Here is a 144,179-nt window from a genome sequence, read left to right on the forward strand (position 1 = left end):
CTTTTGACGTTTCCCATTAAATAAAGCACTAGGCACTGACAGCCAAAAACGCACAACACGTCCACCCATTCAGGTATGAATGAATGAAAACAAGCATGATGTCACTAGACAATTTATGGACGCAGCACATTGACGTCATAGACACGGTCGCTCCCCTTTAATAGCTTAGCCACCAGCTAGCATACAACTAGCAGAGCGACATAGTCATTTGAAAAAGAACGGGCGTCCTTGCAAATGATCCGCCGATTGACTTAAACCAACAATTACACCGCTCTCATATTCAAACCCGTGCGGCCATCTAGCTTTAGTGCATCTCACGTGAAGCCCCCAGAGCATCATCATCACCAGACCCTCCAGCTAGCTGCTTTAGCCTAGCCGCCACCGAGCTAACGTTAGCTACATACCTTCCGCAACATCTTCATCTATCGCTCCTTTCACTTGAGAGAAACACCACTGAAAATCATTTCCTCCTGCAACTCCTGTAAGGAAAAACACACACACATACACAGCGTTAGGTTGGGTCGGATTTGCGTTTCGTCTGGAGATTAAATGACCTGACAGTGACACAGTTTGACAACTAGCAACTTAGCACGCCAGCGCTAACGTCGGCTAGCTAACTTGCAGATTCAGGGCCATCACACACCAAGTGAGGTGGGTCCTTTCTCCTTCCTTCAGACAAGTAGCTTACCCGCCATTGCTTCATGTAGCAGCTCCTGCTGTACACAGCTTCCGAAACCCAGTAAAACAATGTGGCTTGCTCGGGGGAAAGAGATAGCATCCACAATCAGTGTGAAGACTCGGGTCCAGATCTGTCAAGACCACGGAAATTATCCGTGATTTTTTTTCTTCCAAAATGGCGCACAGTACATGGACAAATGACGTCATGCACACATGCCACATCCTGGCTCCATCCTCCTGGGTATCTAGTTAATGAATGTGCATGTACTCTTTATTTCCCATGCATTCAGCTTTATTTCAAGACACTCCAAATTGATAGGTGCTTATTGAGGCTGTTAAAGACAATTCAGCTTTCATGTGATGCGTGGGATAAATAAAATGCACACATCGGGATGCAAGTATTTTGATTGACAGTTGAAGCAAACTAGATCAAATCAACTAAAAAAAGCCAGCATCAACATTTCCTTTATATCTGGTGTTCATATATGCCAGGTTTGTTTCTCAAATGTGATTGGCATCATATGAGAAATGACTAAAATCCTTTCAGCGATAGAGGAGTATAACACAAAAAGTTTGCTTTACAAATTATATTTTTCATGGTGGAACTTTTTTTGATCTGCTTGGTCGTTGCTGATGTTAGATATGAGATGTGTGCTAACTAACACATCTTGTGACACCATACAAGTATCCCCGTCTTGGATTGTATGGTCAGTGGGTGACATCTAGTGGGGAAAAGGTGCAATAACAAGTATAGTAATTGTTAGGTATGTTGAACCTCTAAGGGTATTATTCAACCTAATTATACAAAGCCTGCTTTTCAGTCCCCATGTCACAGACACTTATGAAAGCTTGTTGTATTTTTTATAGTCCTTCACAACTAACTAAGCAAACAGATCCTCTCAAATACAGTTAGTGTTAAAATGCCACATTTTGCTTGACTATTTGTCCCTAATAGAAGGAAAATGTTCTATCCATCTATCTATCTATCTATCTATCTATCTATCTATCTATCTATCTATCTATCTATCTATCTATCTATCTATCTATCTATCTATCTATCTATCTATCTATCTATCTATCTATCTATCTATCTATCTATCTATCTATCTATCTATCTATCTATCTATCTATCTATCTATCTATCTGTCTGTCTGTCTGTCTGCATGTCCGTCCGTCTTAATGGAAATACATTTTATTTTTTTCAATTCAGATAGTCAGTTTTCATCATGCTATTACTCATTTTGTATTGTTTTCTTCAAATGGTGGAAATAACATTTGAAAAAACTACATTAGAAAAACTTTTCAATACCTTCTCAAAACTATGTTGTTCAATTCCTTGAAAAGGTATGCCAGGTTTATCACTACTTTTGTGAGCAAATGCTCAGAATCTGGGTGCAAAACAAAAAGACAAACATAAATATATACAAAAAAATTTAAAAGTTGTTTTGTTTTGGGCTTGCTTTTCTGTAAGCAGCTTTCTCTGAAGGGTTGAAGTTGTCAAGAATTGAGAAGAGAAAGATAGCCCATAGGGTCAGATTGTGCAATAAAAAGCCCAATTCCCCCTACCCTTTGCTGATGATGTGTTAGAATATGGAATATATGGGTCACATTTCAGTGGATACAATAGAACAACCAGATATATGTTCTTTTTAGTACACAAGTTGATAGAAACACACTATTCCAATATTTACTAATCTACTAATTTTGCTGAAATTTAAATGCTAATATATTATTTGCTTGTGTGCCTGAAAGTAAGAAAATAATGTATTATAAATAAATAATTTGTTTCTGAAACTAATTGACTTTAAGTAAGCTCCTCATAACTACTTCACCCATTGATGATATTATCTCTTTATTTTGTTTGCTGCAAGTTGTCCTGGAGTTGGCCAGTGAATAAATAAGGATGCACGCAGAAGGACCTCGACCAAATCTCACCAAAACCCTCTCCACAGTATCTCCCAAGCTACACATCCCTCTCATCACTCACACAGCATCCCTTGGGGAGAAGCAATGCAGAGGCCTGGAGGTTAGGAGGGTTATATATACAGTATACTGTACATCTATAAGGGTGGGCCAACTTGTGTCTCCAGTATAAGTGCAAGTTGGATGATCTATTCATAGAAATGAAAGAGCACACATAGCATAGGAATATAACATATCATGACATCAGAATGAGACATTATAACATCTGGTTTACATTTTAATTTGTATGATTTACACATGTTACGAGTGTTCTCTAAAATACTGCTCAATAGTGTCCTTAAACATAGTTTACCACTTCATTTTACACTTGTGTACAGATTCCATTTGTAGGCTGTCAATGTTCGCTTTAAATTAAAAATGGATGTGCTTTGTGCATCATTATTTTAAGAAAGACTTAAAATAAAACTACACTACGAGCCCTGTGCAGTTCCACAAAACACCAAATGTGTGTTCACTGGTTATTCTCACTTTGATAACTTCTACCTCTGACTGAATGAAACAAAATTGTGTAGCTGTTTGATGAGGCAGTGAAGGCATTACTTGTTGGATAGAGTAACTACTAACACTTGTACTTATTGTGTGTGTATAGATACTTGTTACTCATGGCCAGATCAGAATAAATTATTCTAATTACTGTTTTTTTACTATTAAAAAACCTACAACTGTTTGTATTCACCATCACAGTGCCAAAGAGAAACAATTGACTCAAGCCCAATTTGTGATTTAATAAATCCTACACCTTAATTGTTGTGAACATTACATTTTTCACATTTTTAGTTGTGTATGTTTGTGTGTGTGTGTGTGTGTGTGTGTGTGTGTGTGTGTGTGTGTGTGTGTGTGTGTGTGTGTGTGTGTGTGTGTGTGTGTGTGTGTGTGTGTGTGTGTGTGTGTGTGTGTGTGTGTGTGTGTGTGTGCTGCTCTGCCGTAGCTTCATCAGGTATAAGGAGAGGTGTTGACTTTATTCCGAGCCTCCAGTAACACCACTGACTCTGATAGTTCCCCATCCCTGTGGGAATTCATTATAAGACAGCTAGAGGCTGCTTGTGGATGGTTACTGTGCTGCCCGTATGTTAACTTGTCGCTATCGCGCAAGGCAAACATGTGGTGCAGCTGCTTTCTCTGGCTGTGGGCAACCTGGAAAGATTGATTGGTGAGCCTTCTGTTTTATCCAGGATCAGGGCCACATTCAGTAGACATGGTGCCTCCGGAGAAGCAGCCATTTTCCCCAGAAAATATGGCTCATTACCAGCACAGACAAAATGAAGGTATATTGACTTTTTAACATCTTACAACATACCTATTCCTGAGCCGTTTAACAACAGGCATTTGTTATCCTGGAAAGCTGCACTTCATTTTGATCTAAAAAAAACAAACAAAACATGAGCTCATCATGTTCAAGTCTCTTTTGACTAAATCAAACACTGCTACTGTCCTCATCTGTTTCAGTTAGAATTTACACACAGAGGCACACACACACAAATACCAATACACATGTGTGTGCACCCCGCACACACACAAACATTCCCCTTCCCCCACATTTGGTCCATCAGACAGTTTTTAACACAAACCATTGGCCAGTGGATGTGTCTGCTCCGCTCAGGGGCATTAGCTCTGTCCAGACCCTCAGTCTTAACTCTCCCTCTCCCTCTCTCTCTCTCTCTCTCTCTCTCTCTCACACACACACACACACACACACACACACACACACACACACACACACACACACACACACACACACACACACACTCACAAACACACACCCACACACACACACACACACACACACACACACATGCACACATGCACGCGCGCGCACACACACACACACACACACACACACACACACACACACACACACACACACACACACAAACAGCAAAGACAAACACAATCAATTATTCAAGAGTCTTGTTTTGGCTCATGTGTTTTTTTCTTATTATTTCTGTTCTGTTGTTTCTATAGCATCCTCTGGCAGCCTAACGGCCAGGAGGCCTGATGAGTGAGGTATGAGGCCTGATGACTTGAGGTCTGTGTATGTCTTTGTAATTTAGATGGCAGAGTGTAATTTGCATGCGCAGCCTTCAACACCGTCTCATTGTCTGAAGGAGATTATCCTTGCGGCGTTCCACCACCGAGGGTAGTCAAAGACCTGGCTTGGAAGACAAACCTTTGTCTCTGTGTTTATTTCCCCCATGAGTGGAAATTTTCAGTCTGGTCATTCAGTGTACTTATTCAGTGTAGTTAAACCTCACACTGAAGCACACAAGCCATCAGTGCAAATAGTACACGCTCCTTTGCTTTCTATTGTTTCCTTACCGGTTGTACTTCATAAGGCTCTTTGCCTACATGTGTAGGATGCAGTGTGTGTAGTGTATGTTTTTACATACAGGAACTGTCATTTTTCAGTGTGCAAATGTGTGCACTAGATGGCACTATGGCCCTTATTATTCAACGGCAATAGATAATTTCCATTTTGGAGGATAAAGTGTGCACCGCTGACACAAGTGATGATCACAAACTGCTTGTTTTCCCCAAGCTGATGTTGATATTATCATGAAGAACTCCACACATGTATTAATTAACTTTCTTGACCTTTTGGCACAAAACAATTGTTTTGGTTCTGACTGTCACAGTTTCAAGTGAAATATGTATGGAAATACTGCATTGTGAGTTGTGTAGATACCTGACTTTTTCAGTTTATCTCCAAGTCTCCAACTTGCTAGATTCAAGATGATTTTTTTCTAAAGGCTCAAGTGAACATCAAACAAAATATACCCTCCCAAATCAATGAAACCCAAAGAAGAATCACATTGAGGGGATATATTAGATGTGAATCCTTGCAGCAATGATGTCCTTGTAAGAGATCATATTGTAAATAAGATGGGTTAAATTGCACTTGTAGCTTCCCTTCAAAACAGTCAGGCTATTCTCTCAGGGGGGGACAAGAGAGTGCTGCAGACTCTTCCTCTAATAACACAAGACAATGAGATCCCAGCTCATAACATAGGCCTCCACTATATAGAACAAGTATTGCGGGCTTAGCAGCTAATAAAGTGGCAAGTCTTCAAATCCATGTCAGAGGAAGCGGAGTGCCACGGGGACCTTTCATAACACTTGTATGTGCAGCTTGAACTACAGTGTAAAGGTTATACATCCACATTGCACTGATCTAACCTGATGAGTTGCCTTAAGCCCCACGAATTTCAAGGCTGTGTTTCTTATTTAAAGAAGCCAACCTGAATAATTCTCTCATTCTCTCACTCTCTCAAAGATGACAGGCGAAGAAGAAGACAGGAGTGAAGCAGGAACAAGTGTTTGAGATGCAATACAAAATATTCAGTGTATCCTCGCACGGAGCGGTGGCACAAGGTACAGTTCTTTGTTAGAAACAAAATTCATGTTGATTATATTTGATACGCTTGTCTAACCACACATTTTTATAAGTGGGAAAATTAGATTTTTTCAAATGAGCCAAAATCATAACACACACACACACACACACCACTTTTGTTAATTGAATCCCGCTGCCCTTTGAGTTCACAAAACACAGTCTCAGTAATTAGCCTTGATTGGCTGGTCTGTGTTTCGTAAATGGTCTCTCCCGCGTTCTCTCTAGTGAACCTGTCCTTCACTTGAGCGCAGACACTCCTCCAGCATTTCCACCCACTTTGTTTGTGAGTCTTTGATCCACAGTATTCCAGTTAAAGTTACACCCATGCGCTGCAAGTTGAAACTTTCGGCATTGTTGCTCAGGGGAACCTTATACCCGTGGCGCCTTCTGCTTTTGTCCTTCCCTTTAGCAACAGAACTCTCCTATGGTCCCGGACAAAAGATTACTCACGACACCATTTTACGATCCCTGTGATGATACCGTTTCCGTCTCCTGCCCGCATGTTACCTATGTCTGCTCGCTCTAATTCGAAAATGTTAATGTCAAAAAACATCATTAGGCGCTCTCCCTTGAGACAATTGTTGATTTGGAGCAGAGGATGATGAAATAAGAAAACCAATTTAAATCAGTATGTTTTTTTCTATATGATGCACAATAACATAAAACGTCTAGGAACAGATGCCACCAAGTTGATAATTGAATCATAAAACCAAAACTCTCTTTTTTACAATTAAATTGATGTGCACTATCAGATGGACTACATTCATAATGTTTATTGTGTACAGTGGTTGATTGTGTTTGTGCACATGTATGCATAACGCACATATACATCTGCATGCGTGTCAGTGAGTGTACTAGAATTACACGAGCATGTTGAGCCTAATTGAAGCAAGAATTTAAAACATTTTCTACAACAACAATGCACTTAAAAGGCAGGAAACAGCAAATACGATGTATTAAAAAACCGAGTGTAAAGTGCCACGATTGTCTTGCCTCTCCAGTCTGTCTAATCACTATGTGAGTGAAACATTCATGGTACACTAGATCAGTTCAATATTTAATTTCTCAACAAAGACTACATGATGGAACAGATGCTCAAACTTTGTATGTTTCTCAGGAGAGCAAAATTCACTTTCACGGAGGCTGTTGGTGAGGACAGAGATTGTGATTGTGCACACGCTCTGTGTTGACTTCTTTAGGGCTCCTCACCTATGCACTAAACGTACAGTCACTGATAGAAAAAGATGTTCAAACATGCTAAGTGTGCATAGTGAGTCAGTGCCCAAACCGTGGACTGAATACATCAATTGTTTACCAATCCAGGGGCAGTGAAAACTCATGCGTGGAACCACATTAGCGATGCGCCACATTTGGCCTTTTGCCTCCATGTCACATTTCAAGTAAAAATTTGACTTGGCATGTTTACATAGGATTTCTTCATCTCCTTTTTAAACCCCTATGGGCGAGCTGAAGGTGAGGGGAACTAAGATTATTATCCCCCCGTTTCTCTGAGGAGCTTTTCTTTATGCACACCCTCACAGATGTCGACATTTGGTTAGGCGGTGTACATAGAAGCCCCAGATTATCTGCCGCTTCAGGAAGTCTGTTTAGCTAAAGTTAAGGAGTGGTTACTTTCCTGCATCTTCCTAATTCACCCTTGTGCTTTGCAACCTGGAGACCCCCTTTCCCCCCCACCCCTGGAGTCATATTTCTGTGTTTAAGTGTGTCCTATAGGGGGAAATATTAGTGATTGAATATCGCCGTCCTTCTAAAACCACAGGGTCTTAGCTGTAATGATGTTCCCATCGATAGGCTCCACTTGTGCAGGCGTAGACCTAGTCACAGGAAGCGTAACAGATGGTGTACTATATGTCATAATGCTATAAAATCCAACAGGAATTGACAATTGAAAATCCCACCCTGGAGTTTGCCTCTTTTAGCTTTGGCATAATCTTCTCAGGATTTCAATTGCAAAGTCAAAGAGAATAGTCGAGCACAGGGGGACTAGTTATCTGGGGCAAATGCGGTCTAAGGTTGACAATGCAAAGGCTATGTTTATGTGCATCAGCTTCAGCTATATACTGGATGTTTCCCAGAGTGCGAGAACATCCTCCCCTGAATTCTATTCCTCTTCCCACGTCCCAGTGCTGCCGTGGAAAGTAGGCCAAGTGAGCACCAGGGCGTTGCTTTTTTAAGATGATCAGTTTGTCAGTGTGTTTTTGTGTGTGCTCGGGACGGGGCTATTCATGTGGCTTGACTCTGTAGAACAAAGAGCAGCATTATACAATTTGCAGCACTTCCAGTATAGCAGGGAAGAGGGAGAGGTTGAAAAAATAGGGACAGGACAAGTGTGGATGAAACAAAGACAAAATCTGGCGTGTACTCTAATTCATTTACTTCCTCTTTTCCACCTCTTTGTTGCAGCAAAAAGGTCCCTTGCCAGTAACACTCCTACTGCAGGATCACACTGTACTGGAGCTGGCGTGGATTATTTTTAGCTATTGCCGTGCAGCTCTCACCTTGACTCTCTCTCTGTCTTGACATCATAATTAACATTTCCGTTAATAGTAACACAGTTCAATATTAATAAGGATCTCTGACTGAAATCAAAATTCTGACGTGTAGAGGGGTAATGGAATGCACTGCATTGCTCATCGTACATGTGCCAATCACCATCACAACTGTATCCCCCTTAATGCTGGTAATCCCCATAGCAGTAAATGAGAGGCACTGATGCAACATGTAGAAAAATATACATTTTTATTTGTAAGTGTCTTAAGACTTCTCGGTCTCCTGCAGGTTGTGGCAGTATCACTGTAAGTTGGCAATAGCTCCATCACAGGGGTCAACAGGCAAATTAAAGTTCTCTTGAGGACTGAGGCAAAAGCTGCTGCCTGTGTGGTCTAAACAAATAAATAAAAAACAAGGTTGAAGCTGATGCTTCCCGTTTTTGGAGGCCACATTGCCCAATGCAACATGTGCCCACCATATCATGCTTATTGATGAGATTTTTAAATGACCTTCAAAGCCAGATTTCTGAGTGGCACAGCTCGTTTGGTATTAGGGCTCCTGTAATATAAGTTGATATGCTATGATTTAGGGCTGAATAATCACATTTACCCACGTCCATCAACGCCACTGAGAGGATGTGTGACAACTTTTTTTTAAATAAAGATTTTTTTTTTTCTTTTTAGATAGGCCTACAAAACCCAGTGACGGACAGACACAATCAGCTGTCGGGCTGAGTGAGAGCGGTGCCACGCTGGATGGATATTTGGTCATGTGTATTTTGGTCTAAATTTCCAGGGGATATTTTAGATGTTAATAGCCCTGAAGTGGTCTCGGTTTCTTATTTAATTTCTCTCGCCTTCTTTAAATGTAATTCGCCCACAGACTGCGCCGCGAGGCTCTAAACCGCGCAGAAAACTCTCTCATCATTTCCACAGCAGAATGGAAATGCAAATCGTGCGCACGGGCAATGCCCTTGACAGAACTCACCAGTGCACACAATTAACATGAGCCCACTGACAGAAGTTAGTGACGAAATGTGAGGTCACGCCAGCCACTGAGGCACAGTCCTACATTAGACGCAAAAAAGGATATTGACTTATAATGATAACAGTAAAAAAATAATATTTACAAAATTAATTATTGTAATAATAATAATATGGCTTGTGTGACAATTTAATTTGAAGTAATTTTAATGCTCGGAAAACAATAATTCCGTTCCTTAATCGTTTGTCTCAATGAATATAGATTTTTATCTAATTGTTTTTTTTATTGCCTACTTCCGTAAATTAAAAAAATATCGTAAAATATATATTATTGGAGAATATTATTATAATTATAATTATTATTATTTTTCTCCTTCAGATAAATAATATTTTTTTGGCGGCTCGCTGGGCTGGAGAGGTGGTGTTAGATAAACCTATGTTGAGATTCCGCTATCTTGTCACTGAAGAACACAGCTGCCTCATATCGACACAATGATCTCAAGTGTAACCAACGAGGGGCGCTGTCCGTCTATCAGCTATAACTACTTGACACCGAATAGCCCACATGATTGATCTCATCACTCGTGGCCATTTGTGTGTTTTTTATTTTTTTATTTATTTTTTTGTTTTACCCTTATAATTAAAGAGTAACGCATACGCTGTACTTTAATAGAATATTTGAATATGGCATTTTGAATGGCGCACGAGGATGTATTAGGCCCAGCGTTGAGAGCTTTAGAAACAAAGTTTGCAAGGAGGCTGTCGTCATAAGAGACCATTTTTTAACTAATTTAATTTAAAGAAAAAAAATAGGCTATCATTTTCTTCTTCTTTTTATCCACCCTATTTTGAGAGAAAATTGGAATACACTAGTTGAAGTTGATCTTTAAAAGCGAAGTGATTATTTAAAAAACACAGCTGCACATGTCTCATTGAATGTTTTTTTTAGCTTGGCAGCTCATGCACGTGCACATACATAAATAATCACATTTTAAGTTCAATCTTACACACAAATTATCACAGGTTTTAAAGTGAGCGAGGTGCTACACAGAATAAGTGGGCTGACTGCTGCCTATTTTCTTCCATATGGAATTTGGAATGATGCGTAACTGTAGGCGTATTTGATTAATATTTAATCGAAAAAAGATCGCTTTAAAACAACCTCTGTGATAAAGCCGTGAGCGAACTTGCATGGTGGTTACTAATAAGATTTCTTTCTCCCCCTTTCCTTCCTTCTTTCTTTTTTTGCCAATCAATTCATTAGGAAACAATGCAGGTGAGCATAATGAAAGTGTTGTCCCAATAAAGTGCATCGATGGACAGCTGGGCAGCGGCCGGCTGATTGACTTTGCCTTGACATCTGGGAGGCCCGCTGGCCCCTGGCACGCGTATAGGCTGATGTCGCCATTTACATGCAAATTTAAGGAGATCATGAGGGCCTCGCCCCGTAAATTCACACAAAAAAGAAGACGTCAGCCTCAATACGGAGGAGGCTCGTCCCGTCGAGACGGGAGGTCTTCCAAGTCACCGTGTACATTTTTATTGGGAGCCACGCGTCCCGAGGAGTTTGGTTTGATAGTATAGTGGTGGTCAGGTCCCAAATCTTTGGGGGTTCATTCATTGTGGCCACTGAATAGAAGAATGGGGATAACAGACCCCCGTGTCACCAGGCGGTCATTTAAATAAGCATTCAGCCAAGATGCACACACACCAGGCAAATAGTTTGCACTTGTTTCCCTGCTTCTTATGACCCATCACTTACCTCCAGCGTTCAGTTGAGAAAACAGGCTTTTTATTTTTTAAGTGAGAAATTGGGAAATGTGACCAAATAAGATCCTATTAATTCCACGGCCGTGCAAAGTTTCCAATGCACACACACACCACTACAAAACAAACGGGGATCAACATTTTCCTTTATTTTAATGCTACCATTTTCACCTAATGATGGAGAGCGCATTTTCCACGGTGTAAGCCCCACCACGCAGATGATCCCACAGAATGAGCTGAGACGGATTCAGGCTCCCGCGCCTCAGTGTGTGGAGCAGCTGACTCCCTCTCCACGTCCAGATGGCTCCTGCACACAGATTTGCATTCATTTTCCCTCTTAATATCTTCTGAAATAGCGGGGGCAGCTGCATTTGTTGTCAAATACGGTTTAAAACTCCCTTTCAGGACAGCATCGTTACCTACGTGACGGGTGTGGAGATCCATTTTCCCTCTCCAGTCAACAGTATCAGATCTAAGAGGATTTGTCTCAAAGTCCCCTAATTTGATAATCAGATTTAAATCGCCTCGGTGCGTGTAATCAGGGGTTAAGTTCTAATAAGCGACTTGAAACTGCAAAAAAGGAACAAATAAAGAAGGGAAAGGCACAGTGGGTTCTGTGCAAAAAAAAGATATTTGCAATCTCAGAAGAACAGACAAAACAATTTAAGACATGCGTCTCGGTTTGTTTCATCTAAGAGAGACAACATGTAACACTTCTTACAAAGGGGCCTCATTTGAATGTTTCCCTGATTATTATTATTTTTTTCACGAATTGAAACTTGGATTTCTCTTAAATAATAATAATAAAAAAAGTTAAACATCCACACCCTCATTTTGTGACTGGGCAATTTGGCAATAGATTGTGTAGAGGTGAAAGCAACAGCTTATAATTCACTTATCTTTGGCAGCAGCTATTAACCCTCAGCACCAGCTAGATAGATTGCTCAGGATATAGCACACATCTCTCTTCCTCGCACCCTCCCCTCGCTCGCTCCATCCTCTCCTCCTTTTCACCACTAATGAACCGAATTGCTCGCTGGCCCCTCTCGGACAGAGTCGGACATGTCTTACGCAGTCGCCTCTTTAGAAAATGATTAAGATGTTTCTGATTATCACTGATTTAAAAGGACGTGCATGAAATAAAGAAGACACAGAACCATTGGATTTCCTGAAGTTTGTTTAATGTCACGAGACACCGTGGCTCTCTCAGTTTTAGCCCATAAAAAAACAAGAGGTCACAAGATCTGACATTAGCCTCTGCAAATGGCACAGTGATGGGATTGATTTGTTTTCACATTAATAGTGTGGATGCTAGAAAAAACTCCTTCACAAATAATGCTCAGCGCCATAAAGAAAGAGTGCCCTGCCATGCACAGCAAACACAATTGCAAGTCAATCATCAGTTGTTAAAAAAATCCCAATGAAAAGTTAATGTAAATTAATAAATTCTTAACCATGTCTGATCCTCTGAAAACAGCGTTATATTAATTACATTTTAATTACAATAAAATAACCCGCAACATAGGAGAGTTAGTAACGCACAATAAAAACGCATCAGCCATATGAAGAAACATGATCTGCCATTATTGAAATATGATTTATGGCACGTATCTACGCAGATTTTCAGATGCTTTCGTTACATTAGTGAACAAACAATTTCATCACGTCAATTTGTAGCAATAATAACACATTTGATCAAATAAATATGTCAAATACTATTAATTGTAATCCAATAATATAATAACACTTAACTGCTATCATTAGGCCAGATAAAAAAAGCAATGAATTCTGAACTGCGAGTTAGAATGTAGCCTATTATTATTGTAATTTTTTTTATTTATTTTTTCCTCATTATGTGTGGTGGTTACACCCGGTTGAATTTTTTCCATATCAATCAAAAAGTCAAACTCACCACATATAGGGCCTAAGCAAGAGGAAAAGTGGAGCGAAAAGTGAGTGTTCTCGGGCTGCTGCACTATAGGGCTGTACCCGTAGCCTACAGTGGAGCGCCGCTTGCTTGACAGGAACCGTCAGCGCTCCTTGTATGGGCAAAACCACGCCCCCTACGCGTCATATTCTGACAGCGCCTCTCCCGTGGGTTTAGAGTTTTGGCTCCCGGGAAAGATTTCAGTCCTCGGGGAAAGAGGGCTTAGTTTTGCATGTTCCCATCCATCGTGCACGACGCGAAAGGGCCCCTTATCCACCTCTCCTGTGTACTAGGAACACCTCCACTGGTGATCAGCCTTTCGCCTGTGTTTGTCTTGTGGAGAAGCAGCAGCACCTTTTTTCAGGAGTGGGTTTTTTATTCAACGAAGAAGTCCTGAAGGTTTTGGATGCGGTGCTTCAGGGATGTGGGCACTTTGAGAGCAGCATCACCCACAACACACAAACAACTGCCATCGATTTTTCTGTGAATAGCACAAAAAAGAAACAATAGCAACACACACAAGAAAAAAAAAAGAAAAAAAAATCTTGCCTATTGAACAATTCACTTTTCGAGTCTGTGTGGATACCGCTCTAACTAAGTACAGCACTTTGAGAATTGTTCACATCGGACGGACTGAAGAGGGAGGCAAGACCTGTGGACCGGGTTTTCCCTCGCAAGTCTGACTCGGCTCTCTCTCGCGCTACTTATCCCGTGAAGAGAAAAAAGAGAACATAAACCCTAAAGGATAACCCGCTTTGGACGTTTATTTTCCCCCTAATTTCACAGGAGGCTCTTTTTGCCACGCAAATTGTCCTAAATGTTTGGGATTCAGGAAACTATACCGCGGGGTGGGACGACGATGAAGGAGGAACCGCTCGGTGGACTGAACTCGGTCCGCTCCTGGATGCACACAGCTGGGGTGGTGGATGCGAACACAGCCGCCCAAAGGTACGCATGCCAAAAAAGCATCTGATTTTCTCACGCATTCCCTTCCTCATCATATCGACCCCTCAATCCCCTGAATACTCTGTATCAATTACGGTCTCCCAATAAATGCCCCCCCTTCGGCTTTGCCCTTCTTTCATTACATCAGATTAGCCATTATTGTGACAAATCAAGAAATCTCCCCCGTATACTCGAAGCGTGCTTCTGCATCTCCAATGTTTCTCCCATCAGATTCTCTGTTCTCCATCATCTTAGTATCCCCGGTGTCCGGTGCTTAACCGAGATGGTCTCTTCTTGTTTTCTCCCCGCAGCGGTGTCGGCTTGGCACGGGCACATTATGAAAAGCAGCCCCCTTCCAACCTCAGAAAATCCAATTTTTTCCATTTCGTCCTGGCGCTGTATGACAGACAGGGTCAGCCCGTGGAGATCGAAAGGACAGCTTTTGTGGACTTTGTGGAAAAAGATAAAGTAAGCGGCGTATTTCATTTTTGTAGAGATCCATGCAATGCACCCCTTGTACATAATCAGCACATGTATCGAAATTATGTTCTCTGAAATGGCAATGGGTTACTAAGGGGATGTCACGTGTAATATTGATTTTTTTTTAAACACTCAATTCCTTGATGATAGACAGTCCTTCAACAACTAAAGCTGTTTCTCTTCTTTTGCACATAAACAATTTTCTGTAGACATGTTGTGCTGATGGGTCAGTTGCTCTGTTGATGTTGATTTTAACAAACTGTTGTCTTCTGCAGGAACCAACCAGTGAAAAAACTAACAATGGGATACATTACAAACTACAGTTATTGTACAGCAATGGTAAGTGAAAAGTGTAATTTATTTTTTGCAAACACCTATAAATATATCAGATATTAGTTTGCCTGTTTGCATAAAACCACGTGTTATAACAACACTAATAATATTAATAGTAAAAGCAGTCTTATAATTTTAAGAACTCTTCTAGATTTTTTCTATCACATGTTACAACACTTTTTGAAAGTAGGGATTTAAATTTGTTTTAATTGTATTTATTGCATGGTTCCTCACAAGTGCTCTTCTTATTTTTCTTCTTCTCCTCTCCCTAGGCGTCAGAACAGAACAGGATCTTTACATACGGTTAATCGATTCCATGACGAAGCAGGTAAGCTGCTGTTACACTTGTTTTTTACACACAGTGCAAAAAGGAAAAAAAAACTGTTCACATCCACGGTTCACCTGTGCAAAACCTTAACATGCCGTGCAAATTGTCACCCCTGAGGTGCACACACACACAACACACATATATCCTGCACACCATCCACGCGGGATTTTCCCCCTTTAAAAAGAAATCTGCTTGCAAAATGCGGTCGTGGCACAAAATAAAATCAAATTACCAGTGTAACCCGAAGAGACAAGCTTCCATTTTGCCTGTTTACGTTCGGTCATATCATATTGCACGTCTCCAAAGATAATTTTATTCCGGCATGGGTTGGGGCTTCTCTTTGCAGGCTCAGTTTGTCCAACATTAAGAATTTAACACCACGTCTGCTCAAAGAATCAGAGGTGATCGCTCTGCGTAGATTTCTGAAAAAAATTGCACCAAATATTATATTTATAAATATAATTCTCAATGTGATTTAGTGAGGTGCATTTCAATCATATTCCCCACAAACATGTGAGTGACTATTTAATCCCAGAGCCCAGCGCACAAAATGTTATTATTGAGCCTCAACGCGCGTTTTCAGGCCAAAGCAAAGATTTGTAAACGTATTTATAATTAGAGCAATAAAATCAGACATCCTTATTTCGGCTCTGCAGTTCACTTTTTGCCATCAAATAAAGGGTTTTTCGGCGGAGCCTTGTGAATAGAGCCGTGAAGCCTGGACCACTGGTCACAGACAACATTCCTGTGCGAATGATCCGAGTCAATGACGCAGAAACAAGCAATTTATGGATTTCTGTTTCTACAGCTGCAACAGCGACATAAATCTAACCAATATAGATAATCGCCCGGTTCACCCGGAAAAATAAAAAAATAAATGAAATAATAATACATCAGGTCTAGTAGGACAGCTTTTAAAAAGCGAGGAGAGTGATGCGACCTGGTTCAGATATGTCACTTTTTTTAACAGTCACTCTCTCTTATTGGCCTAAAAAAATAATAATAAAAAAATATTTAAAAAAATATGAATGGCGTCAGAACATTAAAATATAGGACGCCGTTTATTTTGCATGTTGTTTTATTTTTTATGTTTTTTTCTCCAACTATTTTGTCACTAACGTGCTGCTCGTGCCTGCGTTTACACTTGGTGCGTGTTTTCAGTATATCCGAGCGAGTGAAGTGTCTTTCCTTAGAAAAAAAGGGGAAGAAGGAGGGAGGGATCGAGGGAGGGAGAGAAGAGCGGCAGAACTGATAGCTCCACGCCATCTGTTTCAGCCAATGCTCAAAAATTACTCAACCGTACCGCCAGACACCGCTTTTTATCCACAGAAAGATCATTGTTAGCGGCTCAAAATAAACAACAGATTGCCCATTAACACTTTCCCCCAAATATCCCCAGATTATAAGCATATTGATGACACTTCTATTGGATCTCTCCTTATGAAAATCTCGCTTTCTCTGTCTGTCTGTCTGAGCCACAGGATATTATCTGGATAAATACAAAGGAAAAAATACAAAAAAAATTACAATTTATTTTTATAATCATCATAACCATTGCTATTCATTTTATAATTATATTTTGAGTGTTACTGCAAGTGGACATATTGTTGATGTTGTTATTATTATTAAACACAGTTATTTTTTATTTTTTTATTTACATGTATGTAAATTATTTCTATATTAATTAATATAATTTGTAACACTGATAACACTGTGATAATCTCAACCATATTTCTCACTTAGCCTTTGCACCCTGTAATATATTCTGTTGTCCTTACCATGTTTATTCATGCCCTGGATCTAGTTTATGAAGTGCCACACAGAGAAGCTACACCTCAGTCAAAATATCTGTGAATTGAATGTTTTTTATATTAATATGTGTTAAGGAGATGACTGTATTTTCACCCTGTTTTACATCTCATTTTTCCCTATCAAAGGCCATCATTTATGAGGGCCAAGACAAGAACCCAGAAATGTGTAGAGTTCTTCTTACTCATGAAATTATGTGCAGGTAAGCAATTTAATTATTATTATTATTATTATTTTTGTAATTTTTTTTACTCTGTCCAATTTGCATATGCAGGCAAAAAGTCATGCCCCCCCCCACTACCCTTTTCAATAAGTTTTGACACTCATGCATGATGTGATGCAGCAATCCAGACCGTCCTGTGGTCCTCCCAGCAACCACAGAGAAATACTGTGAGAGTGAAAGCTGCTGTCATTTCTAACTTTGATAGGCTGTGATTCAACTTTGATATGAATATGAATCTGACAGTGAAAATGAACTGACTTGTCTCTCTCAGTGAAGGGGAAATTGAATGTATAATAAACCGCCAGTGACACAGTACACAAGTTATGTTTTTTAATTTGCATTATATATTTATATTTTTTTTATGTTTCAAGAATGGCATGTGATCATTTAAGCCCCTGCCAGACACAATGTGCTCTCTTGTTAAGTTATGCGTATAGATGTCGCATGCTATGTATCAGTCTTTTTTCTTTCTTTCTTCTTCTTCTTCTTCTTTCTGCCACTGAGTCAGATCTCGGTTGATCCCACCTGTCAACAATGATCAGCGAGCCTTTTAGCGTCATTTAACCACATAAATCTCAAGCTCTCATATTGCGCTGCTATTCAGCGGTGTCATTGATACTAAAAGGAAAAACGCCTTTTGTTGTTATTGTTGAGCTCAGCGTGAGCTTTGTGAACATTGAATTTGGATACTGTCGGTTAACCTCTCCTTTGTTGCACCGGTGCATTGTTCAAGTTACCGGTTGAGAGCAAGTGCAGCATGAGAGCTGAGAATGATTTGTCCTTTTCCATGCATAAACTCATCACTCACGCTCAATTTATACATGCATCCATCACTTATTTGTGACACGTTGAATATGCTGGTGCTCCAGAGGTAATATTTTTTGGTATTTCTTTATTTTGCCAAGAATAAGTGCAATTTTGCTGCTGAGGAAAAACACCACTTTAACTGCTTCCTATAATCAGACGAGAATATACATAATAAGATGAATAATCTTTGGATACCTTATCTTATTACATCCTAATTTTCAGGCATGTAATACACTAGTTTTTGAATGACATTTTGGCTCTTGTAATGTGCAGTGCCTCAGCTGTAACACACATCTTTATTATTGCTGCTAGAAAGCAAATGTAAATCAGACAGATATTTAAATAGCGTGTGGTTGACTGACAGTTGCTTTTGCACAAAAATCTTTGTTTTTCTCTCTGCGCCATATGGCATAAATCAATCTTATTCTCGTTTGTTTATATGTTTTCATTTCAAATTGAAGCCGGGGATGATGTATTTGTTTATTTTTATTTTTTTACAGTTTTGATTCAAGTCCTAATCAAAGTAGTGAGAGGCATGCAAGCTATAGGCTTATGGAGGGGATGGTTGAAGCATGTGGTGGAAGATAGATTAGTGCTTTTGAGGCCATAATTGATAAATGCCCCACAGAAATATTGGTTGAGGGTGGCACCTTGCATCTCCCTCAGAAATAGCAGCTTGGCAATTAGAGGTAAACAAAAGCTGAAGCTGTGAAAAGTGACTCCCCTGCCTCCTGGCCCAATCCCCACTCCCCTCCCCTCCAACACTAAGCCAAACAACACAACATGTTGTTTTCACAATTTTTATCAGCCATCAGCATCAGTGGAATGGATAGATTGAGTTAAGGAAATCTTTTGTGCCCCCCTCCCAATATTAAAACCTACTCCCAGGCACTTAATAAATGTATGTGGCTTTGTGTGCATTATTTATTTATTTTCATTTATTTCGCAAAGTGTTGCTTGCTCTGAAACACGCTGTCTATGTTCCACCAGCCGATGCTGTGACAAGAAAAGCTGTGGAAACAGGAACGAGACCCCATCAGACCCGGTGATCATCGACAGGTAGGCAGTGTGCGCCGTCTTCTTGTGTGTGTGTGTGTGTGTGTGTGTGTGAACGGGGGAGTGAGTAAGAGAGGGAGCCAGTGTCTGAGTGACTAAATGGATGAGTGACTGAGTGGATGAGCGGGCACACGGAAGAGCTAGTGAACAAATGAGTTGCCTCCCGTCGTGCCAGACGGCCCAGTTGGGCTGACTTGCATCTCACAGCCTCCACAGTGTGTGGGAACCCGTGGGTGATTCTGTGTGAGGGGCTGAGGGGCGTCTTTCCCAGGTACCTGTGCACCGAGGGGCGGTCACCACCTGGATAGGGTTTGTTCAATCACAGGTGGTTCAATCACTAGAGGATCATGCTGGGAATACACCTAATTAGCTTAGGCAACTTCACATTTATTTGGCTGGCTTCCCCGTCTTTGTTTACGACAGTGATGCTTACACTGTCAATAGTGGGTTTTTTCATTGACTGTTTCCTTCTCTCTCTCTCTCTCTCTCTCTCTCTCTCTAGTTAGCTGTGAGCTACATGCCATTAAAGTTTCGTTTTAGAAGGGATAAACATTTTATGTCGGCTGTATTGTTCGGCACCTTCAGGGAGGTTACATGTGCCACATTTATATTACCTTCATCACTTCCTAAAGAGGGAGATTAATGGTCTTCTACCAGGCATTGACAATTTTTCCTCACACTGTGAAACTATACGTTCCGGGCCAGTCTGATTATGTTTATGTATGTAGTTATGTGTGTATGTGTGTGTGTGTTTGTGTGGTGGGATATAGGGGTGAGGTAGGGGGTGTATTTTGAGCGTCGATCTCAATGTAACTCACCACGTAGTAGGCAGAGACAGCAATGCTAATGTTTGACTAGCCGGAATCACTGTTTGCTTAGTGGAGAATGTCTGGTATCTGACAGAGGGGACAACTCTCTTATTAGTAATCAAATAGGGCTGAGCAGTTGTTGCTGCCACTCCACTCCAGCGGCTTCTCATGCATCAGGAAGTAGGAGCTGGCTGCCCTGGGAGCCTGGATGGATTACCAGCGCTACTGCTGTCTGAACTCAAACTCACACAGACACACCAAGGCACACACACACACACGCACACACACACACACACACACACACTCACACACAGACGAGGACACAAGCATGCAGACACCCACACACAGGCATGCCCGTCCTCATATGCAGGCATGCTGCTTGTGTGTGTTGTCTACGCTGTTCTGCTTGACAGTCACAGTGCATTATGTACAAGAGAAGTTACTGAGGTGCTCAGGACCATGTCAGGATGTCTTCTTGTGCTCTATCTGATACCAAACGGATCGCTGCATTTATTAGCCATTTTGCATTTGTAACATTAACATATAACTTGAGACGTCCGCTTTGGCCAGTTTCCGGTGCTTTCATGTTTGCTTTGTGTCACTCTGTGGCCTTTTTGTGTGCTTAGAGTTTCGCACGCCATTGTTCTTCAATCTGCGGGACAAAAAAACATGTAACATAAGTACAATAAGCAAAATGAATGCATGGAGAATTAAAGTCAAGAAGAGAGGGTGGGAAGAAAAAAAGAACAGGGGAGAAAAGAAGCGGATGGATATTGTAAGCTCAACCGGCTCAGGGAGGGCTCGGATTTTCATTGTGACCCGTCTGAATAGGAGTGGAGTATCCCTTTCCTTGCACAATGAGCGGCTCTGTTGAAACACAAAAGCATATGTTCCTCATTAGACCCTCCCATTGTCTCCATGTCGTAACTATGAGCCCGTCAGCTCACCCTAGCAGACCCACACAGGTTCCCAGTGACTGAGGGAGAGCTTGTTGAGAGGTGCTTGTGAAAAGGGTTCCAGGGTTTAGCAAAGAGTTACGGACATGACCAGAGCACACCGCAGGCTCGCTACGTAGCATTATTTACCGCAACGTCTCGACTATTCCCGCTGTGCATACGGGGCGAGCTTTTAGTTTAGGCTTCCATGTTTTACAGCCATTCCTCTTGCATCTGTCATTTTCCCATGCACATCATTACAGGCACCTGTGCTGCGGCCACTGCTGGCAGAAACTGATTATTTCCAATTGAGTAGAACATTGTTGAGTGACATAAACCTAAGAGAAGAGGTTTGATTGTTGAATCAGGCATGTCTCATCTGTCTACAATTACAGTACGAAAAAACCAGCTAGCACTGCCACATTTCCTGGAGAAACAGTAGCATGGCCGAACCTTAAGAAACAGATTTGGATTGAATCATTGATGGCGTTCATTCGCTGTAACATTTTCCCAGATGGTAAGAGGGGAAAGCGCACACAGCTAGCTGGCATCTAGCAAGACATTAACTGGCGTTCCCATGGATCTGGCATATCCAACGGAGTTTGGGAAACTTATCATTCCAAATGTGTCCTATTTTCCTGCGGTCAAGCCAGACATCTGTTTACCCTATTTTCTCTCAGAGTTTTTGATACAGATTTTCACTCAGATTTTTTGAAGAGGAAGGATTCTCTTAAAAAAAAAAAAAGAAAAAAAAAGAAGAAAGTTGGTTAGATATAGGACCAACAGCTGTCACAAAGTTTCAGCACTGCTTGGTCTTTAAATATTTCAGTACTTACATTTGATGCCGTTGCATTATTCATGCTCTCTTTTGGATGAAGAAAGGCACTATTTTCGTTTGCATTTGGTCGGGTTTATACGTGTTGTGAGTCAAATTTCGACATCTTTGGGGGAAAGTCTGCACATAGTTTGCTCTACAAAAAAAAAGAAGGAAACGTCTTTTGTCTTTCAATAGCGTGAGTTTACTTTTTTTTCTCCTTTTCTCCCGACATCTATTGAGAGAATAAAAAATGTGCTAGTCAGTCGCTGCTTACATTAAATAAAAAGCGACGGTAGATTTATCTAGTGACTAATTGCGGCGCTGTTTCTATGACCGCAGTTCGGTATAATCATCTCTCCCCTTTTATAAATCCAGCAGTGCTACAGATGTCACATTTATAAGTTAATGGTGCCTTAAAGTAAGTGGGGGTGTAGGTTTATTCAGTCGGTAATTTGAGTCTTTAGAATTATAGTGATGAGGAACCCAATATCTGATTAGATGGTTTTCCCATTTACAGTGCATGGAGTGTAGAGCCAAACATAACTCAATTTGCGACGACTCTCCTGGTCTGGAATCTGTCTTCACTCTCTTGCATATTGACTTTGTCTTCTCTTGTGTGAAAGATTAGATACATTGTTCAGGCTTACACATGGATTTTGTAATAAGACGGCGCATGTTGTTGAAAGAGGAGAGAAATGACTCATTCTGCGTGTCAGGGTTCAAAGGTCACGTTTTACTCTGAGAAAGCCGACGCAATTTATGCAAGTAGAATCGAGACAGACAGAGAGAAAGAGAGAGAGAGAGAGAGAGAGAGAGAGAGTGAGTATGTGTTATCAATGTGTATTCTGCCCATATATGAATTTTGAATTTAATGTATGTTCATACAGTTTAACATCCTGTGTCAATTTACGCTGCCATTCACAAACGGACTCAGGACCAGATCTAAATATGTCAGCTCCATTTATTCCAGCGGCCACGGCACTCCCTTTCACTTCCTGTCACAGAGGTCAAAGAGCACTGACCTTTGGAGTGCAGCCCAGCCACTGAATAATTCATGACATTGACTTGTTTTTTCCCTTATTTTTCCTCCTTGTCTCTCTCTCTCTCTCTTTCTTTCTTTCTTTCTCTCTCTCTCTCTCTCTCTCTCTCTCTCTCTCTCTCTCTCTTTTTTTTTTTGGTCAGCACACATGGTTGTGCTGTGGGAGGCTTTTATTCATTTAGCTCATTTATAAAGGCCTCACCGCACCTGTTCGTGTGTTAATGCAATTAAATTTTGGCCTAATGTAAATTTTGCTTAGCTTTCCGTTATGTTCCTCATTAGCGGAGCCTGTATTTTCTAAACGACTTTGCGTTATCGTTCATTTGTAGAACACCTACGAGGTCATTTCCCAGAGTGCACTTGACTTGTTGTCAACTTGTTTACCAGAAACAAAAGAGCGCGCAGTCCTAGAACGCCTCGCATGTGGGTTCCCTCGGCCTTCTAAGGAACAAATCGGAAAATGTGTGTGCTCCCATCTGGTTTTTGCAAAACCGTGATTACCTCCAAAAGCTGAACAAATGCCAGTATTTATAAGGTCAGCCCTTTATGTGGAAATGTGATGTAAATGAGAATCAGCGAAAGGGGACATTAAACAAAATTAAATTCATTGTCTCCTTTAATGTCATTTACATTTTTGGCTAAGCCCTGGACTGTCAAAGAGGATTTCTAAAACCATTTTAATTGCACATCAGCATTGGGGGAAAAAAGAGGGTGTGTTTTTGCTGAGCGGCTGTCTTGATAACCTGCAAAGAGAAGTCTGTTTATGAAAGTACCTAAATGACATGTTTTCACTGCATCTGCAGACAGGCAATTAAGATGGCATTCGGTAGGTAGTGTTAATCTAGCATTGTGCTCCCACCATCCATTATGAAAATGATGCAGTGGATAGGGGTCACTGTTGTTGTGAAAGAGAGTGGATTTCTGCAGGTGTTCCTTCTGTTGTTTTTTTTAAAGCATTACACCATTGAGCTGTGGGACCTACACTGCAAGGTTTTTAAGGCTTTTTTACAGCGAGTCATTTAAAAGCTGTTAACTTGTATAGGAAATGCTCTCTTTCCTATATTTACACACCCATTGCAAACACCTGCTCACACCTTTTTTTTTTATTCGTGGCTTAACAATACATCCATCTCAGCTTGTTATTCACGGCTGAGTTTTGGTGTAATTCATGTGACAGATGTGAGTTGTCGAAAAAGCCCACGGAGAAATGGGAGAATAAACTGGCCACCGCTGCCGAAAGTCGACATGATGTTTGAGTGAGGCCTGTCTCCTCTCCAGCCAGAGTATAGGAAGAGCAGGAAGTGTTGAGAGCGAAAGCTGTACTTGGCAGCTCTCCTTTGGCTTGCACTTGCCGAAAAATGAAACCCAGACCCTCTCTCTCTCTCTCTCTCTCTCTCTCTCTCTCTCTCTCTCTCTCTCTCTCGCTCTCTCCGCAAGCCCCAGAGCCAGAACCTCCTTACCAAGTGTTCCAACATCCAGAGATTGGGTAATACTGTTCACTAAGCAAAACATTACCTCAAATTATTCTCGCCCTGTTTTTCTATTCCCTCCTCCCTCGTGTCGGTTTTATCGCAGTTTGTAAATGTCAAGACACGTACAAAAGACGCACAGTATAAATGATATTTTCCAAATTATGCTCACATGTTTGGGTTCACATGAGTGGCGGCTGAACGTAACGTTGGTGCCTGACGCTCCCGGGGGACACCCACCTCACTAGGGTAGGATTCCCCAGTGGCATCAGCTAATGGCAAGACTTGACAACAGCAGAGAAGCCGGGGGTGTTGTGTTTTACTAGCGCTGAGCAGGGGTGATGACTTTAACATGTGTGCAGAGAGAAAGACGGAGATGGTTGTGTGGTGGGTGTGTGCACGTGTGTGTGTGTGTGTGTGTGTGTGTGTGTGTGTGTGTGTGTGTGTGTGTGCGTGCATGTGTGTGTGTGCACGTGGTGTGCTAAAGAGAGAGGTGTGCAGTACGAAAAGAGTGGCGCGGGCCAACAGAGCGACGGATTCGGCTCCAGCTTGACGGCAGTGAAAGACGAAACATGGTTCCACATGTGTTGAGAAAGAGCAGTCCATCTGTCCATGGAGACAACCCCTCCCCCCTCTCCCACCCCCTTCTCTTTCCCTCTTTCCTTCTCTTCCTCTTCTCCTTCTCTCTCTCTCCTCTCCCCCCACTCTTTTACTCCCCTGGTTCACTGCTGACAGAAACAAGGCCAGAGCTGGGGTGATGGGATGAATGCTGGGCCAAGAGCAACACTGGACTTTGTGTATACACACACACGCGCGCACACACACACACGCACGCTGAAGAGAAATAAGGAAAGGTTATCAAAGATTTTATTTTTTGCCGTGTACGTTGTTAAAGTTTACAATCTTCAGTTGCATTCACTGACTTGTTTTAGCGCTACGTTAATGTGATTTAAATCCGGCGGCGGAGCCATGTAAAAGATTTATTTTGATATTATGAGAGAAAACAATCTATTAAGATTTATTCCCTCCACCCTGACACACGGCTGCAATAAGCCACACTGGTGAAAATCTTGCATTATTGAAATTAAATCTGGAGTGAATAAAACACGCGACTCTTTCTCAAATATTTAGCAGCTCTCCTTCATAATTCAACTTTGTGGCTGTTTTGAAGAGGTTGTTTGGTTTCCTAAAGCATTAAAGACGCAAGAGCTTTGTCAAACAGCTCCTGATTCTGTGAATCACATTTAGGTCACACAGACAGACAGACTAGTGTTTTTTTTAAAGTTGCCATTTTTTTTCTTTTGAATAAGGGTCTCCTTTCTTTCTCTTGGCATATTCTCACTCCCATTCAATCCTTATTAGGTTTCCCCTAATTGTCAAACAAACTGTTGGGTCAACCTCAGTCGTATCTGGCCGTAAAACAGCACATTAGGCCCTGGTGAGGGATATATGTGGTATTTCATCGGAGACGGAGTAATGCTGGGGTTTTATGGTTAAGTACCAGTTCACGCCCACGCCATTTGTTTCGCATTAGAGTGGAGGTTTTGTAAATCAGATCAATATGTTCGCTGAGATGTGATTCCTTGTCCGGGATCTCCCGAGTCGTTCTTTCCTCAAGTATTTTTCTTAGGGGACTGGTTGTCGATGCACACACTCCTCCGCTTCCCCCCCCCCTCACCCTGCTCCCCCCCCTTTTCTCCCCTACCTCTGTCAGTCCCTCCCTCCATCTCCGCCTCAATCTATTTCCATTTTCTGAATGTAGCAATTTGTAGTGTGACACGGGCAAGATTAGGATGGGAAGCAGTCTGAAGATTTCATCGGACATGGTGCTGCTCCCGCTGGTGTGAGGTCACAGGACAAAGATGGGGGGGGAACTCAGGGATAGGGTCATCAGTTACCTCGGGGAAACGAGCTGGTCTGCTGGCTGCTCTGTTGGCCCCAGGGGTGCCTGGGATGTATCGGAGGAGAAGCCCCAGAGAAAGAGCCCTGAACCAGTGTCATTTATTAAAAGTGACAAGTTATTTCTAACTATAGCTCTGTTTTTATTGTTTTACAATGCTGTCATTTGGAACAGTGCCCCTCTCTTCAGGAATCACAAACAAGTGATGAATGAACGAGGTGACCTGTTTTTTTTTTTTATTACATTTTTTTTAACACACATGTGCGTGGTTAAATCATATTATTATTTCCCAAGTATTTTGCTGCCATGCTTAAATTAAACAAATGTGCAGCTTTAATAAAGATTGGCTGTATGATAAGTGTAATGAAAATATTTCACCATTCACCAGTTTTTTTTCTCCAGGACATTTGTTCAGTAAATTAATAACAGCTTACAGTATGAATCTCAGGCTGACCTCCGCATAATCAGTACCAGAAGTTCCCCAGAACATGACCGCACTCTGTGGTGTGTGTGTGCATACAGAGCAGAGCTTCAGTGGCTATTTTAGTGTTTGAGTTGCTTGTACTATTTTCATTTATTTTTTTACATTGTGAAGTTTTTTTATTAAAGCAACACAACACACATGCTAATAATGGAATATATGTATTCAATGTTTGACCGAAGCTCTTCATCGAGGGTCACTGGGGTACTCTGCTCCCCCTCTGCTTTTTTTCATTTTTTTTTACTGCCTGCCCCAACTGCGTTAATGATATATGACAGAAATTTCCTTGAGCTGGTTCAGTGGCAAGAAAGGTCCTGGCTAGTCTATATCAATCCATCTGACTTATGTTCCCATGTCTTGAATTACCGCTTGATGGAAACCTGCTGTGGGCTTCTCTTGCCAATTGAAATCAGATCTCCTCCACAGCCTGGTGTGATATTGATCCATATTCAACACCCAGGCAGCCGATCGATCAGTATTGATTTACAATAAAAAACACTCCTCTGCTTGTTCAGCAGTGCGATCGATGCATTAAAGCTAAGGGTGGAAAAAAAAAATTAAAAAAGAAGAAAAACCGGATTGTGCTTTTTTTTCCTTTTCTTTTTTTTTTTTTACTGTGCAGTGGCCAGCTGGAATATATAAAAATGTGAGGATATGTTTGATTTCATTAGAGGAGGCTGACTTTAAGTGACCAAACCTTGACCACACCGGCAAACCATGCAACCACGTCCGACGTGAACAATGATCCTCTACCACCATGCGAGACAAACCAATAAAAATGGTTTAACGGGATGACACTTCTATAAGCACTCATTTATTGAAGGGGGTGTGTCTGTTTCTGAATTAGTGGCACATCTGCACGGCAATGGGGGAGTGCTAAAACTGTCATATCAAATGTGTCTGAAAATTGAAATGGAATGCTAAAAGTGGTGGATCAAGCCCGAGCACTTTAGCTTGATTTTTCAGTGTGTTAACAGGATGACATGATTTCCTGTGGTTTTGATATTAATTTGAGTCTCAATTCTCCATATCCCGGGCCTCTGCCCTCCCACACGGCCATCATTAGGGCCCGGTGCAGTGTCGAACACACTGTAGCAACACACTAAGGCGACCCATTCAGCTCCAGTCCAGATCCACTTTTCTCCCTGTCACATCTTAGTCCTAATCTCTCGGACTTCCTCCCCTCTGCCAAATAACCGTTCCCATCCAGCAGGTCCCAGCGTTGGCCCAGGCCTGCCAACATCTGAAAGTTATTATCCCCAATCTCTGACATCCAGGAGTTTACAGTTATATAATGATGGGGAAAACCACATGTCCCCAGAGGCAGAGAACATTTTTGAGATGCCTCCCCATCTGTTTTGGGGGAGCTGCCCATTTTGGGCCAAACTCAGAATGGCAGGCAGGCCGATTTTTTTCCCCTTTTTTTCCCCTTTTTTTCTGTGATTTTTATTTTCTACCACTGGAATAGGCCGGTCTGGGAGTCATTATATGGGGTGATAAAGCAAATCCAATTGGGTCAGGTTCCCCTTCCACACAGCGCTGGTGGCACCAGCTCTCCCTGCCTCACTGCTCGTCCCTGACTGTGTAAGTGGTGGTTGTTTGTTTGTCCTAGAGAGGCTGGGCTGGGGGACTAATGCAAGCCCGGGGGCCAGCCAGGTCGGAGGCGACGGTAAACCCGAGCTGCCTGGCTGTAGCAGCGCTCCCTCGCTGCTGCCTGGGCCTTGTTTGGACTGCAGCTCCGGTTTGCTTTCTTAGAGGGAAGCTGAGCCTCCGTAATCATTGAGCCTTTCGCTCGGGTGGGGAGCGCAGCCCAGACCAGAGGGAGTGATGACATAGGTCCGCAGAGGCCTGGCCCGGTCCACCCCTGCTGCTCTTAGCATATTTATTTTCTCTTCTCATTGTACGCTTTAAGTCACACCATATTATGTTCGGACCTTCTGCACGTGCACAGGCACTCAGATGTGATGAGGTGCATGGCGTAAAGCTGTAGGCTTTGTTTTTACTAATAACGCGGGGGATTAGTGACTCGCTGACCTCAGTGTAATCTTTATTAGTCTGTTAACTATATACTCTAGTTATGAAGCAGCCCCTAACTGATGTGAGAGCAGTGACACAGACAGTTCCGGACAAAACAAATGGGGAAACTAACCAAATTACATGGTATTATTAAATCAATATGTAACAGAATATGCTATGTTTTGTGTAGGTTAATGTATCTCTCTGCTTAAGCGTTCCAAAATCTTACAGATTTTGATAACTTAAGACCCCCATCTTGCCCCCTGGGCACTCCTTAAAAATGTTTTATTCAACATCACCACTCTGTTCTGTTTTGTTACGTTATTGAAATGGCTTGTCAATTCGAATAGAGTCAACCTGGTGGGCCAATCTCATTGTAGCCAGTGGAGAGTGAAAGCCATCTCTGCAGCATAGGCTCACCAGAACACACACAGAGATTGGACGAGGGGGGCAGTGAGAGCGAGAGTGCCTTCTCCAGATGGAGATCCCAGATATGGGGGGAAATGTCCGGGCCGTTTTCCAGGGTTTCCATAATGGGAATCTACCCCTTGCTTGCTTATTAAGTTGTGCACACAAGGAGGAGTGAGCAGGGAGATGAAGAGGAGAGGAGATAAGGGCAGGCGAGGCGAGAGATGGACAACCTGCACGCCATCACCTCTCTGTTGTAAGTGTCAAGCAGACCCTGTAGGAGAAATCACAGGTCATGTGGATAGATGATTGTCAAAGCACCACATTGATATAAGGGCTTTTTTTTCCTCTTTTGGGCCGCGGCGGCGCATGATAAGATTTGTTTTTGTTTTGCGTCGGAGAGGGAGAAAGTATGACGTTCAGGTCAGGGAGGTCGGCTCAGTGGGTCACGGGGTCGCAGCCTTTTTGGTACCTGAGTAACCTCACATGGCTAAGCCATTTCTCAGGCTCCCTGAAATGATGGCGGGGTGTGCAGGGGAGGGGGGCAGGTTGACGGGGTGGGCAGGAGAGTGATCTATCAGCGGCAGCGGCAGACATGCAGACAGAATGGCAGCTACTGCAGCTAAACAGAGTGAGACAGATAGGTAGAAGTCTCTCATACGTAACACCAGGAGCTTTAAGAAGACAGCGCTGAGTGTTATGGATGCTTGACATTGACCCCTTATACAGAGATGGTGAATTTATCAAGGTTGTGGGACAATAGTGTATTTGTTTGTAAATTATTTAGTTCACTGGGTGAGCTGCTACTTTCCTCACACACACACACACACACACACACACACACACACACACACACACACACACACACACACACACACACACACACACACACCACTTGCCACTTTTGCAATTTAACAACAATATGTTCCTTTTTCTCCCTGTGGTGCGTGCGTCTTGTTAGATGTTTCCTAAAAGGCTCAGAATTCAGGTGACCATATTTTGAACACTGTCAGTTCTATCAAGTCAAATCTACTTTATGAAGAGGAAAAAAAGCTCTGAAGCATCCATTTTTCTGGAAGAGAAATATTTGTGTACAGATAGGCCTGTCATTCTGTGAAACAACATTCATGATTCTTTTATTGGTGCTCAGCCATCACCCCACCCCCCTCCTCTTCCTCTGTGGAAAAAAGGGCTAGTCTACAAAGTGGCTTTTTGCCGTTTGTGAGAAGTAAACTTCATCAGGTCGACGGCGAGGTGTGCTTCACATGTCACTCAGTCGAGCTCCCTCCTAATGAAATGCTGCATACAGATTTCTGCCTGCGGGCTCAGGGGGATAAGACCGTGGTAACAGAATGAAACAAACCCTTTCCCATTCCCTTCACTCACACACAACCACACACACACACAACCACACGCAAAAACACACACAGACAAACACACATTCATGCAGCACACACTCTCTTGCTGGAGAGCATCCATGTGAGGAGATCCAAATCTGCAATTTATTCAAATATTGATATTTCTACTTGTCAGGAGAAAGGTGCCTTGAAATTTCCTCTGAGTACTCCTGTCAAAAAAATAGCAGGAAATATGTCAGATAATTCATAAATGGAGTTCAGCGCTGCAAAGTCAGTTGGGAGCAGCAAAAATATATATATGCTTGTCAATGAAGAATAGGAGCAATATTACAGAGCCTGCTGCTCATTCTTCCATCATGTCAAGCAAACAGCTTTTGCAGGCCCATAAGTGTATGTTTCACCGTCTGTGTGTGTATTTGTGTATGTGCATGTGTATTTGTATATGTCCCCGTGTATGTACATGTGTATGTATATTTATGCATGTGAATGTGTGTGTGTGCTTTGGCTATGTTGTGACTTCTACTTAGATGGTGTTTGTTATCTTTTTCCATCAAGACACCCCATTTCCCATCCCGAAGCAGCCAATGGGAATGTGTCCTTTTTTTTTGTTGCAGCGGTCCGTAACCGGACGCTGGCCTCCATGTGGTTTGAATTAGGGCCCCTGAAACTGTGAAGGACGCCTCGAATGACGTGAGGCACTTGCAGACCGAATTCCATTCTGCTGAATGGTGGAGAAAAGAGCTCTCTGGAATCCTCTGAGATTTTTTGGCTCAGGCCCGCCAGCGATTAAAACAGGGCGGAAACCAATAACTCAATGAATCATGGGGCAACGTCCCATGAAATCTCTCACTGCTCTGTCACACCCTCATGCAAACCCAAATCAACTCCAACTCTGCTGATTAGTCTTTTTTTTTTTCAAAGTGAAGAGAGAGAGAGAAAAAAAGGAATCGGACAAAAGTCTTGTTCTTTCTCTGCTGTTTATTGAACAGAACTTTCAACACGTTCAACAGACAAGGCCCTCTCTCCCCCCCTCCTCTGCCTCCTTTCTCTGTTAGTTACCTCCATTTTGACAAAGTGTGAGCTTCCTGATGATGCATGGCTTGACCACGCCGTGCCAAGGCGAGACAGAATAGGGCTCCACATATCTCCTGCGGTCATGTGATGCCATAGTTCATAGCGGTTGATGAGATGCAGTTTGGCACAGCTTGGGACCCATCTGGGAGATGCAGATACGCAGACAGGAGAAGTATTTTACAGCAATGCATCTGCGCGCTTGAAGAGCTATTTAGCATATGCTGCTATATGGGAGAATGTGCTTCGCCGTTGCCAGCTGCAGATTAGTCTTCATTTCTCGAGAATCCGACAGAACAGCTGATCCATAGTCATAGGCGTTACCAAATAATGCTCTGTGTTAATGCAGGCTTGTTATTTCATATTTTACTCAATCATTTCCGCATTACGTTTGAATTATTTAGTTCAGATTGCAAGTTACAGGAAAGCAAACAAAGTCTATTTCCAGTGTTGCTTGTGTATCAAGGCTAACAATGTCAAGCGGTGCAGCAATGCCGCTGCCAGCACTGGCCGGCTTGTTTCCGTTTGCTCCAGCAGAAGTCAAAGCCCATGCTGCTGCTCTAACTCAAGTGGCTGATATGTTAGGCCATCTAGGGCATGGCAGGCGGTTGACAGTCCATGCAGCCTGTCTACCCACAGGACATCTCCACACAGTGTGTCCACAGCGGGGCCAGTGCTGTCATCTGGGCCCACTATGGACCACTGCTCTGCTGACAGTGAGAGGGTAAACGTTTACCACCTCAATCCCCCATTAACTCGGTGAAGGCGCTTCGATCCTCTGTGAAAATAATGATATTGATTGGAGCTCGGCTCTACAAACGAAATGGTTGCAACTAAAAGAGGGATGGGCCCCTTTGCATTAGAATATGGGATTTTCGAGGATAAAAGAGTGTTTGGATCTTGTTATATTTTTCCTCCGCTCCGTCTTTCTCCTCTAGCTCCCCCCCCCCCACCACCATCACCACCACATCTCCTTGTCTCCTCTCCGTCTGCATTTGTATGTGTGTGCATGTAGTGTGAGAGCCCGTGTGTCTCCTAAGATTACCCTCCGCTATCCCCGCAATCAAACAACAAATGACAACATCATTGTTCAGACCTTTCAAAATACGACACACCAAAAAGTGTGTTGTAGCTACATTAACTTGCAACAACCCCCTAATAGACCCTTGTGGGTTTTGTATCTCTCCGCCTCTCTCTCTCTTCTCTTCTTTCTGCTGGGCTGTCACATATCCACCCCCCTCACAGTGCGAGCCTCCGAGCCTCGGTGGAGATCAGGAGCTCCCTGTCGGAGGTGCTTTGTCACGTAGCCCAGGGAGCGTGGAACTCACCCAGAGCTGTTGAACAAACACAAGCACAGGGGCTGTCAATAGCAGCTCCGCAAACTAATTGCCTGTCAAATGAACCACCCTCGTTAAGCTGCACACACACACACACACACACACACACACACACACACACACACACACACACACACTCATGCGTGCACAGTGACATTCATGCGCTCACATACACATGGACGCACACCCACACACGGCGCCGACTTGATTCAAAGAGTAGTGATACCTTGTTAGAAGAAAAGACACACGAGTGGCACTTCTCTGTTTGCCGTCTCGTTTCTGCAATCGTTGCCGGCGTGTGTAGTGCAGTCACCGTGAGATAGCCATGTTGTTATTATTAAGGGAGCCTTGTATAGAGTATAGCTGATGTAATCCAAACACATCCCACACACCCTACAGTCTATCAGCTGGCGTAATATTTCAGTTTTTAAAAGCACTCATTAGATGGTAGCAGAGCCCCATACGCCAAATGTTATTGTTTTTGTGTTTGTTTTGCTTTTTCTCTGTAGTCATTAGGCAGTAGCAGTGGAGTGCCCAGCGCCTTGTCTGGGTGCCTGTAACAGTGCTGTCGGATTGACACAGCTGGGGAGAGCAGCTTGAGGCTGCACGCTCAGGAATACACAGGGGTGTTCAAAGCCCCTCTCTGAATCCTGATCAGAGCGCTGCCCCGGCCAACTGATGGCCTATTAAATATACATGCGCAGAGGTCAGAGCTGGAGGTCCCGGCTTCCTCCCAGCCATGTGCACTTAAGCGGAAGGGCTGGGCAACAATAAAACCTCCTCTCGCTCCAGCGAGCTCTCCCCTGACACCCTCACCTCCAGTGTGTACGTCAAGTACAGTGCTCACCTAGCGCTATATTACAACTGCCTTTGTGAAAAGGCCAAATGATGCATTTTTTACATGGTTATTATATATTTATATTCAATAACACCAAGGACCACTCTTGTGTCTGTCTGTCTCACATTTTCTTCTCCTTTTGTCACCGATAAATAGCCTTGCTCGACACATGCGTATACACAGAGTTTGAAGTGCCTTTGTAGTTTCCCAGAGATTGAGCCAAGGAGGTAGAGGGAAGAGCCCCATAATGGCCAGCCATGATTAACATATTCAGAGTGACACTCTCTCTGTGTTCGTTCGTTAAGCCCGGTCTGTCTGACTAATGAAGTGGAGCGGCAGTTTATCAATTAACCCAGCACTGAGCCATTTGTGCTAGGGATAACGCTCACACTGGGTGTCACGGTGATCCAGTTTGGTGCCCTTTAACCTCTGCGAGTGTCCAACAAGGCAGGACTGTGTGACAATGACAGCAAGACACACACGTCCACGACTGGAGATCCACTAAACAGGATTTGTGCCTGCTGCTCGGCCGGCCAAATGCAGGGAGAAAAGGGCTGCGGATTGATTGGGTAATAGGATCATGAAAAAAGATCTCTACAAACTAACATTGGGGGTTTTCAGCATTCTCAGACTTGGCATAGATCATAGCAAACAACTTAGTGCTGTCTCTATTAAAACAAGCCCTCCCCTGCCATTATCTTTCCCCCCACTGCTCCTTCCTCCATTTCACATTGTTTGTGTTCATTAAGACATGGGCGACCTGCCTTATCCACACATCAGACCCAGCTCTCAAGAGTAATTGCGATGGTCTCACAGAGGATAATGTGGTTTAAACTCAGTATAGCCTGTCTATTAGGAGAGACATGATGGCAACCACAAATAATAAAGAACTATTTATTCCTCTCTCTGTGACGCTAACTAGGTAACATATCAAGCCAGCACCGCTAAGGGTCTCTCTTACTGTCAGATATGGCACCCTTCATCCATTCCCCATGGCCCCTTGCCTCGACATCTTTGCTCTTCATTTTCTACATGAGCTTGGTCATAAATGCACACACACCTCATATATATTTGATAGTTAATATTTATCCTCGCCAGGGAAGTGCACTTTACATGTGGTAACATACGATTACCTGCAATTCTTATAGCAAAGAAACAAAATCGATATGGATATATAATTCATGACGGAGGGGCTATCAGTTTTTATGGCTCTCTATCCAGGCTCATTAAAGTTTTATCGTAATTGACTGCAAGCAAGAGTTTTTAAGGCATGTTTCTCCCTCACTTTCTACCTTTAATAATTAAGTAAAGTTTAATTGGTTGTATTTTGAAGCACCTAGTGCATGATAGGAGTCTCCCAAATATCAGAACCATGAATTATGGAGTGATATGTTATGCATTAACCTGTCAGTTTGTTCATTTGTTAAGGCAGAAAAGGTGAGGTCCCAACCACCCCCTCCCCCCCCCCCCTCCCAAATCACATCCAGATAGCGAATAACTGGGCCCCTTCAAAAAATACCTTTTTATGTCTTTCATTGCCGTGTTAATGTAGTGACATGACGCTGTCACTCAGAATGCGCCCATCAACCGCCAGCCCCCGAATCGACTCCGCTGATTGGTGGTCAACTTGTTCTCTTGAAGGGAGATTGACAGACGGAAAATTGCACTCTCAGATTTCACCCTTCATTCGTTGCAGTTGTTCTTCCACTCGTCAACCCTCCGCCATGGCTGAGACAGACAGAGGCTTTATCCATTAGCTGTATGGCTTGGCGGGTGGGTGGGCAGATTGAGGCGGGATGGAGGAGGAGATGGGGGTAGCAAGACAATCCTACATTTGAGCACTCTGAGGGAAAATCAATCATGTCATCATAAGTGAGAAGTATGGATGAATTTCATCAGCTGGTTCCTGTCCTGTTCACGCCGCTGGCTTTCTGACTGGCCCTGTACCCCTGATTGGCATCCTCAATGACCCTTAAATCCCGCACAAAAAGGGGAGAAGATTTTCAAAACACTTTAATAAGAGAAATCGGACAGTGGTTTCAGGGTCACAGTTTCCCCCACTTTCCCTGCTGCTACACTGTGGGAAACCTCCAGTGGTTTCTCTTGACAAAGTGCTAATAGATTTACCATCTGATTTTGTGCCAAACCAGCACTAGGCAGTTTTGTAAGAAAATGTTTCTCAACTATTTTCTCCGTCGACAGCCAGATATGAGGAAGTGTTATAAAGGGCAGCGGCGCTCTGCCACTGAAATTTTATTTTTTTCATAATTTTCCCCCCATCATCTCGCAAGGTCACCGATGAACACTAAAAGCATCATAGGGATAGGGTGTGAAGCAATCAAAAATGGATGGAAGTGAGGACATGGAAATCACCGTTGAGAAATTGACAAGGCGTTTACAGCCGTGTTGTTGGACGCGAGTGACAGAGTGAGGGAGAAAGTGAGAGGGCAGGAGTGAGAAGGAGAGGGGGAACGGGCAGAGGGAAAGTGGTGATAAATTTAATGGAAAAATCAAATACAAAACAAATTCATTCCTCTGAAGTTGATGCTCCAGTCGTTCTTTTCTTGGCCCTTGCTAAGCCTTAGAATAAACTGTCACTCCTTATCGATCGCATCTGAATTGTTACCGAGATTTCTGAAAAGTAGTCTTGACACGCACCCCGCAAATAGTAATCTTCGGGAGATGAGAACATCCAGACTGAACAGCTAACACCCCCTGACTTAAAATAAAAGAGGCTTTTCGTTTCTCCCTTTTTTCAAATCCAAGCTAATACACTTTGGTGAATTACAAATTCAGTGATAAATATGTTGCGGGGAAAGATGTGCCCTGTGTTAGGATTGTATCCTCTTGTTGCTAGTAACTGTGAATGAGGAGGGAGGGGGTGCTTAATATTTGGTCACGTGGGGGGAATGTTTAGAGACAGCAACTGAGCATGAAATGTTTGTACACGATTTGCTTGCCATTTGTGATGGAGATGACATGATCAAGAAAAAAATCAATTCACTTCACGTTTGATTTCCGGCGAGCAGTTAAATGACTGCTGTCGACAGAGCCCACTGAAATTCATGTATCATGGTATGGTTCATTATATTCCAATGGTGTATTAATTATGGCTATAGATAGAGAGCTCTGCTGTGAGCGGTAGCCTAGCTGCTGTGTGCCAGAGGGAGCTAGCCCGAGGAGGAAAGCTCTGCTTGTATCCACTCATCCCTCAGCTGACAGGCCTGCTCCAGGAGAAAAGGATTTCTCCGGATTGAGTGCCATTTTCTCTTCTTTAACAAGGAAATTAGTGTGTAAAGGAGATCTGTCAGGATAAAGTGCAGCTTGACTGCTGCCGCCCTCCCTTCTCTCTGTCTTTCTTTCCCGCCCTTCCCTCCCTTCCCCATCCTGTGGCTCTCTCTCTCTCTCTCCACCTCTCTTTTGCATTCTCTCCCTCTATCTGCCTCTCCCTTTCTCTCCCTTCTCCCCCACTCAATGGCTCCCTCAGGGGATCTTCCTTGAGCATTAGCAGAACACATCCAATGTCCCAGCTACATGATTTCATGATATGATTTGTACCGGGGATTTGCAATAATCCGCAAATAAAGTTGAAAGTGAATGACTCTCAATAAGAGACGCAGACAAGCAAAACCGAACCCTTTAAGATTTTCTTTATCTTTAATGGCATGAAAAATGAATTTGTTTTGCATTAGATCACAACAATTTAGCGATGGCCTGAGCATGTTGTTTTGTCTTTGGCTTTTTATGATCATGATTAATTCCTGCACAGGAACCTTGGTGATATACATAATGCATCATTCGCTCATTTAAATGTTCAGTTCCTCTGCAGTTGCAGAGAGCCTGGTAGCTCATTACACATTACTCATGTGTGCCTGGGAGTTGGAGTGTGCCAGCTACTCACTTGTAGTCAAAGATACAGTATCTGCTGCTATAGCAGGATGTCAGGAATTGACTATGTGATTAAACTCAGGTGTCATCTCCACCACTCCAGCTTCATTCCCCTTGTGTTAGTCACTTTATTTTTCTCTCAACATTAGCGAGAACTAACTTTTTTTTACCTTGAGTAGATAGACAGGGATGAGCCCCACTGGCACATTTTAATAAGTCTGCTTTCAAAGGTGTAGGGTGAGATAAAAAATAAAAAAAAGAATCAAAACATCCGGGGTTAATTTGAAATGTACTCTGCATCTGTGATGGGAAACAGCCTCACAGGTAAGTAAGGGAGACAATTAGGGAATATCCGTAAGTGCAGGAGCTGCATACTAAAAAACGCAAATCACTATTTCCCCCATCTGGCCCCTACTGTGCCGAGAACTGCAGCTGAGGTCCGATTTCACCCGTCAATCACGGCCGCCTTCGCTGTGGGGTGTGTGTCCTGGTGAGAGAGCCTACCCCCAAGTCATTAGCACACACAGTCAAACTGTACTGAGAACTGCCCCGCGCGGCTCGGCTCTGCACCGCGGTTTAAATATCCCCAGCCTGTGACAGGATCAGTTTAGCGATCTGTAGGATTGATCTCCTCTTTAAAGTTTTGCCTGAGGCGACTCTAATTGGGAACGAGGCTGCCTCCCACTCCCCTCACTCCCTTAACTGTCAGTCTTGGCTTTGTTTACTGAGGACATGCCCAAACCTATTTACTCAATAATGAGGAGACGTGGTGGGGATGCTGCTGATCACATCGAGGCCCCCAGCGGGACTTCTGCATGCTGCGAAGGGCGGGAACATCATTTTAGACTTTTTTCTCAGAGCTGGTGAAAGTTACACCCTACACCGTCGCTCCTAATGTAGGGATATTTTTTCCCTCTTGTTTTCCCATATGGTTCTCATACTTTGATCTGCAGAGCACTTGTCCACCTCGGGGGAATGTATTGTTTTTTCTCTGTCATACCGTTGCGCTTAGCTAAAATAGAACAGCATTTTAAAAGACAAAGACCCATAAGTAGTATCATTTTACACTTGTTAAAATGCCCTCCATATTTTTTACACCATGTAGAAAGAATTGAAGTGGACTGAAAGCTCACTCCAAACATGTGAGGTATCGCCGGTTCCTTGTTGTGTGGAGTGGACCATTCAAGACTGGAGTGCCAAGGCCTATCGGAGCCATTTGCATGTCTCTTAAAAGTGAATTCCTCAGATTCTCTCCCCTCTCATTTAGGGTTGTTTTCATTTGCACGGACTGACAAAAGCCTTTGGTGGCGATGGCGAGCCAACAGAGTCCATTGATGCCCATTGGGATTATGAATGATGAAGTGGAGAAGCCGGCGCTATCAGAGGGACACAACACAGCTCTTAATAGAAAAGCATTTAGAAAAGGCAGCGCGGGGAGGAGGTGGTGCTGGTGCTGGGGGGGCTTTCTGACACTCGACTGATAAGAGGCAGCTCTTCAGAGGTGGTAGTGTGTACAATGAAACACGCTGATGGGGATACAATGACACACATGTTGCGTCTTGACAGGCGGTGATTTAGACGTGTGGTAAAAAAAAAAAAAGAGAAAAACCTGGGCTGCACAACACAGAGTTTCAAGACGTGATGTACAGAATGTTCTTGTGACGGTTGCCTGTGCGTGTTTGTACTTATTGGTTGGATTTGCGGGGGGGAAATGCATTGTCATTACTCATATCCGGCCCTGGACAGATTGGAGAGGGACAGGGATAGTGGAGAAGAGAGGAGTCAGTATAGTGTGGTGGCACGGGAGTGAGGGGGAGATATGCAGAGAGGGAGAGCTGTCAGTTTGAGGAATGAGTTTGATAAGAGGAAGGGACTCGGCAGATGGGCACAAGAAACCGGCAGCACACTTCTCAATTAAACATGTAAATACGGAAAGCAGGCAGCGATGGAGATGAGAAAGTTAAATAAACACGGCGCCGTGCTGTGATTACAAGCTCAAAACGCCACCACCTTTGCCATGTTTTCTTTCGAGTTCCCGCGACTCCAAAGAACCCCTTTAATCCAAGCCAAACATCTGTTTTACCATATTATATATTCCTTTTTGTTTTTATCATCTCCTGTGGCTAAATTGATTTGTGCAAAGTCAGATTCTCTTAAGAAGCCGCTGCACACCCACCAGGAAACCTTGATATAGTTCTAATTGAGCTATTCATCTGTTCACTTTGTCCTTTGTTATATATTTCAATATTTTTTTTTCTAATAATTGTTGTCCATCATTTTTACATACGTGTCCCCCCCGGCCCCCCTTCCTTCCCACATGCCCCCTGCTGTGAACTACAGGGAGTATCTTAAATACTTCTGTAGGCAGTGTCCCTGACATTAATAACAATGAGCTTGGCATAACCACAGTACATTCTTAGGGAAGATTTCACAGTTTGACATTCAGCCCCAGATGCTATCGCGGAGCCTCGGCGTTTAAGAACGCAGAGAAGACAGACATCTGTCACTTGTTACCTTTGAAGTGAATGAGAGAGGGATGCAGAAAAACACAGTGGACAAAAGGCCATTCTGACCACAGACCCTCAGTGTTTACAAACGGAAAGAGAGAGTGACAGGAGAAACTCAAGATGAATGGATCACTGCTGTTGATCTCTCCTGCTCATTCCATGTGCTAAGTTATTCCGTGGCTGCTACCCCAGTGGGGGGTGTGGGGAAACAGGAAGTTGAGAGAGGCAGGCAGAATGCCTCAAGGACTCTGGAGGAGCAGAGCACTGCAGCCTGCATGGGAAAAAAAACTTACAGTACACTTCTCTATCCTGAGGTAGCAAACATTACAAATGTGAACATAATCCACATTTTAATGAGCAGATGACGCTATACTAAGGCAATATTTGCAATAGTGTTGATTTGTCATGTTGAAATAACAGGATCTATTGCATGAGTGGATATTTAGCGGAGTGCAGATTAAGTGTAAAGAAGTGTATTTTAATATAATTATTAGAACAATGGCTGTATTCATTTATCTCCTGTCATGTCTCCTTAGACCTGTTTCTATTTCAGGTTGCACGTCAAGTGAGAGCGGCTATATCTGGCTGGCAATTAAGCTGGTCCTGCCTCCCCTTGATGCTTGATTAGTCCGATTGATGGAGGAGGCCATATGTGGCGGTGTCAAAACTTGGCAGCCAAGCTCCATCCTCTCAAATGAGAGGCAGGCAATAAAGAGGCAGGCTGCCCAGAGTGGGTACACGTATGTGAGGCCGGCGATTTGCCCCCCTCCTCCGATATGCAGAATGTTCTCTGGGGGTCTTTGGGAGGGCACTGACCACTCCAGCCAAGTTCTCGTCAGGGGCAGAGGTGGCTACCGGCTAGGGGTGTCACTGTACCGAACCCTTTGGGGGCACAGGCTCCAGGCAAGGCGTGGGGTGAGTGTGTGTGTATGGGGGGTGGTGGAGTAGTAGATGGGGGGTGGGGAGCTGAAAGATATGGCCCCCTTCCCAATTTCGCTCGGAGACAACAAAAAGGGAATGCTTGAGAAGGGGAAGCAGCGGGAGGAGAGCACAAAGACAAAGGCGCGGGCAAGGTCAGTCTAGCTAATGGGCCTGAGCCGTAGGCTGCCTGGGGCTAGGCACACTTCTGTTCTCTCTCACACACTGGGCCTTCAAAGACCCTTCAGTCCACCCCTCTCCTTCTCTCCTCTCTTCCTCCATCTCTTCCACTCGTCTTTTGCTCTCTTCTCCACTTCCACCGGTGACACTTTCTCCCTTCAAAAGGCTCTGCACAGGTCCCCTTTAAAAAAACACAACACTTTCTACCAAACATCTACCAAATACTCAATTTCTTCCACTGGATCAACAATTGTGAAAATGAATGAGGTTTTGCCGAAAAAAAAAAGATTCCAAACAGCATTACCATAATGACAGAGAAAAGTTTTTCTTTCGTAAGCTGAGAGGATGCAGAATCCTTCAGGTTTTTTCTGCTGTCACTGGCGCGTCGTTAGGTTCCAAGGTGGGTCCTCCCTGGATGTGCTAAGAGGAACTGGTGGAAATGCGGGAGGAGGTGGGAGTGTTGTTGTCAGGTTGGCTGGCTGGCTGGCTGGCGTTGCTTGGCTCCACTCGAGGGCTCCTTTAATGTGCAGCGGAGTAGAATAAGTGAGTGGCTGTGGGCACCAGCTGAGCTCACTCCCGTCTTCGCCTGGTAGCTGAGGGGTGAGCTGCTGCCACCTGACACTGGGCACACGGCTCAGGGCTCCTCTTGGCAACGTGGCACAGCACACATGTCCCCTCATTTGGATGGAGATTCAGACACAACACACAAAAGCTTTACCCCCCCCCCCCAGTCCTCCTCCTCCTCCTCCCTTCACTCACTCACTCACTCAGTCTCTCTCTCTTTTTTTCTCCCCTTCCTTTTGTTTTTTTTGACGGCATCATAATAATCTGGGTATCTTCTTGATCATGCCCCATGTTTTTTTTCTTTTCTACCTCCCTTCTTCCTCATCTTCTCGGAGACGAGTTTGAAATTGCCTGCGTCAGGACTTTGCTAATTAAAGTCATACTTTCAAAAATGCCATAATAACTGTTAATTAGCTTGATGCTATTTTCAGCATAATTTGCTAATTAGTGGAAAACCTGTACAGCGTTTCTCTCTAATTACAGTATGGCTCTGCACGGCGCATCTGTGCCTTGACTCCAAATGATACCATTACAAAGTCCCATATTACGCATTCTCTCAAAACAGTTAATTGCCTCCACAGATAGTGAGATACTTCAGTCAGCTGATTTTTATGGTAATAAATGGACAGGCACAGACACAAACCTCGCCCGTTCATATTTATGAAATAGGAAAAAGGAAAACAACCTCCTTATGAGATGCATGGCGTTAGCTTGGAATATAATCTGGCTGGGTTTGTGATGATTTTGTGTGCTCATGCGTTGAGTTGAGTTGAGACTTTTAATGAACTTTGATGTATTCTATGTTATAACCTTGTGAGCAAGTATGCCATAAGACTGTAATTAAGGCCAAAGATGTCGGCAACAACGACACCAGCATTATGAAAAAGGTTAAAAAGCAAAGCTCGGATGGGTTGAACTTTCCGAGGCGGTTTGCCATGTAAATACAAGAAGCAACATAATGTGTCCGTGCCACAGCTTATTACCGAGAATGTATCTACCTTGTCGCCCCCACCAGTTATTTTCATGTAGCCTAGCAATGGGAGAGAATTATGGACATGACCACAGGTTGACCCTAATACATGTGTATACTCGACACAAATTATGACTCATTAAGTGTGGCGAGGAGCGTGATTGGCATGACCTCTGACCTCGGGACGTCAGCTGTGCCCATCCTCCACTGCTTTGCCCCTGCTTTTGACAGCCACCAGTCTGACAGGGCTAGCATCGGCGCCGGCTAATTAATGCACCACTTCAGAGACCCTTTCATTTATGGCTTCTGAAAGGCATTATTAAATTAATTAAACCACCAAGAGTTAGTCATTATGAAATCAGGAGGTTTACATGGATGACAGCGTTTATGAATTAAACATCCCCAAAGTTCCTCGCAGGAGATACCCCGAGCTGCGTGCGGGTACCTAGCACGACAGATGTTTGCAGCCCCCCTTCTACTCCCCCTTCCTCGAGCTAACCTGTATTGCAAGCGATTTAGGTCTCATTTGGGGGTTTGAAAACTGAAAGCAGGAGAGAAAGGTTCAGGATAGCTAATGAGCAGAGAAAGAGAGGGGAAAAGGAGGTCACTCGCTCTGTTCATCTGTAGACAGTACAGATGGTTGTGTTTTATACAATGCAACAATGGCGTGCATCAATTTGTTGATCGCTAATAGATAGCTACTCTCAGAAGATTTGCAGACCGGGATCAGTTGTGGGTTTTAGCTGAGGATTCATACATTTATAGCCTCAAAACATTTAGAAACACTGTGTGCTGTTTTTAACTCATCATGTGATGTGAAAAACTACAAATGGTTCACGAGATAAATCCCATAAACTTGGGCTTAGCTGGAGAGCAGAGGGCAAAGATGAGTAGCTCACTCAGGAGCCTTGACGATAGACTCCTTTTCATCTGTGGACTGAGATTCACAGATTATCTCAAGAGGCTCTCTATCTCTGTCCTCGTCTCTATTTCTCTTTTTCTGTTCCTCCACCCTCCCCTCCTCTCTCGCCCCTCGATTCAGGAAGTTTGCCAGCTCCTGTCTTTGTTTACAATGCCAAGGGAAAATGTCAGAGCCGTTGAGAAAAATATCCTTAGAATCTTTTTTTTTTTTTTTTTCATCTTCTTAATCTAACAGTTTACTGAACTTGATAAGTGTCCTATCAACATGCTAATCAAATTACTTCGGAACCAAAATTGACAGTTTTCATTAATTATACAAGATTATTCTAATTGCAATTCAAATTTATTCATTCCGAACAGAAGGTATTCAGTAATATTTTACAAAATTTGCATATTAAATGGAGGGAGTTGTGCATTATGCATGGTAATGTATGCAGAGTTTCTTATTTTTAACTTCACGGCCATATGTGGTGTCGTTGTAGGAGCAGGTGAAAAGTCTAAGTGTGTTTAATTTGCTTGACAAACATTCGGCTGGAGCTTGTCAAGGGGAGTATTGTGAATGCCAATCTTTATTCCTTCTTTATTGATTACCCCAAACTCTAAACATCTGGAGGTAAATGGCACTGAGAGAGATGAACTGAATCATGGGATTAGTACCTTCAATGACTGAATCACTATCAATTACTTCAATAGCATAATTCAAGTGCACCGCATAAAAGCTACAGTACCTTGGTTTGAGCCAGGATTAATATTGCAATTTAACGTAACAATGGAGGCATGGGAATGATATGGATGGCGTCCAAGTTTTTCACATTGATGTCATGAAGCTAATGCCGTTATCTAAATACGAATGTATTTAATTCCTAATTTAGGCTTTGTTTGTAAAATGAAGGGCTGAACGCATTAGGCACATGTTTTAAAAGGTAATGGATTCTGTGAGTAAAACAACCTTATTTATTCACTCAGACGCAAAACCCCCAATTTGCTCTTTGTTTTTATTTCCTAGAGCGGGCAGTGAAGTGCAAACAGCTTACTGGGAAGCTGTTTACTACTGTATATGACAAAGGGTGTGCGGGCGTGCATGTGTGCGTTGCTCGTGCGTATGTTTGTGTGTGTGTGTGTGTTTACGGGGAAAGGGGCTGCTCTTCCAGCTCCACAGGCAAGGTCTTGTGTTGTAATGTAAGCGTAATAATTATCAAACAGCATCAGGGGCTCTGGGTATGGGCTTGAACAGGGGGAGAGCATGTTTGATATGTAGAATCAGCCCATAGTGCATCCATAGAGGGTGACTAAATCGCACGGTTCATGGATCACATTAGTATTGCTCTGCATCCACACTCGCACTATAGGTGATTTCCATTTAGACACACATTTCCACATGAAGATAAATATGACTTGAATCGTAATTTCCCTGAAGTAAATATAATACAAATACAACATAATACAGTGTCAGGCCGGGCAGGCTAATAGATTACTAGCGTGTTTTCCATTTGTATGGTAAGTGGTGAACCAAGGTGGTGGTCTGGCGAGTAACAAATTGAATGTTTAATCCATCTCAGTGCAGATTGAGGGTATCAGAAAGATCGGTAGTCGTAGCAGTTCTCTTGTGACTGCTAGTATATTAGGTATTTTCACTCTTCAGGGGTTTGAGGAATGTTGTTGGATTAACAAGAGGTGCAAAGTGGTAGATAAATGCAATTTCTTATCTTTCCCCGAAGTTGTCTGTTATTTTTCAAATAGGTGTTTGGATTTGACAGATAGTATTTCCAGCCACTCAGTGGTGTAATCTCTTTATGTCGGATTGCAGTAACAAGAACTCTTTCAGTGGGATATTAACACAGCATTTAATGGCTTTTAATTATAGAAACCTACATTGCATTTAATCATATATAACCTTATTATCAGCTTGACTGTCTCTCACCAGTTAGATTTATTCTGTTGGTGGCTTCTCTCTTACATACAGTATATATAAAGAGCGAGAGAGAGTGAGAGAGATCATTGGAGAAACCATGACAAATATGCAAAAGATATGCCTCCTTAATGTTACCAAACATTCTCTAAGCACATATTTAATTCTTTAACAAATGTTTGCCTTGGCATTTTGGAGAAGCAAGATTAGCGTCGGCCGCACAACAACTCGTATAAAGTGTGACAAATTGATATTTTTATATAGCTTAATCTGTTTACTATGATGTTTATGCGCTGAATTATTACAAACTAATTAAAGAAATCACTTTGATATAATTAGTCAGATTTCAGGAAGCTCATTAGTAGTAATTTGCATGAAAAATAAGCCCTGTAGTGGTGCTTAGACCCAGCTATTCGATCTGCGTCTTATCTGGTTACACATCAACCCCCCTTTGTTTGTTGTCTGAGGGGCTGTCTGAAGTGGCCCCACAATATTTTCAGTCATTGCCCTGAGAAGCCGGTGGGGTACCTTTCAACAGATTTCCTCCCCTAAAGCAAGTCAACCTGTATGTGGAAGCAGACGCACGCCTCTGTGTACATAAGGCAGGAGGAGTGAGCTGCAAAACGCTGTCTATTTATCTGTCAGGTCCCTGACAAAGAACTGAGCTGACAAGTCAGGGTTTCCCTCAGCAGAGCAGGGGGGCTTTGTTCACCATACTTACATGCCCAGTCTATGCCCAGAGACTCATGTTATTTGCAAATCACACTCTTTGAAAACTCACAAACGGGGCGAGACATGCCACGCTACGGGTTTTGTCAGCTGCCTTCACAACAGCTAGCTATATCGCTAACAGTGTGCGGTGGTGGTAAAGGAAGCAGCTTTCTCTTAGCATTTGCCTCGCTGTCACTTTTTCCAACACATGCGATCTGTGTCTTCATGCTTGGGGTCTCTCCTCCCTCAGAGGGGTTGCCATCTTCCCTTTGGACTGACAATAAAAAACGCCCACACTCCCGCTGAAAAAAAAGAGAGGATGAAAAAGAAGAAGAAAAAAAAAGACAAGCCTGGAATAACATCATTCTCTGCTGAAGTAATTCTTTCAGAAATGTTTATACATGTATTGTATTCACATAATAAGATATAAGTAATGATTTCAAATTTAAAGGTTATTTTAAATCCTTTTTTTTTTCTCAGGCTACCCCTGCCTTTGAAAGGGGGTGAGGGGGTTGGGTTCAAAATGCTGGTACAAAAACAGCAACTGTTTATTCTCTATACCCTTTTCCCACCATGGACGAAATCCTTCCCTAAACATCCGCACAGAGAAGCACTTGTGTGGCGCTGATGTCACAGACCTACCTGGCCTCCCTCTCACAAAAGCTAAGGTATCATTAGCTAGGCCCACACAATGGCCATTCAACCAAGCCACTGCGCTCCTCAGGCCCGGGGAACAATGTTATTTTTTGTCTCAGAATTATAAAGACAGAGTTTTTGCAGGAAACCTGACAGACAAAACCCTTTAGAGGTAAATGCTCCAGGCGGCTTTTGGGTTTAATCTTTTCCCATTAGCATTTTGGCCCCCCCCATCCCTCCCTCCTTTTGCTCACACACAAAGACCATATTTACAGGGTCAAAAGTAAAGGCTCAGAGTCTCTGGAGACTGCTTTTTTGTGTAGATCTTCACTATATATTTACAACACTTTTTGCTTTTATATGCATTTTTATTATCTTGATGTATTTCATATGGCCTACTGAACAGTTTACTAAAATCTTAAATAAGTATATTTGTTTTTTTCTGCTAAATTGTCTCACGTCAGAATAACAAAACAGAACAACAAATCTAACAGGCTCCTTCACCCTTTTCCAAACGCTGTGAGCAATAACCCATGTGAGCGTATTATAAATGATTAACCCACAATGCTGGGCTTTATATAGAATAATAGTTATATTGTCAACAATACAACATCTATGCTAAGGGTTCATATGTGCTACCTTTGTGTGTCTGTGTGTTTGTGTTGGGGTATATGTGTGCTTATGTGTGTGTGCGCGTGCTCACATTCACTTATGCTTGTGTGTGTGTGTGTGTGTGTGTGTGTGTGTGTGTGTGTGTGTGTGTGTGTGTGTGTGTGTGTGTGTGTGTGTGTGTGTGTGTGTGTGTGTGTGTGTGACTCCATGTGTGTGATTCATTCCAGGGCAGTTTTAGTCCTTATAAAATATTCATTTTGGTTGTGCAGGGCCCTGTAATTGCCATCTCTCACCCTGAATTATTTATACCTCGCACAGACTGACAAAGCTTTGCCATACGGCCCCAGATGAATCAGAAAGCAGCCATCTCTGCTGCCAACAGCACTGGGCTTTCACACAAATATGGCAGCCACGTCTCTCTGCCTGGCCTCTCTTAATTTGACATTTTCTTTTTCCCCCTGCCTTTGTCCTAGGTGCACAGAAAGGTTACCTGTTAGCTTTAAGCACCGACCCGCTCTCTGTCTCTTCTGTCTCTATCCCCCCTGCCTACATGACAGTCCACAGTGGGTGTGTGTGTTTTTTTTTCTCTTCTTCTTCTTCCTCCTCTTCTTCTGACAACGCGTTAATGCGGCGGCGATGTCAGAGTGGCTGCCTCATGTTTTATGATGACTGACCAGTCCTGACAGCCACTTTGGATGTATGTATTATACATTAGTAATAATACGATGTAGAAATACACTCGCATGTGTTTGAGCATGCATGGACACACAGAAAAACCACTGACTCAACCACCCATACGTAACAGACACAACCACACAACCCCGGACACACACACACACACACACACACACACAGAACTACACACACATGCAAATAAGCCCCCGCCGGCCCGTTGGATTCAGCATGGCTGTCTGTAAACGGTCAAAGCCCCCCCGCTGGCCTTGCCTGTACAGCTGCGTTCCTCTGCGTCTGGCCTGGGTCTGATCACTCCAAGGTGCCACATGGAGAGAGAACCGCTGTGCTGTATGGCTCTCATTGTGGAAGCGGCTCTGGGGCCTTCCAGGATTCACGTCCAGCACCCTAAATACTACTATTCACCCAGGCCAGTTACTCCCCAACATATGCTTATCTTCCATCTCACTAGTGCAGGGAGGTGCTGACTGGTATTTCCTCAAGGCCCCCGAGCTCCAGTGCTTATATACCTACTCTGCCGTCCAGCTGGGTCCAGCAGAGTAAATATTCCAGAGAAGTGCATTGTTGACATACGTGATTATTTTTTGTAATGTCAGCAACCTTCCCGGCCGACCTCGTTGAGGCTGTCATAGTCATTATCAGTAATCATCATCGTATGTTTTCTATGGTGCCGGTGATGACTTGATAATATTCATGTATTCCAATTTGGATGTATATAAGGTTGGACGCTGTAGCAGCAACCAGTGTTTTTTTTTCTCCTATGCAATAGAGCCACGCAGGAGAAAACAGCGCAGAATTATTTATGTTTTGCGTCTCATCATATTGCGTTCAAAGTCCTGGTGGAGAAAAGGCAGTATTCAGAGTAAAACAAAGAACAGCGTGCAACAGTACACAGCCCTCAACAGCATCTTGATGTGAGGGGATGGGAGAGGCAGAGAGAGAAAGCTCGGGGCTAAACATGCAGTGTGTGTGCGGGGTTGGAGCTAAAAGCTGCATAAAGCACACAGCCTCAGTCCACCGTTAGCAAGTGATGGATAGTTAGCAGGAGCTCCGAGTCTTCGTCTAATCTGTAACAGTAAACCTGTGCCAAAGCCTGAAGGGAATCAGTGTGGGGCTTCGCTAGGAGTGGGTTTGACGTGAAACCATTTGTGAAGACGAGCCATTCTCTTAAGTAAGAAACTAACAGTGTCCGGAGAGAGAGAGAGAAAGCTAGCAAGCAAGCAAGCGAGTGAGACAGGAGGTGAGGAGAATGACTGCTAGTGAGAGAGAGAAAGAGAGAGAGAGAGAGAGAGAGAGAGAGAGAGAGAGAAGGAGAGAGAGAAGGAGGAAGGTATACCATAATGAGTCCTGTAGCCATGGACTAAATGAAGAGGGATTGACAGAGTGAGGGATCCTCAAGTGAAATAATGTCAATGCCACTCTGCCCATTAGAGAAAATGGGGGGATGGTGGAGGAGGAGGGTAAAGAGGGATGAATGGAGGGACACAGCTACATCTTAGGGTGCAGAGGAAGAACATGAATTATTTGTGACACTCCCGCAACACACACTCACACACACACACACCGCAAACAAAAAATATGAAATATGAAACAACAAAATGAACTGACAATAGCAGCTGGAATAAAGAAAGAAATACAAACATAAAAGAAAAGAAAAGAAAAAGAAAAGGAAGGCCTTGGAAATACCCAATAAATTCTCGGAGACATGTAGTTGGGGAGATTTGATGTCGAACAATAATAATCACAGTGACATCTGCCGTGCTGCTCTCGGAGGAGATGGGGCCGAGCACGGAGAGTGGAAGGGGTTAATCTCCCAAACCCAATAAGGTTGTATAGTGAGGCACTTGTTCCCTGATAAAGAAGTGATAGGATCTGTGGGTCTGGTCCCTGGGCGCTTGTACAGGGGTAGAGCAAATATTGTTAATGTGCTGTGGTTTACTTCGGCTAAGGCGAGAAAAACAGCTCCGCTTGACGAGGGAAGACAGCGGTCGAGACCAGAATGTGACAGAAATGGCCATGCGGCTCCACTACTCGGCCTCCCAGGGACTTTAACTGCCGTATATATTTTCATGACCACTCGGTTGCATAAATAAGCGTTCGGGAAAAGATTAAGATCTATAAGTGTCTCTATTTCTCGTTTTACCTTCTTACCGCCTTGTCACAACAGGGATCTGAATGCAGTTCAGTGGAGTGCCTAATAACTGGAGCAGTAGGTATGGGGAAGGCAGCAGGCTTGACATTAAGACCCTGGCGTTTTGGAAATCCGATACGCTATTGACCCGTGTACTACTATCTCAGCGTAGAGATCTGGTGTCAGCAGATTGTAGTCTGGTGTTGGGAGCCTGTTTGGTACAGGGCTCCTGTAACAGGGGCCCATTGACTCTGGGAGGCAGCTGGGGCCTGATGGGCTAGAGCTCTGGGTGGTGATCGATACTCACCGCCCTGCAACGGATGACCTCACTGTCATGGCTGCCGGCTGTGGACACTGCATGCTAGTCATTAGTGCCGGGGCACCAATCAGGAGCTAAGAGTTGTCAATACCTGACTCTTACAGATACTGTGGCCATCTGTCATTGTATTGTGTAACGGGCTAAACAAATATGGGGGAAGCTCTTTTGTACAATAAGAACAAGATGTAGTATTGAAAATGGGAAAACACAAAAACATACTCTCATGTACAGTGATAAATAGTGGAAATAATTTCAAACGGCTCAGATTTAACATTACATTACAAGTCGTTAAAAATAAAACAATACCGAAAATAAATGACTGAAAAAAATAATTGAAATTGACAGGCCAGCTAACCTCCGTGGTCTTCTTAATAATACAACATTATCCTTATTTGCCCTCTTCACTTAAATCAAAGGGATGGACATTTACGCATGAGTGACATCAACCCTGCAATTAAGTTGGCCATTTAAATGAGAGAAGGCCTTCCTCACCTCGCGTGTTTGTTTTTCCCCCCGCTCTCTTCTCTCTCTCTTTTTTTCTCTCTTCCTATTCCTCTTTCCGTTTGATGATTGGAGAGGGTGAGCTAGAATTAGGGCGATGGGTCTTCCTTTGAGTGTCAGCCTAAAATGATCAGAGTAAAGATAAGAGGGTCTAGCAGCCCTCAAATCAGTCAAAGTGCCAAAGTCGGCCTTTTTCTCCTCAATTACCGGGTCTGTGAAGCCAGGGAGTGGAAGGCGCCGAGCCTGCTGCATTACTAAAGAGACAATCTATTTCCCCTTTGACCAGAGGGAGAGAAATCATTATGGCATGATTAGTAGCTTCGGCAGTGGGCGAGCATGGGAGGTATACCATACAGGAGAATCCTATTAATTGCCGTATAGACCGAGGCATGAGCAGGATTGTTTTAACGTTGATTTGTGGACCTTGTATGACTAGCTGTCGGAAGATAAAAGCCAATGTCAGGTCTTAGTTATACTGGCAGACTTCGGGCACGCAGGCAGACTGAGAGAGGGTTGATGTCAAAATGAGCTTCCACGGCTAGGCCTGGAAGTCTTTTCTCTATATATGCCTGTCGATGTCTTCCTCTTTGTCTTTCTTCACACTTCATAGTTTTCCTTTACGCCTCCCACCATCCCTCCCTCTACTAAACCCCCCCCCCCCCTCTTCTCCTCGGATGGACTGCCCCCACCCCCCCTTCCCCACCCCTTCCCACACTCTCTCCCCTCCAACTGATAGCTGCCTCGGCCGATTATTTCATCCAGTGCGGTCCACTGAGAGCCTCCTCTCCCGGCTTTGGAAGAGCTTTAATTAGCCATGTTAATATCCCCTTCATTGGCCTTAATATCACTCAACACCTTCCTCCATCTCGGCGGCCACCAGGGTCCCCCTGTCCTGTCAGAACAGCTGATTATTGAGAAGGATAGCTTTAATCAAACCTAATTGCAGTTCATTCTTTCTCACTATCCCCCTTTGCCCTCCATTGCCAACATCTAATGGCAGCGACGACTTGATATCCCATTAAAAAACAATTAAACAACCTCCTTTTGTCTCCGTGCGTGCCAAAACACCAGCACAAACTTCTGTAGATATTTAAGAAGTAAAAGAGAGAGAGAGAGGGAGAGAGGGGCCTCGTCTTAATTGCTCTCCTTTTCACCAAGGACCAATTTGCGCTGTGCTCATGGAGAATCTTAACCAACTCAAATGTAATGGATGCTGTTGCACCGCCACTGCTGCGGACTATGAAAATTAAGCTTATCTTTTTAGCGGAGAAATTGTGCTTAATTGCCTTCATAACAGTAAACATAAAGAAGCGACTTTATGATAGCGTGGGCACTCAATTTCTTGCCTTTATTGTTTCTCAACTTTTGCTTTCGCTGTAGTGCGAACAGTGTGTACAAGCATTAAAGTATCCAAGAAAACAGACAAGACCAACTTTGAAAAATAATGTTTCTTTTATGAAGTCGACATATTGCCTAGGAAACGTATCCTACCTCTTGTTCCATCATAAATTGTCTACCAACAGGGCGATGCATGTGCATGCTCAGGCTCATGTACACATATGTGCGGCGAAGTGCGCACATGCACTCGCAAACACGCACACTGGCCTTACCCAATCTGTATGAGAGGCGACAGACAAATAAAAGTCGTATTTCAGGTCTGCTTTCCGCAGATGTCTGCTGCTCTACATTATGACTCTTTGGGGAAATAAAAACAGGGTCAGGGAATTAGAGTACATAATGGTCATTTTGATGATCAGCCAACAGATGCAACCTGAAAACACTGTGAACACAATCAAGCGAAATGCACTAATGACAAGTCGGGTTTTTTATGGCCTCACCCTGCACCGACAGGCAATCAGCATTCTGGCATGGGTTAAAACGTCTTTTATTGATGTCCAAGCCAAAGCTCCTTGGATGTGGAGTGAAAATATTTTCTCACCTCTCCTCTCCCTCCTGGGCCCTCAGCGAAAGCACACGGTATATAGGAGTCTATCGAAGAACGCTTCTAAATGACCAGTGCATGTGCTAATGTGACCAGGGTTAGAAGGGTCATTCCAGACTCTGATTTATGGCCTGGCTCGGCTCCCACTGGGCGAACGAGAAGTCTTAAGTGTTGTGAAAGCGTCCTCGCAGGCCACACAAGCCACTGTATTTAGCTAAATGAAGTGGCCATGCAATCTATGGTGCAATCTATGGTAATCCAATGAGCCACCGTGATTCTGTGAGCCAAGGTGGTGTTACAATAGAAAACCACAGTATTGCTTACAGTAATGTTTGTGCAATGTGATGAAAAAACAAATATCTCAGCACAGTGTTGATGATGAATTGGAGAAAGTAAAGGTGCAATCAGTCATGAATTGAGGGGAGAATTTGCAAAAAAATAACAAAACAAGTCAATGTCATTGTTTATTCTGCATGGTTGTGTAAGATTATACACAATAGGCTACATCTGAAACAGTTTTTCTTTTTGGCCCGGTTGTTGATCTCCCCCCTAGTTTAACTGTTTTATGCCTGTTTGGCCACATCTGATATCCAGCTCCGGCTTTATCAATACATTTTGCGAGACCTGAGAGTAAAGCAGGGGAAGAAGGGAGGCAGCTTATACGAACTAACCAAGCCCAGATCTCACTCAGACGTGACATTTGTTCAGAGACGATTAGCCAGGTTGTAATTTGTGGCATAATTGCCTCACCCACCCACAAGTGCATGGGTGTGTGTATGCGTTACGCTTGTGTGTCTGCGTGTGCGCGGCATACGGTGGTCCCAGGAGTGTCCGCCTAATTGCCTGACAGGACTATAAGTTTTGTGGCGCGCTCTCACCTTGTTAGGTCCTTTATCCCTGATGCTCTTCAAACAAGACCTGGTCACAGGTGGGCCTCATTTGCTTCCCTATTGAACAGGAGAACTTTAATTGCACAGGGGGTGTCCTGGGATTAAAGAGGTGGGTGGAATATCAAGTGACTTCCTGTATGTTAGTGGCAGATGGGTGTTGGGAAAGACCCATGAACTCAGGTGAGGCGATGAGATGACAAAGAGGCTGACGCTCATGATTTTGAGGGGAATTGATAAATACTGTGACTTGCTTTAGTAGTAGTGCAGTGTCACGTTTGATTCTGACTGACTGGGTGTGAATGGATCTGAGAGTGTGTTAATTCTCCTGTAAATATTTCACAACTTTGTCGTTTAGTTGTTAAACTGAGAATGTATAATTAATAGTGTTTCCTTTTGTTTTGTGCTCTCTTTCAGATTCTTCCTAAAGTTCTTCCTCAAGTGCAATCAGAACTGTCTGAAGAATGCAGGGAACCCACGAGACATGCGCAGATTCCAGGTGACTGAAATCTTTTTCACACATACACACGAAGCTGATCCAAATGCACTAGCTACACTACACTAAGTCACGTCGTCGACACACATTCACATACAAATACTATTCTATTATTGGCACTGAAGGAGGCAAAAACCAGGGAAAGACAGAGTGAGGGATTTTGTATCCTGTGCGCTCTGGACAGAATATTTATTAGGGAATACCATCTGACACAAATAAGGATATAGGATTTAAGAGTGCCATGAATTGTGTTCCTGACAGCTTTCTGAGCCTCAGCGCAGAGGGGAGGACGATCCAACCACATGTAACAACAGTGTTAACTCAGGATCTGTCTGGCAGCGGAAACGCATACCTTCTTATACACACATATGCGCAAGCACGCACAAACACACACACACACACCCACGCACACACACATATGGATGCATGCCCATAGACGCAAGGAGTGCATATATTTGCTTTCCCTACATCCCACTCCCATTCTTACCCACATATGCATACACTTAAACTCACACACATGTAGTCTCTCTGTACGGCCAATGAAAACCATCTTAAGCCATCTGAAAACCATCATTATTGCGGGCTGACAAAACGCTGCGATTTACACTAACTGACATGACCGTTGAACACTTTTACTGCTGCTTTAACCCTCTCGCTTCTAATGTGCCAGGGAGTTGAGCCTTCAGATTATTGACACCCCTGCTGATCCATTTATCCAACCATCCATCCATTCTGCCCCAGACATCCTCACCACAAGCAGCCCACACTGGGTCAAGGTGAGAGAGGGAGAGTTTAGTGTCATTTGTGCTATCAGGATAGCAGCGGCAGCCTTACAGGAGGGCGTCTGTCACTGACAGCACTGCTCTGTGATAGACACACACCAGCCATCATCCTGCAGGTGGAAATGCCCCAGACATGAAACAGACAAGACAGGGTGTCCCCTCCTGATGTCACCATCATCAGACCTGCCCTGCCTCCTCAAATCTTCCCTCGGGGTGAATGCGGACTGATGCATGACAGCCACCAAGGGCTCTTCCCTCTCAATACCTATATGTCAAAAAAAAAATATATAAATATATATATATCCAAGGACTTAGTTGTAGCGTCACTTTTTTTTTGGATGGAAAACTAAAATGTGTACCCTTAAGTCGTAAAACAACATGATTTTAATCCTCGCTGATGATCATCCCCCTTGACTTTACTCCAACAGTTAGTATGCCATTTTTTTCCCCCTAAATAGATTTCCCAGATGCTCCACCATAGGTGTTTCACTGGCCAAAGTTGTGTATTCTGCATGCCTTCCACTCCACTTATTACCCCCAAAAACCAGCTGGAGGCCAGAGAGGGCCCAATCCATCATCCTCAGCTTGGCCCAGCTCTGAACCTGCTCACAAGAATGGAGCTCTTTCACTTCCCCTTCTCTCCCTCTCTCTCTCTCTCCCCCCCCCCCTTACACCCCCACCTTTCCCAAACCAACCTAAAAAAGTTCCCCCACTCCTCAAACCCCCAACCCCCCACCCCCCCGCCCCAAATTCCACTGCTACACCGAGGTCACTTACCGGCGAAAGCAAACCTGAGAGGGGCTCTCTGTTTCCGGCTCAGAAACACTTTGGCCATTCACATGCGGCTCACTGTTTGGAGATGTGGTAGCCAAAAAACAACAACAAAAATAAGCATTATGAAATATGGAGTGTGGCTTGGAACCCGATCCTAGTAAAATGTTTGTTGAGTGATGGGATGGAGCACGGTTCAGTTCCTAATGACTCCAGTAATATTTTAAAAGGGAGGCCTTCCCTCCTCAAATAGATGGACAAGCTGATCAATAATTCTGAGCTTGGGCTATGATGACAGTTGGTAGAGTGGGTAAACGGAAATGGTATTTTAGTGATTGAAAAGTCAATTAGCTGTACACAAATGCGAGACGCTAAAAAGCAAATACAAAATGGCTCAGAAGCGCCAGTAACCGTAATGCGATATGTCCAAAGAGGACAACCACTTCACGGCGTTTGACAAAAAGTAATCGATATAGCACCCACCCAGGCATGTACCTGGAGACAGCAAGATTTCAACATACCCCTTGCACCACAGAACATCATTGCAAAACTACTGTATATTTCTCTCTTTCTTTTTTATCAAAGCATTGTTCTTAATTGCACGTTTCACTTTCAATCCTACTGCAGGTTGTCGTATCGACGACCTGCAATGTGGACGGCCATGTCCTGGCTGTCTCCGACAACATGTTCGTACACAACAACTCCAAGCACGGGCGAAGGGCCCGCAGACTCGACCCTTCAGAAGGTACGCCTCCTTATCTCGAGAATGGTAGGATCATTTTTACATTTTATAATTTGCTACGCTCCTTTTTTCCCCTCCCTCCCCATTTCACAAATCACACACCTAGTTGCTTCTTGTTCCTTCCAGCTTCTAGAGTCTTTAGTTCCTCCATCACTTTTTTGCTTTTAAATTAGCTTTTCTGCCCCCTCATACCTATTATAGGTGCCTTGACTGGAAGTAGTATGCATCCGGCAATCAGTGTATTTAGTATGCCAGTATAACTTATGATGATGATCATACTCAAGCAAAGTTATGATTTAAAAAAAAAGTTATACTACTTCCAGTCTCCTAATGCACCTACATTGGTCCTAAAAGCCTTTGTGAAACATGATCAAATTGCTTAAGAATTTGGCTGTGAGGTCAATTTCCTGTCATTGGGTTCTGCAGATTTAGCTGTGAGAGAGCTGAAACAGGGGGAGGAAGGAGAACGAGAGAAAGGACGGGGGGAGGGAAGGGAAGGGTGGGTTGATGGTGTGTGTGTGGGTTGGGGGGGGGGCGGCCTATGAGAAAAACAGAACTTACTGTTTTTCTTCCAACTGATTCCATATGATAGACTGATTGCCTGCTCAGCCAAAAGAGAGAAAAAGAAGGACCACCAAACCATGGGAAATCCAAAAAGTAAAAGGCACTAAACATAACCTTGTGACCCGCGTGGCCTCCACTCGCAGATGGGAGCACACACACAGCTGAAAGATTGTATGAAAGAAAGAAAAAAAAGGAGAAAACTGACTTGGGCCAATTGTGCAAATTGCTTATCTTCAGATTTCAAGAGCCAATTATGGCTGGGCAAACAGTTTATATACACCACTGACTAAAACAAGCTTCTCTACACATTAATGGGCATTAATGGTTCTATCACCAAAAGCAAATGTAATGTTTAATACAACAACCACTAATAAAAAAAGAGAGAGAAAAAAAAGAAAGACTAAGACAATTAATATATCTCGGTGCTCTCCAGTCCTGGTGGGGGGAAAAGCTAATCTATTTGTTTTTGTCTTTATTAATGACTCCTCTACTGGAGAACAAAATCAAATAATTAAAGTCCTGCCCGGAGCACCAAAGTCATTATGTTCGCTGACGTTCTGTTTGTGTGTTTCACGTTTATGACACGATAGGTGTGGATCGCCTAGCAACCAGTTTCTTAATGAGGGGAGCAATTAAAGAGGTTGAGCCCTCGCCTCCATGTTCCCCCGCTCCCTTGGGACCCTGTATGTTGTGTGTGCGTATGTATGCATTTGTCTTGTGTGTGTGTGTGTGTGTGTGTGTGTGTGTGTGTGCCTGTGTTCTTTACAGGTTACCCCAACCCATCCTTTTTTCTTCTTCTCTCCGCCACACTCTTCAAAGCAGCAGAGTGACGCCCCGTAAAGCGAGAAAAGAAAGCTATTGTCAACCGCCCAGTTGAACATGTCTTTGTCTAATAACTTTAATACACCTTCCCTCTGCTTAACTGCGTGCGCTCTCACAAGTTGAGATCCAACCCACCCACCCCCCGCCGCCACCCCTCTCCCAGGCACAGCACCATATCAAACTAATTTAACATGCATCAACGGCGATCGCTCGCTTTGTTGGAGTCACCTTTAACAAAACAGAGATGTGACACACATTAAGAAAAAAGGAGACCCAGGTCATAAAATGTAATTCCAGCCATGTCCTCCATATTGCTCTGACAACTAACAGGCAGGACTGACAGCATGCTTTAAATTAGCAACACATTCTTCCCCGGGAGTTTGCCGGGCGAGAAGCCTCAGATATGTGGCTGGCTGGCTGGCTGAGTGTGTGTGGCTGAAACAGAGAGAGAGAGGCATCCTTCCTCTCAGCTCACACACACTGCACTTGCACCGACTGCCTTTGCATTGATCAAGAGGTGCTGCCCCCTATTGGCCCAGAGGCGGTATAGCCTGTGGTCGATGACAGACTGAATCTCGCCATGTGACATTTTTTGTTCACTTGTGTGTGTGTACTGTCACACAACAAGCATATTATGCATTCAGACACGAATGTTCTTTGTGGCTGCCTGTCACTCAAACATGTATAGACTCGGGCTCAAAGGTGCATAAACATGCTCACAAATAGCCCAGTCTTTCACACACAGCATCAACAGCATCCACCCCCCGCACACACACACATGGAGACACACACGAACAACACAGCAAATACACACAGGATCTCTCTCTCTCTTTTTCTCACTCTATCTCTATCTGTCTCTCTCTCACACACAAGCACACACACACACACACACACACACACACACACACACACATACACACACACGTTCCATAGCTCAGTTCCACCGTTATAGAGCCCCAGACAATATAGGAGACTCAGCACAGAGCCTGCAGCGCCTGCCTCATTTGCATGCCAAGTGGCTGTAATGCTGTTAGGGTTTATGCAATAAAGACAAGTGAATCCAGACTGCTGGGCCTAAGAGGAAGAAAGAGAGGGAGAGAAAGAAGGAAGGGTGGGGAAAATGAGTGGAGGAGAGGAGAAAGAGAAGAGAGAGAGAGTATGAGAGAGAGAGGTTAAGAGTGAGAGAGCGACAGAGGGAGAGAGAGAAAAGAGAGGGAGAGAGTCAAAGGGAACAGATGGCCCAGGGAGAGGTAAAAGGTATAATCCCATCAGCTGCACTATCAACCGACCATCTGGACATCCCACAGCACAATTACAACACATTTCAGCAGGCAGAACAAAGGACTGCTTTCGCGGGGCCACATCAGACCTGTTTGAGTGTCACAATACTAGAGCGGAGACCTCCTCCGCTCAGATCTCGGATCAGTTTTGACGTCCTCTACGCCGGGGAGGAAAAAGATTAGGACGGATCACAGATCAGCTGCCGGGGGTCATTTAACAGAAAGTTGAAATTGATTCAAGCACACAAACAAAATGGACAGGGTAACAACTCGACACAAAATCCCCCCCAAAAAACATTTTAATTAAAATGTAGTGCATTTTCTCTACTGTAGCCCAAAGTTTGCACAGACTTAGTGATGCAACACTCAGGCCCCGGCTCTGTTTTGCATCCTCATCCGTCCACTCCTCATGATGCCTATCATCTGCTGAGGGGGCATTGTGCGTGTCTGTCATCAGATCGCCTGCGCTGACTGTGTAATCCACTTCGCCACGGTCCCCATTCAGCACATGCTCCCCTCTCTGTCTGTGCATTGAGACATATGCAAATTTTGGAGGCAGAAGGATCGACGGCTTAGGGCCTCAGTCGCTGCCTCTCCATGGGTCCTTCTGTGTGTGGGAGGGGGCACAGGGATTTCCGAGGTGGTGCGTCTGTGTGTGGGTGTGTGTGTGTGTGTGTGCAGTTGTGTGTATGCATGTCGACGTTGGTTTCAGGCTGCAGCTGCCCCCCAACAGTCCCCGTCACCATCGGGCCCTCTCCTTGCCTCCTCCTCCTCCTTCCTCCAGCCCCCCTCCTCTCTCTCTCATCCCCAAAGTCAATTTGTTTACAGTAATTTTGAAGGGTGAATTATTTGCTGTAATCGTCCGCACTGATGAAGGTCAGGCCCTTAGAGGGGGCCCGGCATGCCCATAGAGGGTTGGTCCTCTTTCAGACGCTCCGCTTCGCAATTAAGGAAAGCAAATGTCACTCCTCCAGGCCTCACAAATGAAAATCTGTACGAGGTGATTAGCATGAAGTCAACAGCGCCTGTTAAAGTCAGATTCCCTGTAGTACCGATGGTGTGTGTGTGCACTTTATGGGCAGGGAGAGAGAGCAAACATGACCTGAACAGACCCAACAGCAAGGCAAACAAAGGGAGATGTCTTGTCTGAGGTGATCCATACAACAATGGCCGACTGTGATTTACTTACTGGATGGAAGGGATAATAGAGGTTCAGAACGGAGCTTGTAAAGAAACGAAAAAAAGGAACTTGCTGAAATAGTTGCTCACATTTCGAGGGAGAATGGGGAAAAACATGCACAATTCATAGTGTATTAAAAGATATTGATGGAAATAGATTAAATTTGATATTGCTATTTTATGGCTAGCTGTCATGCTATTTCTGTTGTAAACACGGTGTTGTGCTGAACACCATATTAAGGTAATGCATCAAATGACAGTGAGTGTGAGGCACCAGATCACTCAAATTAGATTATAATAACAACCCCGACTGTTGATGAATGGCAGAGCTATGTAGCAGAAGTCATGCCAGATGAAAAGCATTGTAATAAACAATATGAAATGGATTGAATCGATCACAAAAAGCAAGAAAAAAAAACTCCATCTGAATAATTCATGAGTGCATTTCACGTTATGAAACCTGAAACTACACTCAGTGTGCCTGCACTGTACTATGCAGAACAAAGGTAATGAAATAACATGAACCAGCAAAGCTTTAGCTTGTCATTTCCACTTTAACAGCCCGTATCCTTGACTCATTTAAGATGTGTTCAACTTTGAAATTTTACTGTACATGCGAGCGCATGCTTAATCAATTCTGATAGCTACATTTGCCCTGACACATAATTTGCTCCATCAAATCATTTTCCTGGCGAGCCCGGCGTTTAGCCTTTGTGAAGTGGACCATTTGAAGGGTCTGCTTAACTACACCACTCCAGCGCGCTGATAAATGATTTTGATTCTCATGCCTTAAAGGACAAATCCATCATTTTTTTTCCAAGGGGGCAATTTCCATGATATGTCTTTGTGATAAAGACATGCAGGGGCTGAACGTAGTGGTGATGCCATAGCAGTGTGTCTTAGTGGAAAGAGACATGGGCCCGAGTGTTGAAGCTTAGATGCTGAATATGCTTTTCTCTTTGTCTTGGATAAGCAGCCACCCCGTGCATCAAGGCTATCAGCCCAAGTGAGGGATGGACCACTGGAGGAGCCACTGTCATCATCATAGGGGACAACTTCTTTGATGGCCTACAAGTCGTGTTCGGCACCATGCTCGTATGGAGTGAGGTACGATCTCTATTATTGTCCTGACTGAAAATTCAGTTTGAATATAGACATTTTAGGTAGTTTTATTTTCAAAAATCTATCCTATCACGAAAAAAAAAAAAACTTCCTAGCCAGTAGTGTCACCAGTACAGACTCTCAGACTGTAGCTTGTTATTACAGGGGTCTCATCATTTCGTTTCTTTTCCTCCTCTGTAATCTAGCTGATAACTCCCCACGCCATCCGCGTCCAGACTCCGCCTCGGCACATCCCCGGTGTTGTGGAAGTCACGCTGTCCTACAAGTCCAAGCAGTTCTGCAAAGGTGCCCCTGGGAGATTTGTCTATACTGGTGAGTCAAAAAAACCTTCTCCTCTTTCCTCCCTCTCTTTCTACACCCCCCCTTCTCCACTCTCCGTCTGGATGGAGCTCTCAGCTCCAAGTCCAGGGGGCTAATAATGAACTAACCAGGGCCCTGCCTGCTGAATGTTAAAACTTGTGAGATCTGCACTGCTAGCTAAAAAGGTGTTTCTTGGAGGGGGCACCTACGAGTGTGTGCAACTCGATCCCCCCGCTGACCCGCCATCATACAAGGGCGCTGCCAAGCCCTGTTAAACTCAAGCTGTCAGGAGAACTCACTCTGCCAATTCTCTTTATCTGCCCTGTTGTGAGACAGATAATGCTCCCTGCTAATTTGATGATTTTGTGCGGGCAAAATGTGGTTTCATTTTTTTATGAATCAGATTAGAAAGGCACTATCCAGGTTAAGTGCATCATGAGTGTGTGTGTGTGTGTGTGTGTGTGTGTGTGTGTGTGTGTATGTGTGTGTGTGTGTGTGTGTGTGTGTGTGTGTGTGTGTGTGTGTGTGTGTGTGTGTGTGTGCGTGCGTGAAGTTCTCCTCATGTTTGTTCAGTATGAATTCACGGCAGAGAAAGTAGTGTGCACCGACAGAGACAGGAGAGGTGTGTATGTGAGAGAAAGAGGGTGAGAGAGGGTGTGTGTGTGTCACAATATAAGTAAGGGATCTGATTATCTTGGCTAACAGAAGGAAGTGGTGGTCTTATCTGTCATCATTGGTGAGGAGACAGAGGTTGTGGGGGTCAGCGCCTGTCTGACCTGGAAGCCTCTGTCTGTTCTAACTCTGATGGGCAGAATGAAACTGGGGGCCCTGCGTCAAAGCACTCTCACTTCCCTCCCCATGAACTCCAGCCCCCCACCCCCCCACCCCCCCCCATCCCCAGGCCTCCGGCACAGCACAGCCCTGGCCTTGAGCACGGCAGAATTGCAAAGTACCCACCCACCCACCCTCTCTCTCGCTCCGAAACCCCCCATCCAGACCCCTCCATCCTGGGGCAGCTGTTTCTCATCAAGCCCCCCCCCCCCTCGCTCTCATACCCCAAACCACCACCACTACTGCCTCCCCCCCAGTCACCCCCCCCCCCCCTTCTCCTCCAACCGTGCAGTCTGGCCCGGCTCTCCTGCATTTAACCTCCCAAGCAGGAGCGGAGCAGAGGCCAACAAGGCACCGGGATAATGAAACAGGAGTGTAGTGTGGCTGTGCGTAAGTGTATGTGTGTGTGTGTCTGTTTATGTGAGAGCGAAGGCCAGTTGGGAGAAAATGTGTGTGTGTATGTGTGTGTGCGCACAAGTGTGTTACTGCACAGCCCCGAGACGGTGTATAAGTTAAGACATTAATGGCTTCTATAGCACCCTGGTGAAAGTGCCAGGTCCCTTAAGAACAGACCCCATTAGTCACAGAGGCTAAGCGGATTGGGATGATTACCATCAGGTTTTACTGGGGAAACGTGTCCCCTTCTCTCTATCTTTGTTGATTTCCTCCTGCCCCCCCCCCTCAACCCATTCTTCCTCTCTGTCTTCCCTTGGTTCCTACTCACTTCCAGTTAGTATAAAGATACAATTACCCCTGGAGGCAACGGTGGTACAATTGATTAGTGCGCTGAATTAAAAGAGAAAGTCACCAATAGACAGGTCCGGGCTCCTCTTCCGCAGCACTGCTATTCCCTGTGTGGTTCACCCCCTGATTGTACAAGGGCTTGATGCTTGAGAGAATGAAACCGTTAAGGAGAGAGCAGAATGCATAACACCCAGAATGAGCTATCACTGAACTCCATATGTGTACAGCAATTGCCAGGTGAAGGGGTGTTAGCTACTCCTCTCAGACATTAAAAAAAGTGAATGGGTCTGATGCATTGAGCGTGCCAGAGTGGATCATGTATTTAAAGAGGGAAACAGCTCATTTCGAACCGCAGCTTTTCTATCCGTTTTACAGCACTTGAAAAAAAAAATGGCAATACGCGAGCAAATGGGTTTGGAATGACCTGGAGTTACAATTGCAAATGACATGTGCTTAAAAGGACACGTAGTGACACGGTGTTGTCGAAATGGCTCTGAATGTTCTGGTGTAACATTGGAGAGCAACATGTGCATATCAAAGGTCTAGTTATCAAAGCCTGTGGCTTCAAGCGTGGCTTGAGAGGAGTGCCTTTTTGGATTTTTTTTTATTTTTTTTTTCATGTTGACTCTTATTGCACCACTACCCTAATTGTGGAGATTTAACTCGCTCAATTTAAGAAATTATCACAAATTACCTAGAGTCAACACAGAGGAGACTGCAGCCAATTCGAAACAGCAGAGGGACACGTCCTCACTCGGGTTAGTGCCCTGGAACGGCTCCAAAACTCACAATCCATTCTCAGAAAGGGAGCACCCTGTAGTGTATGTCAAATAATCCTGTTGGCATTGACTGTTGAATGTTTAAAACACTAATGAGACAAACAGACATACTGTATAAAACTTTAGTAGGCTGTAGTTTACGGACTGCTTCAAGGAGCTTACGTATGTACTTTAATCGGCACATTGTAGAAGGAGTGACATGTTGGCTTTGTTTGCTATTTTACAGTCTATACCTTTTACCTTCTAACACAATGTTGTCCCTTGGAGCTTGCTTGCTTGTCCTCTGCCTAATCCATGTATTGGTTATCCATTGGTCCAACTGTCAGCAAGGTTGTAGAAAATCAAAAGGAGAAAGTCCTGGCTGTACCTGAGGTCAATACTTTATTATACTTTCCACTTTATTAAGCACTGTGAACAGAACATGCTGGTTTGATCAGATATTTCTCAAACTAAAAGTCTGCATTTTCAGCCTCATTTGCAGCACCTTAACCTTTTTACTGCGTAGTTACCGCACTGTATAAAAAGAGTAAATCATAAATAAAAACTTTGACTGTACAATTTATCCAATTTAAGCTCCTAATTGCATCAGAGCGTTTGGTTTTCTATCTTGGCCAAGTTTCCACGAGAGCTGCCCTCCAGGGGCACCGATGCAGGGCCCTTGGTAATACGGTTCTGCAAGCAGTCCTAACACACACAGCCACTATTTATCCTAATCAGTGACATCCACATAACCAGGATTGCTTAAAATGAACCCCTTCCGCGCCCCAGAAAACGCACATTTACCGGGACCCCATTTGTCATGGGTAAATTGAGGGTCAGTAAACTTCGCCTGTATCCTCCAGTGGGGATCCAGGACATGCATCATAACGTTAGGAGAGAATGATTGGCGAAGGCGAGCTGTCACACATTTGTCAGGGGGAAGGGAACATTATTTGCTAATTTCCCAAGCTGGGCACTGACAGGGTGCTTCGTCTTCAGACCTTTGGTGACCAGCATGGCTTCCCAGCTATTAGTACAAGTCAAGTGTTTTTTCTTCTTTTTTTTCTTTTTTTCTTTTCCCCCCTCCCCTCACTGTAAAGCGGGCGTAATAAGAGCCATTCGTTCGACCTCACATGCTCGCAGCACACTGGGTGAAGGATTTTGGCTGGAGCAGATGCCCCATACAGAGAGCTGCTCTTGCCAGGCCTGAGCAGAGGGCCAGACAGCCTTGAGGGCTGATGGATCACAAACTTTCCTCGTCAAGGTGACGCTATCGACTCCACTGCACCAAAAATCTGACAAAATGGGTATGAGGCAGTCATTCATCAACATAAGGACAAAGGGGTCATGTGTGCTTCACTCAATACTGGTGAAGATCAAGAAATGTCAGCCCTGTAAGGGATGGGAAAAGAAGATGTTGTGCAGAAGTAAGGTCTCTTTGTTAGTTAAGCTTCAACTACAACTTCCTACTGAATAAATATTCATTTAGTTTTAAGTATGTAAGTAAACCCGTGCAGCATATGAGAGATATAAATAGTGATATTCAGTTCTGAATTCCAAAATTAAACTCACTTCCTGTTGCACTCCTAGAAAGAGGAACAACATGTTAAGTAATCTTGGAGTGTCCTCTCCCCAAAAAACAAATAAACAAACTTTAGACGTCTTTACCGGAGCACATCAGATAGGGCTCTGTGCTGTTCAGCTGGTGAATTGGGCCTATCCTTACGTCTCCCGCTCCGCCCTGCCGTCACTTTGAAGTCCCAGACTCACAAGCTGATCAGATGGAGGGCTTCCTATTCATTTCCTGTCCTGCAGGGTTGGGTTTGGTACGCCGTTGGTGACTAGTCAGTGACGGGGTGTGGCCTGCACTAAAGATATGCTATAATCAAAGGCATTCAAGGAGGTATGTAAACAGATCAGCTTTAGACGAGGCAAACACACCAAATAGTTCATGTAAGCGTTGTATATTTAAAAATGCCTGAATCTCCTACTCACAGGATTTCCGAATTACTCCCTTACACTCAACTGCAACGTGAGCTGCTGGAAATAAAAGGATGAAATAGGCATTTTATATAAATGTCATCGCCACAGTCATGCCGGTTGTAACCAGTTGGCACAACAGGTTTAGCATGTGTCAAAGCATGTTATCCACTAGCCATGTCGCCCATACCATGCCTGTCTCATTACAACACTGGTATTTAGCACCGGCTCTGCAGGAGTGCAGCAGACTCTCGTTGCCAAGTTAGACGGGCCCCGGTTTGAAGGCCCTGTGAGCCTGTGCGGAGCGCGACAAGGTTCCACGGAGGGAAGGTCCTTGTGTCCAATTAGAGGGCTGACGTGACACGCGCTCGCACTCCCCCACTGTCAAGGCAGCTTGTCAGGTAGGGGCTTTGAGAAGCACACTGTGGCATTATTCCACAGCGTGTTATCAGCAAGTGACCTGTGAAATCCAGCTCCGGGAAATTGATTGAAATAAGTACTTGCAGTTGAGCACGCATGCTCCCCCCATTACATCCCTCTGTGAAATGTATTGTGGGTTATCCTTTTCTGAGAGCAAAATTGGAAAGTATGGGGTGTGTGTGTGTGTGTGTTTTTTCCTCTCTCCCGGTAAGGATGGTATTCATTGATTTCATTTTAATTGGACCCACTTTTTGTCCCACAGTATCGTTAGAGGTCTGTTTTGTAATGGCTCTTTAAAATGGATTGTCCTGCTCTAAGTCACAGCATCAGTCCTCTGCCACAGGAATGATAGACAGAGCGAGGAGGAGGAGAGGAGGCTCCTGATAGACAAGGATCTTTCCCCTCCTCCTCTTCTTGCCCCATTTTCAGTATGATCCACACCCAACGGGCTTTAAAAGAACTCCACCACCGTCCCCCACCCTCCCCCCTTCCCCTCCCGCATTTTGATTGAAATTCATCGGCGAGTTTATTGAGAAATGAATGAGGGAGGCAGCGCAGTATTGACTTTGAGAGGAAAACACAACTCATCTTGAATGAGGGGGAAAACGCGGCCGTAATTTAGCCGTCATCGATCTGTACCCCGTCCATGTATTGATCTTCATTTTACAATATTAATTTGCGCCTGCAATCAGCTGTGAAGGGAGCCCATTTGATTTCTGTTGGCCGGTAATGTGTTGAAAGTCCGCCGCCGTCCTCAGAGAAGTGGCACACATACTTTAGATGTCATCTAAGAGGATTGAACAGGTGTCTCTGGCCCTTTCTAATAATGCGGCCCGATATGAAGGAGAGTGTGAAATTATGGATGTGCAATCTGTAACACTGCTCCCTTTTAACCGTGTTAATTACATTTTATCTGTTGCAGGAGCAATATCTGCTGGAGCCTGTAACTGTCTAGGTTTTTTTTTTTTCATCTGTATCGGCTCAAAGTTCATGAAATTTCAATGAACATTGATCTGTCTCCATTGATTTATCCTAACTGCAGATCTTTGAAATTTTAATTTCCTGTTCATCTTGAGACTGCTGGAGATGGAATCACTCAGTGATAACTGGCTGCAGTGGATGGAGATGATATGGTCAGTGTTAAAACAGATGAGGTTTGCTTTGCGTGGGTTTGCTGTGAAAATTCCAATTTGGCTTGGTTTGAGTTTTTTTCTGTGTTTTTTTTTTTTTTTTTTGAAGATGGCCTCTACATCTGCATGTGTTTTCTATTCTCAACCCTGGAACAAAGTCATACTGTGGAGAAGCAGCATGGTTTCTGAATATCTTCCGCTCCTTGTATGCAAACAGTATTCAGGTTTAACTCCTTATCGTAACACTGAGAAGACTCTTTCTACATCTCCAGTAGAGTCTGCCACACACACACATCAGCCAGACGAGGTCATTACGTGTGTTTTGACGCCGTTCTGAAACCGCGTCCATCTAACAGGCTGCAGGTGCCTAGAAGGCTTCAGCTCCACTGTTCCTGACAAGTCACAAACGCAATAACACTTGAATGAACTTGTGCCTGTGCTGTTTATCGGTCTCCCCCTTTCCAACTCCCACTCCACCTCTAATTTGTGTTAAGGGGAAAGAAAAAAATAACTGCTCAATGGTGTAGGAGGAGTGGAGATAAGCTCGAAGCAGTTAAGTATAATTAGCGAAAGTAATAGCTGGCAAATGGCAACAAGGCTAGGTTTTTATCTCCTGGAAAGATAGAGTTATCGTAATAAGCTGTAATGGCTGGCAGGAATGCTAGTACTCTGTGCAGGCTTCCATTCAGCCCCGTAGACTTAACAAGGAACAATTTCCCTTAAATTTACTGCTTTGCTCAAACATTTCCCCATGTTTATACCCCGATACTGTAAGTCAATACACATGTTCAATCCACTTCCATATAGACCGAGGGCACACTGGTTGGTGTATTGCCATGTAAGCACTTCTGGCTGCCAACGTCGGCCATGTTACACTGTTCCTGTAGAGCGGTTACTCGTGTCCTATGTCTAGGGAACATGGAGAAGGAGCAGCGGACCACACTCAAGACGCCATGTACCTCCACTCTACATTTGAACTAAAGTGGCTAGCTGAGGCGGGCTAAGGGAGAAAAATGTGTTTGGAGCATGAAAAGGGCGGGCAGATTAAGGCGTCAGATCAAAATAAGATTGGGGAAGTGCACATTCCAGGCCCCAGGAATTCCAGTGAAGCCCTGCCACCAACGCTTGTGCGCGTGCACGATATTCAAAATTGGAAATGACACGGTCACAGCTGCACACCGAGTCATGCATTCCATTTCTTCATACTCTGAAACATGATCATTCACTAGCTCTCTCTCTCTCTCTCTCTCTCTCTCTCTCTGAGTGTGAACATATTACTGAAAAATTCATTTAAAAGAAGTCTTCCGAACCTCCATGTGAAGGAGTGATTCTCCCGCCTTGCCAAAACAATCTGTTACCGTGTCCCTTTTACTCAAATATGGCAATAATTCTTACGGTTTTCAGTTGTAGATTTGATATTTCCCATTACTTTGTTGTTCCATTGCTTTTGTTCAATTCTAATCATCTCTGAAATGAATCCATGGCAACAAATCTATGAACAATTTTATTTGTGTATATTTGCCACAAGCATGGGCAAAGATAGAAGCGTTGTAATTGGACAAAACGTGCAACCTGTCTAAATATGAGCAGAAAATGAGAGAAAATGAAATTTCTATTAGTCCATAATCCCCCCCTCCCCTCCCCTCCCTCATGTGCTCTTCATCTCTCCTGCAAAGTATTCAAATGCAAGCCCTGCCTTACCTCTCCCCGTGTCTCTTTTTCTCTAATTATCCATGAGGTCAGTAAGCAAAATGGGGAAGAAGCCAGGAGATCAATACAAATTATCCCTGAGCAAACCAGTGCTGACAGTTTGAATTGCAGCATATGTTTACCCAAAATCAGGCAATTTATCTTAATATCAGGCGAGTAATGCAGCAGGGGTGAGAGGTCACACAATCTCTCCACCTCATAATTACCCGCCTCTAAAACAGGAAAGTGGTATTGATTGGCCGCGAGCCGGGAAGCGGGCGTGACTGGAACGTGCCAGCGACCCCCTCCCCCCCCCCTTCCATCCACCTTCAGTGCTCCCTCCTCCCCTCGGCTAGACTCCCCACCCAGCGCAGGATTTATGGGATGTGTGTGGAGGGTTTCATGTTTCCTTAGAGCGACTGAGAATCCTTACAGGGGGGGGGGGGCTTCCACACCCTTACCCCCCTCCCCTTTCACCATATTATGTTGGAAGGATGAGGTATAGGGCTAAACTCATTTTGGCATGCATGGGGGGGTTATCGTCGCCTAGCTAGATTTGCCCGTTATATCTTCAGAAGAGACTAAAGTTTTTACGACAGAGTGTGAAGTTTGAACATAATAATGTGTCAAGGATTTAAAAAAAGACACAGGGTGAAGAGGTGGGAGAATAAAGGGGATGGAGTGTAGGGAGGGGGGGGGGGGGCATGGCTGTTGTCACTGTGTGTGGCGCAACAGAAAAAGTAAGAGGAGCCCGATGACTCTTGTTAAAGTTCCAGCAGATGAAAGAAAATCTTTGCGCGGCGGGGGAAGAAAGAAAAAAGAAGTGGCGATGAATACACACATAACACATTTATTGTCCAGATTGAATATAAGTGCTCAGTATATATCATCAGCGGCTCTTACCGGATTATTGACATTGTCTGTGTCTGTGTGCATCAGTGGTACATGCTACGACTACAAAACTGTCAACTCATCAACTGACAGCACCGTTTAGCGCTAATGCAAGTCTCCATCAGCTGTCAAAAGCATTTGCATGAAATCAATAGCAGATGGCGGTCTGTGTCACCAATTTCATTACGCCGGGGTTGTTACAAAGATCATCTCCATGATAGATGAGATGGCGACATGTCGACATGTGGGGATCATGCCTCGCCGCTCGGACTGCAACTGTGGCACACTGGGCCATGTGTTCACTCTAGACAAGTTCAAATGTGAGTTCTCTTCCGTTTGACACATTTCAAAATTCCTGCATATGTGTGCATTTGATATAAATTGTAAAAAAAGAAGCCATGATAGGAGTTAAGTTAAGACTGTTCTTTAAGGGGTACAGGATACTACCCTACCCTCCAAATCACATTCATCATACCTTGTATAGGTCCGCATTTACAATGGGGCGTCATTATCATGGATAGGAAAGGCACATCAAACGGAGCACCTCTCCCCCAACTTAGGTCTCGTCCTGTACTGTACGTCTCTCTCTCTCCGGCTGCGTTCCCAGCATGCCTGGCGGCTTGTGTAGGCCCCAGCTGAGGCAGAGGACAGGAGAGCGTGATGTATCACCCTGAGAGAGCCCACTGACAGCCTCTGATGATGGATGGCCTGATTATGGAGTGCTTTTTACACATACACAATTTACATCACACTGAGCAGCGGGGTCTGGCAGGGGCTGCCGTGCACATACACTCTCTCTCTCGGCCCGGCCACGTGTACACACACTCATACACAAACACACACACACGCGCACATTATGCATTGCGGTGTGTATACATGGACTCGTGAACATGCCGGGCTGCCAGAATGCATAGATAAGAAAGGGGGTGGAAATAACAAAAGAAAGGGGGCAAATTCCCAGCTACTGCCTTGTCATGTACGATCAATACAACAGATCAATCCTTTATTAAGGAGAAGATGGCGATGGCTTTCCCCACACATTCCGACGCAGGCCTTTTGTCGTTCCGGGGACGCGTGATGACATGTCAAATAAGATTTCCTAGCAGAGTGTGTGTGTGTGTGTTTGTGTGTGTGTGTGTGTGTGTGTGTGTGTGTGTGTGGGGTTTATTCAGGTGTGCCAGACCAGTGGGACTGCATACCTCCAGTATTTGCGAGCTAGACCCTTGCTATCGATTAGCACCCTGCATTGTCCACGCTTGAACACATAATTGCTCCAGTTGCTCACGGCCGAGCTGGCAATTACCGAATTCAGGTTTTGGCAGAAGTGGTGCATGTGTTAGTACATGACTACTATATGTATGTGCCAGTAGGTACAGTGTGTGTGTGGCCCTAGTAGGCTGTGTGTGAGCTTGCTTGAATGTGTATTTAAATGAGAGGGGGGAACAAAAGAAAGAGTGCGAAACATAAATGTTGGGTTTCCTGCCGTGACTCCCTGGCTTGTGCTTCAGTGGCCCTGCCTCCCTGTGTGTGTGTGTGTGTGTGTGTGTATGTGTGTGTGTTGCGTTCGCTTGCTTTCACATTCTCTGGTTGTTCGGCAGGTTCAGCGAGCTGTGCGGTGTTAATGCTGAAATTACATGCTGAGTAATGAGTGATGGGCCAAATTACAGGCTGAACAATGAATAGAGGCAGGCAGCTCTTATTAGTCTCCATAGAAAGCCATTGATTTATGAAGCGCCTTGCTCGGCGGAGTTACTCTCCTGAAAATGATATCTACATTGAGAAGTGATGTTCTCTATTAAGTCGTTCCTTCCCCCCTTTTACACACCGCTCTCCTCCTTTTCCTCCCCTCCTTTTCCTCCCCTCCTTCTCTCCTCCCTCCCTCCCTCACTCGCTCCCTCCCTCCCTGGCCGTGTCCTGCCTATGAGTGTACACATGATTGTTTAGAATCAGGCGGAGCTGTAAGGAAGCCTTCAATTACCCATTAGGACTGTCAGACATAAAACGGCTCTGCTCTCACCAAAGTCTGGGTTATGATTCATTTACTTTGTGCCTCTGATTCATCGCCCAATATGCCTCGTGCCCCAGATTACTATTTGAGGGGTGGGGAGAGATTAATGGCTCCATGGGATCCAACGCCGTATTTCACGGGCCCAGTGTTGCAGTACAGTTGGTGCAAGAAGGGGCGAAATGACAGCAACTTACACTAGATCAATGTGTGGGACAGCCTTTCACAGATTATTAAAGCTCTGTTAGATTAAAAGGGCCCCCGCTATGTAGTTTTGCTGTAGTCAATATTCTCAAGTCAAGATAAAAAGGGGGAGGGTCCTCCTCTCTCTCTCTGAAGGATTCTCAGCCTGATGTAGGTCATCACGGGATGTTAATGGAATAACACTTGGTGACACAAGTGTCAGAGGAACCCCGTGTCATTTTCCACCGAACGCTCACAAGTCCCCCACCCCTCCCCCATGATGCTTCAGAAAACATTGTCCCACCCCAGAGGTTTTCTTTGAAATTAGGCATTCTGAAATGACTTTTTGTAGCTTAAATTCCAACAGATTTCTCAATTAGTTTCTTTCAGTCTCTGGCAAAAAAAGAAATTAGCCCTGAAATGTGTTTAAATTTTCATCTTTTTTCTTTCAGCCCTCAATGAGCCGACCATCGACTACGGATTCCAGAGGCTGCAGAAGGTCATCCCCAGACACCCCGGTGATCCTGAGAGGTTACCAAAGGTCAGTCCAGTGTCTTTTCTGCAGAGTAGGAACAACACAGAGCCAGCCAATAGACTGAGCCGTCTGGGCTTTTTTAAAACGCCCGTTATACTGTGAATGTGACAAATAAACAAAACAACATTAGCATCGAGGCGGAGGCACTGTGAACCCCAAACCGTGACAGATTTGCTTCACATATGTGGCTTAACCATCTAACCAGCGTGGTAATGGTATTGGTTTTGTGTGCGGAGAGAGAGGCGTAAAAACTCTCTGTGTGGTAAAATAGCTCAATCAGGCGTTTTCCTCTCCAGTAGTCTGTGGAGATGGTAATCTGGTCAGAAACGACGTCTGCGCCCTCATTACCCCACTCATGTTTTCCTTTCATTTTCTGCGGCTCGATTTGGTTTAATCTTTTGTTTACAGAACCCTGTGCCGTAAACCCCCTAGTCTTACTGCAGCTAATAGACAAAGACTGCATGTTATTATGCCTTGGCTTTCCTTATTGTTTTCTTTTGAACCTGGGCAAAGGAGTTGAAAGACACATCAGCGTTTGACGCACTGGTGTGGCACATGAATAGGCCGCCATATTGAAAAGACCTGAGCGCGAAAAAACTAAGGAGCACACTTCTTTTTTCCCCCGCAGGAACTCTTTGATTCTTTTGCTCTTTTCATCCCCTTTGATTATTTTACTCTTTTCCATTTCCTATTGATAAAATCTGTCTTTCTTGTTTTCACTAATTGCTACCCCTGCCAGTAGGAATTTTGGTGACTGACGTTCCAGATGTGTAAAGTGTAATAATATGAGTGATTAGTGCATTCAGAAAACCCCTCGGCATGTAGTAAAGTGTTGGCCACCTCGGAGTTTTAATAATACTGTAAAAACCTTTAAAGACCTTATCTATTAAATCCCAGCATGCAACAGAGCAATATCATTAACGTCCAACGGGCAATTTAATAAAGAACAGACTGTGTGGTAGCCATAGACGTTTGACCAAAGCAATGTGGAGCAACTGAAGATCACAGCTAGTCCCTGGTTCACTATATGAAGTGTTTCAATTAGACCCGGTCCCCGTGGAGACGGGAAACAACACCTAGACATGAAATGTTACTCTAATTTCAACTGTAAACGTAGAGCAAAAGGTAAAGTACACTTACCTTTAATATCCAACATGGTTTTTCTCTATCTCCGCAGGCAACACTGGTCAATTTCGCTACACACTGCTTCAATGTTATAAACTCAGAGTGTCTTTTGCCAAATCGAACAAAAAGCGCCACGATGTTAAACATGGCTTTACAACAAAATGAAGAACATACTTCTTCCTTTGAATACGAAGCCTTTTTGTTTTCTGCGAGGGACAGATTTTGACACTGAACCCCAGATTAGTTTCCTGGGTGTGTGTGTGTGTGTGTGTGTGTGTGTGTGCGCGCGTGTATACACTTAATATAGCACGGTCTCCCGGCCTTTGCATGAAACAATCACAGAGTGAGATGAAACCCTGCACTTCCAATAAACAACATAAATATTTGATTTGCTCTCTAATGGACCCAAATATGGGGTTCAGGGGGCATGTAAATGATCCCACCAAGTGATTCGTCATTGTTAAGCTTGCCATCTGAGGGTCAGCTCTCGGGGTCAAAAGCACATTCCCAATAAAACAGCCCGCGGCGGCTGCAGCAGCAGCAGCAGGCTGAGCAGTGGATGGCATGTACATTTGGAATGAGAACAGAATCGGCATATAGAGAACAGCTATTACAGGGTGCAGGTGAGGGTAGGGAGACTCTATAAAAAGAAGATAAAGCTGGAGGACGCGCGGTGTGCATTAGCAGAAAGGCAAATCGACACCAAGCCCACTCACCGCCTCTACCTCCCCCTCCCCACCCTCCACTCCCCACTCCCATGACTTCACCCTCCAGTTGATAATATTACTGCGCTATATTGATTTCCACCAGCCTTCTCCCTGGGACCAGTAAGACACGTGGTAATTGTAAGGAGACAGAAAGCCAATATGGGAGTGCTCATGGATAGCAAGGGATGCACGCTAATATTGTTGCTACACAGAGAAAAAAAAAGGGGGAAGCTGCCTCTGATTGAAGTTTACCTCGTAATTCTAAGACAACATTGCAGATGACAGTCTGACCCTGTGGGAGGAGTGGAGATATAAAAATTCAATGCAAAGTCCAGGGTGAATATGAAAGTAATAAGTGTGAGCAGTCAAGTGATGAGAAAGGAGATTGGTTTGCGGGCATGGCGTTAAGTGAAGAGAGACTTTGGAATTCACCCTCCTTTTTAAGATCTTGTTATAAAACAATTTTCTATTCATAATATAAAAAAGACAATTTATAATACCATTTTGTGCCCTCTGGCAGTAATGGACAAATAGACTGGATATCACATTATATCACACTCAATTTCTCTCTTCTGTAACAAATTAGATTCATTATGAAATTAAAAGTGGAAACTCAATATTGTTTTATTATTAAGCTGATTGCTTTTGATTCCTTTCTTTCCTCCCAAAATGAGCATAAGCCCATTCTTTTCCAATTCTTTGTGTAATCCACAAGGAGAAAAATATTACAAATGTGTTCATGTCAAGCAATTACCCATGTATTTAAATGAATCTCTCTTCCTGTGCTCTTTGAAGTACCTTCATCTAATGGCCCTATGCTTCTAAATGCATTCATTACCTCAGGCTAGAGCTAACAGAGTAATTGCCTTACAGTTTTATAATGGCATTAGCACTCCAAGCTACATAACCTAGGCCCTCTTTTATTAACTGTGATAATATAAATACAACATCCATGTTAATCTAGTGCTTGAAGAATCACACTGGGGCTGTTTTAGACCACGTCTCCTTATTGTTAGATATTTTTTATAACACATCATTTGTTACGGCTTTCTCTCTCAATTTTTTTTCCCCGGCAATAACGCAAAACAGCTTCTAAATCTTAGGTGATCTGTCATCTGAGCAGCCCCATTTAAACAGTTGTTGAACACGGGACCTTTATGCAAAACAAGGCGAAACAATAGCAAGGAATCTGTCACGCATTTTCACAGAACAACAGAAATCATTTGAGGCCTTTAATTGTTTCAATTTAACATGGTGTGTTCTGATATGTCTCCATGACAAGAAAGCCAATTACACTTATGCTGGAGTAGTATTGAGATTTACATGGAAATGCCCTCAGAACACTATTCCGCGCTAATCGTATTCACAGCGTGAGCCGATACGCATGAAAGCGTCTCGTCAGAAGGAAAAAAACAAACTTCTTCTTTGATTGGGTGCAGCACTTGTCATCATCCGCGGATATGACTAGCTTGCCACTTAAGCATAGCCTTGCGAGTCAGCTTGGTTAGTTAAGACACCACGCGGTAAACGACAGATTAAGGATGAGAGGCAATATCGTTTCCTCTCCTCCCTTTTCCAAGCTGTCCTTATGTCACTGCTGCAAAGTACCATATGGACAAGGAGGGAGAGGACGTTTCGCAGAGAATGAAACATGGCTTGTGAACGCGACGGTCTTAATTGCTTTAATTGTTGTTTAAAATTGAGAGCCATGTAGGAGATCTTGAAATATGATAGAATAGATTATTGGTAATTATTAACTGCAGACAAAAAGAAAGAAAACCACTTTATCTCACTCAGCAAGAGAGAGAGAAATCTGTTCTGCCTGATGAGAACACATCAAGACAGCTGGTCCTCTCATTTAGTCTACCTGCCTCACGACAACCATAATTCTTTATTTGTATGCAAACTAGATGCATGCAACGTTGAGCATACACACCAATTTCAGAGGTAAATGCCCATTCTAAGAGCCACCCATCCGGTAACTTGGGGTGGATTAAGCGATATGTTTCTATAAGAGAGCATGGCATACGCTGGAAGTGGCTTCTACAGTGATTCATCTTGATAAATCAAGGACTGTGGTAGATATGCTCCTCAGGATGAAAGGGCCCCATACACACACTCCGTAAACACTACATACGCCGTGCCTTGGAAATGCAGGCCAAGACTTGGAGGCCGCTGTTTGAAGGCGCGAAGGCTGTGTTTACATTCATTTACGGCAGCTGCCGTCTTAATCCCACACTGCTATTGCCAAGTGATGGAACACTTCAGACAAATTACCAAGGCCCGCAAAAGAAAACACAGCAAATGTGGGAAGAAAACAAGCGCCATCTGAGATGTTTCTGGTGACAGATTTGCATTGCTTTTAACCAGGGTTCTAACAGCACTGTCGACAAATCTGTGCTCTACAGCAGGTGACAACAAGCGAGCATTTTAACAAACACACGCATGTCTGCAACTTGCCTTTGTCAGATTAAATGCACTCTAAAAGGAGAAGAGGCTTTTTGTCGAGCATATTGCCTTCTCTATTATAGAAAACAAAGAGAGCAGCGCCGGTTGCTTGAGAGGGATTTAATTGTAAGTGCTGAATTCAAAGAGCAGATAAAGACACACACGAACGGGGCCAAACCCCACCTTGCTCCAAGCCCCGAAAAACAGTGTGGGGGGAACAGGATCCAGGGCCAACTCATTTCCAGTGTTAAGAGCCAAAGCAACACAGCTAATCCGCATTGTCAAGCGGGGGCAAGCATGCAGACATGGATAAGACCACATCCTGAGCATCCGTGTCCCCAAGGCAAAAGCACCCAGCTCTTGCTGGATGGGAAGTCATTTGTGAAGTCCTTTGCAACAGCCAGTCAAAGAGGTTAATTGAAAAATTCCTTAATGTCATTACAACAGAACTAGATTAACCCAGAGCTAATTCACTTTATTGTTCTGAGGAGAGGGGACTCGGCGCTGAACTCCGGTGCAAACATGAAGCCCAGAATCAGGGTTGAGGTGTTGTTTTTAAAGGACTATGCCAGTTTAATTAAGATAGGGAACATTATTCACTGCTCTGCATGGTTGGAAGCAGCAAAGTGGGTAGCGCCGTATAAAGGCAGCGCCGGTGCCTCTTTAAATCAGGGTGGCTTTTATTTAGCGGTCGAATATGTAAACATTTCCAAAGCGCCGCATGACCCTGCTGTGTAATGTTGTTTTGGATATTGTCTGTTACTGTATACGGACCACTGGGGTCTCCAACATAATCTGCTCGGGTCTTAACGTTTGCTCCTCCTGTTTCTCTCATCAGGAGGTGCTACTGAAGCGGGCGGCTGATCTGGTGGAAGCCCTGTATGGAATGCCCCACAACAATCAGGTCAGTATGCCCACAGCTGCTAAATAAGCAACCACTGAAAGATGTACTGATAGTATCACCAAAGGCTGTTTGCACCACTATATCTAGAACAATGTAGGCATCATACGTTAACCATATAGCCGTGAACCATGCATCAAAGCAAGAGTACAGCTATAAAAAACAAACACACACACACACACAACCACACATTCATACACACATACAGTATATATAACAAGAACCTCTGGCTTCTCTGTGCTCCTCAGGAGATCATTCTGAAGAGGGCAGCTGACATCGCCGAGGCCCTGTACAGCGTTCCCCGCAACCACAACCAGATCCCCTCTCTCGCTAACACAGCCTCCCACGGCATGATGGGAGTCAACTCCTTCAGCAGCCAGCTAGCAGTCAATGTGTCTGAGTCACAAGGGAACGACCAAGGTATGTGATTTAGGAGATGTGCTCCCTCCGTAAACTCTGTCTTTCTCAAAAGTGGGGACCAGGGACCCAAAGGGCTTCCTCAAGGGGGGATTGCAGGGAGTTTGCCGCAAAATGATAAATTGTCAAAAAGATAAAAAAGAAATACTTCAATCATCAAAATTAGAAAAATGTATATCCATCGTGTCATTAAACAATGAATTTACTGCCATAATCGTCACCCTACAGTAAAACAGTTAATGGGTCTAATCAAGTTATTTTCTTATTAAATCTACAAGATATGCTGAGTTAAATTTAAAAAAATGTATTGCAGCATTATTATCATTTACTGTAACCAGTGAACACTTGCCTGGTAAATGCTGTACAAGAAGGAAAAGAAAATGAATGATTGTTAACCTGACCCTCCCTCTCTCTCTCTCTCTCCCACCCATGTTGTTCAGTTGGCTACAGCAGGAACACCAGCAGTGTGTCCCCCCGGGGCTACATCTCCAGCAGCACCCCGCAGCAGTCCGGCTACAACTCCGTCAGCAACAGCATGAATGGCTACGGCAACGCTGGTATGAACCTGGGAGTGCCAAGCTCCCCCGGGTTCCTCAACGGATCCTCTGCCAACTCCCCATATGGAAGTGAGTATAGCCCGCCACCACCGTAGCACACAACGCCCCGTAGTAGCACTAAGCCGCCTGCTTGATTTAATTCCAGCTCCACACACATTTCGTTTTCACTTCTATGAATCACTTCTGACAGGGTTATAACATTATTGATGGTGATAATATATTACTATTCATTCAAGGGGGGAAGGTTGTTTTAGTTGTTTTAGCACTTTGACGAGAACACACATGTAGCTCAGGGTAGCAGAATAAATATTCTCTTTTTTATATAAACGTGTGTTTCACCGTATGCCACCTGTATTTGTTCAACCGGACAAGATGTTGATGGTAGGAGGCCTGTGAGTACTGATCGTGTATCCCCCCCCCCCCCCCCCCTGGCAGTAATACTATCCTAGCCTTACCTTAACTGCCCTCTCCCTCTCGAGCACTACTCACAGCACGTTTCTCCCTCTCTCTCTCCCTCCCTCCCTCCCTTCCTTCTCCCTCTCTCCCTATCGTCTCTGCAGTTAAACAAAAGAGCGCCTTCGCCCCTGTGGTCCGACCCCAGGCCTCCCCACCCCCCTCCTGCACCAGCGCCAACGGCAACGGACTGCAAGGTGAGCCCCCCTCACCCCCTCATCCCTTCCCTACGGACTACTGGTCAGATACCGCTGCTCAGGCCTCTGTCCGGTTTGGTGAGGGACTAATCATTACATATATATGCATTTTGACAGGCCAATTTACACCTTTCAGTTCACACTCACACACACACTTACACAGCTTACATTTACACACACACACACACACACACACACACACACACACACACACACACACACACACACACACACACACACACACATGCAAGCACTGTGGATTTGCCATCTCACGTCTGTGCAAACATACATCCTCGTTGCCCTTTCGTACAAATGATCCCCCTCCGATGTCGCAGGGAAAAGACCCCACGCAGAATTGTTTTAGTAATTATGTTTATTAGGTTTTGTGCATGTGTCATGACCAACATGATTGCTTTGAAAACAAGCTTAGCCCGTAGTGTGTGCCCCAAGATTAATAACATTGGGCTTAATGAAGTGGGAAATTAAAGTTCATCTTGCTACACGTTCATACTTATTAATACATGTTGTGCAGAAATTAATGAGCAATGCCTTGCCATCATCTGCGCTGGCAAACTTAAAAGCATTTCAAGCATGACTCTACAAATATACTCAGAGCAATATGATAATATATCATCCCGGCACTTCACTAGTCGCCTAATTGTCAAAACGTGTGAAAGTACTGCATATATAAACTCTCAGGGATGATGGTACAGTTGCTAATGATATCCCAAGCAGATGGTCTTGGTAAAATAACGGAAGCTACCTTTGATCTCGCCTAATCCCTCTTAGATAATGACGCTGAGGCACGACTTTGGGGGGGGAACGCGCAAATGTAAGGGGACTAATGCGCCGCACAGTACAGTGCTGGAGAGATGGATAGATAGAGAGAGAGAGAGAGAGAGAGAGAGAGACGAAAGGGAAGCGATAGAAGCAATCTGAGGAGTGTCTAGTACTGTAGCATTGTGGCATTGTGGGAAGTGACCGTGTTGTTGCTCTGCCCGTCACCACGGCCGAGTCTCCCGGGAGTCTGGGCCACTGTTTGCCATTACCCCAACGCCAGGAGAAATATCACACATAGCGAGAGTGGCATGCTGGGGGCTGAAATGTCAGAGCAGGAGGGAGGCTTTTCAAACTCTCCCTCTCTCTCTCCAACCCCCCGTTAGGAAGGGCGTGCAGCAGCAGGCTGGCCGACACGGCAAACACTCACAGGCACATACGCAAACAGCCACATTAGGGCGTACATTCGGGAACTTGTGCAGTTTTTTAAGATGGCTGGACTCACACAAGCGCACATACACACATGCGCGGATGCACAGACACACACACACATGGACACACACACATTCAACATCACTTGTACACATGATTATACACATACACTTAAATTACAATGTTTCAATATTTTTTCATAATTATATCCATATCCTGTTTAAGCATAATAAACTAATAATCCTTTTTTCTCTTCCTGTCTGTCTTTTCCAGCCATGTCCGGCCTGGTTGTCCCACCAATGTAAATGCACTTTCATCATCTCAAGCACCAGTCTACACACTACCACTTCACAGGACACCCTCTCAGCACACAGCGAAAAAAAAAACGCTGGTGTAATGTATAGTCAAACGCTTGTTCTGTTTTTAACGATGAAGAAGAAAAGAAGAAGAAAAAAAGAAAAGAAAGAAATGATTTTTTTTTTCTCGAATGACTTTCGCAAACCCGCAGAAAAAAAAGGATTTCCCGAGGAACACTATATATTTTTTTCTGTGGGACTTTTTTTTTGTTTTTTTATTCCTCACTCCCCTCCTCCCCCCATTTAATCACCCTTGAAGAGGACAAAAAGATGATGAAGGGTTTATTTTGTATACCTGTCGGTTTGTGCGTCGGCCCTCGGACATGTCCAATCAACCACACATTCAATACTGGAAGGGACTCTGTGGACTCACCATCTGGTTGTAAAGTAAAAACACTGATGTACAGTACATTTGCCAATGAACTCCAGAACATTGTTTGTTTTTTTCTGTTTCAAATCTCTTTTAATAGATTCACAACAGTTGTGTGTCTTTATAATGTGACTTTTTGTATTTTTACGTGTGAGAAAAATACACAGGGGCCAAGACAGTTTGAATTTCAACTGGAAAATATATGAGATACAGTATATAATGTAGAAAAATTGATCATAAAAGTACAACAAATACGAGTAAAAAGGGGATGGGGCTGGGTGGGTAAGGTTGTATCATGTTTCATTCCTGCATTTTAACTTAAATTTTGTAATTTATTGTAGCTAGAAATCATCTTCAAAAGTGAAAAAAAAAAAAAATCCTCTTTGACTCAACAAGCACACTGACGTGTACAAAACACTGCTCTGTTGATGAATATGATGTACTTCCATGTCTAGAGCTTCCTTTTAAGCAAGTGTGTTTTGCCATGTTTTTCAACTTTTTTGCTAGCACTGTATATTAATGCATTCCTAGGCTACTGTGAAGTCTGTTTCTTGTTGATGAGGAGCAGTCTCCCCCTTCTAGCTCCAACTCCCTTATGTGTTTTATATGTGGTTAAAAATTGTAGACTATTGTGATATTGCCAAACTTGTGCTAAATATTTATACATCTGTCTTTTTCATGTTCTTTTAGATCAACAAAAAAACATTTGACAAAAAAAAATTAAAATCCATTGAGAATGTAGGCGTATAGTAGTTCATTGTCATATTTCTGTTCAAATACACACTTGCGCTCACTGAGGGAAATTTTGTAACATATCAACTATAAATAATGTATTTATCTCTGAAATTTTGTATATTGCTTTTCATTATGTATGTATTAATCGTCATGCCCTTAATATAGTGATGCAGCACAGATAATTCAGCCAAGAACTGTTGCCTTCATTTGTTTTTCTTTTTTGTATTTGATGAAATGCAATGTGCATATATTTCATGTGTATCCTCAAAAATTTGTGTTACTCCGTCAAGACTCTCTGTCCATTTTTTTTAAAGGGGAAGTCAAACTTCATTGTTTATTTTTATATTGATTTTAAATTATCTATACAGACCATTTTGGAGAAAACTTTGTTGGTTGTATTGTCAAATAAATTGTTTGTGACCCATATGATAGTTGTTAAGATCCAATAGAGACTAATGTGCATGAGGGACAACCTTGGAGCTAAAAAAAAACACTCCATTTGTGGTTGTATTTTTTTCTGTTTTGTAGAATGTATAGCAGTCATTTTTACTCACCACTTATGACTCTGCCACATAGCTTACATGTGTTTACAGGGAAGAACATTTAAAAATGTCAACATTTGGAATGGAAACAGAAATGAAATAAGTGATGTTTTATTAAAATTTTCAGTAAAAACACAATAGCTCCTCAACTGTGGACTTCTTCAGTTTTAGGTACAGTTTGGCTGGCAGACAAACTGACAAATCAGGACAAAGAAAGGAAAAGAAAAAGACAGTATACAAACTAATGAGGACAACCCTGTGATTCGTCTGTAAGTTTCTAGTGTTTAGACTTTGCCATAGAGATATCTGTTTGAAAACCTGTGGAAAAGTGTAACATCCATAAAAGATGAAAACTGCTCTTTTACTCACATTATTTCCAGCAAAGCACTCGTGACATTGTGACATATTCCTAACTGGTCGTTTGTATCAGCATATCCTGCATCTGTGGTGCCTTCAAAAGGTTCATTGTAGTCATTCCTAAACAGTGCAAGCTTTTTTATTCAAAGCAGCCCAAATGGGGCTCATTCAAATCCCTCATTTCATTGCATTAAGCCACCTAGTTAATAAAGAATCAATACATTGAAAGAGCAAGGTTATCCTTTGTCTATAAGGGCTGGTATCGTTTTGAACCTCTTATAGTTTGAGCAGCTGAAAAGGGGGGGGGGCACTGTGAAATCTATACTCATCAAGTGGGTCAAACAGAAAGGATAGAAGTGTTTGAGGGAAGAATAGTGGTTCTCCTTAAAAACAACTGAGCATCTTATCTGGCATCCTGAGTGGTCGCCGAGAGCGGGTCACAAAATGTCAATTTCTCATCAAGGCAACATTGTCCGAGGCCACCTCTCCCTTTAATGCACAATTAAACGGCGGTAACCCCGAGTGGCAATCAGCATATCACAGCTTATTATGGCAGCCATCATGCATGCACGGATCTCAAGGCACGGGGAGAGATAGTCCAGGAGCTGCTGCTGATAGCGCAAAAAAAAAGGACAGACAACACTCAAAAGGAGCAGCGATTTCATTTTCAGCCTGCGATCGCCCCTGTGCCTCCAAATCATTCCCTCGATAAACCAATGTGTCTGATAACAATGGCCACACATCTGCTTCCTGACGTTGCATTATCTGTTTCAGATACACATGCACCACTTTAGATCTGTGGCCTTGTTTCCTGTCGTCTCATTATTCAATGACAAAATGTTGCACTGAACTTATTTGGTCTTTAAATCCCAGAGAGTTGAACCAAGGAAACTGTGTTCGCCCTACAGAAATAATAACCGGCCGAGGGAGAAAAAAAAAACACAAAAAGAACAATTTTGATGGTAAGAGAAAAATCAAAAAATGACAGAATGAAATTTTCTGAATTGTTGCCAGTTCTAAGAGCTTTCCAAGCCTGGCAGGCAGGCTCCAGGAGCAGTATATTGTCTCAGCAGGTTTCCCTGTACCCAACGACCAGCTCACTAGCTCTGCCACACCACTCAATCATCGTGAGAGCCTCTTTATTGGAGAACTCTAATGGCCACCCTCCACCATGATCTTAATGTGTGCATTAAATATTTATAAATCCCGGGTCAATAATGCCCCATAACCAGAGTCTGACAGACCCCCACCGTACCATGTGGCTGCCTCCCTCTCCAACACAGGCAAAGGTCACGGGGTCACGCAATCAAAAGAGAGCGAGGCTCGCCACATCCATATGTTGCCACTCTTATCAAGACTTTCCTCAGTACTGGTTATCTGTCAAAGGAAAGAAATATTGAAAGCAATATCGATCTTAACTAGCCTTGTGTTGCCGAGGGCCACGCTTCAAACATCTGCTCGTGCATTGTTATATTTAAAAAGAAAAAAAACTCCCCTCAATAATATAAGCCTGAGCTGTAATATTGAACATCTCTGTCTGACGCAGAGTATGATGAATAACCACGTTATTAACAAGCATGACCGGAGATTTTCAAAAGTTTAAATATATATATATATGTACATGTACAGTAGGTGCTGAATATTTCTTAATTAGTGTAGGGGTTAACTGTAGCAGCCTGGCATCTATGTGGGCGACTTGGGTCCCGGCTTGACGTGATCATATCCAGCGCTGCGCTCCTGTGCTGTTCAGGTGAAAGATTGTGCTCCGTTGATAGCACGCACAAAAGAGCGTCCGGACAATGAGCCAGTCAATGGAGAGCTCCAGTTGAAAGAGCCACAATGGCCGTGCACGCTGGGAATTGGGCTGGATGATATAAAGGAATGAAACCTTCATTGAGGCCATGGAGGACAAGCATTCAGAAAAGGAGGGTTTTGTTTGCTCTTTATCAATCGGCCGTTTCCCATGAGAAAAAACAATTCAAACTGACCTTAAAAAGGGAGAATATTACCTTACGCATCCACTCCCTATGTAACTCTTTATTGAGGGGGCTTATGCATTCACTCTTTTAATGGATGTCCATGTGATAATACCTTTGTGCCCATATGTGTATACAGTATGAACGCGGGCCGTAAAACTTGTAACCGTAAAAAGGTAGACCATGGTTTATCTGCTCTGCTCGGTGCGGGCAGTGCTGAGAAGTACTTTTTAAGGGATTTGCCGTTGGACAGACAGGATTTGTGTAACCGCTGAGTGATGTGTTTCTGTGAAAGAAAAGGAAAAAAGAAAAAAAAAAGCTGCTGTAACTGGTGAAGTTTATACATGAGTAGGATACAGCCGCTGTGACTCGTAAAAAACTGCACAACTCCACATCGTAACTTTGAGCTGACAATGAATCAAAATCTCCCTGATTCTGACCTTTGAACAATTCCAACATTTGAATTCAAAAACAGGGAATCTGACCGTGTTCTTAATTTTTGAAACAGTCCCACATTAGCACAGTCCCCTGTCTGCGAATCGGTACATCAGATAAGACACTGCTCCCCTGCTACTATTCACAGGGAGTATGCTTTGCAAGGAAAACTCTAGATCCCTCGCAAAAAAAAAGATTTCTACTTCACTCACTGCAGTCAAGGAGGATGAGCAAAGTATCCCAGTGCTTCAAAATCCATTAAACTTGTATTTGGGTGTCATTTGATACTTCATCAATGTTTCAGTGGATTTTCAAACCCACAAATGCAGGATTTACCCCGGGTAGAAGTTACCGTATTATACACTATATATTTCTTCTCCTTCTATGAACTTCACCTAGCCCAACAAAAAAAAATTGACTGTAAAGATTGCCTGGTCAGGGAGTGTTAGGCTCCGGTGATAAAATAATAGCACTTGAACTGTATTTTTCTGCTACAGTCTCCACTTCACCACATAGAGCTCCTTTCATAGTACCCCTCTGTAGTGCTTTGTCCGGTAGTTTCTGGATATGATATCATCTATTAATAATGTATTGGCAATGGATTACATAAAAAGGGACCAGAAATAACATCCAATATTCATGCCCCCTGAGCTTGACTGTGTCCAATCCGTTTGGCCCATAAAACCTTAGCCCCATTTCCATATCCGCTGTGGGTCACGACAGGTCTGCCTCACAAAGGCTCATAGAACAGCTCAACTCAGGAAAAGGGCAGTAAAAATGGGGTGGATTTCTGAACCCTTATGAAACAGGCCCCCTTTGGAAAAAAAAGCTGAGAAAAAGCCCTTTTCCGATTTCAGCGCCTGTGAAAAACCTGGTACTGTATTTCCCTCTTTAATTGTGCCACTTGAGAAATTGACGTGCCTCTGAAACATGGCATGAATCTCACAGTTATTGCAGTCCCCTTGGCAGGGAATGTTGATACAACATCTGCATGCTATAGAAAGTAATGGAAGTAGCAGAGGTGGCAGCTGCAACTCTACAGGAAGTGTGCCATTTTCAGGCAGTGCTGCTGTGAGAACCACTAACTGCCAGCCTGGTCTTGCAGGCGGCTCTGATTGCCAGGACACTATGACAAACACGCAGGGGCTGGGAGCGTTGCATCCTGGGGGATGACAGCTTCTGTTTGATTGTCAATAAGGCTCATTAGCAGAAAAAATGGAGAATGCGAAAAGAGATTAAATGGCTTGAGACGGGGTCCCCCTCATGTTACATTACAGGGGATATTTTAGAGCCTTTATTCCATCAATTCCACAAAAAAAAATAGTGTCAAAGAAAACGTTATAGTTTCCCCTTCCAAAAAAGCAAAAACTGTAGCTTAATTTATATTTATAAAAACATTTCAGATATGGTAATGAACCACACACTTTTCCATCAAAACAGACCCAACAAGTGCTAATCAAGCCCCTTTAACACCATCCACACCTTACACACTACACAGCCCTCTCCTCCGGCTCCGAGCGACTCTCATCTTAAGAACAGTGGCGGATGTTTCCCTCCATCTTAGGGAGGAACGGCCAACAAAGCAGCGTGTAAGGGCCTTTCCCTGAAGAGTCCTTGTCACGCCGCGCCAAACCTCTGTGATTATCGTTGTTTTTGCAGAGAGTGTCCATGCCTGCCAATACCGCTGTTCCATAAATGAATTTGGCCCCTCGTCAACGAATTACCTAACACGCAGAACTGTGTATGTGTCACATCCAATTCCAACTCACCGGCTTTGGTGGTGTGTGTCAGCTGGAGGACTTAATCATCAATCGTCAATCATAATAAGCGAAGCACATTGATAGGGCCTCCTTTTTTTAACTCTCTCTCTCTCTCTTTTCCTACAGAGTTGAATAAAGTGTAAAGGGAGAAGTTAAAACTGACCTTGTTAAATCGGGTGGACCACAATTTATATTCCTAATTTAGTGTATGGCTTAATTAGTCTTGTGTGTGTGTGTGTGTGTGTGTGTGTGTGTGTGTGTGTGTGTGTGTGTGTGTGTGTGTCGGTGTGTGTCGGCTTCCATGAAGTGGAGCTTAGGAGCTATATCCACTTGATCACATCATTGCTGGCTTTCATGAGGAAATTCTGGAACGATATCTGTCAGTCTAATCTTGATGTTTTTGCTCAGAACGGGCTTTGCCTGTTTTTAGCTACACACTTTTAATTAATGCTTAATTGGACAATCTTTAGAGAGGACTTTTTCTTAATCAATAACCCCCTATCTCGCATCATACAAAATTAATCAGTATAGGACCTGTTATTAGGCCTTAATGCAGCCGTAAAGACAGTAACACACACACACACACACACGCATGCACACACACACACACACACACACACACATGCACGGACGCACACACACACACACACACGCACCCACACACATTCTAACTGGCAAAGTGTGCATTTTGCGCAAGGCTGAGGAATCTGGCTCATATTTTCCCTCTCCCTGATCCAATCCACTCCTCTCTCCCCCGTCATATAGATCGGAGGCTTGTGGGGGCCAGAGGCGCTGACAGAGCCCAGATGCTCCCAGTCTGTCTGGGGGAACTGGGGAGACTGGTGCCATGGGGTCCTGGAGCCTCTGAAGTGCCGCCCCTCCGTCAACATGACCAAGGCTAGACCTGCACTTTCTCCAGTGCTGAGACACTCTCCTGACCAAGCTGACAACCGCGCTGTACGCTCACACAGATTGATACATGCAGGGTGGATGAACGCTCGCAGGCAGCCCCACTCGCACGTAATGTATAGCCCCGCTCATCAGCCGCTCCTAATTAGAGACCCCCAGACCAGCCCTCGGGTTCAAAAGGTTACAATGACACATGACATACAAGGTTACCGACGTTGCACACGCTCACATGCTGATATACTCTATACCTCTCAGGCTTTTTCTTTTTTACTTTCTCATTTTTAATCCTGCACTGATCTCATCACCACTGTCCTCAACTTGCTCATGTGGAAGGGGGGTCTCTTTGTTCTGAAGAAACAAAACAGAGAAAAAATAAAATAGGCACCATAAGACTCCACAATCCCCTCTCTCAAAACACAAAGATCATTACAGGGGCATCAAAGTATGGCATGTTTGAAATGATATTTTCTCTTTGTAGTTTGTGGCGTAGAGTGGAGTGTGCTGGTATTAGATGCTGCTGTGGCAGCTGTCGTGGCTGGCTGCGCGGTGCCGCCTCGGTGTCAGGGCCTCCGAGGCCAGGCTGTCCCGGCAGACAGACAGAGGGGGAGGAAACCTGATAGTGCAGCCAAGCCCCAGTCTAATGTCTGTCTATCCAGCTATCTATCCCTGTGTCTATCTGTCTGAATGAATGTTGTTGGACACTGCCTATCTGCATGCTGTAGTATACTCCTCCGGCTTCCCAGCAGCAGTGCACTGCTTGCATTTAATATGCTGCAAAAAGTTTTGCTCTTTTTCCTTGTTTTTAAGCAACAAACTTCCTATTCCAGCTATTTATGAATCGGTGATGTGGCTGCAGGATTAACTTCTGCAGGCTCCCCCCCCCCCCTCCCACTTGTACCTAAGGGGGGCAAGGGTTGTGATAACATTAGAATTATGAGGCGACATGTATGAAGAGCAAGAGATGGAAGCACCGAGCGTGTTTGTATTTGATGTGGGGGAAGAAAATTGTTCTATAATGAGGAGGGGTGCCAGGATATGAGATGGGAAGTGGGGAGCTGGAGACAGGATATAAGTTATGAGAAGGAAACTAATGTTAGGAAATGCAGCGGTTGTTGTTGTTGTGGCTGTATAAGCTAAAATGTATCTTAGGGCTAGCCGCCATGATTAATACAGCCCGGCCAGGTCAGAACCCCGCACTAACGCTGCGAATACCACCAACTATATAACTCGCTCTTTCTGGGGCTCAAATGAGTGTGTGTCATATGTGGGAGGGAGAGTGTGTGTGTGTGTGTGTGAGGGGGTTAATAAATGTTGAATCAAACGCCGCACGAGACACTCACACTCCTTAAGGGTTGCCCATTAGCGGTGTGTGGGTGCATGGGGAGTTTATCAGTGTCTGGGTGATTTATGAAGTCAGACTCAATATCATCCACTTCACCCACACACATATGGACATACACATGTGCACACACCAACACGCTATGGCCACATGCTCACTTTCACACAAACACACACACACATGCATGTGCACACACACACACGCACACACGCATGAAAGCAAGAGCATGCAGCACATGCACTAACGTAGTCCCTTTCGCTCTCTCTCTCTCTGAAATGGAGAGAGATATTAGGCCAAAATTAAAGGTTTCACAGAGATTAACAGTGCGGATGATGAGATCTTCTCGGCGTCTTTTTTAATCTAATTCCTTTTCATCTAGGAGCCAGCATGATACGGACGTGGTACACACACAGTGAAAATACAACCACAAAATAATACAGACGTAATCATAACACTGCTGCTAATACCGATAAATACCAAAACCAACCCATGAAAAAGGTAGAAAACGGAGAGAGAAAAGAAAAAAAGGTGTGAACTATTTTAAAGAGATTCCTTGGGTACCTCGGCAATTACATGCCCAATTACTGGCAGCGTGTCTGGAGCTTTGATGCTTTGGACTTGTTTTTTAACATCAACCGAGGAACTGTAGAGACATCAGTATCTGCTGGGCTGCTAAATTTGTAGCATTCCTTAGAATTTACTTAGCCACAAGCGAGAAAAAAAGGAGGGTGCTTACAGTGCACTTCAGAGTGCGCCTGGCTTAAATGGGACCCCTTGTGGCTGTGTCACAGCTCCCTTCGTTAGGGGGCTGACTGTAGCCTGTAGTCACCACAGGCATCATTAGCCCTCTGTGAAACCACAGACTGAGTCTCATTCTTCATCTGCCTGTCTGCTGCCTCCACATCTATACACTGCCATGGTAGTCTAACGGCAGAGAGTGAGTGAGCCAGTCCAGCAGCAGCAGCACACGGCATATAGACAAGAAGCCCAGAGCTGAGCGGATAAGAAATTCAAAAAAATGCAGCAAAAGTTCAAATGTATTCAGCGAGCAGGCCACTTGAATTGGTTCGGCAAAGGTTAGAGCCGAGGTTATTTTCGGAGGTGGGATTATTAGGCTACCTGGGCTGCACAGAGGAGGAATAACTATGGGCAAGTAAGGGTCACTCTGGAGCTGCACTAGACAGTTAGGAGCATCAAGAATTTAGGAGCAAAAAAAAAAGAAGAATAAACTGTCAATGTGATAGCATGTCATTGTGAGGAAATGTGGAAAATAAAAAGTACTGGTGGACGTATTCAATAAAAAGCAACTGATTATTTTCTGAACGCACTCCACCACCACCACCACTGCTGCCCCATCTCCATATGGTCTTTTTTAAAAGGAAAGAATAATTTATCCCAAAGCGATGAAACGGGGGGGATGTGATGGAACTAAAATATCAAATAAACATTTAAGTTAGAGATTAAATGTGCAGGTTGAAATTCAAGGTTGGAATGTTGATTTCTGTTTCCCCGTTCTGTACTGCCCTCTAATGGAAAACACTCCTCAGAAATAAAACAGGAGCTTTTGACATACAGAGAGCGGCAAGCGAGGAGAGGCAAGAAGACATACAGCATAATTAATAATGAGCTGATGTGAGTGAACGTTACATGAAAATCAATTTAAAAATGAAATACAATTAAAGTGATGAAAAGGCAGGATTTGTCATATTTTTTTTAGATGTATTTATTTATTTACATGTCTCAATGTAAAAAAAATAACAGTATATACGATGCAAAACGACATCTCCCACTTCTTTAGGTGGATTCTAAGGCGAGAGCAAACAATGAGATCTAAATGAAGAACAAAACAAATGCTTCCACTACAAAGCTTTGTAGCAGTAAAGATCCAGAGCCTTTATCACTGGATGTTGAACAAAGCATTCACTTGGCAGGAAATTTAAAAAAAACAACGAGAAGGTACAAAGACTAATTCTGCTTAGGAAAAAAAAACACACAACAACAACAACAACAATGCAGACATATTTTTAAGGGGAATAATAATTCTTTAGAAAAACCATTCCAGCACTATCTGGCAAACGCAACGGAGACCCCACGGGAGCATATGTTTGTAATTCCTACTGTTCTCTGTTTAAGTTATTTTTGTACATTCTAATTCTGCAACAAACTCTGTATCACATTAACAATGCAGCATCTCTATTCTTAGATATAAAAAATAAAAAGAAAACAAGTAAAAAACGGAATATGTACAACTGCCTCCAGTTGTTCCACACTGTGTGCCAAGCATGCTAAAAACTTTATGGCCCTGTTTTGTGTCCTTAAAAAAAATACTGGCCTTGTGTGTGTGTGTGTGTGTGTGTGTGTGTGTGTGTACTGAATGAAGGACAGTTGGCCTCTGTTTTGCTTTAGCCTTCCCCTCTCTGCCTCTCATGGGTGAGCAGCCATTGTTTGAGATGGTCGCCCTTGCCGCCCATGTACGGCCCACTCTGTCCGCTGCTAGAAATGACGCGGTGGCAGGGGATGAGGAGAGGAACCTGGCACGGACAAACACGGGAGATTACATTTCAGTTCAGAGGAAATAAACGTGGAAGTTTTTTTTGCAAAAATATTACGCAAGACATTTTTTACATTCAAACGGAGACGCTTAAAAAAATCAATTGCGTCTGCTTTTTTCTTTGAATGAACAGTCCTTTTCCACTTTCATAAATCCAGTAAGGAGGTTTCATAAAGCATATTTTTGGTATATAAGTTTCTTAACTTTTTAAATATATATTTCCATGATGTATCAGGGCTGTTAACCACAAGACTATGATGTGTTGGTAAAAAAAAAAAAAAGTAATATTTGAAACCTGCCTGAAATAAAGATTAGAGCTTAAAAATGAACCGCTTTCTTTTTCTCACGTAGACATTTATTGTCACAGCAACACGACAGTCGGCGGTGTAGATAGTAGATGTATTATGCATTAAAGAATCTCTGATTTACCACATAAACGCCGTGACTTAAAAGTAACCAACGTGCAGGAAATATGAATGTGCACTTTCTTTTTTTTTCTTCTATTCCCCTCTTTTTATGTTCGCGCACCGCATGAAAACAAAGTGCCACACCACAAGTGTCTGGTTTGATCCTGTACACATCCACATTCAGGGTGATGGCTCAGTCTTTGGGTATAAATGTTTTTTACTCTTTAATAGTGTAAAGCAAAGAAGCAATCAAAAATTAATGGGCAAAAACACCAGCAGGATGAATATTCAATCGAGAGGGTGTCAACATTAAGATCTGATAACCCTGTGATCATTAAAAAGAGGAAGTCGGTGGAGCGTTTACTCTTGTTGCAGACGACTGCCAGGGGGGGTCCCGAGTTCTTTGTAAACTAAATGGCTGGAGAAAGATTAAAACAAGCAAGCCTAGAACACTTCCATCATTGTGAACTCCGAGAAACAAGCAGAGTGGCAATGGGTTGGAGTGAATCACAGCAATTATTTCTGCTTCAAACAGTCTGAACGTTGCCCTCGTTTTGTTCTCCTGATGCTTCCCATTCACTGTTGCATTGTCACTCTATTCCTCTGAATTTAACCGAGTTCTCCTGACCTGATGGCAGCATCACCATTCCCTTTTTATATAAAAGTTTGACATGCGGTGTGTTTCAGTTCAAATCCATCATTAAAGCCGTTCCCATATCAACAGCAATAAAACTTTCCGAGCCCCAGATTAACCTTGCAGACAGAGAAATACTGCTCGAGTATTCCGATCAATACTGTTCCCCGGGTTTTGCAGGGAGAGCGGGGTACCCTCAAGGCCTTCGGATCTGCCTCTTCACTTGTGGGGGGAAAAGAGCACTACGCCAGGCTTATCAATACTCAAATCCTGGTGAAGAAGAAGTGCCACAGAGAGGCGCGGATCGATTGAGCACACTGAGCTTTTCACAGCTGAAGCCCTGAGTGGAGCGGCGCTACTGACAAGTAATTGACACTGACAATCTGACTCTGGATCTGTATTAGGAGCTGAGGGCTCAGGCTCCCAGCCTCCCTGACGAAGGGAAAGAAATGTCTGTAAAACACCAGACTGAGAGGTATTATACAGCCGACCAGAAGCAATGCCATTGGCTAATAGCATATGAGGTATGCAAAGAAACCAGTGCACGGTATCAAAAACACATAGATGCTATTTTTATGGTTTATTTACATTTTATATTGTGTTTAAAATTAATTTTTCAATCAAAAATTACGATTCCTATTACTTTAATAACAGATAGCGTGTGAGAGGAAACACACACAGTGAGGATGCACATGAGGTAACTCACAGCCCATATGAGGGAGAAACATCTCACTGGCTGCATGACTGTAGCAGAAGTGTTCTCAGGCTCTTGGAGCACACCGGTGGTGCCCACAGCACTACATGGGCAGAGCTAAACGGGCTTTGATCAAAGGGTTTGATCAAAAGAAGACACACCACTTGCCCTCTAGCCCTCCATTTTGTACACAGTGGATTCATGGGCGAGACCACGCGGGCCAGGTTTCCTACAAGAATCGGAGATTTGCAGCGAACATCTACCGTAAAGACTTGAGAGAACAAGAACAAAAGGTGTGGGCTTAAAATTGTGCTGTAGGTAGAATTTGACTCCTCGGCCGTACTGAGAGGCAGGCCCATCGCATACATTTGAAACACACCTATTGTGTAGATTACATATTCTTCATCTGGAATTTTTTTATTATTATTTTATTTGAAAATCATAGTGGAGTTCAGGAGCACTTTTATCGTAGGTAGTGCCTCTTCAAACCACGTAGATGGGCTAAGAATAATTTATTATGACCTTTTAAGTCATTTCAATGTAAATTGATTATTATATCATATATATCCTTCAAGGCACCAAGAGTTAATATTACATATCATAACTATTCATTGATTTTTGTCAGTATGCGCTTATATACCTATGAATTACATCACTATTCCATTCATTCATTTAACCCTTTTCTAAACTTTTATATATATATAAAATATAGATACCATATCTATAATCCCAATTACATTAAATAATGCAAACCTTTGATTAGAGCTGGTTTAGTTTTACTATATTTTCATGTGTTGATTATTTTAGTGATTCATTGTGAAATCTTTAAAACATTAGAAAAAATGTGAAAAAAATATCAACCAAATTCTTAAGTGACCACGATAAATGTCATTTTTTTACCTCAAAAACTGAAAAGTTATTCTGTTTGCAGGGAAAAGCAAACAGAGAATGGTTGAATGATTAACAGCTTATCAAACTATAATCAGATACACTATCTGTGAACTGATTTATGATATATACACTTGGCAGCAGTGTATTTTTAAAACTGTAAGTGATGTGTTTGTGTCTCCTCTGCTCCTATCTAATTAATTATTTTCTAATTTATTTTTCGCTAAAGGACACACACACACACACACACACACACACACACACAACACACTCAGGTTCAGTACAAACATAAAAAAAAGGCTGGCTTTCCCTTAGCTGACTGAATAAAGTAAGTAAGAGGGGGAATGCCTGTCAATCAAACGTCAGCCCCACTCACCGGGTTCCTCCTCATGGCCCCGCCCACCGCCCGCACCGCTCGGGGGTTTCCCGCCATCTCAGCCAGGCGTTTGTACGAGACCGTCTCTCCAAACTTCACTTCCCTCAGAAGTACCTGCAGCACGCGGCTGGTGAAAGTGTCTACGCCACAAAACAAAGAGGACAGAGAGAGAGAGAGAGAGAGAGAGTGAGAGAGAGACAAAGGGAGAGAACAGAGGGAGTGAGAGACTTCCTCATTTAATCAATCAAACTCAAGACAGGCTGATGACAACAAGACAACAGCTCAGCACAACGGCCGATTTAACTTCTTTGAAACAGACTAGTGTTTTTTTAATTCTAATCAAAAGTGTGTAAGGCGTCACTACATGTGAATCCATCTTCTAGTTCAAACACATTAAGGTCCCGTTCTTATTCAACGTGGGCTCTGTGTGACTCCCTGTTTTACTCTTTGCACTACTCATTAAACAACCCGATACATAGAAGTCCCCCAATTTGACCTAAGAACTATAGTATCAACATGCTACAGAGGCAGATGTGAGAAAATTATTTTCCACGGCAGAAAAATCTAGGTTACGCTTCGAAAGGTCACAGCTAAAATTAAAAAAGTTCGCTCCTTCATTTAAAAGGATTAAGAGAGGCCAAAAAGACTGCAAATCTGCTCCAGATTTTTAATAATAATAATTTGAATGTTGCATACCATTTGTGGCAGTGGGATGACTTTGAGGTTAATCAGACCAATTTGTCCTTTTAATTGCTTTCTATTCAGAGTAGATTCATTATATCATCTTCACTTAAATGGCGGAATTCTTCAAATCATCCGCAGCTTAACCGACCACATTAACGGCTTTGATTTCATTAGCACTTTAGCAGTAGCATTATCTTTTTTTTTGCTGGATTACCAGGCAGTGACTGAAGAGGCATGTTTGTCTAGCTCTGATTGCTACAGAAAGAGGGGCAAAGTATTTGAAGCTCCAAACTCCCAACCTTAAGACGTCGATGCACTGAGCTCTTGTAGGAAGCCAACAACACTTTCTTTTTTTCTTTTTCGGTGCACGGAGAACAAGATGGGGAACAATAGTCTCGTTATCAAGAGGGGGTGACATTCTTCTAGTACATACATGTACTCAGTCATGAAAATTCAATTAGTGATCTCCCATTCTCTCTCATTTATATGGTCTAAGAGAGCACATGACAAGTGATCTATGAGAAATCCCTCTAAATTGGCATTGTGTGAAAACATGTCACACCCCTGTCTCTCTTCTACAGAGTGAACATCCTTTGCTCCCCAGGCTCCCTCGCTACCTTATAGTCACTCTCCGCTACACAAAGCCACGTGAACAAGGCAATTTGCCTAAACTGGGGGGAATAAGTGTAAAACCTAAAGGGGATATATTTGATTGATGCGCACCCATGTGAGTTCTTTGTCTTGAACAAGGCCCGTAGGTACTGTTTAATAATTTTTCAGGTAATAATCACGCTGTCAACGAGATGACGGGTCCTTACGCAGACAGACTTAATGTTATGAGGAGATAAGATACACCCCTGAAATTTCTTTTATGCATTATTCTCCCTGATAAAGCTCGGGATTTGGCCACATGATGTGCGTGGCACATATTGATACCGCTTTGTCACTGGTGGAGTAGATGTCAACTTGCCCAGACTATGGCTATGACAAATCCCTGTTGATGCAAACGTTATTGACAAACAACCAAAGTCAGTGTCACGCCAGCACCGTCGACTACAAACAGACCCGACAATAAGCCAAAGGGCTGTTTACACCTTTTCTATAAATCCTGAGCAGCTGTTTCCCCTGGAAGGTTTTCACATCTCCTACAGTTCTGGACTAAAAACAAGTGTCTGCGCTTTTATCTGCCGGCAGCAGAGGTTAAAGAACTTTGCCCTCATCAGTGCTAGTGACAGAGACTCCATGCGGGTCAGTCGAGGTGACCAGCAATGATTTGGAGAGCAGTCCCCTAGCCCCATACTTCATAAAGAGCCTAATACGGTGTGTCTGGGGTCAGGACCCTCTTTAGATGGGGTGCAGTGATGTCAATTGTTTAAATAAAAGTTGAGAGGAAACCACTTACATGTTTACAGACATCCCATAATTATGTCACAGGTCATTACCTACCATGAGGCCAGGTGATAGGGCCCACTGCAGAGGCAGAGAGTGAGACAGATTGGCCCGGAGTAAAATCGAACAACTCTAGTGATTATGAAGATATTGACAAATATGATTGATCTTACTCATAATGTTGTATTATGACAGCAATTTGAAGGAATAAAAAAGATAATAAAAATAAACTGAATTCCATCAGCTCTGCTAATGATAGATTTGGGCGAGATGACTTCCAGCCTGACAGTCACCTCATACACGGCATGTGACAATAGAAAGACAATAGTGGAAATGCAGCCACCTCATTATCCTTTGTGTCTAATGGGAGGGAAGACTTTGACTCCCAGTCAAAGTGTCTCTCGAGTCTGGAGGGGATCTGTAGTTTTGAAGGCTGACGGGGTGCTGATGATTCTCTGATTATTCGATATTCTGAAAACGTTCATTTCCCTAATTCCTCTCCACATCACAGGGGCGAGTCCCGGTGAGTGTCTCATCTCGCCCTGCGCTGTGCACAGGGGGAGGTTCAGGCTCCTGCAGGAACACAGTCATTTGGGCTTTGAAGAGCGCCCTTCCCCCCCTTAGCCGGGCCCCCTCCCCGCAAATTCCCCGTGCCGCTTACCGAGACTAAGATCCTCTCGTCTGTTACATATGGATGTATAATTAATGAGATAAGAATATGCATCGTTTTAAGAACTCTGTGTTTTTATGAGGGAAGCGGATGCGAGCGCGCGCGTACACAAACACACAAAAGCTCCCGGAGCAGGACACACACACGCACGCCATTGCCATCCCTCTACCTCTACCTCTGACGACCAAAACTCGCGTGTGATGTTTCGCATGACACTATAGAAAACTGTGCCTGGCGTCTCCTTTCATGTCACCTCTGTTGCTCAGGTATATGGTGACAGCTAATATGAAAAGTGGCTTGTTTTGTCAGAAATGTGTAAATAAACATGGCAACACTTCAAGTGAAGGTCACAACTCAATATTACATGACAAGTGCAGCGAGCGCGCTGTCGTGTTCAGGTTCTCCCACAAGATAACTGTGCAAACAAAAGTTGGTTGTCACAGATTGTAATGACCTGATTAAACTTGTATTTTTTTTTCATCCCAGGCAGGCAGACAAGCGCTGCATGGTTAAGCATGTGTGCAGTATAAGGCAAAAAACTGATCCTTAATATTTGTGAATCAACAAGCAAAAAAAAAAAAGGAAAGAACATTTTCCTTCCTCAAAAGACAAATACTCCTGATGCTCACATTTAACATTTTTATACTTGCATGGCCTATGGTTCAGACTATTGAGAGCATTCCAAGCCTAAACCCTGTATTTACTGAGCCCCAAAACAACAGGCGAGGGAGAGAGGTGCAACAGAGCACCATCACCTATTCAGATCAGGTACTAATGAAGAATTCCATCTATCCTGAAATTTAATTAAAACCCCAAAGACTTCAGATGAGATGCGATTTGAAAGAGCCTGGGGCTGGTACACAAGCACTTGGTGGCGAAGGGAATCACACTGAAAGTTGATATCGTAATTGGTCCTGATGTATTTCTGCATTGCCTTTGCGGGAGCGTGGGACTCATAGCTGTATACAGGGTCTCGATGGAGTACCTGCTCATTGAAAATGCCATCACTCAAGCACTGCAGATCTGCATGAAATTAGAGAGCAACTAAGGCCTGATTGCAGGGGAAGAGGGGCGCAATTGTTAAATGCATATATTAGAGTTATTTTTTCCCCCTCCTGTGTGTAGGTGTGCTTCTGGGTGTAAATGAGCGCTTCTGAAAAAATCTTTAAGTTAAAATGCAATAAGCGTCTCAGTGTGACAAAAGAAATAGCCTGTAATTGTTTCAAAACAGCACGGGCAAGATACGTTTCTGATTACAGAAATTAGTTGTCAGGCCAAGAGTATATTGTTTGTTTTCCTCGAAACAAAACAAAACAGGAAACATCGCCAGGGATAATGAATTCATCGTTTTTTTCCTCAGTGCCTTCAATCATTCCTTTTCCGCGGTCATATGCTACAGCAGTTGAAAGGACACTAATTGTCCGTTTTTGTGGCGCTTTCATTTTTTACTCGCCCTAGGTGACTGGTCAAGCCAACAATAAGCTCATTCAAACTTTTTTTTTTACCACCGTTCACATGTTGTCATTGGAAAAAAAAAAGAAAGAGAGAGAAAAAGCTTCCTGTCTAGAAAATGTCAAGAGTGGAATTCGATCAGTTTCAAAGAATGTGCCAAGAATCATGGAAAAGCTTGCCAAAACTAACACGCGTGGTAAGAGCTGCCACAGATTACTGAACCAAGTTACAGCTCTGTGTTCTGTTCACCCTCTCTCCTTTTTTCGCTCACCCACTCCTCGGCTTTTCCTCTCTCCCTCTCTCTCTCTCTCTCAGCCATAAAATACTTCATTATAACACAGTGAGCCCAGTGAGTGTAAGTGATGTAACTGACAATTAAGAGTGAAAGCCTGATCCCAGTCATGGCTCTGCAAATATTTATCCATGACAGACCTCCTTGCAGGGCGGGGTGGTGAAAGGCAGGCAGAGGGAGGCTCCCAGCGGTGCGCGGCTCACTGAAGTACGCCTGGAGCCATTGGACACAGCGCTGCAACTCGGGGCTGCTTTGTGCCGGGCTATCGCTGACCACATGGCTCGGGGGGGCCGCCTTGCCGCTCCTGTGAGGGGAGATATATACAAGGCAGGATGGGGAGTTGAGGTGGGGATCAGAGGAGCAATCATTATACCCCACCCCATTCTTAGTTGAATAGTGCGCAAAAGATGTCACAAGAGCGTAAACACGCCACGAGGCACACACACACACAGATGCAAGATGACATAATAATTTTGCAGGCGTGAAACTAAAAGTTGTTCTTCAAGACATGCTTAAAATCTTAAGTAATATGTTTTGGCATCGCTCCTGTCACACACACACCCCGCGCCGTGACAAATATCAGAGCTGTAGAAAAAGACAGGAAAGAAGCAGGAGAAAATATAAAGACACTAATCCAGATGCTTACGTTGACATTACATTACATTCATTGTGTTTATATGGATGTTTGGCATGGTGGAGTATGAAAGAAAAACATTGTCGGGTCGTAAGGAACGGTGCTAACAGCTTATTTCAAACAACTTTAAGGAAGCAGAACCGGTTTGTGGAAAGAAAAGGAGAAAAAAAAGAGGTTTCAAAAGCCTCACTGCTGTAATGGGGGAAAGAAAAGTTAAGAGCACAGCGTTAACAACAGTTTCGACTCTGCTTGGGTCTAGTTTATAGTTCATGACAAGAATAAATGGATTTTTTGGCCGGAGCGCAGCGCTGGCCAGCAAAGCACTGCACTTGGACGCGCATCTTAGCATGAGTAGATGCTTGGAGGAATTTGCCGATGGTTGAGTTGGCATCACTTAACAGCTGTATTTCTCTCCGCTGCTGACCACCCCCCCCAGGTCAATGCAAGCAGACTGACCCATATTTGACACTTAAAGACCCTACTGGGAAGGTCCTCTCTTAGCATGTGCATTACTGCAAAGTGGACCTCAAGCTGTGTTGTGGATCTAAAGCGGGCCCGCCAATTCCATTAACTGGTGTACAGGACTTATAAATAAATAATATCACCATTTAAGTGCCCCCTTTTTTGAAAATTGGCTTATCCTGTACGGTATTAATAATGGACATTTACTTTGTTAAACACACAGACCGTCTCTCTCCTGCCCACCGTAACAACACGGCCCTAAAGTGTTTTTACACTTCTGCAGGTCACAGTTTGAGCAACGTTTTATATTGGACATGCTGAAGCTGAGGTTTTTACTGGAGTGTTATGACTGAGCGGGTCAGTTTTCAGGGTAAGGCACACTCTCTCTCTCTCTCTCTCTCTCTCCGCCTGCTAGTTTGTGGGCTGTGTGATGAAAGTCTCCTGGGTGCCGTTTAACAGTGGGTGTAAATACAGTAAAAATGTGTAAATACTCTCATTTCTAAATAAACCACACAGCAGTTTATAGTTGAGTGGTGAAAAAAGTCGGAAACAACCCACCGGCGGGTCCTGCACTGAGCTGAGACCTGCTCAAACAATGGCCATGGCTCATGGCAATCTCTGTCGGCATGGGTGAGTGCCCAGCCAGCCCCTACTTGTCATTGTCTCTCCTTTCTATCCCTCCCTCCCCTCCTTCCCCACCTCTACCTCCTCATTTCCCCCTCTCTATTTCTCTATCCTCCCACTCCAGCTCTTTTGGCTCCCCACCACAGACACCCCCAGACACGCACACATGCACGAACATACACACACACACACACCCACCGCCATCCCCCCACCTCTCCCTCTCTATCGGCAAAGATCTTCAGGCCACTGTTCCCCCCCCACTCCACTCCACCCACACACACACACACACACACACACACACACACACACACACACACACACACACACACACACACACACACACACACACACACACACACACACACACACACACACACACACACACACACACACACACACACACACACACACACACACACACACACACAGACGCACGCACCACCTCCTCTACCCCATCCACAGCCCCTCTTTCTCTCTGAGAGGATGTTCCAGCCGCTGCACACTGACAGCTCGGGGATATTGTGTGTGGAAATGTTCCTGTTGGACCCGCAGGCCCTTACAATCTACCGGACAAAGGCTAGAGCACCTTTTGCTTAAAGCTTGGCACCTTTGACCTCCAGCTCACACTTCAGACTTGTCACCTTGGCTAATTTTTACTCTCTCTCCCCCCCCACCCCTCGATGCTCCCGTTACGGATGCACAGCGGCTTTAAAGGTGTTTTGAGTGATACAACATTGACAGTAGTAAAAGTTAATGCAATGCAGTACATGGCTATGGCCGGTAAACAACAAGCACCAAAATAAATAAATAAAAGTGGAAACAACATCAGTCGAGCTGAAGTCTGTCACCTCTAGGTGCAATGGGGGATTGTTTTTAAAAGAGCATGTGGGCAGTGGACATGTTTGTTTGCTCCAGTGCTGGCACCATTCCCCAGCCCTGCTTCAGTGAATTACAAATCAAGCAGCATCATAGGATCTTTATAGAGTCCGGACTGGCGCATTAGGTAAAACTCATGCCCTTCAAATGAGAGATTAGAGATGTGTAATAAATGCCGGGCTAATTACAAAAGAAACTCTCAAAGGAGGAGCATTTTTATATCGTCTGTATAAGTGAGCAACTGTCATCGTCCGTATAAAAACCAACAATTATAATTAGTAGTTATTATATACGCAGTATTTCAATAACGTTCTGTTTAACAAGTGTGATTAAGTTTAAATGAACTATTCAAATTCGGTTAAAGCCGAATCGTTATTTATATCATCTTTTGGCTATAGTTAAAATCCCATTTATTTCACTGTCCTTCAGGGCGTTTACCATTTCATCACAGGTGAGGAAATAAGAAACTAATTCCAAACTAGCCAGGATCTGCTATGCTTAAAAGAATATTTCCCCTGATACAAGATTGTGATTTGAGAAAATTTCTAATATTGTGCTCCTGTCACAATCAATTTCCAATTACCATAAATCATTGCTGCGTAAAGTGGGAGTCATTTGGAGTTCTACCCTCTTTTCCAACTCTAATACAAAGAATGAATTGAGCACTTATAAAATGTTGGAGGTTATTTCATTCATCCTGGAAGAAACAATCAAAGGAGACAAAGAAGAAGAAGAAGAAAAAAAAGAATAGCGGACATTAAAATTGTCAATTTTTCCTTTGGCACATATTCTGTATCTCTTGTTGCGCACACAAGACTTCAGTGAGACTTTTTCTATCGGGCTGCAGACGGTTAAGAATGAAGCAGGTTAAGCACAGGATCTAATTGAAAGGAATCTGGCGAAGGGTGTAATGGTATATTGCACAAAAAAGGGGAAAAACTCAGAACTCATGCCTCCATCCTGTGAAGCGTGATGGCGCTCATCCTGACTCGATCGGCTGTCACTTTTGACACAGCCTGCCAGAGTTCTCCTTCACCGATCATGGGTAACATGGCGGGTCAGAGGATGAAATAGAAAAGGCCAAGAGCAGTCCAATATTTTCCTCCAGCCTTATAGCTGCAGATACTTAACTCAGAGACGTCAAAGACTCAAGAGAGCATGAAAAAAGCCTAAAATGACTGTCTAAAAAGGAGGGGGAAAAATACAGCATGTCTCTATGAATGTCAAGATCTTGATGGTCTCTGAGCCAAAGGCTGTGATACAATTGTAAGCCACTTGCTCAATGCGGCTCGTTCAAGCATTTGAAGATCATTCAGATGCCTATCTAGCCTACTGCAGCACTAAAAAGTCGAGAGCTTTTTGGAGTGGGTAAGCTGTAAGGAATGCTTCCTATATCCTTGTTGGAGCGCGTGTTTCGTGCTCTGCTGTTTAAAAATAAAAAAACAACTGGGCCGGAATAAACTGCTCTCTAGATATCCAACAACTTCTTATTAGCGAACGTCCAGCGAAGACGCCGCGCAACACTCCAGTCCAATACATACTAAAGGTGGTGGTAAAATACTGCAGAGTAGGCAACAAAGCACACAACAATTAGGTCTTCTCCCAACTGGCTAGCCACGGGAGTCAGTGAAGGCATGTATTACCAGAGCCTTAACTCTTACCTCCATTATGTAGTGTATCCACACCCCGACGCCAGCAATGTTTATCTACAATAGACTACTGAGCAGTTTCAAATAGTGTTTTTAGCCTCTATTCTCAAGTGCCACAGTAAGAGATTCCAATTACCCGAATGGTAAGGAGCCAGTGAGGGAGGCATAAAGTACATTAGGGATCCCCTGTAACTGCGGGGACCTTTTAGAGCCTCAACTGAAGAGGGCCGAGAGACTGGGGGGGGGGGGACAGTGACCCTGCATGGATAGCCTCTGTCAAAATTTGACCACGTCAAGCTCAAAGGCATTATGGGAATCCAGTGTCACCAAGTCCTAATTACTGTCTGTGTTCAGAGCAAATTACTGCCTTGTTCCTCTGATTAGCGAGGAGGCTAATCTTCACCTGTGTACGCCAGCACTGCTGAGGGCCCTTGAGTGTTAGCGCTTCGTCTTCTGTAATTTATTTTTAAATCAGTGCCCGCTCCCAGGAGTTTTGAGTGTTTTGTTGTGAACCGCTTACCATGATCCCCACCACCGCCCCCTCACCCCTAAATCCTTGACTAAATCCTTGTTTGGTGCCGCAGGAAGATAAGCAAGAACAACACTTGGGCATAATTGACTCGTACTCCTCTCCAAGATGTCAGAGCGGAATCATCTCCCTGCATATTGCCTTTAGTATGTCACACACTGTACACTTCTGCATGTTGCAGATATAGAATCCAATCAAGTTCTGAAACAAACTGGCACAAACAGCCGTGCCGGAAAAAACTTCCCGGTCGACAGCAGGGGGAGAAAAAAAAAGAAAACAGCAAAATAAAAACATAGTGCGGGAGCTGCTTTTAGCCGCATGTCTACAGCGAAGGGGGAAACTCCCGCTCAGCTTCTGTCCTCACCCTGGAGGTTCTGCTTTAGAAAACGACAACATTTGCAGATTTTTTACTTCCGAGTGAATGTCAGTGTCTCGTCTGTGTGCGTGGGGCGTGGGTTTACAGGTAGTGTGTTACACAGGTGTTGGTTTACACAGGAAATGGCACATGCAGCCTGATTGGGACAGTCCCGGGAGATGAAGGCATAAACATAGAGCACAGATGGGTCCTGGGGCCAGTGGGAGCAGCCACCTTAATGAATACGCAGCTGAGTACTACACTTCACAACATGCAAAACAATATTCTAAGGCCGTGGTAAAAAATAGAACAAAAAAAAAATATCATCTGAATATCATTACACAATGAATTATTCATGCCATTTCTGAGGGGACCTCGTCAAAAAGTCCCACCCCACCCTTGCTTTATTGATGATTTCCTTCAATATCTCAGCAGATCACGGTTTTGTATGACAACGCATTTTAGTTACAAATGTAAGCAGTTTGTTTAGCACACTGTTGTGGCTATATATCACACAAAAATAATAATTTAAATTGATTATAATAATGCGTTAGAGTAAACATGAGAGACGGAGAAAGAGAGACGGAGAGGAAGAGGGAGAAATTACAAGGGGGAGGGGGTGGTGGGGCGGCGGAAATAAGTTGTTGATATGTTTCCCGGTGTGTGAGCACATCATGTAAACAGGCCCCAAACAGGGAACACATTTACCATACTGCTATTCAGTGTGAACCAGGACATTGATTCACAACACTACATGAGTGTGAGAAAAACGATAAATGCATCACCTCAGATATTTCACACTAGCGTTGGTAGTGTGTAAAAGCTGTTGTGACAGCTTGGGTATTAGGCCCAGATAGATGGAAAATGTCTAGCTGCTTATGAATGCCAATGTGACGGGGTGACGGGTTTGACACAAAAACACTCCACCTCAGAACAATTAGGCTGTTCTCAGGCCCCATCCAGTGTTGTCAGAGATAATGGAAAGCTGTGAGGATAACTGGTGATAAATAGACTTTAACACCCTCCTCCTTAAAACCAATGCAGTCCTGCAGTCCTCTCAAATGCTTAACTAATCATAACCATGGCCGGCAAATTCATACAAAAGACTAATTACTGTTGTACTTCACTTCAGTCTCAAAGGCCTCTTATATAAGGACTTGGGGGTTCTCTTGCTTCTTTTCTCCTCTTGATGGGTATTTTTTTTTTTTATACAAGTAGGCCTCTTGCAAGACAAAAGCATTTAAAAATTGGTGATTGCTTTCATCCACTTTAATTACATTCAGAAATGGCATTTCTGCCACATTATACACCCCTATTGTTTCAGAATTATCTGGCTTGGGGAGTAAAATCTACAATATTTGACGATGCTCCCGAGCTAAATCGCCTCTTGAAATTGAAATATGCTGCCGAAATACAAAATAAAAAGCCAGCCCTTGCTGCTGAGATACTGGAAGCTCCTTGGCTTTCTCCAGAATGCTATTATTATGCATATCCAGGTAGAAAGTTAATTAACCCAAAGCTTAAGCTAATTATGGTAGCAGAATGCTATCAACCAAACGCTTTCAGTCAGACAGCTGTCCGGAATTGCATTTGCTAATCATTTGTCTTTTGCCGGAGCATATGGTACATTTCCCCACTATCACAGCAACAACAAACAGATGAAAATCATTAACTAAAAACAATGTGCAATGTGGAGAATCAGACACAGATTTATAAGGCTTTGTGTCAGAGAAAAAAGGGGGATTTATGGCCTGGGAAATATAATGATAATTTTGGATTTTAGCCACTTAGGATTTTAGGCAAGCCACGTGACCCAGGCGTGCTGGGAATTCAGATACACAAATATATTGTTTATATCTATATGCAAATGAGACAGAATGTTTATCCGTGTAAAATTAATTACAATGTTCTATAGGAGCATATGCAAAGAGCTTGTTCTTAACAATTTTTAGCTTCTAGCACATTTTGTGCCTGTTTTTGCAACTAAATATTTTTATGTTGTTCAAAGAAGAAATCCCTCAGCTCAGAATTAAATCAATTATTTTTCCAAGAAATGCTTCATGCATTCTTTTTCTTTTCATAAAAAACACATCATAGTGGCTGTTAAAGGGTGATTGATATCAGCATTGCCTTGCGACATTATCAGGCAATAAAGGCTACTCAGGTTCTAATGCAACATGTCATGCACAGGCTCCTGTAGTACATTTCTATTGAGGACCTCACAAGCTAAATTGCTTTTTTCCTGCTCCCCCACATCTCAGCCAGCTTGACAGACAAATTGATCAAAGCACTGTAAAATAATATGCTCACAAAATGTCTCGGGGCAGGAGTCCAGCCCTTTTTTCATTTTTCACCCTAATAAAAAAGTACTCTATGATTTCCTCTGTATTATGTGTCTGTGCTCTGTGTGAAAGAGGCACGAAGCATCATATTTCAGATAATAGTAATCTCCTCTAAACAAAATGCGTATCATTTTTCTGTGAACGCCGGGGCCATGCTAAAAACTAAAGAGGGGAAAAAAGCTGGTTAACAGGGAGGCTGGTGCGCAGGGCCCCAACAGGGGCTGTTGAGATGTAATGAATTTGTTCATCTGATGGTGCCTTCAGGGCTGTCGTTAGACTGGCAGAGGAGGTTGATTTTAGGAAATGTTGCTAAGATCAGTTAGGAAGCAAAAGGGGCTTGAGACGTTTCTATTAGAAAGAGCTGACGGTCATGGTGCGTAAGCAATACTTCAAGGGCGTTTATGTAGCTATAATGGCATTTATCAATAACTATCTATCAATGCCACAAATGCTTTTGTTGCTGCTACGGTTGTTCAACACCAAGCAATAGTGATTTCTAAAAAAACTAAAAAACAAAGAGAGAGCATACACAGTCAAGTAAGCCTTCAAAGCTTTGACTTTCTAACAAATATCTACTGTAGGTGTTCCTCTGTGTTATGCATAGACTTTATCTATTTCCCTTATCCAAAATATGCTCTTAGAGATCATTTATCACACTGACTCCCTAAGCCTGTACCACACCACAGCCAAAGCTGGAAAGAGCCTTGTTTAGTATGTCATAAATAAATCAATGGAAATGGCTGATTTGAACTATTACTGCTACAGGCAGGCTTTTGTGAGATCTACATGTAAAGCCGGTAGCAAAGATAAGCCTATATTTTGTCACTTTATCTCGCCTCCCTTAATGCCTGTTTACATTGCGTTACTCCATATATCTGAGGTGGCTCTAGTTCCCCCTGTCCTATGACAATAACAGAGTATTCAACTGGTCGCGATACAATCTAAACATTTTTGTTTTAATGATTTATTGCTCACACCTTTGAGGACATACAGACAGCGATGTGATCGAAGCCTCACTTATGACCGACATAGCAAATGATATTAGACTGAGAAATGATCTAGTGATGCGAATCATTAAATTCATTTGCATATTCCTACTGAACCTGAACACACAAATTAAACCCCGTTCACGAGGAGACAGACAAAGGTGCTTGTGCATGGTTACAGGACATCTTCCATAATCAAAATTCCATATTATTAATTTTTCTCCCTTCAACTCATTAACAACAAGTGGAATGTTTTTACTGCTTGATGAATTTTAGGAAATAGCAGACAGTCGGCAAGGAAACACGTGTTGAGGTATAATATACACGGTCATTAATGGGTTTCCATAAATTAGAATTTGAACATACATTTTGAGGGAGGACAGCTTCCAATCCGAGTGCTTTTGGAAATGGTTTAATTTCCCTAACCATTCAAGTTGATCAAATGCGAATCTGTGATCTGTTTAATTTCAATCTAATCAAAACTAATCTGAGATGTAGTATGTGGACCTGTGAAAAGAAGGAATAACTACTTATTAACGCCGGATTTAATCAGTTTCACCCGCTTCAGTAAGACTGTCAGCGCTTTAACAATTTTGAGGGATGGCTAGGGCACCAAAACGCAATCACATATTACATTTCTGAGCGCTGGCTGGGTTGACACTCGAAACTACTGCATACAACACGGAGGGGAACGTAAATAAACAGGAGCGAACAGTCCATGCTCCACGTGGCCTATGCTGACCCTACAGACATCAGCTCTAATCGACTCCCTTGTGGGTAATAAACAAGTTATTTTTCCTGAAATTTCAAATATACTGCGGGAAGAATCACAACCACATGCCATCAGAAATCTAATTTCAAGCCCAACTGTATTCTAGTGCCCCTCATATTTCTAGCGCCGGCTCATATTTGCCCCAACTTTCTCCAGGATATTTCTTGTGGGATCTACAAAAACGCCCTGCTTCCGATGAGGAATGGTGGCACTCCATCACAGGAGTGGATTCTGTCCGCCTGTAAATTTCACACCTTTGTTTATCACGTCACCATGCCGGGGCTGTTGTACAGTACCTTTCAGCAGGTGCGACATCCATTAGGATCTGGATGGTGTGCACACCATTCTCACATCCACTGACTTGGATTGTCCCCAGGGGGCTCGGCAATGAGATGGTCTTCTGAGTGCACTGGCTCTCCTCCCTCTGCTTCTTCATCTCGCTGTCCTTGCTAAGGAAGCACAAATTACACTCCGTTCATTGACATATTCATGTGGCAACTTGCACAATTTCCCCACCCATATTTTTGCATTGAATGATCTATTGAAAACCTATGCGGGCTACCAGCGGATGATGACTTACATATTTGAACACCTAGCCTCCCGAACAATGTCATGATGTGACTTGATCCCCACATTACTATCCAATATTTCTTTTGTGCATGGAAAAGAATACGCCTATCTAACCAATAAATCGCCCATTTTTTCCCCTCTTTCTGTTCTATATATCACATAAATGAGAAAAACAATGCAGTCTGTTCCCTTGTCTGGTGGGGGATTCCCAAGATAGCTCGACATTATTTTCAATCCGTCATTTTTGGTTGATGGTCGGGATGTTTTTCTAGCATTAAATTTGTTCCTTAGGGTGCAACTCCGATGGGATTCTGGTTTCCAGCCCTTAACAACAGCAAAAACGTGCAGCTTTTCTGACGACTGAGATGGATACTGGCAATAACCAGACAGCAGTTCCTTTTTTATTTTTACTTTGAGGGAAGGAGAGATGATTGACTATGTTATATGTGAGTTTTTGAGAGATGGGGGTTATAATAAATAAAGGTCACATTGATTGTAAGAGTTTCAACTAAGGAAACCTTTCCTTCATAGAACCTTGATCTAAAAAAACTGTGTCTAAAGGGTACAAATACAATATCTCTCTTTTTTCATTTCTAATAGGTCATGTATTTCACATTCATAAATTTTAACTCACACATTGTTTTGCAATAAGTGTGACATGTACCTGCAAATACTGATTATTTTCTAAACAAATCAACAAATTGTTAAATCTATACAATGTCAGAGAATTGTGAAGAATGTTCATCATAGTTTTCCAGAATCCAGAGTCACATTTTAACGGGTTGTTTTAAACAGTCCAAAGACAAAATATCTTAAGTTTACAAAGATATTCAACACAGACAAATAGCAAATCCTCCAAGCTGTAAAGAGAGTAACCAGAGGTTTTGCTTAAACCTAAAGGGACTCAAGCAAATAGACACATATTAACTGACTAATCTTTGCAGCTTTGGCATCCACTCAGTGGCCACTGTCTGATGGAAGATTTTTACTTTGCAATATTGATATTTTCAATCTAATTCTAATTTAATAATAAAAAATAAAAAAATGGTGTGTCTTAAGATATCAAGAAGACTAATACTTCAGGAAGAAATTCTAAGTGTACCTTAAACTTCCGAACAGCACCCACTATGCAATCTTGTAGATTTGTTAATTAAAGGTGCAGTCAGCAATTCCGGAGAATGCTTATTGTCAAAATCACTTTTTGTCAAAATCAGTGAACAACCTCACGATCCGCTAACCATCCATACTGTGTGTGCACTGAAACAAAAGCTGGTGTTAATACACAGCCTAGACACAATGTAAACTGGTATGTAAACAAGGGTATGTAAACAGAGGGGGCCCACTGTAACTAGCAACATATATTTTTTATTTCAGGGCACACAGTTTGGAGAGGTTGCAGATCGTGAGGAGATATTCACAGATTTTTGGCAAAAAGTGATTTCGACAACAAACATTATACAGAATCGCAGACTCCACCTTTGATCGAGCAGCAACAAAACAAAACAGAGCTAAAACAATTAATCGATTAATTGCAGCTTGCAAAATACACAGATAATGAATTAATTATTCATTTATTTTTCAAAGAAAACTAGGCCTACTAAACATCCCCCAGTTCCAGCTTCTCTAAAGTGAATTGCTGATTTTCTTTGTCTTACAGTGGCAGTAAAGTGCATTTTGGAATAAAAGGCAAAATCAAAAGAAAGAAAATAAAAGCTTTTTGAAGATGTCATATTGAGCTTATGACATTGTGGTAGGACTATTTTCATTGTTTTCTGACACATTATAGGCCTATACCATTTCATCACTAAAGTAATTAGTTGCAGGCCCTAGGCAAACACTAATTAATATAAAATATATAAATAAAATAAATGCTCCTCTGCTCTATGTTGCCTGCACTTTTCATTTAAGAATGGAACTTTATTTTTAGATTAAACAAATGTTAGGTGACAAAAAGTTATCATACATTCACAGTAGGCTATTTCATTTAGACTTTTATCCCCCCTTCCTCTTCACGCACACAAACAGCACCACCACATCTGTCATGGTATGCGATCACAAATGCGTCTGCTTCAACTTTCTTGTTTCTACTCTTGCAGCTCTCACTGTAGTCATCGGGGGTTTGCCTGAACTGACAATAAAGGCGAGAAATTTTCTGAGCCAAAACAATGGTAGGCTACAGTGCACTTTGGATAAGCGCTGCACACACACACACACACAGCCTGCCATTTAGCACGCTGGTAATAGACTCACAGATAGATAGAATAATGGACTTTGGCAATAATGGCCTTGGCTAATAGTCTACACTGATTAAAAATAATGCTATAATGTTTGTTTTTCTGCCGTTGTTTCTTTCTTTTTTTTGGGTGCAGTAAAATAGTCTAAGTGACTAACTTGAATGTTTGGGTGTTGTTTACCCGGCTCTTCACGGTGACAAACAGCAAACAATAAGCAGCTTGTGTTGTTAAAATCACTGGCAGCATCCTCGCGCTCGTCAATCATTTGACTCGTTTCCCATTAGACTAGTTCATGGTCAAACCTGCGTGATTAATTGAGTAGAAAGCGCACTACGAACTGCGCAGGTGTGAAAATGCAACACGTTCCCTTATGGTGCTTTTTCACATTGAAGGAAATATATGCCAACGCGTGTACAGAGCCTACCGCCATTCTTCAACAGTGCAAGTGTCTTTAAACCAGTTAAAACAAACTTCTAATGGTAAGTGTGCACTTAAATAGTTTTGCATAGGCCTATACGCAGGGGTTCGTAACTAAGACCTACACTAGCTTAGCCTTAGAATACACGGTTGAATTCTGAACTGCAGTTTATGACAGGCTTTTTTAATAGGCATATTACCGCCGTAAATTAGCACTTTAGCTTACAACGAAGCCTTCAACAGCAGCCCGGTGTCTGAGCGATGTCTGCTTCACCTCCCTCTGTGGAAAGCAGTGCAAAGCAAAAGCACACATTACTGAAAGTCTCTTCCTGTTTCTCCAGACTGCGTGGTCGAGCCGGCCAATCACGGGAGGCCAAAGTCCGCTCTCGCTCCGTAATTGGCCAGTATAGAGTCTCTCTTCCCTCCCCCTGCCAGGGACAGACACACAGGGCTTGTCTAATGGGTCTCAAGTTGGGATTTGGGGGTCCTTCAGGGGGTCCCAAGTACACAGAACACTAGTGGTAGTGATTTAGATATTTGATTTCCTTGATATTTTTCCACAGAAAGAAAAAATATGATAATGCATATTTTGAGCATTTATTTCAAACACAGTTATCCTTCCGCTGATAGACATTTATCCAAATCTGTATCTCCAGTGACACTTTTTCAGAAATGTCTTTAGAGTCCCAGGCATACATTTTTTTGGATGAAAAAAAACCCTGACTTCTCGTCTGTTAGGCCTACCCACTAATAATGTCAGCATGTTATTTTAAACAACCCAAGAGGCAGTGCACAATGCTTTTATTAGGAGTTCTGTGCAGTTTAAAGGAGAGAGAGTTGCCTCATGTTGCCTGGAGCAATCACACATTTAACAGGAGCATATATTTCAGTCATTCTGGCCAAGTGTGTGGCATCAGTCATGTATTGTTTCAAATTGTCTGTTGTCCTCTGCAGCTTTATTTCTTCTTTCTGTGATGCCTTCAGCTCTCTGCATGCCTCCGTTTGGAATGTGTAGGCCGGCGTGGGCCTGTGGCCCACACCCCATCTCAGCGGTGAGGGTGGGAGCGGGGGGAGAAAACGCCACCCCTGCAGAGACCATTTTGAAATCTGTGAGGATTTCCGTGCCATCTGGACCCGCTGCCAGTCTGCCCCAGATAGTAAGGGTTGGCAACGGTACCCGACGGTGCAATATGGCTCTCTCTTTAATGAACTACTAACTGTCCCCCGTTTTAATTGATGTGACATTTGAGCCATTTATCTCTGACATTTCAATGAAGGATGATTCTCAGCCTTGCCATTTACTTTTTTTGTGCTATTTTCTAAGAGTCATTTGCATTTTTCTGCTCTAAACCTGCTTTTTGTCTCTCATTAGCTAATTAGAGAGCAACATGCACGATTAATAAAAATGAACATAACCTAGTTTGATATAGGCTTGATTAGGGATAATAAGGAAATTACTGTTTTCTTAATATTCATCAAAAATGATATGAAGGGCTACCTGTGGTATTAGGTGACTTCGATAAAGCCTTGTAACCTTTACCCACATACCAACATGTAGCCTACAGTGTGGGACAACTTATGTTCCCAGCATGGGGAGAATCAAGCTCAATTAATCAGCATATGATTGCAGTAAGCAGCCCCCTCTGCTGGATCTTCTGAGCCATACTGTTTGAAATCATTTGAATGCAGCATTCAGTGGCCAGACAATTATCATATGTGGCAGTCGCAGTGGATGTTTTTGCATTTGCTTTATAACATTTAGAGGAAAAAATTTGTCTCAGATGTGCAATTTACATTTTTTTTTTAAAAACAACTTTTGCTTTTTGTCATCCTATATTTATTGTATATTAATTTTAATTAGTGCTGGCACATCAAAGCTGTTTGGCACATTTTATATTTATTTTGTACACTCATATATATTTATTCTGAAGAGTGCAAATAATTTATTTTAAAAACAGGAAATTCTTTAGCCATGGTGTGTTGAAATAAACAGCCCAAAGTGCGTGTGAGTGACACAACAACCCGGTATACTAAAGAATCCAGACTCAATTGTTTTCTATAATGACACATATTTTCAATCTTTTTAAGATATCCTTTAAAAACACGGCTGCACTGATGACGAGTGTTCCTTTGATTGTGAGCGGCATCATTGCCAAGGTGTGGCGCCCTGTCTGTGTTGGCAGCCGGGCTGATATCTTTTGTTTGAGACTCAAAGAGCTCTTTTTCCTGTTCAGTTTCCCTCTCTATTTTTGTTTGTGTGAGGTGTTGATGGACTTATACGTTGGCCGGCTTCCTTTTAGTGTACAGCACCAGATGTTTGTGAGAATAACAACCCTAACCTTTTTGTCATAATGACAGAAATTGTTTATTAGCAGTTTTGTCCGTCCGGTAATGCATGATTGTCACAGCTCAGTCATATACTGCCTATCTGTGTCTTGCTCTCTTTTCCTGTGTTGGCAATCTCACTCTCATGTTAGCGTGGGAGGAGTTGAAGTCATTTATGATATCAGATATTCTCTAGGAGAGCAGGAAAGTCCTGACAGACTCTCACACAGTGGTGTGTGTGAGTGTGCATTTTAATCAGGAGAACTGGCTCTGTGGGCCTCACATTGCACATCGAGGAGGTCTGAGTGTTCTCCTTGTGCATACCCAGTGTACAGTAGATGTTATGTCTCTTTCCCTAAATCGTCATGAAGCAGGCATGAAAATGGCAACCCTTTATGTTGTTCTTTTTACTTTGACACTTTGTTATTCCACTCTTCTCAAAAGAATTAGCCTGATCATCACATAAGCAATGGCGCAAGCACAGAGGCGTGACAAAATGTCTCTGTACCCTCTAGTGCCCACTTATTTAGTGTGCCTGTGTGCCTGTGTCCCTCCATCTCTGATATGATGTGGCTTCTCTATTTTACTGTTGACATAGTGCTATGAATGTCTGAGCACTTTGCAAATGAAGAGGCTTGAACTCCTGACAGGCAGTGTCGCCGGCACCATGACACACTGGCCCGCACATGCTGTGCGGCATAATGATGACATTAGGATCCAGTGATAATATCAGGACGCACTTCAGATAAATGACTGATAAACCAGGGGTTGTGCCTCTCGTATTACACGCTTGACAGAGCAGCTAATCAGTGTCCAAGTGACTGCTATTACATAAATCATGAGCTCGACTTTGATGCATATTCCATCAGTGTTCCCTATTCATCACGTCATCTGGGGGAGACTCTCTGGATGACTGGCTGCCGGGCCAACACACATTTTAAGAGCACATTATGTTTTCATTAGAATTTGATATGATCCATTCCAGTGTTGATTTGATTTTACGTGCTGGGGTCATTTGATAGGAAACTACCAGGGAGATGGAGAGTATTGTTACACTGTGTGTAAGCTGTTTTGGGGTGTCATTTCACTCTCACTGGCCATCTTTAGAATAAAGTTGCCTTTTGAAAAACAGCATTGCTTCTTTTTATAATTTTATTTATTTTTTAATTGTCAAACTTTTTTTTTTCCTTCTGCATTTTTATTTAATTACATTCGAGACACATTTCTGGTCCATTTACAGTACCGTCTTAAAATAAAGATATTAGAAGGTGAGCGGTGCATTATTGTTTTATTTAGCAATAATATCAAAGACGTTCAGAGATGAAGTTGGAAGGGAGATGTGGGGTGTTGAAGTGAGTCACCATGTATGTTTTATTCTCCAGTATTGGGGTCAGAGGATGTGAAGGTGGGGGTGTTAATTTAATCCCCATTCTTACCCAGAGCATGGCCACACTCTCTAAGGAGCTTTATCTCTGACAACTGTGTCAAATTAGAGAGGCCACGAGCCCCTCATAAAGAATATGTCTGTCAGACTACATTGTTCCTGGCCTCTGAAATATACGGCCGAGAGAGACAAAAATAGCAGATAACACCGTAGTCCCACAGTTGGACTTGGACATGATGAAATAATTTTCGAGCCATGTGATCCTGTCATCGAGACAAACCTCTAATAAAACTGACGTGCACAAATTATTCTATTTATGCTCCTGCTGCTCAGCTATTCATTTCAACATGTATTGTTGTATTACATTTTTTTTTAAGCCTACCTGTTCCGGCATTATTCCTAATATTCGTGTGGTGTAATTATTTTTGATATTTTATGCTAATAAAATGCTTGAACATAATTATATAGAGAACTTTATTGGACATTTATTCATTGTAATTCAGCCTGGCTATGGTGTATAATTGATGGCAGTGTTACATTCCATTAGCCATGGTACATAACTCTAGGTCAGTCCAGTCTGATAAGTGCCCATCATTTATCTCCCTGGTATCATGGCTGTCCCACAGTCAAACATGTAAAACAACTCTTAATGTTCTCCCTAGTCCCCTATGGGTGTTTCTCCCTGTTATCATCATTGCCTCTATTCTAGGGGGACTTCCTCGGGAGACAACATTTTCATAGACCTTTGACCTAAACCATATTTTCCATTTGAATGGTCTGACTGGTGAATATTTACAAGCATGTTTAATGTATAATAGATCTCATCTGTGGCTATCAGGAGCCATTTTCTGCTCAGTCAGGTTCTGCCGTTGGCCTTGGCTCCCTAGCTTCGAGGTAATACTGACCCCTCTTAAAATCAAAATGACCTGTGCCTCATTTAGGCCAAGTAGTATGCATACGTATTGTACAAGTCCTAAGGGCATACATGTTTATAACAAGGAAAGCTTGGCGGTCTCGAATGTAAACATCTTAGCACTGTAATATTATTGTATCAGTAAAGTCCCAGAAGGTGGTAGATTTAATAATGTGGGTGGATTATATAAGAGAGAGAAATAAAGCAGTAATTTGAAATTGTTTGGGGACCTTTTGTGTCGATGGTTATGGAGGCTAAGGGACAATTCCATTCCCTCAGGCCACTGTTAAAAAGGCAATGACTTTTCTTGTACATGCACAGCATTTTGGAATCTACATGTGTTACTAGCACCACAGGGTTTTATCATGTGATTAGTAATACATAATACATTTGATTCTATTATCATGCGTGGCAGAAAAAAAAAGAAAAAAAATGAATGGATGAATGAAGGTGGTGAAAGGAAGAAGTGGTCGGTGATGAATCAGGTCTGCAGTGAAGTGCTTGAATATACATTTAATGGTGAAACAGATCGTGGTTTGCTTCTCGGGTGCTTATACAACCACGGGCTTTTTAATCTCTTTCTTGCCGATGAAAGTCCCAGTAATTGCTATATTTCCCTTTTTGTTTCAAGGACCTTTGATGATCCCTTGGCTTGCATCAGAGGGCAAAGTCATTAGTGGAGAAATGAGCTCAAGTGAAGAGAAAGAGATTGCGGGGCTCCCAGCATGATTGGAAACTTTGCCTCACATTGCATCCTAATTTAAATTCAATTTTCAACGTATATGTGATAGATAAGGACAATTAGAAAATATGTACTGGGAAAAATTGTTGACTTTTAACCTCTCCTTATTTAGCTTTAATAAGCAGTATATTAACATTTAATAAATGGTTTATGACACACTATGATGTAGTAGAAACAAGATATGAGGACATTTTTAATACATTTATTAATGGACAGTATTTGTCACCGATTATAACTTCCTCTATGAAGGCATATTTTTTAATACTACAAATGTGTTTTACAATGTTGTCATTTGTTATCTGAATAACAGCACTCATTTATGGGTGCCAGTGAATACATTATTATATACAACACTTATATTTGCTTACAACTACTTCATAGTGTGTCATAAATAATGTATTAAATATGTATATACATCCTATGAATGCAGGATATAAAAACAACTCCTCCTGTGGGCATCCATAAGTGCAGGCTGGAGCATAAGAAGATATATAAATATATATGTATTACATTGTAATGATGCATAATAGAGAAAATGTCTAATCGCTAATATTGACAAACAATTAAAATATCTGTCCATCTGCTTAGAACTAAACTATAGGGTGCTATAAGCCCTTTATAAAATGTAAAAATAAAAATAAATAAAAAACTAGTTGGGTGATTGTCTATGCATATACGCCCATGATAAATGTTTGAAAAATGTAACCATGGGACTTCCTCTTTTCTTAAAATGTCCAACAATTAAAAAAAAATAAAAAATTACACTTAAGGTTAATTATATTTCAGGTTTGACATAAAGGATAACAGATATGGAAAAAGTGACTAACCATATAGCAAGCTAAGTAAAGAGGAGTTACATTTCACAGTAGCTAAACTGGCAATATGTTCTCTGTTATAATGCTGCAATCATCATCAAGTTGTTCTGGGAGGGAGTAGGGGGGAGTGGTGGGTGCAGGGACAAGTGAAATATGAAATCCTGTCAATCAAACTGCGGTATACAACACACTGTTGCGGTTGGGTGACGGTGGTTCTTTCATGTAAATCACACACATTAGAAATAAAAGACAGGCCTGTTGACTTGTTTCATGCTGGGAATCGGTGGCCCAGCATGTGTTGCTCTGTCTGTGCTTCACTCTCCTGTGGAACCGCTGTCCCCTGGGTCTTAGCACTGCTCCCTGGGGTGCACTGCATATAATTACCCACAATCCACCCTGAAACAGCTCTCATTTACAGTAATCAACAGTCTGCACTTCAAAGGATTCATGTGGCATCAGACACCAAGAGCCAGTGTGTGTTATTACAAATTGTTATTATTGCCTCACTGTGTCCTTTATATACCAAAGCTGATGACTATGTTAACTAAGGAGACGGCCAGATTACTGCATTTTATTATTATCATTATTATTCTTTGGCCCGTTAAGGGTTGATGAGGGCAAAGATGCTATCCTATATGCGGTTAGCAACTTCAAAAGCAGCCTCAGTTCAATATAAGGTCTGAACAACAGCAGCGAAAGCATCAGATGCCTAATACGTTACAGGAGGTTGTGAGGAGGAACCAGGGGGGGTAAACTTCATCAAGGGCTTAAATTTACATGAGTAACGAATTCCGACTGCAAGTAAGAAATGCAAGATCATTTGATCATTCGGCAGACGTGATGGTGGTCTGTGTGATAATGGTCATTATCATAAACCGGAGCCATCATTAGGCCTGATTTCAGATAATGGTCAGTGAGGAAACCATTTTATACAAAGAAAAGCCTCTGCCCATTAAAGACATATTAAGTGAATTAACTCACATCATGAGTAGGGAACAACTGTGTAGTTTTGCCCTGGAACATAATGTGCTTATAATGTGAAGTGATTTCTCCTGACTGGTGACACGTCAGCCCATCTACATTCATAATAATTAGTTTTTAACTCTGCACCATTCAGCCATTTACCACAGACGAAAAAATATTTGTATTTTTCTTCTATCTATAAATATATAAGAATATTTAATGTGATATATTTGGGGATTCCAATCATTTTCCTAGCAAGAGGGAGACAAATTACACACATACTGCATGTTTTAAATTATGTTTTAAACTTGTACAGTGTATATAAACATACAATATTTTAGTTTGTCTCAAATATACAGTACAGTACATATTTTTTTTTAAATTGTTATTCAGTCTCCCTATTATGTTTTGGAAAAGGCAAGCATGTCATACAGTGAAAAACAAAAAAGAAACAAAAATATATATTGGTACTTATAGCACAAAGCAAACACTGTAAACTTTGCGTTGACTGCCATAGTTATGAAAATCTAAATATGTAAACCTGTCATTTACACATATTACAACATAAGATTCTTGCAGATATGTGTTAATATGCATTTGCATGTGCAAATGGACAGTACAAACCCTAGTGATTTAGTAATGCAAAGACATTTCTCCTATTTACCTCTTGGCAATATGGCAGCTGTGCATCCAGAGAGACCACCTTCAGACATGACATCCTCTGCTCTCTGGTGAGAAGAGCAGCATCCTCCACAGAAGCTGCCTCTGACCCTCTGGCACTGCTGGGCCTCATCATTGCCGGTCCATTAGGAATGCTGGAGCAGGTCTCCAAACGGGCACGGCTGCACCACATTACTCCTACCCCTCACTGCTGGCAGCTCCCCTAGGGGCCAGGTCATGTCATGGCATGGGTGCCCTGTGAGTGAGCTTGTACCAGGTCTGCCCTTGACATGCCCCCCTCCTCCCCCCCTACACCTCCTCCTCCTTCTCCTCCGTGGAGAAGGCAGAGCAGACCGTCCGGATGGGGCACTGGGGGTGCCAGCTGGTGCCAGCTGCGAGGGGAGATATCCAAGGTGGCGGACACCTGTCCTAACTCGCGCCCCCCAGCTCCCACAATGCATCTGGTGCGGCCCTGCAGACCCATCGTGGGGAAATGAGGCGCTAACCTTGAGGAGAAATGCTCCCAGCGTCGCATTAAGAGAGGCCCTAATTGCTGAGCGCTAGCACTGCCAAATGACATTAGGAAGTGCTGTCGTTTACTTTAACATAATGGCTCAGCGTGTTTTTTGGCTAAACTTCCTTTGCTTCTCTAAGGTGTTTCACCACAGTGGCCGTTTTGGCCCTGTCATGACCAATCAGTGGAGGTCTTGAGAAAGATAGCGATTCTTGAGGAACATAATTTTAAAGACATTTGAGAGTTGGGCATTGAAATGTAAAATTGAGCCCTGCAGAGGACCACACGACTACTCTATGCTATGAACTCACTATACCATGTAAATGGCTGCCATTTGTGAAATAGCAAGTGCATTAACTGTACAAGGGTGCATGATTGTATTATTTATTTCACCCTTTTTTATCAAACCACATGCTTGTACGCCTTTGTCATTTCAAATAAATACTAACACAGTCCACTCAATGTGATTAAATTAAACAAGCGCGCTCATTACATTATGCATACTGTAATAAGAATAGCCCTGACCGGTCTGTAGCAGTATAGCGGGCTCCACAGAGAATGATCACATGTTCCACCGCTGTACTAGATTTTTGGGGCACCCATTAGCAGAACAAAAATCACCTTTGATTTAATGAAAGGTCCTCATTTGCTTACCGGCTCTCTTCACTTACGGGCACATGGTGGAATTAAGCACCCCCCATCCCCACCCTACCCCCACATTCTTGCATCCATTGGAAGGAGACACCGTCCCCTTCTCCTGCAGTATAATGCTGAGATGATTCTATGATCTGGTGTTTCAAGTCTGCGGGAGTGTCAGAAATCTACTGCAAGGTGCTTCTAATTGCAGATACACCTCAGCACTTGAAAGTAATGAATGTGAGCATGGTGAAACCTCCAAGGATCAAACGCTAGTAATACATCATCAGTTCTGAAAAGGGTAATTCGTTTCCCTTCGCCAAGCAAAATATTAGAAGTTCAGATAGCGGGTTTTATTATTAATTTATTCCTTCCCCCAATACATGATTTTGTAATTGAAGTGCTATGAATAAAGTAAGCCATATATCTTAGCGAACCACTGTGCATCCGTTGACTAGACGTGGGATTTGAGTGTGTAAATATTGTCTGTAGTGAGTCGCAACAAGGATGATTCTTCCTCAAACACACTTTGGTGATGTGTTTGATTGGATTTTGAGCCATTTATTTCCCAAGATCCTGACAAATCAATCTTTATTGTGTCTCATCTAGGAGCTATAGTGTTATTTACTGTACTTTTAGCGGGGCTTAACTCCATGATTGTGCTAGAAGTTTTGTTCAGATAAAGACTCACATACGGTTGGCTTATTTTAATTGTTAAAAAGTCTTAACCGAAAGTGACATTTTTCAATTCGAGAAGGTATTTGTAGCGTATTCCCAATTTCCCCACAACACTCGGCAATGTGCATGCATACAACACCCAAATGTAGTTTCTAAACTTTGCTTCACCTGATCCCTCTGCAGAGTCTCACCTCCCGTCGCCATGGGTGTAATGGTGCCACAGGGACCCCGCCAAAACAAGTCCAGCAGTTCACTATAAGACGGCCTCTTACTGCTGCTTGACCCTGGTGGCCACCAAGCTGTTGACCCCAGGAACACAGGGGTAAGAAGTTCAAAGCCCAGCTGTCCGTGCGTGATCTCTTTCGTCTAGGCCACGGTCGTGCGCCGCGGGGCCACTTCCCCCGCTGCCTGAAATCGCTCTTTGCTCAAACCAAAAAAAAAAAAATCAGGATATGCTATGCTCCTCCAATGGTGCTCTAAACTACCCCAAAACTCAGTTGAGCGCAGAGTGTTTGTGTGTTCGCGGGATGTAATTTACAGCCTCGTGTAGAATGCGAGCGTACCCACCTTGTGCAGGGACCGGTGTATGCGGCTGCTCGTGGCATCTGCTCAGGCGGCCACTGAGGAACACGTATAACAATGTGCCATTCACGGGCCAGATGATGTCCAACTGCGAAGAAGAGCTTTGGACAGGAAGGGTAAGGGAAGGACAAACCAGACAGGAGTGGTTGATTGACTTTACAAGAAAACAAAATAAAACCAAAAAGAAAATACTGCGACTAAAATCACCAAAAGAAAAAGAAGGGAAATCGCAGTGCCACGAGAATTCATTTCATGGCATATTTATCGCATATGAACTGCGGTATACAGCCTGTCACTAGATTACTTACATAATCAATTCCTTGTTATTTCACTGGAGAGACAAATCAGAGTTGTGGTTTGCAGTTAAAGCCAGGTCTCAGCGACCTGTCATGTGTGGTGTACAGTTAGGAGGTGGCTAAACCCTCGGGGATGAGAGAAAGTGCTGGGGGGTCTGAGGTGTAAAAACCCAGGAATTTCAGGGGCTGATAAATGAGGCTCTTCCTAACTGCATATGGTATGTGTTTTAAACTGACTCCCCCTCGGCCCTCCTCGTAGCCAGCCATCCTTCATGAAGAGTTCAGGGGCCCTCTGCTGTTCATGGGGGCCCTGTTTTGTTGCCAAGACAGGCCCCCTGCATAGGCTGCATATGGGACTATATGACGTTGGGCTTGGCCCCGCTTTCATGGATTGTTATGGTGGTGTTATGAAGGTTTCACATCGGGTCATTGTTAATTTACACTGACTTTGTAAGCTATTAGTTTTACAAAGAAAATGGTTTGTCACTCAGGATATACACCTGCTACCTGAGAATAACAGAAGTACAATTACAATATCTTCTAAAAGGAAAAACAGCCAAAAGGCGTCATATTACATGACATCTGTCTGACAGTTTCTTAATGTGTTCTTGAGATAAGTAGAGGCACGAAAACAGCTTTAACACTATCTTCCTTTGAATAGAGTCCACACGCCCACGTATGTAGCCAATCTCTGTAAGGGCAGCACATGAATATGACTCTATGATGTTTCTCAACATCAACAGCAGTACTTGTCAATTTTAACCGTTGACAATTGTGTGACCTTTTTGGTGCAATGAGCACTTAGTATTGGTCATTTTTACACATTATAGCTGACTATTGCCAACGGTGGTTGCACACCGTCCTGTTCAGTAGTCTTTTAACCAGCCAACCAGACACATATGCCCCCCGGTTATTTCACCGGACCTTTACCTCCTCTCTTATAATAGCAGCCCACTCTCTCCGTCTTTCCAATGTATTCTACTCATTGTTTACTGTACATGCGGGTCCAGAGTAATAATAAATAAGGAGCGTGTGTGCCGTGCCAACATGATTGATTACGACAGGGAGGCAAGGTCAGGATGGAGGAACAGGCTAGGGCTGTCCGACTCATTGAGTTAACACTGTATCCGTATTGTATGAATGTCACCAGCGATCCTGTGATTTATTACTACAGCCACTGCTCAATTCTCCTTTTCTACCTCCCCCCTTCTTTAGGTACCTGACCGAGATACAGGATATGAAAAGAAGTGTAGACAAAATTCAGCGAGCGGGTTACATCTGTGCTGGTTGTTTCGATTTAAATAATTAGTTTGAATAACAACATGGTTAATGAATGGGATAATGAAATAGAAAAAGCAGTATATTTTTTTCCACTTTCAAACTTATGTTAAATATTTTTTTTTTACATATTTATATCAGATGTTATAGTTTGGTAATTTTCTAAAACACTTAATAGGCATGCAATATGAAGCCAGGATCAAAACAACGGATACACTCACCAACAAACATACACACCTACATTATACCTGCACCCAACAAGAAATAAGAAAAAAAAATCTGAAGGGTCTGACTGAATTGTTTATTTGCTTGAATAAAACACCGACAAAAAAAAAGTCATTGTCACTTTCAACAATATATACTGAACTCCTCTTCTCTTTTCAAAAGGATCTAACCTTTCGTCTTGGACTGAATACACAATGCCCCTCTGGACCTCTGGACTGCTCACTCTTTAGTGCATGTCAAGAAGACACCAGTCTGGACTATTTCCTCTGGGAGGTGGGTAAGCAAGCGCCACGCTCTGTCAGTTAGCGTAAAATGTTTCAGACTGAAGATGGATGGAGACGACGTGTCACTATGGCTCAACCGGGCTTTCACTGCTGCCATGGCCATGTCCTGGTCACATCAACCCAAGCGACCGAATCGCTAGGACCTGTCCTTCCTTTTGAGTTAGCATATACACTACATGACAGAGCTTGTGGCCTTCACTCACTCAGGGCAACAAAAAAAGGAAGAAGGAAAAAAAAAAGATTATTTTGGTACCGTATGTCGCTTGCATGATACGATGTACTTTCATTGTTGTTGTTTTTTTCTTTTCGCTTTAGCACAATGTCACTGTTTTCATAGGAAGAAAATACTGTAACAGGTCAACAAAAAGTTTCTTGAATTTACATCTTATGCCAAAATTTTAATCCCCAGTGGCGGAACATTGCAGCCAAAACAGCAATTAAAATAAACTAGCAGAACTAGAAAAACTTGAAGGGTCTGACGAGAGAGGACCTTGACATGGAAAGTCTTGCACTGGTGACCTCTGCGTTTGACCTCCCCCAATATGTTTCCACAGGCAATTCCATAACTCTCCAGCCAACATTTAAATGCTTCCTGTTTGACAGGAAGTTCCACATCACTCTGTGGGACCCGGGCTAGTGCTCAACTGTGCGAAACGGCAGCGCACAGAACCCCCGAGTTAATTTATATCATGTCTCATCACCTTTTTGTGGAAGACTGCACCCACACATGTACACAATCAGGCAGAGACAAACATTTGAGTGCAGGGCTTCTTTTGGTCATGCATGCTTGTGTGCAAAAACACACACGTTCACACACGCACACCCGCACACAAACACACACACACACACACACACACACACACACACACACACACACACACACACACACACACACACACACACACACACACACACACACACACACACACACACACACACACACACACACACACACACACACACACACACACACATATTCTATGGTCAGGTAATGTACCCCCCATTTGAGTCATAGGTACAGTATGTAGTGGCCATACACTCTTGCTGAAGTAAAAGTCTCTGTATGACAAGATATTTTTCTCACACTTTTACTCTCTCTCTCACTCCATCTCTCTCTGTGTGTCTCTTTCTCACTCACTCACTATTTCACAGTGTTGTTATTGGAATGTGTGTGTGTGCTGGTGCGGACTGTGAAACTGATGAATGACCAGCCATGGCAGATTCATAGTCCGGATCCTGGTGCAGCTGGAGAGGAAACTAATGGCAAGCTGGGACTATGGAGGTCTCAGAGCTAATACCTGTCTCTTCCATCAGGAGACCTGGGGGCATTTTTTTACACCCAGCCAAATAAGAGCCACCCCCCACCACCACCAGCACTCCTTCTTTTAACACCCTCCAACTCCGCGCCGCCGCCACCCCCCCCTCAACATAAACCCCCTCTCTCATGCACATACATACACATGCATGCAGGCTGCTATACGCTTGCACGCACACACGGCCAGTCAAGCACACAAGCATGCGGCCACACACAGATGGACACACACACCCCTGCCGAGCCCCCAAACTGTCCAAACTGTGGGGTGCTGGGGGAAGAGTTTAATAGTGAATGGGTGGCCTTACAGGTACCGGGGCATCAGCTGTCTGTGAGTAAATGTGCGGCAAAAAGACAAGGATGGGCACTTTACTGGACATTGGCTTTTTTGCTCCCTGCTGATCAGCCACTCTATATAACGCTGCTGTGCCTCTGTACGGGAGGTTCACTTTCCCATGCTTGCTTGAAGTTGTACCCGAGGAAATGTTGTGGTTGTACCCCATTTCCCCCAGCCACCAGGTTTAATATTGAACCCATGTCTTGATACATTTATTAATGTTTGCAGTCATCCGCCTCCCAATGTTATCCTCATTAGTGTTCTATACTACGCTCATCCTGAGAGCAGGCTGTGAAATAGAATCGGAGCGCTAGTGGAAGTCATTAGTCAGTTTTGAGTGTGCATATGTTCAATTGACCTGCAGTATGTAAATTCCTGCAATGCTGGCCTTGCATATGGGCCGAGTGCCTCAGTGGAGGCCCGTCCAGCATGGTGCCTCATTACAGAGCGGCTTTCCAGAGTCCTCTCTGTTAATTAGAGAGCCTTTGTCCGTCACGTGACTCCGCTGCTCTGACACTCGGAGGTCACAGTAAGGACTTATGGATCTTCCTCCCGCATCGTCCGTTTGTCTATCTGTCGACTTGCACTGCGCCGGCCAGTGTGTTTCCCTTTCATATTTTTCATTTTCTTCGGTGTGTATGTTGGACAGTTTCTTCGATTGAGCGCCGAAGTCATCCGTCAACGTTCATGGTCAAAGTCTCAAAATAAAGTCAGCAACTTCCAAAGTCAATGTTTTGGTTAATTAAGTTTCTATTGCTTTAATCTACTGTGAAAGAGAGTCAGGACGCTCTTGTTTCATTCTTTAATTCCTATGTGTAAAAAAATATAAAAAAAAGGGAAAAAAAATCTCTTTTCTACCTCTTTTTCGCCCGCTTGTCAGATTTGCGAGACACTCAGTGAAAGTATCTCCAGGGCAACAACAACAAAGCGCTGTCAAGATACCCAGCATCCTGCGGCTTAATTGTTATTAATTTACTGCAATTAAAATGTGTCTCTCTGTCTGGTTTTTTTATGCCTTGACAAGCATGGATATTGTTTACACGCAAAGAGAAACTGTTGAAGAACATTTCCAAGCAATGTCACTGTCTATGCATAGCTCCAAGCAATTCCGGCACACATCGTGATAAAGCCCATATTTGAATAGGAGCGGATATCAAACACATTCATTAGGTTACATGCTTCACTTGATTAATTATATCTGAAGAAAATTGCGGGCACTTCGGATCTTAGTCTGGTAGTATCGCCATGTGCCACGGATCCCTAATTTCCAAAAGAAAGGGGAGGGCGGGGGGGCTGAAGGGGTTTTTTTTTCTCCCAGTCTATCCCGGACAGCCTGCCTCCCTCCCTAAGGAAATGAACGTATTCAAATGTATCTCCATCAATGAGCACAGTAATTATGAATTCAGCACTAATTAGTAGATACACTACTTTCCTTGCATATTTGATTTCCACTGTGAGATGTTAATAAGGGAAGTGCCCATTTTTGTCCTATCTCATAAAAATTCCAGAGTGTTGGAGAGGGGGGAGGGGGGCAGGGTGAGGGAGGGAGGGGGTGTGGGCGTGGGGGGGAGGCGGAAAGGGGGGGCAGATGGCGAGAGGGAAACAGGGGAGGCATTAAGTATGCATGGAAGTCGAAAAAAATAAGTTTACAGATAATTGGCGTGGTTACTGAGGGGCTAAAACAACACTGCTTACCTTAGTTAACATTCTGCTGGCTAAACATGCCTTTTAAAAGACATACACGCATTGTATTACTCTTCTCTCGTTTACTAGACAAATAAAGGCTTTGCACCAGGAGGAAAAGGGACCCCAAATACAACAATAATGTGTTGAATTACTAATGTCACACCCTTTTCAGGGAGTATACATTAGCATATGAATTATAGACAACCAATGATTTTTTTTTCTTTCTTTCAGATTGTATATCTTTGTTCAAATGTCATGAAAAAGTAAAACCCGAAACAGTTTTGCTCTCTTACAACGCCAAGGGGTAATTACAATATTTTCCCTAAGAGAGAGAGAGAAATAAGAGAAACCCTCCCCTTCTTTGATAATGTTGCTGAAACATATTTACAGTGCACCACTGCTTGTGATTTATTAATATTAGAAGACAGCTTTTGTTGCAATGTTTTCATAGCCAGTGATTAGCACAACCAGCTACACTGAATTAATTCCATAAGTGGATTAAATTATCAAAGTGGAATAAATCTAATAATACAAATGTTCATTGGAAGTGAAGGACTTCATATTTCCAGCGCTGTCAGATTAGGGAGCAGATGGTCACCCTTATGCCAGTGTTACTGTGTGAACGCTCGTGTCAGAGGCCATACCTTTACCAATAACATGAACATATTTCTGGACAACACACAGTTGCATTGGATACAGTGGATTTATCTAATTAATCCAATCATCTCTTTTGAATGGGGGATTTCTGTGCCCATTGGTCTCCTCCTTTTTGACTGAGATTGGCGTCTTTGTGCCAGGCTGCCAGGCTGCCAGACTAAGAGGCTGGTCCCCTTCTCAAGGAGACTGTTATGACCATGTGCTGTTTGTGCCAACCTCTGGCTGTGACTGGGAGATAGGGAGCGCAAAGGAAAAAAAAATAAAAAAAAGACACAGCGGCAGAGGCAGAGGCAGAGGCAGAAATGCGGACATAGTAAACACACACATAACAAAAATAATATACAATATACACATACCCTCAAAAATGTACTTGTAACACTGACTTATACACATATTTAAATACTCTTTTTAAACACACACACACACACACACACACACACACACACACACACACACACACACACACACACACACACACACACACACACACACACACACACACACACACACAGACACATGGGCGGACAGCCACTCTACAATCTACTACTCTGTGATCAGATCAACAACAATAAAGGCAAGCCTGGCAATAGAGGGCACGGGCTATTATGAATGATCTGTATGTTGCTCAACCACGCACACATGCACGAAAAAAAACACACATACACAGTAACAATCATGAGGACAGCCATACAACACACACATACACACAAAGGCGGCCCCCTCACACTCTTATTTGACTTTGTGTGTGCTTCGCTGGGTTTATTATGACAGGCTGAGCGGCGGGGAGGGAATTAAACTGTTAAGCAGACATCAGAGGCAGTCTAATGTTTAATGCAGGAGCCGGGGCATGTGCTGACTGATAATGAATACAAACAGGCCAACGTCTTATTTGTTGTGCTTTTCATTGGGAACGACTCGGGTGCTTGACATCCACAGCTAATGTACTGTACGGGGCTATTGTTCTAACCCCCCTCTCATCCTTCCACCATATCTCTCTCTGTCTCACACTCTCTCTCTCTTTTTTCATTTCACTTGTCTTCCTTTATTGTGCTGATTCTTCAAAGCTGTGCTGTCACTGCCGTCGCACAACAGGCCCCGTCTTGGGCTGGATGTGACAGGATAACGTTGTAATTCTGGTGGAATCACAATCTCCATCATGATAATGTGTTGATGGGATGTGGTAATAGTTGTTAAAAGGTCACCCAGTGTGCTGTAATTGGCTCTTTCATACTTCACTACGTTTACTACGACAGAAGGCATGACCTCGCTGGCAGAGACGGTAAATATGCCATCTTGAGAGTGTAATTATACAAGCCAAGCCTTCTTGGATCTCTTTCTCCCGCCTCTTTTGCCCTCTCTTGCCACACGTTTTCCTTACAGTCTCACTTTAGATGTCCAATGTAATTGTATACAGTTGGCATGATAAATGGAGCAAAGCGGCAGTACAATACTGTACGTATGCCATGATTGGCAGTGGTACAGTATTGTTAGGAATGGGCAACTGTTAAGTGAAGACCTAATTTGCAGAGAGATACATTTAAAACAAAAAATTATTCAGATTTCTCATTCATCCCACTAAAAGCAATCTAAATAATATACACTATATTATACATTTCTATGAGCAATATTTTCATAATGGAAACAATATATAAAAAAATATGAACAAACAGTGTAATCTCCTTAGAATTACACAGTGACAGCTCAGGGAGTAAATAATAAATAAATGGAATTCTGCACATTTTTTTTCAAAGACAGCAGCTCTGCCCTTAATTAGTTCAAACACACAATTAGGTGGAAAATGTGATTTATGCTTTTTAGGCATTAGGTGTTAAATTGAATCAATACTGTAATTAATACTGTGATACAATGAAGGGCTACACATAAAAGGCATAATTGCTCTAATCATGGAGATAGTAAACAGATGCATAAGAGACGAGGAATATTCCAGGTAACTTAGTTGTATATTAAATAGCAGTGTTTTGAGGTTCAGTATTTCAGATTTTTTTCATTTAGAGATAAGGGTTTTTATATGTATTCTCATATTTTGTGATTGATATTCAGTGTAAATTCTGATTCTATATTTTGAAAGCTGTTATAATTTTTATAACATACCACATACCTACATACCACCATTCAGTGCAGTGCTGTTAACCTTTCACATTTTATACATTCATAAACGTTTTTTCAGCACTTTCCCTTATAAACATTTTATTTCTTAACTCTACCAATTATCTTTATTTAATTGTGGTAATACACCATATTTAATTCTCAAGAAAATACGGCATTATAGACCCTATTGTGGTACAATTATAAGTATTGACATCTTTCTGTTGTTCTTGGTCACTATCTATCTATCTATCTATCTATCTATCTATCTTCTCCCTTTCTTTAATAAACCCCCTATTCCCTGAAATTGCCTTTACATCGTGTGCATTTATATAAAAACAACATACAGCAAAGTATCATATAATAAAAAGAAAATTTTAGTGATACTTTAATTTATTTCGAAACCCAGCTCTTTGTATGTATCTTAGTACAATTTTACTGTAATTTACTGTTATATTGTTGTTTTGGTTAAATGAGTGCAACAAAATGTGTTTGGCAAAAAACGGTGTTGCAGATGTTGCACGTGCCACAAATGTGGACATTTGTGCAGTAAAGTACATGCGCTCCATGTAATAGGGGGGATACAGATCCATAGCACCTCCCTGTGGTGCTGACCGTCCTATTGTGTGTGGTGTGAATTGCTTCTGCTCTCAATATCTTATCTTCCATCTCTCCTACTTATAGTCACTTTTATCGACCTAGTGAGAATTTTCTCTCCAATTTAAGATTACCCTGTTAAATTACAGCTTCATAAAACATTAAAAACGAGTGTTTCTTCTAGAAAACTTATCATCCAGTCTGACAATATGCTTCATTCGGTTTAGGCGGCTATTGAAAACTGCTGCCATCACTGTAACATTGTTATGGTAACCGCTTGAGTGAAGTCACCAGATCTTATTGTAAAATCTCCTACAATATCATAATAACACTTGGAAGCGGGGGCAGCAGAGTTTGACAATAATATATCTGTGGAAATCTTTCCCCCTCTCTCCCGATCCTCGGTGAGAGGCACATCAGAGGAGACATTTGCGCTTTATGAAGTGCATTCATTTGGCCATTTGCCATGTTTCCTCACCAGAGGACTGCTATGATGAATGAGAGAAGAGAAGAAGCAGATTTTCTCTCCCACCTCTCGGCTCTCCCCTGTGATTACTAATACAGAGCCCTGCAACCTCCCACACCATATGAAAACTGTAGGCTTGCTCTCATATCCTGGGTAATCCTCAATTTCCCAGAGTCATTAAACTGAGACTAGCATCTCTGATGGCTGGAGATACTTGACATATTATGATTATTATCATATGAATACCTTGTTGTTACCTAGGAAGTGGCGAGGTTGCCTTAAAATCGATGTGGAAGACTGGCATAATAGCCTTTCTAGGTTGTTGCATTTGAGAATAAAAGCCCCTTTTTATCTGCGTAAGATAAATCACCGGGAAGTCAGCCCTCAGCTGTTGCCATGATGGACAAAACAAACACCCAGTAAGAATGAAATGCGACGACAGAAGAAAGTTATAACTTGAGAAGCAAACTTTTGAAGCATGCACATTCAGTTTTACAGTAATAATTACATTTTATTGTTTGATTTTCCAAACGTCACGCTTTGTTTCACAGCCTCGTCCATGCAACCACCTGGAATTTAAGTCTCAGATGTCCCGGACCATAACTATCCGTAGGCGGATACTTCCTAACTAGCGGAGTCACCGCGGGCCTGTGGTATGGAAACACTAAAACTTTCAAAAGCAACATTTACTGTACATATAAACTCAGTTTTCTGATTATAAATGCTACCCTTAGGTGGAAGGGATGAAATGTATAAAGTCGAAATGCTGAATCAAGAGAATCAGAGGGGAACTGGGGGGGTTGGGGGTAGGGTGGGATACTGTGCTGTGGAGGGCGGACCAGGGAAATTTATGTGGGAGAAAAATGTATGTTCAGCGGATCGGCTCCAAACCAAACATATTATCTTTTGGTATGCCCTCCTCTTCATAGCCTCAATCAGTTGTTCACAGTGTGTAATTCGCTGACATGTTCACCATGCAGAGACTTAGGAGAACATGCTCTTCTCTCTCTCTCTCTCTCTCTCTCTCTTTACCTCCGAGGGGAAAGGATACTGAGCTGATACTGTAGCTAACCTGGCACCTCTTCAAAGATTCACACACAGTTTACTCATGGAAGTGGATTTTTTAAGGTAACAGAAAAATGTGAGAATCAAAAAACTGAATTGTGTTTTGAGCTTCACTTCATGCTCTGCTTGGTGCACAATGTACAGTGTGGAAGGTTTTTAAGACTTGAGGCGCTGTCCTCTGCAAGATAATGACCAGAAATGTCCAGCAGCAGCATTCAAAAAAAGTGGAAGTGAGCAAGAAAAACAGTGTAGCCCCTGAGGGGTTAGATTAGCAGATCTGTGCTCTGTCTTGTGCATGAGTTCTAGTGACAATTTTGGAGGATGGGTCAGATGAAAGACAACAGAAGGAAAGCAGGATCAAAAGCCACGCACTTTCCAGTATCCCTGCTTGTTCTAAGGGGCATACATAGTGCATTGGATTCATATCAAGGTCTTTGTACAGGGAGAGTCGGCCAACATGCAGTGGCCTTATTATTCTTTACTTCAATAACAAACCCACGTCTTCCCTCTCTCGCCATCAAAGGCCCGGCTCTCTCCGAAGTGAAAATACACATCATATATGAGTCATTCATCTTCCTTGAAATTTAAATAACTCCTTTGAACATTGTCTTTGGTAAGTCGTGGCCAAATATGTAATTCTGCATCCACTGCAATGTATAGCATTTGTCTGAGACAATTCGGTCCGATGCCAGACTTCCGAAACCCTGTCATCGTCAAGAAAACTGTGACTTACTGTACTTTTTCTCACAATGCCCAAAACTACATCGCCAAACTTTTCATACACCTTGCAATCGACTCCCATTCGCCACCCGGTAACGACGTTCACTCCCTCGCCCTGAGTGACAATAACTAAGTTGTCCACATCCATTCCACGCAGTTATCCGCCCGTAGCCTATAAAACAGAAATAACGCGGTGGTTTACTCACAGTGAGGGGTTACTCTCAGACCGGACCTGGGCAGCCATTTGAAGTGACAGGGCCGCCCATCATGCGCCTCTAACGGGGTCAGGGGGCCTTATGGGGACTTGATCCAGAGCGAGGCCAAGGGGACCGGGCCTTTAGAGAGGATGGATGGAGCCCCACTATGAAGGAAGGACGGGCTGATTACATCATTTTTCAGAGCCACCAAAAGGCCCCTGTAAGGACCTGTGGGCAGCCGGATTGACAGTTGGCCTCTGCGCTAATACATTTTGGAGTGATTTGTCAAAATGAAGAAATTGTTCTCGCTGACCTATCTCGCTCAGCTTGTGAGTGACTCGCTTGGTGAGACGTGACGAGACGAGCGACATATTGCTCATGCTTTTTTTTACAGTGGTGCCCGTGTTGAATATATGGAGAGCCAAAGTCATCACAAAGCATTCATCATGGTGAGAAACTCTAACTTACTTAGAAGAAAATACATCTTTCAAGTCTGAGGGAAATGACATTAGGGGAAACGTGTCAGGAGCAGAGTTAATCACCTCCTCAGTCTGTGTTGTACTGTAGGTGGCGTTTTGCTTCTGTTCGGAAGGGGACATGTTTTGTTTTTGTGCATTTCCTGAATATCTACAAATATTCCCCGAAGGCACGCTGCAGCGCGATGTTGGCGCCACCTGTTTTCAAGGCGCATTGGATCCCCATGGGGCCCTCAACAAATCATCTTTCCTTGTTTCTCCTGCGGGGAAAGAGACACCGTCACTCCTGGGTTTTGGGTGTCACATCATCCTGAAAGATGCTAGAGCAAATTCGACATTCCCGTCTGTCCCAACAGGTAAAGTGAGAATCAAAAAAGCAAGTGATTGTGAAATTAGAGGAGGCTGGAAATTCTAAGCGGGAGTTTCCCTTTTGAAAAAAATCCATCAGGCTAGAGAGCGGCAGTTCTCTCTCTCTCTCTTTGAAATTGTGTTTATAACTAGATTTTGGTTTCTTTTTTACACAATCCTAAGTGCAACAAAGGGGCCATGTATTTCCCTTGTTTTCCTTTAATGCATAAAACGGCACACCCTCGGCTTAGTCCCGTATCTTTCTCTCAGCAGTGTAGACATAATGACTGACCTGGATTCATACTACTGTTTTCAATCACCATCTCCCTCCAAGGTTATTGGCCAAAATCCAAAGGTTGTTCTGGGATTCCACTTTATCAGAGGCAGAGGCAGAGCAGCATGCGGAGTTAATAATAATTTGGTCTGTGTTTTACAGCTGTTACACAATGGACACTGTGTAAACCTCTTACAACATCGGGGCCTCAGAGCTTCCCATTTTAGAACTAGATCCGTCTCTGTAAGACATTCAATGACAGACAAATAGCAGAAAAAGATATTGGGGCAAGGCAAAGAACAAGGCCATGTAATTGCTGGTAATCTATAATGCAAACAGTGTGTTACATTGTGTTCTGGTGATGCCGTGTTCTGCAGGCAGCGACTGTGAGAAAAAAAAGGTTCCCTTAATAGCACTAGTGTGAAACTTTCTATATATTTTCATTACAGCCTCCTCATGTGGTGTGAGAAAGCGGAGTGAGGACGGCAGTGAGTAGGCGCTGCCACACTGAGCATCTGCTTTCTCCATTACAAGCCGAGCTAGAGAACACATTAAAAGCTACAGGTAAGCGTTAATGCACTTCTCCTTGGCAAAGCCTGCACTGTTATAAGCCTGCACACATTCAATATAGATTAAGCCAACATTTGAATAAGGTTCACCCAGGCAGAATACATTGTTAAAAATGTAAACTCTGAAGTTTTGTATATTTTCCAGGAGAAAAATAAAAGTAGTTTACTTATTTACTCTCGGAACACTTCTAATGATGAAACTGACGTCTGTCAACAATGCATTTTTTCTTTTTTCTTTTTTTTTGGAATAATGAATATATTTACAATGCAATTCAGAACTCCATGTGCCTCTAGACAGTTAAGCTTCCACTTCATGCACCTCTGTATTTTATTCAAAGCAGATCCTCACCAAAGGAAAATCTTCTATTATCCAGCCTAACACTGCAGCCTGAGGAGAATCACTGGGTAAAACAGTGGCTTAATATTTCATAGTGGTTAGATTATTCATCCACACAAAGACATTTCCCTTTTTTCCTCCCTCACATTGCAACGTCCTCATTAAAAATGGGACACTGCACATTGAAACTTTTTAAAAATTCAAATATTTTCTTTCAATCTTTAAAGAGCTTATATCTAATGAACTAAGATTTAATTTGGCATGGCTTAACATCCATTTGCACTGTTCATAATTAGGAATGCAGACCTCGGTATTAAAATGAAGGGGCAAAGCCCTCAGTAAGTTCCCAAGTGAAACAAGAATTGGTTCCACTTTAAGTATTAATTGATTGGCTTTGCAGTATCCCTTACAGGAGGAGAGTACACACACACACACACACACACACACACACACACACACACACACACACACACACACACACACACACACACACACACAGATCCACTCCATCCACCACCCGCGTACACACACACACACACACACACACACACATATGCACACAATTTACAGAGCACTCATTTCTCATCAATCTGGTGCTGCTTCATTTGCCTGTCTCCCAGTCCCCCAGAGAGGGACAACCTATCTGCTAGCAGAGCTTAGCATTTGATCATGAGTGTCAATATCAAACTGCAAAGCAGGATTACACACTGCTGTCGTCAATAGGCGTAATGGTTTTACATGTGTTAAGGTTAACTCAGCCATTTAATGTGCATAGTACCTCAGAGATAATCACTCAAAAAGGACTTAAAAATGTCACACAAACCTCAACAGACCTAGGCTTCTGCAATGATCACACACTATACTCAGAGGGTCTTGTTGCATTTTTCTCTTTTCTAAGATTTGACAGCTTATGACTATGGAGTAGACCATTTCAACTGTATGAAACTAGTCTTCAAGGTATTTCATTCAAATTTTGCACAAGGAATATCCTCTGTGATGTATAATCAGACTGTCTGCAGAGTCACCAGAGATGCTATTATTGATCATAGGACGACCTAATATAAATTCTGTTAACTGTTTATTAAGGGAGAGCTTTAGTCCTGCACAAAGAGTCTTCATTGTTGATCATTTGATTTCACTGTGGACCATTCTTCTGATGACTTTGGAAACATGAAATACTTTCTGTTCTCACTTTTGCTCTTAACTGTTCAAAAATGTAACAAAATGTCTGCTTTAATTTTTTTAATTCTTTATATCTTGTGTGTGTGTTGAGTCTGTGTGTGTATGTGTGTGTGTGTGTGTCCTTATGTCTGTCTGTCTGTCTGTCTATCTGTCTGTCCACCTGCCTGTGTGTGAGTCCATGCGTAGCCATGTGCACAGGAGTCTCTTATATTTATTTTTCCAGCACACATAACACACTGTAAACACACTGTAAACCTCTTTGCCGGTTGCAAGTGACAGCTCCAAAAAAAAAAAAATCCCCCCACAATGCTGTGAATTAGGAAGCGGTCTATTAGACACATGATCACATGATGTGGGATTAGTGGACTGGAGTCTTCAAAGCTGCTATTACAACTCCTGAGATGTGATACAGGCTCCCCCACTGCTCTCTGCAGGGGCGTGTGGCTCTCCCTCAGAGAATTACCTGACACCGTCGTGTCTGCGCTCTGGGAGACAAGTGCTGTGGCTCGGAGTGGAACAGCCAACATCAGTCGGAAACGCTCCCTCCATGCTGCGCTGAGCCAACAAACCCCTGCATTTAATCCCATGTGTGAGTCGGCCACGATGGCTACATGAGTTGACATCAGAGAAAAGGAGTTAGGGTGCTAAGGCTGGAACCATGGCTGATAAAAGTGGATTACAGATGGGGAAATGCCATCACAACCTGAATAGTAAGTCAGACTCAAAATGTTAATAACAGGGGATAGGGGTATTTGGTGATCGCCGCCCCCTCGTACACGGAGATAGTGTCACGTTGTTAGAATCAGGGGAGGAGGCGTTTCACGGTTCGTTAGGTGAATACTTTCATTTTACAATAATGTCTAAACTGTGACGTTAATTTTTATTAGGGAAAAGGTGATGAAAGGAATTAATAACACTGAATGCATCTAAAGTGATCAAATCAAATCAGTTTTGAAATGATATAGACCAATATCACTAATAGCTATTTGCCTCAGTGGGCTTTACAGTCCGTACACAATATGACACCATCTGCCCTTGGACCTTAAGCTCGACTGAGGAAAAAACTCCCAGCAAAAAACAAATAAAGTAATAAGGAAATACAGATAAGACATCCGGCCAAAACATTTGCAGGGGAGGGCTTTTATGATTGCTCCACATGCAAGGATTTTGTTTCGAACAAGTTTATAGTGTTGTTATCACCCTATATACTATATCACAACAAAGAACAAAAAAAAAATGGAAGAAATGAAAGTGGGGAGAAAAAACATAATTTGCGGTGGAGAAAAAAATGTGGTTTCATTCTGAACTTCAAGTTACCTTTTCTAAAGCTGAACACTGGGAATTTGGACCTCCCAGCGCAAACATTAACGGGCTGAAATGCAGCTCTGGATGTAACAAAGGAAACAATACCAGGGAAGAGAGCCAAGAAGGCAGAGCTGGCACGCCTGTTCCTGGGACCATGGGAATTTGGCTCCCAGAAATAATGGGGTTGAACAGGGCCCAGCACCACTGCTACTGTAGCTGGGAAAATGGTGCACCGCAAGCCAGGCTCCATCCAGGGAGACTTAAAAACAGGGGAGGGAGGGGGAGAAGGAAAAAAAAAGAAATGAAATATACAGTATGGGTTGCACCTCACAGTGTGAAGTGAGATGAGTAAAATAATGGAGGAGGGGAAGCCTGTCTTATGTTTGTCCCGAACAAGTGATTGTAAATCAAAAACACTGCCCAGCTTAGGGGCTGGATGTGAGCTAACATTAATACACTGTGTGGACAAACTACCTGGGCTGAACAAGGGGGAAGAAAATAAAATGATAATAAAGTGCAGGACATAAAGGGGTCTTTCATGTGAGCCTTATACAGTGTTTGACCAAAAGTTGAGGTAAACTGCATTGCTATGTGTGTATGATATTGGTAGTGTTAATGCTAGCAGCCCCTCTCCAGCCTAATTAGGACAATAAAGGGTTATGGGCTAATGTATGACTGCCATGCCAAAGCTAATGAATGCCTGGTATACCTTGTTTCCTCCCAAGCGTCCTTGGACTGTCATCTCCAACCTTTTGATGTTGTATCTGATTATCCAGGCAGCGATTAATCATGATTAAGTAAGCACCAAGTCTCTGAGAGAGAGAAAGCAAAAGCAGAGAGGGTGGGTGGACAGCAGGAAAGTTGCCCAGGTTCAGGCCTTAATTCTGGGCAGCACCGTCTCCTGCTTCTGCCAAGCGGACGCTGGTAATGAGACAGCAAAGTAAAAATCATGGTGTTTTTAAAGGAAAGATTCATTACCCAAGCCAGGCTTTATCCAAGCCATAGTTGAGGCATCCAAAGATACGCCTCATGCCTTCTGTGGTAAACCCGTCAACTTGGACACCAATGCACAATTTCACATTGCCCAGTGCTTATTTGACAGCCATTTTTGCATGTTTTGCTGATCCACAGACATTTCAATATACCTCGCCGCTTTTCCTCCTCTCCAAAAACATTTTGCCGCTTTGATATCAGTTGATGGAATATAAATGGGTTGGAGCAGACCGAAGGTAACCACCTATTGGCCTTCATGCATTTCTAATGTAACCTGTTCTGTCCATGCTCGCAGAATAGGGGCTGGCTTCATTACTCCAAGGTGCTGAGTCTTTTGCCAGAACCATGCCTTTTCAGCGAATAGATCACCCTTGTGACCGGGGTCTCTGATACTGTATGCAGCACCTGAAAGCCGTGGCTGTTTGCCCAGGTGCCAAAATAATCAAGTTCAGCTCGCATGGCAGGTTATGAAAGAATATTAACTGTGGGAATAACCCGGCTTGACATGCGTCGCCCGCATGCATGATCAAACGAGGACCCTCGCAGAAAAGTCGTTTTCCAGGTAGGCCTACTGGCAGGGAAGTATGGGCCCGCGATGACACCAACTCAATCATTGTTACTTTGAAGTCAGAGGGGTCAGTGTTGTAATGGGTTTGGACAAAGGTACAATGATTCTCTCTTTGCTTCCCGACCTTTTTCTGTTAATGCATTTAGCATATCTGCGTCTGTAATGGATTTCCCAGCGAAGAGAGAGAGAGAGAGAGAGAGAGAGAGAGAGAGAGTGGAAGCTGTTGTTGAAACACGTTTAATGACGTACTGAAGGCTGTAGAGCAGGGGTCCAGATTATTGCCACTATCAATAATACGACTGTTTAAGTGGTCCACTTGGAGCATAGGCAAATAATACTTCCCTTTCTACCGCCCCGCTTGCCTCTCGCTGTAAAAAAGTAGTTTCTCCAATGAGGTTCGATGTGAAGGAATTTGTTTTGAGTGCTCGTTCTGAAAACCGCACCGTACCGTGTCATGCTTTTCCTGTCAGACTTTGTTGCTGTTAAATAGAGCTAACATTTGATTTTACTTCGAGGATTTAAGGTTTCCTCCTTCATGTTTTTTCTTCCCTGCTTTCCATCAATCTTTCTGTTTTTCTCCCCAAAACCAGTATTTCTATAGGTTAAATAATGGCAAATGATGTGTGTTCGGGGTGTTGTGAAGGAAAACAAAATAAGCCCTGATGACTGCACAGTAACTAAACAACTCCCTCACGGCCTAACGTTTAAGTGGAAAACTTCCAGACCCACGAAAGCATAAATCAGTCACGCTCTCCTGTACGTTTCCTTATAGAAATGTTTAAATCACCTTTTCAGAGCCTGTATGGAAACATGGCGAAAACAAGGAAGCGTGAAGTTATGTATCTTGTGCCCATCAAACACAGGGAGAAATTGAGGAGATCACCATATAATTGGTTAGAGGTGTGTGTACACATGTCTCCCTCCAGTAGCCAGCACACAGTCCTCCAGTTCAACACAGGCTTTGAAATGTGGATTCAAAGCTATAGCGGACTTCCCTGAATCACTGAAAACCCCCAGGACATGCTTTGGCCTTTGCGGAGGTGGAAGCCAAATATGAGTCTGAGAAGATGAAGCACCCTGGCCTATCGTCTGTTCCTGGTAGGTGTTCACTCCCGATAAATATTTCATTTTGGTACAAAACAAATAACTTGACATAATTCCTCCCCCTCTCTTCTGAGTAGAATGACAGAGTGGCTGATTTACGCATGGCGAGAGGTGTAAAAAGCATGGAGGCGTGCCGCTTCTCTCTATCCGCCACCTAATGGATGCAACCCGACGGTGGGCTAACAACTGTTTGCCTTTTTTCTTTTTCTCCGACAACTGTGAAGTGAGGACACACTTGGATTCATATGAATTGCTGACTGTGATTTGTGACACCATAACAGTTGGCTGAGTGCAGTACGTTGCCCTGAATATATCTGAGCATAAGGCTACTATAAAAAATTGTGATAAAACAACAGCGTTTACATGTTTAACTACATAAACGGTAAAAGTGTTAATTACTCCTACAGAGCTCTTTCAGTGTGTTTCTTTAAGAGGATACCGGGGCTAAACTGTTTGACACAAGCCAAAGTTACATTTCAGACATGAAAAGACAAGCCATTTCAACTTTAAATCCACTGTTAAAGTGCATTAACCACTTAACTTTTTTTTTCTCCACAGTTTCCTTTCTTCATGAATGCTTCAGGCTGTCTCTGCTTTGTTGCGTTTGTCAATCACTGTAATTTGGGCTCCATTTTCCAAAAATAATTATCAGGTGAGTGGCAGCCCTTTGCCTGGAGTGCCAACTTGGAAGCGACGTGCCCAAGAGTATTAATTATGCCGCTCAAAATATGAAGTCTTTTAATAGAGAGGCTGACGTGACATCATTGTTTAGAGTCTTTCTTCCCCTACAAACATGACAATCACGGCTGTCCCCCTGGTCATCAGCAAAGATGAGGAGGAATTGTCAGAGGAAGTTATTAACAAGCTGCGTAGCATGTGATAAAGTCAGCCAGACTCTCACTGGTACCATGTCTGTGGATTCCGCATAGAGGAAAAGAGGGGAGCGCGTGAGGAGTAAATCAACAACTTCAGTGCAGCTATATGTGAGATACAGAGCGAGGCAGAAATATGCAGAGCAACGACTGATGGGGAGGTATTATGTGCAAAAAGCTTCAAATCTTTCAAATCTTTCAAATCCATGTACTATTGCTGAATGTAACTGTTGACGCTGTACTCAGAGGACCATCCAGTCCCATACAGTAACCAGCTTAAATCTCTCTCTCTCTCTCTCTCTCTCTCTCTCTCTCCCTCTCTCATTCTGCCAATCAAGTGCTCACAAACAGTGCTGCACTGTAGTTGTGGTTCGCATTCAGCAGTTGCTTCTGTGAAACCCTAAGAGGGAGAGACAGCTTCCAGGTCTCATTAGCATCCAGTAGCGGCTAATGCTGCCTCCCTATTACTGTCTGAGGAGCTGAAATTCAGTTGGAGATGAGCACAGCCCAGGGGGCTTAGGGTTGCCAGTTTAATTAGTGCCTGATAATTTCAATAATGAGTGACAATTCATTGGGGCTTTTTAGGTTGGCCCACTGTTTGAGTGCAAATCGATAATCCTCTGTTTCTTCCCCCACTCTCACGAGCAGATAAAGGGCGAACGTGGGGGTGCGGAGGGCTCTATCCCTTTGCAGGAATTAAATGAAAAGAATCAACTTAGAGAATGTCCCTTTGAAACCAAGAAAGGGAAGCCTTTGCGATTTGATTTGCTGTTATTGGATGAGCAGGTGGGTCTTTAGTTGCTGTTGTGGGGTCCAGAGTAGAAAAAACAATTTGCCTGGAGTGATATGGGGTAAGTGAGTGGAGGGCAGTAGGTTTACACTTGTTTCTTTTTTCTACTCGTCCTAATGACGCTCTCATGTTAAAACCAAAAGAGAAGAATCGTATCCGTGATGAGGTGGACTGGATACATTCATTGGGGTAATCTGGAGATTTCACCCACCACAGCGAGAGATCTGAGAGAGAAAAGGAAGAAATATTCTACATGTTTAGCTGTTTAGCATACAGTATACCGGTATAATGAAACGATGAGGAATGGTAATTCATTCAATTGCCCCTAGGCTTGAAAAACATGTTTACCTTAGTTACTTGAGAAAGGTGTTTGAACCTTCTGTAATTTGGTGACAGGCAACACGATCCTGTTGATGCATTGCCAGAATACCTCTGTTTTGTTCTGGAAGCTATTTCACAGCTCTGCCTGCTGAAGAATAGGTGAGGGCGAAAAACGTTTGAACAGGCACTTTTCATATTCATGGAAATAATTATGCGAGGTAGCAAGCTGTTTTACAGTGTTATTCAAAATTGAGTATCAATTTTAGGTGTTGCAGGTAGTGCATTAAAACACCAATTAACCACATAACACCCAAGGTCTCCCTGACACTTGCATCACAATGATTGTGGAAAGAGGAAGTACGAGCCCATTATTCCCTAATACACATCTTCTGTCTTGATAAAAGAAAAATGTCTGGTGTGTGCAAAAAGAAAACTATCACTAAAAATTCAGTGAAAATGAAAATGAAAATGAAAAATGGAAGTTGACAACACACACGGAGAGGCAGCATATTGCCACCGCACCTGCCAGTATATGTAGTGCGGTACTCTCAACCTGTGCAGCAGTGACAATGGTATAGCTTTATTGCCCTTTGCGACGTGTCTGCATTTGACACGGTATATGTTCCACAATATCCCGATACAATACTGAGTCAGCACACTAGCAGCCTCTATATTCAGAGCTCGCCATATACAGCGGGTGGAGTGAAAGTGCAGTGAGAGCACGCAGCATTTCCTCAGTCAGTTTGCCTGACATATTGTGAGGGACAGTAGCCTAATTATTCCCTGGCAGTGGCACAGACCTGCCAGTCCCTTCAGATTGAGCTGAACCACCGAGGCTAGAGTTTGATTCCTGAGTGCCTGCTATGTTTTGAGTCAGATAGGATCATGTCCACCGGAGATTTAATTTGGACATTCAGTGGTGTGAACCCGACCCTTATTACTTTGGCCCCCCTCATCACATGCCCTGTAGTCCTCCTCTATTACCAGGACCGAGAAAAACAGCAAATCATCGCGTTAATACAGAGAACATCAAGAGACTATTGATTGTGGTTACTCGCCGAATATTCCCTCCATGACATGCGGTTCAGTGCCCCCTTCGTGCTCATCTGT

The 144,179-nt window shown here is 43.1% G+C and overlaps 3 protein-coding genes across 7 annotated transcripts in view; 1 reads left to right on the forward strand and 2 right to left on the reverse strand.

Annotated features, from left to right (window-relative positions):
* Positions 1–837, reverse strand: part of LOC307257760 (serine/threonine-protein phosphatase 2A 55 kDa regulatory subunit B delta isoform) — a 5,475-nt gene extending 4,638 nt beyond the window's left edge. The window contains exons 1-2 of the mRNA XM_080037072.1: positions 689–837; positions 405–479 (exon numbers count right to left, since the gene is read on the reverse strand). Coding sequence (XP_079893198.1) covers positions 405–479; positions 689–695 — 82 coding nt within the window. The 5' untranslated portion in view covers positions 696–837. The remainder of the gene's footprint in view (positions 1–404; positions 480–688) is intronic.
* Positions 838–13,538: 12,701 nt separating this feature from the next.
* Positions 13,539–82,193, forward strand: LOC307257711 (transcription factor COE3). 4 transcript variants are annotated; one of them, XM_080037000.1, is made up of 16 exons: positions 13,539–14,188; positions 14,497–14,653; positions 14,941–15,004; positions 15,271–15,326; positions 17,264–17,337; positions 19,156–19,224; positions 54,406–54,487; positions 56,665–56,782; positions 61,598–61,731; positions 61,932–62,058; positions 73,130–73,218; positions 78,331–78,396; positions 78,642–78,813; positions 79,251–79,436; positions 79,928–80,095; positions 81,500–82,193. In XM_080037000.1, the coding sequence occupies exons 1-16, from the start codon at positions 14,058–14,060 to the stop codon at positions 81,529–81,531; spliced, it is 1,725 nt and encodes a 574-aa protein (XP_079893126.1). In that variant the 5' UTR covers positions 13,539–14,057; the 3' UTR covers positions 81,532–82,193. The 4 variants fall into 4 exon arrangements, with proteins under 4 accessions (XP_079893126.1, XP_079893128.1, XP_079893127.1 ...); XM_080037002.1 differs by having other exon boundaries at positions 79,928–80,017; XM_080037001.1 differs by having other exon boundaries at positions 61,601–61,731.
* Positions 82,194–91,754: 9,561 nt separating this feature from the next.
* Positions 91,755–112,818, reverse strand: LOC307257230 (methylated-DNA--protein-cysteine methyltransferase-like). Of its 2 annotated transcripts, none has more exons than XM_080036400.1 (5): positions 112,719–112,818; positions 109,568–109,720; positions 100,183–100,346; positions 95,556–95,695; positions 91,755–92,536 (listed from the first exon to the last, which is right to left on the reverse strand). In XM_080036400.1, exons 2-5 carry the CDS (start codon positions 109,705–109,707, stop codon positions 92,408–92,410), a joined length of 573 nt encoding a protein of 190 aa, XP_079892526.1. In that variant the 5' UTR covers positions 109,708–109,720; positions 112,719–112,818; the 3' UTR covers positions 91,755–92,407. The 2 variants fall into 2 exon arrangements, with proteins under 2 accessions (XP_079892526.1, XP_079892527.1); XM_080036401.1 differs by having other exon boundaries at positions 112,693–112,783.
* Positions 112,819–144,179: the final 31,361 nt, after the last annotated feature.

The sequence above is a fragment of the Ammodytes marinus genome (assembly GCF_949987685.1).
Source record: "Ammodytes marinus genome assembly, chromosome: 11".
Taxonomy (NCBI): Eukaryota; Metazoa; Chordata; class Actinopteri; order Uranoscopiformes; family Ammodytidae; genus Ammodytes; species Ammodytes marinus.

Excerpts from the sequence above, each read along its gene's own strand:
- LOC307257711 (XM_080037000.1), top strand. The coding sequence starts at position 14,058 with ATGTTTGGGATTCAGGAAACTATACCGCGGGGTGGGACGACGATGAAG. Across the intron at positions 14,189-14,496 it reads GCGAACACAGCCGCCCAAAG|CGGTGTCGGCTTGGCACGGG; the intron begins GTACGCATGCCA and ends TTCTCCCCGCAG. Across the intron at positions 15,327-17,263 it reads TCGATTCCATGACGAAGCAG|GCCATCATTTATGAGGGCCA; the intron begins GTAAGCTGCTGT and ends TCCCTATCAAAG.
- LOC307257230 (XM_080036400.1), bottom strand. The coding sequence starts at position 109,707 with ATGAAGAAGCAGAGGGAGGAGAGCCAGTGCACTCAGAAGACCATCTCA. Across the intron at positions 100,347-109,567 it reads GATGTCGCACCTGCTGAAAG|GAGCGGCAAGGCGGCCCCCC; the intron begins GTACTGTACAAC and ends CTCCCCTCACAG. Across the intron at positions 95,696-100,182 it reads CCACCCCGCCCTGCAAGGAG|ACACTTTCACCAGCCGCGTG; the intron begins GTCTGTCATGGA and ends TTTGTGGCGTAG.